This window comes from Micrasema longulum, unplaced genomic scaffold (genome assembly GCF_059751315.1).
Source record: "Micrasema longulum isolate JH-2025_06_02 unplaced genomic scaffold, ASM5975131v1 h1tg000473l, whole genome shotgun sequence".
NCBI lineage: Eukaryota > Metazoa > Arthropoda > Insecta > Trichoptera > Brachycentridae > Micrasema > Micrasema longulum.
The window spans coordinates 43,336-187,514 of NW_028277671.1; the positions used below are offsets into that span (position 1 = coordinate 43,336).

The 144,179-nt window shown below is 31.3% G+C and overlaps 1 protein-coding gene across 1 annotated transcript; it reads right to left on the reverse strand.

The window, feature by feature from the left end:
* Window positions 1-2,290: 2,290 nt before the first annotated feature.
* Ptx1 (pituitary homeobox homolog Ptx1) lies at window positions 2,291-106,845 on the reverse strand. Its single transcript, XM_088226918.1, has 5 exons — window positions 106,248-106,845; window positions 94,252-94,980; window positions 43,519-43,710; window positions 25,989-26,254; window positions 2,291-2,987 (listed from the first exon to the last, which is right to left on the reverse strand). Exons 2-5 carry the CDS (start codon window positions 94,445-94,447, stop codon window positions 2,409-2,411), a joined length of 1,233 nt encoding a protein of 410 aa, XP_088083044.1. The 5' UTR covers window positions 94,448-94,980; window positions 106,248-106,845; the 3' UTR covers window positions 2,291-2,408.
* Between the last annotated feature and the right edge of the window lie 37,334 nt (window positions 106,846-144,179).

Genomic DNA, 144,179 nt, shown 5'->3' on the forward strand with positions numbered 1-144,179 from the left:
GTAGATAGGTACTTCTTAATCTACCGAATAGGTTGCACAGATAAATTGATTGTCAGGGAAAAAAATGTAGGTAAAGATTTTGTTTATACGGTTAAACAATAAACGAAATTCATTTTTTTAGGTTTTGTTAAGTACATTTAAGTTTGTAAGTAAAAAATTCTTGATGGAAGTTCATTGTAATTTATTCGTCTGTCAATGTACGATGTCGCGAATGCGATGAATCCGGTAACTGGATTTTCCAAATCTGTGGATTAAAGTTTCACTCTTCTTTTGTTTATGTAATAAATTTGTTTAGTACATTTGAAATTTTAGCAAACAAATGCAATTAGCAGTTCACAATAGAGTCCTAGTGCCGACGCTAATGTACGGAACTGGAGTAGGCACATAAGTACAGAGTGATGTAAATTTATATCCCTCCGCAAAAAGCGTGATGGTTTGTTAGTTTTGTTCTCTAACAAATATTCCCTCAGTGTGTGGTAAAGATGTTCAATACCCTTAACTTGTAAATAAGGAAAATGGGTAATAAAGTAAAAGTTTTCGTTTTGATTATGTTTGGTTTTATTGTGACTAGACGATTCGATGGAGTTACAAACGATATGCAAAGAATGAGGTTTTTATTAATCATAATATGTGGTCTTAATTAACAATAAATTCATATTTTTTATCATTAATAATTCCTATCAAATACATACAACCTATTATTGAAAAGTCATTATGATTATATGTACAATGTGATATTTTGTTTTAATTAACATTATTTGGTGCATAATTGAATTTTAAAAAGCATTTATAACTTATAAAAGAAAATTATATAGAGTATTCTACTCAGATGAAATCATTATTTATTAGCTTTTGGTCTTAAAACAATGATTTTACTTTAAATAATCTCATTACGAAAATGGTATAATTTACTTATTATTAAATAATATTTGTAACATAGCTTACCGCAAAATAATAGTAAATAATTATGTCAATGCAAAAATAAACATATTTGAGCACAACCGTTTATGGAGAATACTTTTGTTAATAAAATAAATTAACGAAAGAATACTGCAATTTTTTAAATGGACCCCTTCCCTTGCTATAAAATTTACAAAGAATATCAAAACAGTCATTGCATTTAATTGTTCATTTCTATATTAAAAATATAAAAATTAATTGTTACTACTTTTTTAAATATTTGCCGGAGAAGTGGGTATAAATAAATTTTATTTTTACATTTATCTATTTTTTTTCAAGTTTTAAGTCATCCAAACAAATTATCAATTTTAAATGTTGATGGCAATAAAACACTTGTTTAATTTTTAAAAAATGCTGAATTTGCATTGAATAAATGAAAATTAATGTAAATATATGTTGATGAAATAAATATATTTTTTTAAAAACATAAATTATGTTGTAATGTAAATAAATGTTATTTACACTTTAGAATTAATCTTTGGATATTAAGGTACTTTAATCCGGAATAATAATTACCCCGAAGTATTGGTAACAACATCAATCGTTTTGTAAAACTCCTAATTGTAGAATTTATCGATAATCAATTTCTTATTAAACTTACTGATACCATTTTTACAAATAATCACATTTCTATGTTAAAAATTAGAATTAATTTGCAATCATTAGCGCATGTTTTAGTTATAAACAACTTAACGTTATAAAAAATAATTACTCACCTATAATTTCAATAAACCATTTAAATTATTAAATAATATTTACACGACTTTATATTCTTACATTAGTACAGTTCAACCTCTTTTCACAAATAAAATCAATAATAATTATAATAATAATATAACAACATTGAACTAATAATTGCACTGCTATTTCGGCTCATTTTACATTAAAAAACTATTCGGTTTTTGAACAAAGAAATTGTTGATTTCTCGTCTTAGTGGATCAGATATTATTGATTAATTTAACAAAACTGTACGCGATATATACTTAGTAGATGAGTACAAACTATAATCACTACGCATTCCGAGATCATTGCTTCAGACAAAGGTGGGTTTACTATGATTTAGCAAAAATAATATTGACGCTGCTGAAAAATATAGATACCCGGTGAATTGATTATGATTTTTGGGTTTATTGGATTGTCTTTAGTTTCCTAACTTGTTAAACGGTATCATCAGCGCTTGGCAAGAATAATCCTAAGCTGTCACTGGGCGATTTGAAGAGATATCGAACAAAGGGAAGTGGATCAATATTGTTTGTTCGTCTTCCCGAACTACGCTCTCGTCAGGCGCCGGGCGCGCGGCGGCACGGAACGGAAGGGGGGGGAAGTCACGGTCGACGGAGCGCGCTCAGGGGTCTCGGGGGTCGTGCAGCTCCGGCGGGTTGTGTCTGTCCACGGAGGACAGGGACAGGGGGCTCGCGGGCTCCGCGCGGCCCTCGGGGGCCCCGTCTCAGACGGCGCGGTCCGCCGCCACGCCCGCGTACTGGCACGCCGACAGCCCCGCCGACCCCGCGCGGGACACTGCCGGACTGCCGGACGAGTACACGAACCCGGAGCTGTGCTGCTTGGCCTTGAGCCGGAGGCTGGCGATGCTGGATGACATGGCCACGCAGGGCTCCGGCCCCCGGTGGTGGTACATGGAGTAGGGGTTGGGCGGCGCCGTGTACGGGCAGGGCGGCGCGCCCCCCCCGCCTCCGCTCATCCCCATGGACCCTGTCCCCATACCGGACACCGAGGACGCGGCGTTAAAACAGTTCACCGACCCCTGGTGATGGTTCCCCGGTACCACCGAGCCGAGAGGATTCACCGGCCAGGGGAATGATTTGGTTCCTAGAGGACTCGGAACCTTGGCTGCCCAGTTGTTGTACGGGTAAGAGGAGTATAACGAGTCCGTGTCCGGGAAGGTCTGCATGAGGCCGTTGAATTGAGAGCCGAAGCCGTTCTTGAAGTCGGCAGCGGCCGCTGCTGCAGCATTCATGGCGTTCCTTTCCCGTTTCCTCCATTTCGCGCGACGGTTCTTAAACCATACCTGGAACAAGCGGAAACGGTGATTAATTTACAGTCTATAAATAAAATCTGTGGATGAAAATCGTAGCGTAATTTCAAGTCAAGCCGTTTATAGTTATGATGAAAATAATGTAATGAACACGAATGAAAAACTACACATAGAAAATTGCGAGGAATTGATTTTATTGTTTCTCAATATTTTTTCTCGATAAAATCAATGTGGTATTAAAGTGACTTTTAGAAACTTTCACATCTTTAATTGACTTGTCAAAGTATTTGGATTATCTAGTGGTGATATCTAATTAAAGATCTTAGAACTGAGGCTTAATTTACCATTACTCATTCAAAAAAGAATAATTATTCGGTTTTGTCTGTTGCTCATCAACCCACTGACTTATACTTTTCCAGCTTAAGTTGTTATATTCGCGTAAACCGAAAGCTGTATATTTATTATATTTACGCTACCCATAATAAATTGATGCGCAGATGATAAACAGAGTGAAGCCGGCGGTGACGTTAATAGCGCTCCGCCGCGTCTGCATAATAATTGAATTCGTAGTGCGAAACAATCCCAATACCCCCCGCTAGAGCTGTCATTTTCCCATCGTATTATTGCAGCGATTCATCTGAGGCGTCCCCCGCCCTATTGCAGCCAACGACCCGTCTAATTGCGGCGCTGGAATGAAGATAAACGACCCCTGTGATTGGTCCCGACATTCTCATATACCTTGACTTCCCTCCAAATAACGCTACAACCCAACTCCCCTAGCGGACGACCTCTTCGCACTTATGATTTTCTGATACGATTTTTCACTCCTCCTCTGTGACTTGTATCGCGGAGGGCACGATGCGCTTTTTTCAATATATTATGTCCCATTAAAGGAATGATGAAATGATTATATCTTTGCTATTCTTTCGAAACATATTATTATACTTTAGATTATAATGTGTGATGTGATGCGCTTTAATCGTACAAATAAATATTGAGTGTTATTACGACGCGGTGAGATTCGATCTGGTACGGAATTCATGAATACGATTAGAGCTCCATATTTACACGGAATTACCATTATTATCCAATAAACGAACGGTCGTGTGATGCGGTGTAAGCTCGCAGTAGCAGTCGGATGAATTGGATTATTTGCGGCCAAAATATCATGCACCAGCTTTGCGGCAATACGATTATATATTATAATAACAATAATGATCCAATAAATAATGTACCCAAAATAAACACGATAAAGAGAAAACTGTTTTATCGTGGTTTTCAACGTAAACAATTTACATTATGGAAGATTTACAGTCTGCATTATTGTTGTAATTTATATTTAAATCATTAAATCTGTTTAAATATTCTCAAAAGATTTTATCACAATGCGTTGTATTTTATGATGTTAGAAAAAATACGAAAACCTTCGCAATTACATAATACCCGCATACAATATCCTTCATGTTATATGATTGTCTATTTTAAATCATAGGTTATTAATGATATTTTTTAAAATTTAAATCTTGGAGCAGGGCAGACATAAACATATTCTTGTGTGTGCTCTAATAATAAAATAGTATATTTATAATTTTTTCAACACATATTTAATATGCTTGCTTTGCAATATTTTCCAAATTTATTGCGATTGACCATCAGCGTTTTATCACTTTTATATGGCTACTTCTATTTGCGTGAAATTATTTACATGCGAGTTTCAAATCTGTACCATTCAAATGCAATGTATTTTTATTAATGTAACATTATATTGGAGACAGTTTAAAAACCAACATTAAAAAGCACATGAAGATTATATTGACCAGACGAAAGAAGACATGACAAGATCTTTCTTTATTTCCTTACAGGTTCTTAAAAATAAGATATCCAGCTAATGTTACATGTTACTAATAAATTAGTAATGTTTTTTTTAGTAAGTGCTAGTTAAGATGAAATTTTTTAAATTATTTTTTTTTAGTTGTTAATAAGAGCTCATATATTTAATTTTAATCATCAAACATTTAATTAATTTTCGATATATTTTATTACCAGTAAATAATGTTTATTATTTAATTTTCAGTCCTGTTAAATAATCATTTATTGCGCACCCCGTTTTATTGCTATAAACTAGTTAAAATATTTGTTTGAAATTATTTAAATAGTTTAATTATTTTGTGAACCAAACAGAGCTTTATTTAATAAAAATCCAATTATGTTTCACTAGAATGAAAATGGAATAAAAATAAAAGATCGGCCTCGTGGCGTAATGGTCAGTATGTTTTCCTACCATGCAAGAGGTTTCGGGTTCGATTCCCGACATGGTTGATATAAAATATTTATGTAAAAGGGTGTTTCTACACTTGAATATTTCATAGTTCCTGGACTGGCACCTAAAGCATAAGACTGACCATCTTATATTGATGTATCAAAAATGATCAAGATATATTACAATTGGTGCACCAACTCAGTGCCTTATGTACCATTAGTTGCGTAAAGGGAATGATGATGATGAGAATAGAAATAAAAACGTGGGAACTTATGAAAATAACACATAAAATTGGTTCCGTTAACATACTAGTTTTGTAATTCCTATAAAACTTTTAAACCGGGAACATTACACGGTGAAATTCGGAATTTGCGTCCCGCCACGTCCCGTCCGCGTTCGGCACGCGTCCATTTTCTGTTTGGGAGCGTGTAATTGGATTATCGAGATGACTCGTTCACACGTCACGAATTCTCTCAACGGTCATTCGTCTACTGATTTGTGCATTGTGTTACCGATAACACAACCATTGAAGTTCGTAAAAAAGTGATTTCAAAAATGCCTAATTTATTTTTCCGGCACAGTTAACTAATTTAGCTACTGCTCAGCCAAACTCTGCCAAATAAAAATAAAAAGCGGATTGCGCATTTCAAATATCTTTTTTCAAAAGTTAAAATAAATTCTAAACACTTTAAATTACTTTACGCGAAGTTATTATGAATAAACTTTGTTTTCTATGAAAAGAAATTCTGCACTAATTTTAAATAGATTTACGAGAAGTTATTATGAAAACGTTTTTTTTGTTGTTAAAAAATAGAATAATTCGTTTTCTGCGTTAATTTAATAAAACAAAGATGATTGCTTAAATCAGTATTTACTTCGTAACATTTTCTGAAGAGTTATCATAAAATAAAAAGTTTGTTATTTGTGTTCCACATTTATTATTAAATTAAAAGAACAAAACTATAGTTCCGGGAGAGCATTCTTTACAATATTTGTTTTGTTTCACTCTTCGATGAGAGGAGTGCTGTCCTAAATCTATAGTAGTGTTTTTTTTATGGAATAAACGTGTAACACTAATATCAACATTTTTATTTAATAATAATTATTTTAGCTTATCAAGAGTTTACTTATAAGTACCAAAAGAAAGTACGACGAATATAATAAGTGTTTAATTTAATATATATGTGTTATTGTAAAGTAATAACGAATTAAGAAATAAAATTATTGAAATTTCAATTAAAGAAGCAGGAGCACGGCTTAAAGTGACCCAACCATGGAAGACACATGCATGCGAACTTACCCGGACTCGCTAGAAAATCCGTGTTGTAATAAACAACTGTACTTTGAAATTCTAATAAATATGCTTTAGCGAGGGTTTATACATCTGCACGATACTGTCACGGGACCATAACTCGGTTATTATTGCTTTAGACAAAAATACACATAATTATTGCGATAACTATATTAGGAGTACTATAAAAATAACATTAATTGTGTTTGTAAAATTGTAATAACTTGTAGGTTGTAGGCATAATTACTTTTGTGATATAGTATATAACTTGATAAAATCGAATTCAGTTTTTTTAATTAAAAATACAATTTAAACTTTTTTGTAAATATTATGTTCACATTTAATTGATGAACAATTTATATACTTAACAAATTGTCTAAATTTGTTGTAACATTGAGGGAAAACATTTTTGAGAATGGAATATGGAAGTCCAAACATGTCATTGGCTAGTTTGAGTGGCCACTTTACGCACTGTGTAACATTTACTATTTTGCCTATGTTTAAACATCCACATTTCCACAACTCTTCTATCTGTTGACTTTTGTGAAGCAAAAGAGCTACAACCTTTATTATTGGGAGAGATTTATCCGGCTGAACCAATCAACCTACTAGGCAACGCCTGAAAACAATTTTCCAATTGTTATACTTCTTTTTTTACCAGTTAGTTGATTAAATAATATTTTGAGGATGTCCAAATGTTTGCAAACTGGCTGGATTTCGTCCCCAGGGAGTTAATTAAATCCAAATTTGCTGCAATTTGTATACATGGAGTTTATGACACATTATTTGAGACATAAGTACCAACTCCATGGGATTAAAAGTGCTATGTTGAGATGAGACAAGCAATTATTTGACACAGACACATGAGTATATCACAAAACATATAGTATCAGAAACACAAAAAAAAAAACATTAATATGGCACATCAACATGATAAACAGTAAACAGAATATTATATATTCCATTCTCAAAAATGTTTTCCCTTTGTTGCCAAAAATTTAGATCTGAATAACTCCCTAGGAAGGAAATCCAGCCAGTCTGCAAACATTTTTACATACTCAAAAAATTGTTTAACAAATCGCATTTATTACAATCGAACTTTGGCTGTGCAGAAGAATGCTTTAAACCTCATGGACCAGACTAAGAGAGGGAGTTACTGACCACTCGTCGCTTTAGTTCGTTTTTGCCGAAAATTCCATTTTTGACGAAACTCGGTTAAGTATACGGAAGTTTCGAAAAATCCTTTATTAAGAGAGTGTTCAATATTTTGGAAGAGCGAATAAAGCTCTCAAGAACAAAAATTATTTTCAAGAAAAGAGTTAAGGACTGGATTTTCCTTAGTGGGAGGGATTTGAGTAGGAAACTCATTGATGATTTTCCGAATATTTGAGTTTACGGTTTACCATATTGATGTGCCATATATATATGTATTTAAAAAAAAAATATTTTTGATGTTTCTGATCCTATATTTGTGGTGATATACTCATGTGTCTGTGTCAACTAATTGCTAGTCCCATCTCAACACAGGACTTTTAGTCCAATGGAGTTAGCACTTATGTCTTAAATAATGTACAATAAACTTATATATGTAAGTAAATGAATAAATAAATAAATTTATAAAATTCAAAGAAAAAAAATATTTTCTTTCAATTTTTAAGGGGTTTTTCAATAAATTTCGTCTTAAGTTGTGGTCATTATTTATGCCTTTTTTGTAATAAAAACTTTGAAGCTCTCTGAAAAGCGAACTGAAGCGACGCACTGTCAGGAGAAGAAAAGCCTCATATTTTTGGTCACATTCCACAATGAGAAGTATGCCCTTCACCGACTTATTATGGAAGGAATGGTAGAGCGGCCAGGTGGTGTATGGGATGGAAAAGGGCATCATAGCTCAGAAATCTCGGAAAAAGAAGAAGAATAATTTTTAAACCAATGTATTGTTTATTATTTGTGAACCATGATAAATAACTAAATATTTGTAAAGTGATTTTTAAAGAATCGTGTAAGATTCAGAATACAAAATAAAATAAAGACGCCAAATTCATCACATTAACAGAAGTAACTGTAAACAGTAAAACTTATATTTATGATAAGGTAGATGGTAATAATGTTTTATGCATATTAAAATGGGCCCGTTTGGCGGAAATAAAACGCCGCCGCCCGCGCCCCTGCAACGGGCCCTAAATGAGATATAAAACAACTTTATTCACGGTCCTAAGTTAGGAAATAACATTAGGGCAGTACACGCGTCCGGTGCGCCAAATGACAACTTTATTGCCTTATTATACTACGGGTGCGTAAATGTTATACCCCCATTAAATCCATATAAGATTAAGCCCGGAGGTTGTTTCACACAAATATAAACCGTGTTACGCTTATACTTAGGGATTATATTGATGTGCCGGTGAAACGGGATATAAATAACGCAGAGGAAAATCTTGTTTGATTTAGTTTTGATGCGGATCAGTCGGATTCGCCACGCGGAAAGTCGAGAGTTGAGAATGTTGAGTATAACAAGGCGTACATTCAATGACTAATGTCCGTGATGTAAAAAAAATGGAACGTATTATCAGCGCTATTATTTTGTAGGCCTCGTAGTGTAATAGTCATCGCGTTTTCCTACCTCGGTCTCGGGTTCAATTCCCGGCATGGTTGATTTGATTTTTTTAAATTTTTATTTATTTATGTATTTATTTATTATTTCACGTTTTAGATAAAACTTTATTTTTTAATATGAATACCTCACTGGGCACAACCCGTGTCGAGGCATTCATTTAAATGATTTAATATATTATACTTAAAGTGTCTAAAAAATATATATAAAATACATGTAAAATATTACATATTCACATTTAAATCCACACATATATAAACATATATAATAGTAAGAGAGAGAAAAAAAAATTAAAAAAGAAAGAAAAAGAAAACAACATTATATTATTAGTTCAGCTCACACATTTAATTACTGTGCAGACATTAGGTCAAGTAACAAGCTACTGTCGGCTCCCGGTGGCCCAACATCCGCACAAATGCCAAATGTTCGAGTATATGACATATATTCATACATACACTGTGTGGATACAAATTTTTATTTCAAAGGGTGTTTACACACTAAAATATTTCGTATTCCCTGGATTGGTACCTGAAGCGTTAGACTGATCACCTTAACTTTATGTAAAAAAAAAATTTATAAAGAAACGCTGCGATTGGGGTACCAATCCAGTGCCCTATGCAACATTAGTTCGTACCTGATAACTATCTTCGACAAAGACAGCATAGATTGTTTTATCTACCACGATGCAGAACCAATCTGCCAATGGTTATTCCGGTTGGTAGAGCAATCTTGCTTCTTAATCGCATCGCCTCGGATGTCGACATATTTCACGACAGTGGGCCTTCCCTTAGGAAAGCACTTTCTAACTTTTAATTTTTCCTTTTACATTTTGTTATATTATTTTAATACATAACTATCTACTGTTATTTTTGATCTATTATTGTTTTTATATGAATTATGTATTTTTTCTATAATGCTCTAAATATCTGAATAAATAAATGAAATGAAATTAGCTGCGGAAAGGGAATGACGTCAATTATTTTTTAATTTTTGTATTTATGAAATTACATAACGTTTCAAGTTCTCTCCCCTTTTTCTCAGTGAGTTCTGCTGATTGGTCAGTTGACTCACCACAAACCGGAAATCTATCACAACCTTCTTATCATTGGTTGATTTGAAAGAACTAGTGACGTCGTTCAAAGTAGTTCGTTTTTATTGAAATCATTTTTATTATTTTTTCATCCATTTTCTAGTCCCGGTGCAATTTAGTTCATTTGTTTTTACCGCGCGCCTGAATACGTTTTTTATATTTAATTTCTAGTAGGGCTGAACTTCCTCATTTAAATAATTATTTTCAAGGCGGCCTTAGTAAAAAAAGATCCTTTAGAGAAAAACAGTTATTTCTGTTTTGTCCGTTTTTGTCAAATCAAGTGATTTTTTAAATGTGATATTTTAAAGTGATTTGATACTCAAGTCATCAATCAAATTACTCAAATACACTCTGGTAATTTGCCATTATCATCATTTTCATTAAAATAGGGATGTTTAAATGCATTTTGAGGAAATAAATTTATGGAATTTTAAACTTTGTTGTATCAGATTTAGTAACAGTAAGTGAACAATTTTTCTAGCTGCTTATGCAGCTTTTAATAATCACTACAGTGGCATCTTTTCCTTCATGTTTATAAATTTAAACATAGGATTCTGAGAAATCCCTCTTCAATTCTTTTAAAGCTTGAAAAGTTACAACAGAGAAGGAGAAAATTTTAGAGAAGGAAATATGTCAGGCATTTACTGGGCTATGACCGGAATTATGCGTATATTTTTTAAAAGTACCATTAGGTTGAACATTTTTCAGCGCTTTTGGTAAAAACATCAATTGGGCGGGAATTAAAAAAAAAAAAATTAGCCGGTTCATTTGGTCACTTTACACTCTGTGTAACCTTTACTATTTTGACTATTTTCGAAAATCCATATTTCTTCAATTCTTCCATGTGTCGATTTTAAAGAAGTCAAAGTGCTGAAACCTATATAGTTGTTAAGATATTTATATAATTAATTTATTTTACACACTCTAGGCTATGCCTAAAAATAATTTTCCAACTCTTTTACCTCTTTTTGAAACAGTTAGTTTAACTAAAATATTTTACGTCTGTCTAAATGTTTATAGGCAAATGGCTAGATTTTATCCCATAGAGAACATTTTAAAGAAGAAAATATAAAAGTCTGTGCATTTACAGGTCTTATGACCTGTCATTACCTCTTTCATCGGGCTTTTGTGTTTATGCTTTATACTCACACATAAAACATACATTTACGTTCTTCAAGTGTTTTATTGCTATTTTATTGACACTTTATAGACTTTTTTCAGCTTCTCCTAAAACTTATATTTCATTATTTATTTATTATTATTTTCTAAATTGAAACACTTAATAGGAAACACATATTTTTAAAAGTAAATAGGAGCAAAAATTTCAAATATTAATTCCATTTATAGTTGCCAAAATGGCTTTTATCTGTTATTTGCGTCTTAGACACTGCCCATAATAATTTCCTTTGATTGTAATCATCATACATTAATTGAAAGGGTACAAAGAACTAATGAATTTTCTCGTTGGTCATTAAAAAAAACTACCAATATTTATATGTAAAGATTAAAGACGAATAAAAAGTAGAAAGATCAATATAATATCGTAATATATATTTATGTTTAATGACACATTTCTGCACGGGTAGTTGCTATTTAAATAAGCACAGAGCAAACATATAAAACTAGACTAATAATAATTAACACAAATTAATAATCCGGAAAAGGAAGTCGTTATCATTGCTGAATATTAAACCTTGTAGGAAACATTAAATAATCGTTTTGATGTCCTACAAAAATATTTACAACGATTTTCCTAGAAAATTTAGCAGACTTAAATATTGCACCTACGTGTATCATTGGAAGTTTATTTAAATACTGTAAAATTACTGGTATTTATTATTAACATTGTCGTACACAAGACTTCGATGGTTTGATGTTTGCAATATTTGAATTTGACCTAAAAGGCAAATGATTTTAATAAACACTAAGTAAAACTTTCATTATCATTTATTTATTAAGTCGGCGTATATTTTGTAGAACTCCATTATGAGGAAGTTCAGTGATATGGAAAATTGGATATAGAAAATGTCATCTTACAAACGGTAATTATGCGAAGTTTCTCGAAAATGTAAGAAAAAATGAATAAAACCGATTTTAATAAAAATGCAAACTACCTTAAACTGTGTAACAAGTTCTTCCGAATTAACCAATGATAGAGTGTTGCGATAGATGTTCGGTTTCTTGTTTCCGGTTTCCGGTTTCCGGGAAGCCAACTCACCGACGAGAACTTGTTAGGGCACAGGCGGAGTATTTTAAATTACAAAACTTTAAAAAATCATTGCGCAGATAATACGCTACATTAAAAAAAACAATTAAAATCAGTACTAATAATAATTAAAAAAATAAATTTAAAAAAATATGTATATCCTATGTATATGAAATTTAAAAAGACAAAATATTATGTCATAAAACAAACAATTCACAGGATATTAAAAAACATACATTGTATCCTCCTGCTCGCCGTATCCTAAATAATAAAAAGCATATTATGCATTGCACCTTTCTTTATGTCAGGGTCCAACATTCTATAGAAAACTTGGGGCCCAATATCGTGATATGTTTCTGAAAAAAGCCAGTTCTACTTTATTTTGTTATTTGATTAAGTAAAAACATTTATGTACCCTTAACTTTATACAAACAAACGAAGAAAGGGGTGGTGGTTAAAAGTTTGGACTATTGTCTGGTTATTAAAAACCTCCCGCTGTGATGTGTGAAGGGCAAAAGTCCCCTTAATGTGTATCGTATATGTATCTATAGTTTGGAGTCTGCAATGAATTATATTGAACCGGACCACAAATACTTTATCATCAAATAAAAGAGTTTAATTGTATTAAGGATGATATGAGGATTAAACAAAAGTATAGTATTTAGTTTTTAATTAAAGGATTCAGATGGATAATTCAAGGAAATTTTGTTATTAATTTAATTTGATCGTCAAATATGGATCGTAAAAAACTGTAGAAATCGGATAAAAATCCTAAAACACTTAGTACAGTATCTTTTATACAAGATCATTGGGAATGTAAGAAATCTAACTTATCGCGCATTTAAAAACATATTTAACCATCATTATTTGCCTATCCGCACCTAGTGGTGCATAGAGCACTGCATTGGTAATCAAATTGCAGCGTTCTGGATCATGTTTATTGCATGGAAGGTAAGGTAATCAGTCTTACTTCAAGTGCTATTTCAGGAACAGTACATTATTGCAGTGTGAAATCACCTCTCAAATAAATGCTAGACTTTAAAGCTGCCAGGAATCGAGCCCAGGACCTGAAGCACGGCCAGCCAGGTGACTTGTTCCCATTCGATTCCCTTTTATGAGATTTATTTCTCGTCCACGGTTGTTGTTCTATTTCACAAATGTGTTCTTCATCTGTCTGGACCCAGACTTACTTATTTACTTTGAATTTAATATAAAATATAATGAGTTACATAGTTATCTTTCTTTTACTTATAAAGATTTATCAAAATTCTTTAGTATTTCTTACTCAGTAAATTACTGAAATTTTTAAAGAAAAATATTCTATTGTTTTCTGGTCAGGTTGAAATCTAGATTTTTATTTTTAAAATTTAAGTTATCAGTTTATTCAGCTTTAAATATAATTTAATATAAAACGCTTCTCAAGTTCTAAAACTGAAGCATCATGAGCTAACCACTAGCTCTGATTTGTAAGTTATTTTTGTCTCTTATATGGATCATTATTACTGTAAATCAGTCAAATTTATCTATCAGTGGCTAGCCGTGATTTATTTTATAGGTAATCTACAAAAAAAATATAATTAACTTGTACCAACATAAAAGTACATAATATGTCAAATTTTTTGTGGATCTGTGAAAATCAACTCAAACAAAATTATTAACCACGCGATATACGTAGCTTTATTCTACACTATTTTTATACAATACTTGTACAAAAGTTTATTAATAAATACCATTCAGCAGTAACTGTCAAAACTGAGCACTGGCCGATTCTTTTTAAAATAAATAATGCCAAAAACAGCCACTGCGAACGCCATATGTCCTATATGATACAAAATATGTCAACGATATCCGATCAAAGAAAAATAGTATTCGAAATACTAGTTTCCAAATAGAGAATGTTCAAATAATATTTGTAGTTTTCAAGCTTGTTTTAGTACTAAAAAACCTGATTTGGGTTAAAGATGTAAAATATGGTGTATATTTTTTTATGAAGGAATAAACTGAGGTAATCGGCTAGTTTCATCGTTCTCTGAGAACGGGCTGGGCGCTGAGCGCACTTCATAGTTATTTTTTTTAGGAAGATATAAACGGTGGTTGTGTTTATAATAAACAACAATTGTTTTATTTATTTTCGCATAAACATATTTATTATAAAACATTATTATTGAAAGTCAAATATAATGGTAAGATGTGCGTAATCGCTTATTTTGACGGTTCGTCCCTGCTGTCCAAATACATTTACTATTGCACCAAAAAACGCTCAAATAAAACTAGTTTTAGATACGCCGTGTTGCGTTATGCAAGGTGTGTTAATTTCATAATAATCGTCGGGCATTGTAAGTTGATTATAACGAGAGCTATAAATGTCGCTTCAAGCACGTAAATTGTGGTTATCAAGTGGGAACATATGTAAAATGTAGATTAACACGACGAAGCAAGAGTTATCACTAAATAAACAGATATTATTATTACACCTTAAGTACCAACATAAAGCGTACACGATATTTTAGTGTGTGGTTATATCAGGCTCGTTTTGTTTATACAATCTATCATTTAGTTTATCTTCAAAGAATATGAAACGTCGCGCGGCGTTTGCAACCTTACTTCGGTAAAAAATAGTCAATCTAATATACTAACCTAGAAACAAAAAAACAAGCGATAACATAAACAATCACGTTTGCAAAGTATTGTTACTAATTTTTTTTTGAAGTCATTACGTTCTTATGATTTATCCAAATATTTCAATTTTTGGGGCCATTTCTAACGAGTTTTAAATAATTCACTATTTGAAAATAGGAATTAAGTTATGGTAAAGTCGGGTTTAAGCCTTTGACCTTTAATCTGTGAATCCACAACACTAGGCACGGGACCTCAACCCGGTTATCACAATTTCTTATGGAACTACAAAATAACCATTATTTATTATTTAACCCGCCCGTTCCTGTGATCTTACCGCCACGGCGCGCGGCGTTGCAAATTGCACTTAATTAATTAATTTCTCAGCAACTACTAATTATATAATCACGATTTTTTGCAATCTTTAAGTATACCATAACATCCAAAAACAAATATCACATTTTTAGGCATATTGGATCATTTTAAATGACGTATTTGTCTATCATGATTTTCGAAAATGACGAAATATCGAGTCCCCCGAGAAAAATATATAAAACACTCATTTGAGAGAAAGAGATGTAATTGAATTAGATCACCAAGCAAGACACGCACGTTATTTAAATAAGATGAAAAGAGACAGTGTCAGGTGATCATTTCCTAACCTCAGGTTACCTAAGGTACTTAAGGGAGTTTTTTCACACAGTATGTTAAAAGTTAAGGAACACGTATGTCTATGTGAACATTCGAGCTTTATTTAATTTTTTTTGATCATCAATCCATTCCGGATCCATTCTACAGTTATTGTGTCCTCTTTTCAGATCTAAGCTTTAAGCTTTAATTAACGGATGTTTTTTTAAATTTATTTTTTATAAAATATTCTCATATGAATTAAAACTTATTTCTTTTAATGCTCCTATTACCATCAGTGCACCTCAATCTATATAATGAATTTGTCTCTGAAATATTTATGAAGTTTACATCTGTGCAATTGATGATCAAAATAACTGTAGTACAAATGGTATACGTACAAACGGTAATGCATGATATTGAAAATTAAAAACAACATTTTTTTTTCCTTTATTAGGATTAGTATTATGTGTTATTCAATTAAATTTTATGCTTGAATTATAAAAAAATATTTGAAACTGTAGATTTCGCAAAAAAATAAAGTAAAATATTTATTTTTAGCAGGATGAAAAAACGTTCGCAGGTTTTCTTAACATTTTTGACATTTCTTAATTTGATAAGTTACCAACGGAATTTTTCCACTCCGCATTCATATATAAGTGTAGGTATCCGCAAAGGAAAATGAAACAAGCTAGATTTCTGTGCGATGAATCTATCACGAGTCGTGATATCTTTATGATCATTAAATACAATAAAGTCTAATTGCGCTGAAATATAAACAAGGGAATAGTGTGAACACTGACAAAGCAGAGAGCAGGAGAACAGTTATCATAACGACATACGATTCCTTGTGTCCACAATCTGTTGATTAGTCTTTTTATCAGTTTTATTGCTTTGAATTGTCATAAACGTTATTTCAACGAGAATTGTAGACAAAATTAACCACAGATGTATCATTTGCTTTCTGGTTTTTTGAATAGAAACAAAAAATTGATTAGTCTCTTTAATTGCATAGTTTGTTTTCACATGCAATGAGTTGATTGTTCAATCTTATTAACATGTTCTGAACCTGTTTTTCTCTGTATTATAAGAACATATTTTAAAGTATGCACAAGTCTACCAGGTTTTTTGTAAATAATTGTCTGCATAAAAAAAATCTAACAGCGTGCAAAGACCAGTGCTTAAATGTCAAGTCATATTATAATATTTTGAACTATATATTTTTCTTACGAGAAAACAGCGTGATTGTTACCTCTTAAATATGATTAAAAAATAATGGAATACGTTTTTTTTTTAGTAAATATTTTTTTTCTTTAATGTAATTAGATCATTTATGCAGATAAATTATTGTCTTTCAATAGTATGGCCACATTCTTTTTTGTCACTTGTGAGATGTTTTCTTTTAGACTTTGCGTTGGGTAGTACTGAGCACAAAGTACTGAATACTGAGTTTCTACAGATTAATTACTGATAAATTAGGAAAAGTCCAAAATAGCGGACATACCTACTAATATAGATATACATATTTCGACATAGCAAATAGTATGCTTCACCTTAGAAGTGGATAATAATCCGAATGTAATGTCGACAATCATCAAATGAAAGTTACTCTAAGTTATCTGAAAAATCAAAACCTTTTAGTGCAATTAAAATGTATTTTTTTAATAAAAATACGTTGTTAAACACGAGTCGAGAGTGGTAAGTGTTTAAAAATTTAAGATTTACGTCTAAAATTATTGTCATACATAAAAAATATCACAATTCGAAAAGACGTTTTTCAAAAATATAATCTATGCGTGTCACTTCCAGGATAGGAAATCTAGTTGGCACCTACAAAAAAATGAACATTTTTTTTTTTAATAATTTAAAACAAATTATCTCACGTTGGCAAAAAAGTAAACTTTAACACTGAAAATAACATCAGCGGTGAAATTGGATGCGAAATAAATCTCCAACTGGCGGCTGTGAAAGTTGAGTTGGAAACTTTTTCATGGAAATATAAAACAGCAGTCAACACAGGCTGCTGAAACAAGGGCTCACCAAATCAATCATCGACGCTGCAAAAATGTTTGCAGGAATTATCGCTAGTTTTTTGTTCAATATTGAACCAGCGCCAGTGTGTAAAAAATGCAGCTAGCAGTTAAACCAACAGATATATGGGATAGAGTATATATTATGTATACATAGGTAGATAATGGCTGGATATACAGTCAGCGGGTACTTTTCCCAGACCCCCTTTCAGCGCTTCGTTTCGCGGACAGATTTGGTCGTAAAGTATCGATATTTATTTTTTGATCGTGTTATTTCAGCGTTCAGGATAAAATATATGAGGGTAGATTAAATGTGCAAAAAATATACTGTTTGATACCGCTACCGTACGAAACATAATTGTTTGTTTTATTTTATTTTATTTTATATTTTATTTATTTTGGTCCACAAAAAATCAACAATACATATGACATTGGTATAATAATCACAAATTGTTATTTTAGATATTGTTCATCAATTATATGTTATAAGATAGGCTGGAGGTTGGGCTTATCCAGATACCTATATACGTTTAACGAGTTAGAAACTACCTTGAATATATCTTCTCTTCAAGACCGTCGAAATAAATCCGACCTTATAGTCCTATTTAAAATTCTCAACTCACTCTTTGATGCGCCTCAACTACTGAGCTCAGTAAAATTAAATATCCCAACTAGAAACCTCAAACAAAACTTACTCTTTCATACCGATAACCATAGAACTAACTATGGTTTTCATTCCCCTATGCCCAGAATTTTTAGGTCTGCCAACAAACATACCAGTCTTGATTTCTTTGATAACAAGTTGTCTTCTTTCAAACGATCACTGAATCAAATTCAATTATAAACACCTCTCTCCCGCTTCCACTCCAACTAAGTCTACTATAAACCATTGAGTCTTTCTAATTTTTTTATAATAACTTTCTACGTATAAATGTGTCCATAAAAATGGTCATTGGGCGTATATATAAATAAATACGTGAGCACAGCGTGCACAAATAAAGAGAAAAAGTTTTTAATAGATATTTTTTTAATTGCCTAGCTCAATTGAAATCTATTGTGTTAAACAAGTTGTTAAAATAAATTATTACTAACGGGTTATTACAAATTATTTTACCTAACTAAAATAATTTTTAACATATTACAACAGAGATGAAGAACATTTAAGAGAAGGTGATATAGAAGTCTAGGCATCTACAGGGCTTATGACCTCACAGTAGTAGCCGCTCGACTGTGGAATAATCTACCCACTAATGTTATTTACATTTACATTTACAAGTTATTTACATTTAAGTCAAGATTGAAATGTCATTATCTAAATATTTAAATTTTTCCTTTATCATTGTTCTTTCCTTCCCATCCCCTCTCCTCTCTTCATAGTATAGTAAAAAAAATTTTATGTACTTTTATTTTTTTAATCTTTGTTTTTAATTTTTGTATAAAATTGTAAGATTCAATATGTCCATGCATTTGTAATTTTCACAAACTGAACGGTTTAGGTAGGTAGAGTAAGTTTAGGTTCCAGAGTGGAAATTAAGTAAGTAAAAACTTAACATACTACAACAGAGATGAAGAACATTTAAGAGAAGGTAAAATAGAAGTCTAGGCGTCTACAGGGCTTATGACCTGTCAACGGCTGGTTTTAGTGGCCACTTTACACACTGTGTAACATTCACCATTCTGCCCATATTTGAACATCTATATTCCTTCAAATCTTTCATTTGTTGACGTTTGTGAAGTTAAAGACCTGAAACCTTTATTTATGCGGGTGAGATTCATCTAATTGAATTATTTCACCCACATACTAGGCAACGCCTGAAAATGTTATTTTTCCAATTGCTATACTTCTTCATGGACCAGGTGGATTTATCAACATGGTGCTAACTAAAATAAGTGACTATTTGATTTTATAAATTGCGTTACAGATTTTCTATAACTAGAATTAAATGTATCGTTAAAGAAATCAATATCAGCATTACTTTCTACATTATCATACAATCTTAACATATGTGATAATGCATTGAAGTGCGCCATATTATTATTGATAGTTGGAAGAAAAAATTATGTGTACGATCTTAATCGCCGACTGAGGACATTCAGGGGTACATTCGCTAAACAAAATGTAGAATCAATATTACAATTAATCATTTTAAAAAGATACGTCAAGTCTAAAATCTGTCTCCTAAATTCCAATTTTTCTACACCATTATGTACTTTTTATTTAATATTTTTACTTTTTTAGAATTCAATTATTTTTACCCTCTCCTCCTGCATTCATAATAAATTACTGTGACATCTGTTATTGGTCTTACTTTTTTAAATTGTTCTTTTGTACCTTGTTTTATATAAAGACTGTATGATTTTCTTTATAAATAAATAAATTAATAATGTTCTAGGTGCTGATCATAAGACTGAAGGGTACTGCCCAGGTTACATTGCAATGTTAAGATACGAAGATTTTTTTTTTGCACAGATTAAATTAGATTAATGTGAGTTATGTAATGTGGTGACCAGACTACAGATCCAAATTCCAAATACTACGAACTGATAAATTGTTTAAACAAATTATCGATGATGCAGATTTAAATGATTTACATATTCTGAATATTAATCCTAACATCTTTAGGGCTTTTTCTTTTATATTATTAAAATGAGTGGAAAATGTGAAACGTGAGTCAAGAGTATTTCCTAGATTTCGAATCATGTTAACTGCATGAATGCTCATATTGTTAATACTGTAAATGATATCTTTTCTTGTGCTTTTCTTTGTAAATGTCATCTTGTAACATTTAGGTTCATATCATTCAGATTACACCAAGAACTTAAAGTATCGAGATCTTTTTGGTGCATTTGTTGGTCAGCTGATCTTTCAATTCTACGGAATAATTCTTCAAATCGTCAGCGTACGGCAGAAAATCACATTTTAAGAGAGAACCAAGATCATTTGATTTATTTTATTGACGGAAAATATTGTTGAACTATTTTGCATCTATACGCTTTGGATTTTAAAAAAATATATTAATTTTTAATCCACACTTTGTAAAAACTCACCCAAATCTTCAAAGTAATGTATGATAATGTTTGTAACTAAATAAAATGAAAAAAGAACTACAAAACTATTTACTATATTTCGCACTTAGAGACAAGGATATCATTTTGTTGTGTAATTTTCGAACAAAATATTTTTCAAAAGCGAATAAAAGGTTTTCACAACCGTGATGAAAATTTTAAATATAAATATTATTGAATTAGATGGCCATGCCGCTTTTTATCTTCTCGTGCCGACCCAAGTTTCATTCTTGATGTATTTCTTGACTAAATAAACATATATTTCGTATAATATCGCACAAAATATTATTTATAGGTAAAAATTATTTGTAATGCATTACTTGAAACGCTTTTTATTTTATAGTTACGCATCGTGCTGAAAATTCGACGCATTATTTTTATTAAATTTTCAGAAATAGTGCACATTCGTTAGTTTAATGAAAATGTTCGGCCTTACGGAAAAAAGGACATAAATATATATATTCTTACGTGCGGTAAAAATTAGAGCATTTGAGAGAATAGTTTTTTGAGAATGTATAAATAAAATAATAAAAATAATTTAAATAAAAACGAACTACTTTGAACGACGTCACTAGTTCTTCCAAAGCACCAATGCTAAGAGAGTTATGATAGATTTCCTGTTTATGGTGAGTCAACTGACCAACCAGCAGGACTCACTGAGAAGAAGGGAAAGAGAACTTGTGACGTCACACGCGGAGTAACTTAAAAAATACAACACTTTATAAAATCATAGCTCTGATACCACGATTCGTAATTTATTTTTTGGCTTTGTTTTATAGTTCATGAACAAACAAAAATATTTTCCAAATTTCTGAACTTCCTCATTATGAATACGAATGTTAGAACAGAAACTATTGATACCCTACCGATACCACACCATACAGAAACAACTTGCATCAATTTAGTACGGGTTTACCTACCTGTAGATGCAACAAAAAACGAATATTAGGAAATATATTACTCTACTATTAGGGATTATACAAAAATATTTTTTCAATATACACATTGTATTAATATTATTTTTGCTATGTAATATTGAAATATCACTTCTTTTTACATATTTAAACTAATTAAGGTCTATGAAATCCGGTCCAGAAAAACAAAATTGACAATTATTAGTGGCATAAAAAATATTTTTAAAATTGTTATTTTGAATTCGCGCAAAAATTGTCTTTCCATTGACCACGCCCCTAATACGCCACGATTTACGTTTATTTGTTCCTGATCATTCATATTTTTTAGAACATTGTCACAAATCTTGACGTCCCAGCTATGAAAGCCAAACATGCCGCGTTTTTCTAGAGATGTATTTAAAAAAAATTCTTTCTTAAATTTATGTGTGAAAACATTTCTCCACAATATCCAGATTGATTTCAAAAATACAAATAATTATTCTAAATCCATTTCATATACTTTTATCTATATTCGTAATATGTAATTTAAAAATTCTGTGATGTTTTCTTAAAATGCCTAAAAAAGATTATTATTATATTATAATAATTATTATGATTATTATTGTATCTACTAAGCCTCTTTTTGTGGCTTGTTGCGACATCAGGATACCACAATTACAGAGAATATTCAACAAACGTTACGTCATGTCAGTTTGACTTTATAACGTCGTCATCACCACATGATCCTGCCCATCAAAGTTCGGAGCGGACTACAGAATGTTGATTACGAATAAACCCGGAATATGTAAATTCACCTCCATTCTGCTGCGCTTGGCGTAACTCGCAACTCGCCTGACAAAAGTTTCGCCTGGCCACGACGGCTTCCAGCGACATCTCCCGCCCTCATCCGTCACACGCCAGGGCCGCAGGCTGCAAGCATTCATTAGCATGCGGGAGCCGCGTCCCCTAATCCGGCCCTGATGATGTGCAATCCTAATCGCGCTAGGATTAAATGCAGTGCCGCCCGTGATGACTGCAGCATGATGACGCTGGCCGAAATACGAAGAACTTGACTCTTTGTGCCTCGTGCCTTGATTAATGACAAAATTTCTCAAGGCCCTTAGAATAACTAAATATATTCTAAATATCGATTCTAACTTCCGCGTTCCTTATTTCAAGTACAACTTTCGTTTCGGTAAGAATTTCAGTATCAATAGTATGAGGCACTTATTTAAAATGTTATCGTCATCATCATTCCCTTTACACACCTAATGGTGCATAGGGCACTGCATTGGTACACCAATCGCAGCGTATTTTGATCATTTTGTTACATGAAATAAAGATGATCTGTCTTACACTCCGAGGACTATAAAATATTTTAGTGTAAAAACACATTTTTTTAAAGTATATATTTTTATGTCAACCATGTCGGGAATTGAACCCGAGACTCCTTGCATTTTAGGCAAATTAAAATTTTTATCATTATCATTCCCTTTTCGCACCTAATGGTGCATAGGGCACTGCATTGGTACATCAATCGCAGCATATCTTGATCATTATTGTTGCATGAAGGTAAGGTGATCAGTCTTACGCTTTTGGTACCAGCCAAGGACTATGAAATATTCCAGTGGGAAAACACCCTTTCAAATAAATATTTCGTATCAACCACGTCGGGAATCGAACCCGAGACCTCTTGCACGGTTGGCCGAATTTAAAATTTACCAGCTGAAATTATTTTTTTAAAGATTTACCACTTAATTTATTAAATTAGCGTGAGTAATGAAAATGTATCACTGTTCAAGTAAGCATGAGTGTTCAAAAGAAAATTTGAAGTACTAGTATTTTTAAATTGCTGTTTAAAGCCCGTTTTCTTTTCAATAGTTTATAATGTAGTGATATGATTTTTCATAAAATCATTTATACCAGGTAATCTTTATCAAACTAGTGAATTAAAAAATGAATACGGGGTTAATTTATATTGTATCTTTAATTTGAATATTACCCAAATAAACTTGTTGCAACAGAGAGGGGAAACATTTTTGAGGAAGGAAAAAGAAAACCAGCCAGTCTGCAAGCATTTACTCAAAACATTGCTGAATATTACCTACTCAAGTCTACAACTTTAAAATTTAATTTTACCCGAGTTTATAAATAAGGAGAGCTAGTTTTGTAATAATAAAACTATTCAAATAAAAACCAAAGATATGAAAATAAAAACACCTGCAATACATTAATTTTAGAAGATAAAGTTCTCGAAAATAACAAACTAAAAATATTCAATCCATCTTGACATTTGATCGTATTTATAGTTTAAAGCCTTGTTTCTTTTATATTTATAAGTGTGTGTATTTAGAAAATGAAGACATTTATTTCCTCATTCGTAAATAAAACATTTTATTTAGTTAAATAAACATTTTCAAAGATTTAAACTATTATATCTGATAATTTTCTTGTTTTCCGGGCTTTAGAAAACTGCACATGTCTTTAGTTAATTGAATTACCTATTTGTAAAAATTATTTCGATAATGCTTTTGTTAATTAAACAAAAAAACATATAATTTACTAAAGCAATTTACACACGCACGTGGTTAACTGCTTTTTATGTTACGAGAAGGCATAATAAGTTAATTGTAATCTTTTAAATCTGATTATCTGATATAATGCCGTTGGAATTAAACTTGAAGCTTGGCTATAAAAGTTTGTTTATACAAAGTATGTATCTGTTTAAGTATGCTGATAATTTATTATGCATAAAGTGTCTTTTATTAATATAAAATTTGTGTGCAAGTAAATGCAAAATTTTAATTTTTTAGATGAAAATTAAAATTATAGTTTTTTTTATTTACGTTATTCCGAAATAATGTTAAATAAGTAAATAATTTGCATTCGGTGAGCTCAAATTTTGCCGTTCTATGAAAGAAACATTTTTGTTGTTTATTGATTTATTATTTGATTTCTGTAAAAACATACTTTCGAACCTTGGGAAGATTGTGGCACGCAGCTATTTTATTTAGCTGAACAATTACTGTTGAAATTAAATCTTGTTTTTTTTATTTTGTTTTTATAAACATAAACGGCAAATCTTCCTTTTATAAACATTTATAATATTAACATATTTGGCTTAATTTTCTTTTTTTAAACATGAATGAACCCAAGATTAATAAAAATAAAAATAAACCAAAAATTATACAAGATTTATATTAAAAACATTAACCTAAAAAATATACAGCATATTCAGTAGAAAGTTTAAATAATAAAACATTCTACAGTAAAACGACAAGAAAATCATAAGTACTGTATCACGCAGCTAGGCAAAGTGAACAAAAAACTGTATATATATATATATATATATTATGAAATGCATCTTATATATATATATGTATGTAGCAATAATTTAAGCATCAAACGAATTGTTCACTAGTCCTCAACGGGAACGAGGAAATAAAACGAGACGACAAAAATAAAAAAAACACTTTTTGAAATATATAGGAAATAGATGGCTGTTAAAACATTTTCAATTATAGATGATGACGAAGATGATGACGCCCATGCACTGTGTGTAAATTACTAAAGAAGTTAAAATTGCATTTGATATTGAATATCAACATCATTCCATTTTAAAATACTAGCCACCTTAACGATTAATTATTGTCAGTTTAAAAACCAGTATTTGTTAGATTTTGTGTTGTTTTCTTACAACGATTCATGCGAAATTTGAACCAACGAAACGCGTTGTAAATTATTCGAAGCAATGTCATCCGTCCTCTGAATCAAGAAATTATTTTTGTTGAAGACGTCTCTGTTGTGTTACCGTCCACCTCCGCCTCAACCTTTCTTGGAGAGCTCATGAATCCCAGGATTACTGCTAATCCCGCGAGGGATTTAACTTGTTTACAAAAACTGAAAGTATTCATTCGACTCTGTGGAGCACTATTTTAGAAACGATATAACGCGGATTGACGAGTTCATTTGGGGCCAATGCTTCAACGATCATCAAATACATTTAAAATTCTGCAATGACAATTTATATTTACATTAAAACATTTGCCAATAATTCAAAATAATTTATTACCAACGACTCATATTCAGTATTATTTGTGAAAAATATTTTGAAACATAATCATATTCCTGTCCGCACCCAAATATGTTACATGACGCTAAGGCGATCAGCCTTACGCTTCGGGTGCCAGTCCAGAAACATAGATATTACAGTGTAGAACCACCTTTTTAATTAATATTACTGTGGCATTTAGCTAAAGAGGTGCAAGTTGCTGATTTTGATTTAACTTATTCTACCTATTGATTTTTGTTAAAAAAAATGATTTTAATTTAATATCGACTTACCCTAACTCTAGCTTCTGTAAGATTCGTCCACATGGCGATCTCTTCCCTCGTGGACATATCAGGGTACCTATTCCTCGCAAAGGTCGCCTCCAGCTCTTGCAGCTGCTGCGATGTGAAGTGCGTCCTCTGCCTTCTTTGTCTCTTGTTCTTCTTGTCATTCTTCTCCCCGTCCATCCCTCCTCCGCCCACGCCCCCGTCATCACCGCCCAGCCCAGGTGTCGTGGACTCGGTCTTGATGGTGGTTTCAGAGTTCAGGGAGCGATTTCCTGAAAAGGGAAACATACCGTTAGAAACATACGGGCTATGGTGAATATTTTTTGATTCTGTAATGTCATGCCAGTAAAACAACTTTGAAGCTACAAATTGATAGTAGTATTTTGTTGATCCGGAATATAAAAAAAGAGTTTTCCACACTTATAACACTAGATTAAAAACCAAAGGTTCCCTTGTCATTTTCCGAATTACAAATCACTTCGGAGAACGAGCATTAAATTATGTTATTTCAACGTCGTTTTATGATCTCCTGCAAACCATCATTACCATGGAAAATCTTCAATAAAAAAAAATAAGAGCTGCTGCTTAATACTTTATAGTGAGTGTTAAAAGGTAATAAATAAATGTATGTACTATTATTTAAATACCTCGGCAGCATTCTAACAGAGACCTTCGACCCAGATATAGAAATTAAATGCAAAAATGAGACAGCAAGAGCTGCTTTTAATAAAATAAAATCCCTCTTCTGCAATGCTGATCTCAACTTGAAAATAAGGCAAAGATTAGTTAAATGTTATGTGTGGTCTGTATTGTTGTATGGCTGTGAGACTTGGACTCTAAAAGTAAACACTATGAATAGACTGGAGGCTTTTGAGATGTGGTTGCATCGCAGAATGCTTAAGATATCTTGGACAGACCTGATAACGAACTCAGAAGTCTTAAGTCGAGCTAGAACGAACAGAGAACTCTTAACCAGCATAAAAGTTTGTAAAATTTCATATCTGGGGCATATAATGCGTGGAGAAAAGTACCACTTGCTTCATTAAATTTTGAAAGGCAAGGCAAGGTCACAGAAGGGCTGGAAGAAGACAGATGTCCTGGCTGCGAAATATACGAGACTGGACTGGCTTCAGGACTGTGGAGCAGATTTTCAGGGCAGCACAGGGCAGGGAGACTTTTGCCAGAGTGATTGCCAATGTTGGAGATACCTGACAGGGCACCAAGAGAAGAAGATGTACTATAAATGGTTGTAAAATAAACCTGTCCTAAAAAAATGCGTCTCACTGAAAAGTTTTAAGACTTAGTGAGTAACTTATTATAATATGCTACTAAAAATACCAAACGAATGCCTTTCTGCAGCGCTGAAACTAAAACGATAAATATTTTTTGATTTAAATCATTTATTAACAATTCTTGTTGAAATTCCATTGAAATGATGTAATAACGTATATTTACATATAAGTTATTAAATATTTTGTTAATAATCAAACTAATTTCTTTAAATAATTGCAAAAAATGCCTAATAATTATACATTTATTTTGCTACGATAATTATATTTCATAAGAGTTTATGAAATATATATCAAGAAATGATCTTTTACTGTAAACGCGGTTTTAAAATGTATTAATAAAAGAAAGATTATTTCAAATAATTATTTTCCACGTAACTTAAAACATATAAAAGCAGTCCACAAACTAATAAACGTGATTGACGGTATTTTTGATTCGTTGTTTTGGCTAGTTTATTTGTAATCTGATCCTCTTCCTGTCTCCTTTCAAACTCATTACCTGATTCCACACTTCTCATGATACAATGTAAGTATTTTTATTAATAAGTATTTTTATTAATAAGTTTATAAATATTTGCAAGCTCTTGCTGCCCACTAAAAAACAGCTGTAATTTAAAAATGGATTTCGATGGCTCAGTACCATACAGAAATAACTAGAAATTACAAGTTTTGAAAAATAGCTGACCAAAAAAATAACACACAGAAGTGGGCACTCACAAAAAGTAATTAGTTTTTATAATTTTACCAAAACCTACGTACAACTGTTGCAGTGAAGTTATGTCATACTTATTTTTAAATTTATTTTAGTGATTATTTTAGACTCCCAATACATTAAAACAAGAAGCATAAAGTTTCACTGAAAAAAAAAATTCAAATACTCAAGCGAAATTATTTTTTTGAATTATTTTTCCACGCTTTGTGAATTTTATTTTATTTGTGGGAAAAAGTAGAAAAAAAATAGCCAAACTTCTTCACAGCGGGGCGAGGACTGTAATGTGGCCGCCTACAATTTATGAAAAAGATATGAAAAAACATTTTATTGGATATTAAGAGATCTGATATACCCAATCAATACTCTTCTATCATTCTTTCTACTGGTTTTATCTTCTAACCTGATAAATATTATAAGTTATTGTATTGCTTATCTACACAATTTTTAATTTTATCACTCATGATCTTCTTCTTCTTCGTTTTTTAATGGCCTTTTCACCTCTCTTACACACATGATCAATGTTTCAGCTGTTTTACTTCACAAAAGTCAATAGATAAAAGAGTTGTAGAAATGTGGATGTTTGAACATAGGTAGAATGGTGTATGTTACAGTGTGTAGGGTGGCTACTTAAACCAGCCAATGACAGGTCATAGGCCCTCTAAATGCGTAGACTTCCATATTTCATTTTCAAAAATCTTTTCCCTCTCTGTTGCAACAAATTTAGACCTTTATAACTCCCTAGGGAGGATATCCAGCCTATCTACAAACATTTGGACATACTGAAAATATTGTTGATTAAAAAACACCATTTCAATGCCAATACAAAGAGTATATTATGTTTATTTCTTTATTTTTCATTGAAACTGGTCAAATTCGTATTAAATTCTTTTTTGTATTATAAAAAAACAAATGCATGCATTATTTTTCATTTGCTAAAGTAAAAAAAAAATCCAACTGTTATGAAGGTTTGATTATTCACTCTTTTCTCAATAGTGATATTATTATTAGTATCAAAAAAAAAAATTCTAAATCATAGATTCATAAGATTCCTGAAAATATTATACTTGGTATCATTTATGGAAATAAAACGACACCTCCATAAACTAAATGTTTCCAATTCATAAATAATAATTATATCGTCTTGATCGTAGAACAACGACAGTTGTGATTAATAAATTTGCCTTGAGTGTATTTTTTTTCAAGTGGTAAGGTAAGTCATTGTAGTGTTTAAATCTATCGTATGGTATTTTTGACTCTCCTTCGTTTGCCTTTACTTTTTTAATGTGGTAGTGTTGTTGTTGTCTGGAGTTATATTTGTGCTTGTCAGCATTTTTGGTTAATGTCAAGATATCGTTGTGTTTGTTTCCCAGTCCAATTTTGTGTACAATTTTTATCGTCTAAATTTTCGTCAAGTATTTCATGTCAAACTGGTGTGTTTTTTCGTACAGCTCAGTCTTAGGGTTCAGGTGGGGTACGTTAGTTCAATTACATAGTTTATTTTGTTGTCTTTGTACCTTTTTTATGTCTGTCTTGTTACCGATTCCACAAAAAGCGATCATGTTGCTTAATCTTTTAACATAAGCTTCATACATCGTGAATATGACCACATTTCCGATTATCGTGGGCAACTGAAATGGCTCAAAATTAGACAGCGGAGAGATTATTTCTCCTTCTCACTTCTGTTCAATGTACTTCATAGTCCTAACGCTCCTATATACCTGCGTAAAAAATTTCAACGCTTATCAGTTCATGGTTTACCTCTTCGTTTTAATTCTCAAGGCACTCTCTTAATACCCATCCACAATTCCTCTTTCTTTTCTAACTCATATAGTGTCCATGCGGCTCGACTGTGGAATCATCTCCCATCCACCAACAAAGATGTTACTACATCTCTGTTTAAATCACGTCTGAAGAAACATCTCCTTTCTCTTCCTTAATCTCTCCTCCTTTCCTCTATCCTCTTTTTTCCCCTTTCCCATTGAGTAATAGTTTTTATTCAAGGTAATTTATAAACAAATACGTTTTTTTAAATATTTATTTCGATTTAATATGTTCTGTAACTTAAACTATAAAAAGAAAACTATTATTTTATTGATTGATTGGAAGAAATTGCCATTTGGAAATAAGCCCGCCAATGCAGAAATAACATTATGTCCAAAAAATTAAATAAACAAATAAAATAAAAATTCCTTATAAAACTAACCCAGGTGTCAAATAATATACAAGGTGTTCTTTAAACCCTGTCACATCTGAAACCACAATGATCAGCATGGGCAAGAAGACTTATTAGCATATTCAAAAATATATTTAGAACAAAGAAAATTTAAAAAATAAAATATTTAAAAAAAACAAATGGTTGCTTATTTCTGTAAGGGAGAAGTGAGGGGAGCGCGGCGTAGTATCAGATTCTCCCCTCCCCCTCCTCGTTTCTCCCCTGCAGAAGTAAGCAACCATTTGCTTTTTTTGATATTTTATTTTTGAAATTTTTATTCGTTCTAAAAAATTATTTTAACGTGCCAATATGTCTTTTTGCTCATACTGATCATCGTGGTTTCGGATCTGACAGGGTTTAATGAACAATCTGTATAATAACATACAGGTGCATACGGCATTACATTGGTGCACGATTCGCAGTGTATTTTGATTATTTTGTTACATCAACGTAAGATGATCAGTCTTACGCTTCTGGTACCAGTCCAGGGATTATGAAATATTCCAAAGTAAAAGCACATATTTAAATAAACGTTTCATGTCAACCATGTCGGGAATCGAGCCCGAGACCTCTTGCATAGTAGAAAAACGCGCTGACCACTATACCACGAGGCCGATAAATCATATACTGTGGTATAAATAATATAATATATCGAATAATATACTATACTATTTATCAAGTTGTAACATAAAGTGTCGAAAAAGATTTTAAACCTCTCTCATGTAAAGTTGGAGAAAATCATATACGTCGTTGTTCTATCTACGAACATGACGATATATTAGTTTTTGATTGGAGAGAATTGAAAATTCAAACCAAACACGCTTTATTATTGCATCGCGTTTGATAAGAGAACCTACCTATTTTTATATTACTGATAAGATATAGAAATAAAACCTGATTTGACTATCTGGGTAATTTAATAATAAACTCTATAAAATTTTATGTAAATAGTTTATATTTTTTTTTTTGTTACAAAACATAACATTTTATTTTATATTTTGCATTGCAGCATTCTTTTATGGTTTCAACGCAAATATAAAAAAATATAAAATGTTGTTTTTCAATATTTTTCTATGTTTGTACAGGTGTGATCTTTTTGTAAATGCCCGTTGGCCGTATAGCATTTTTAATTTTTATTGTTGAAAACATTTTAAATATAATTTTTCCTTTATATTTCAGTTTTAACCATATAAATATTTGATTTTTTTGTAAGCGCCCGAAATAAGTAAACGGGTGTTATGAATTGAGCAACTGTATTTAATTTGTTTTTTTTTTAAATAATATAAATAAGATAAATTTTCTTTTTAAGTGGGTCATATTTTAAAGATTATAAGTTAATAATGCTACTTAAAGATAAATATTAAAATGTCAATGAACAATTATTTATTAAATCCACTGCGATTATGTTTTATGAGCCTTATTCTCAAATTTAGCTACTGTTTTTTTATTGCAATTGGGCAAAGGTTGCTGTTTTTTTTTATTCTGATATTTTCTTTTTATATTCACTTTGTCACATGTCTACTTTCATCTGTGGATTTTATTTTTATCATTCGCCCTATGCCCAGATTCTTAAACAGATTTATTTATTAAAATTATTTTAATCACGTTTATATATTTATATATAGTTATACCTATACCTATCAATAACTCTGAATATTTTGTTAAATTTTACCGACTTTTATTTATTCCTGAATATTTGACTTTCCCTTTTATTACTACTTATTGTAATTGAAAGCTGTATTTTAAATAAATATTCAACTTATTATTGAGACAAGAAGGCATAGAAAAAGATGCAATCAATTTATTATTGTAGGATGCGGTGATGAGTGTGAATAGTTTATACATTTTATTATTAATCGTTCTAAAGGATGATGGGCGTTTTGGTACCGATTTGGTACACATGTCCAATCAAGATAAGTCATATATCGTAGAATAGCTGTGTTCAAGTGAACAAAAATATTTTAAAACGACAAACCCGTATAACTTGCCCGTTTTAAAATTTCCTCTTCAGAAGGTACTGGATTTTTAACAAGAAACATAATTGTTTATAATGATATCTTCATTTCTAATTCACCGATGTTTATGATTTTTAGACAAAATTGAAGCTAAAAGAATTAACTAGGTAACGATGAAAATAACACTAAAAACGGTTCAGTACTTTTAAAGTCAGCGGTGATCTATCTGCTGAACAAAAAAATACTGATTCGTCAATTGATGTTGATGCATCATATTTAAGCAAGTTTTTATAATTATTAGTGTTAACCCTGAGTGCAAGTAAGTAAATAACTGGCATAGCTAGTAGTAACGCAGCAACCGGAATGCCGCGGCGGTATTGTTCCCTACCTCGCTAAATGCTTTTTTAAAAGTCCGGGCATATACTCGAATTGATAACTTTACTTTACTCCGAATGGATAGCAAATCAGGACTAGCGCTATAGTTATTCTTATTTTACTCAAAAATTCGATTTTAGTTTATAGACAAATGAAGATAACTCTCGGAACTTCCCATTGTAATAGAGCCATCCTTGTTTCGCGACACTGGCACAGGACTACAACTCTGTTAATATTTTTTTTACACAATTGTTAAGTGAAATTACACATGGTAAAATGCTTCGTAATTTTTTTTTTTAAATAAGCTTTAAACAATAAAATGTAAAATGTTTTTCAATGCACGATTTATAAAGATGTTATCATAATTCATGTTATAAAAATGTCAAACAACGGTTACCTGTTTGTGTTGGGATGACTTCATCGAGTTTTTAGTACTTATATTGTCAAACACTAAAAAATTATCGGCATTCCTTATCCATGTCACGATAACAATCTTTATTTTCCTTCAAACATGTCGATACACGGAATAAATACATATTTTATCTCGTATTTTGTCAAAAAATACATTTTTAAAACTTATTTATAGATTTAATAAAAAAAAAATTTTCACCACAACTGACCCAATAAGAAGTGGTGAAAAAGAACTGATCAGAAATCTTTTTTTCTCTTTTACCTCTCTCTTTTATTTGTAAAGTTTTAGATCTTAATCTTAAAAGGTAATTTTAATGTAAATAAATGTATACATATACATATTTAGATTAATATTTATATTTGTGTTCTTGCTTTATACTGTTTTTTTTTATTTTTTTTTATATTGCTTTAGTTACATTTAGTCACCCACCATATTTCTTTCTAAATGAATTAAACCATAATCGATGTTTATGTTTTTTCTTTAATTTCAGTGTATTCTTTTTCCCATCATCTTTTTTATATTTGTTCACTGTATCGAAGTATTATTTTATTGTTTTGGTTGAGGTTTTATTGATGTCTGTACACGTTTTTAATTTTTTTTTACTAACACTAATTTCTGAGCAACCGATGGCAAACTCTTGGCACATAGTTTATCGAGACAATTTTTGTTTAATATTGTATATAAGTAATTTTTTGATTAAAGAAAAAACTGTTGATATTCCACCCTCTATGATAAACGTAACCAGTGTAAATAAAACCGGTTTGTGGTCTCGTGGCTAGTGTCACCGAATCAGAGATCCGAGGGTCAAACCCCCCTCTACCACAACTTGATTCCCATTTCTCATAGTGAGTTATTTACAACATAAGAAAGCAATTTTTTTTTCCTAAAAATAATAATTAGGAACTCAACCTAAGCGCTTTGTAGCTACAAGATGCGTTTTGATATTAACGTCAGCAGCGTCTTCTCTTCGATACTATGCAGAAAAAACAACCTCTCATCAGACTGGTCATGCCTAACTAAAATTGAAATTTCGATGTCCCGTTTTATGCACCTCAAAACTGAACCGATTTTGTTGTTTTTTTTTTGGAAAAGTATTAAGATAAAGTTGTCTGTGTCGGTACCTTTTGCATTTTTCAAAAACAGTTATAATAATTGTATACCGTACGCCCGAAGACAACTGATTAAACTGAGCGCTTTAAAAAGGTTTTTGGATGGTTCTAATTCCCATAATAAACAATTCATTGAAAAAACGGTAACAACACGCCAATGATAAGTTTCTAAAGTATGTAAAAAAATATTGTTCTAGTGCCATAATCCAAGGAGAAAACACGGAAATTCATCTGTAGGAAGAAAACTGCGTTTCATCTCAAATAATCACGTTAGGGATGTTAAGATTTTTTAGGCCTTTTAATATACCTACTCGTACCACAATTTCTGTTCAACGGAGAAGTTACGCTGGCACTAGTTTACAAGTCGAAATGATAAAAATTGAATATTGGTATTTTCTCTCGTGGCGGGTGATGGCGGCATGTTCCAACAGCAGTAATGGTGTCAGCAGAGAATGATGGATGGTCGGCTGGTGTGGCTAGCGGCTGCTACACACAAAGGTTTATCGCTACACAACTTTACCAATACACAACACAGTGCTGATAAAAAACACTCTGATAAAAGGACGTTTATTACCAACACATAAAATAAGCATTTTAATTATTCAATCCGCGACATTACAATACCACTTTTAATTTTTTTTCCTTGTTTATTGCACTTTTTAAAACTACGATATATTTTTGGCAAATTTATGATTCCACTACTCTTTAATATAATTTTTTAAAAAGCCAAGAACCCATTTTTCAATTAAATATTTGATTTACCCAAATATTTTCATATTGGGGACATTTTCTTTTAGTCGTAAGCTAATAACTGTGTGCGTGTTATAAAATGGTAAATGAGTTGCAGCATAGCGGAGTTCGAACTTTTTACCTAGGAGCCTAGGATCTCCTGATCTGGAGTAAGCGACACTACCCACGGAACCACAAAACGTCTATAAAATTATTAATTATTTATTTAATTTGTTTACCTTAATGAATTGGTGAATTATAGAACTCTCAGGCTTAAAAAAACTTGTTTAATTATTATGGTTTTCCGGTATCATCTAGAGTGGTAGTGTACCAATTTATTTGTAGGCAGTAGTGGTCATTATCAGACCACCAAGCACAGTGAAAAGATATTTTTTTATTCTAAAAACACAGTTTTACTTTAACTTTTCCCTCACTAAGCATCCAAAAATTACACATGATCCGAACGGGGGGATCAAACGACCCCAGCGCCTTCTTGTATATGGCATCAGGAGAATAAAACGTTGGAAGTGTTTATGACCATGGAATAAATTATTTATGTTTTCGCGTACACATATTTTACTCATTCGTGTATATTATTCATTTTTGTTAGTTTGCCGAATGCTTATGTACATTAAGTGAAATTGACCAAATCGGTCTATAGGGGATTCGAATCCCCCCCTTCGGCCGGCTAGGTCAAGGCATACACTGTATGATGGTGTCATTTCCAAGATATACAATATGATTTCAGATAAGGACTTTTTTGGTTTGAGCAAAATCACATTCAACGATTATAATCTTACCGGGAAACGAACCAGATACCCGACGTGTGCGAGGCGAGCATTTAACCGCGGATGCACCAATCAATTCAATCCCAAATACCTATAAATCATTTATTAACATTATCATTATTTACTTTTAACATATATTTTGTGTTCCTCACCGTGTCACTGGAAGTAAAAATTTGTTAGTTGTCAAATTTCCTAAGAAAAATGTGGGTTTTTATGGCCAAATATCCGGAATATGGTAGATTAGTACATTCCTCGCAAAACTTTGGGGTGTAAAAAGATTGAAGCGGTTTAGATCGAAGTCTTTTAATATTTACATTTTGTTCTTGTATGCATTTTGTGTACCATTTTTTTATTGTCCTTGTCTTTATTAAATGTATTTATCTTCTGTTCGTGCAGTTTCTTGTACGTATTTTTTAAAATTAAAATATATTTGAATGAAAATATAAAAAAACATGTTTAAAAAGTAAATATATTTTTTCTCTGGTATTCGGTAAATCGAGTAGCACAACTCTTACAGCGTAGTTACCTACCGGAGAGAGAGAGATTAGCGGCGGACAGTTTTAAATGATCGGAAGGATTTTGTATCTACGCCGCTCTGCGAAGTATTTTGCCGTTCTGATATGTTTATGCGGTCTTCCTTTTGTGGATTCTCGACTTGGAAATTTCGAGTTATTTATCGCCTGAAAGTAGAACTTTTCAAAACAAATTTGAGACAATTTCAGACTCCTTCCTCTTAAACTCCTACAGAGATGACGGGCGTCTTTAGATACAGTTACCTTATAATAAAATTATACACGCGTAACTATTACATTTCTCCCTTGTATCCCCGGGAACAATCAATATTACACGAGGGAAGATAAAATATATATATATATATATATACTAGCGGACCCGACAGACGTTGTCCTGCCCGAACGTTGGCAAAAGATTTTTCATTAATAAGTAGGTACCTAGGTACTTGTTTTTTATTGAATGCCAAAACTAAAAATGATTCATATTCAAATATTGAATTAAAGTAGGTAAGTTTATGGTGGAATTCCAAAACATAAAATAAATATTTTTTCAAATATGGCACTCTTTTTGCAAACGTCAAACTCCGGTCTTCTCACTAAAGCTCGGGTTTCCTAGGACAGCGGTGCCCGTATTTTAACGGCCGTAGTGAACATTGATGCGGTTGACAGCCGTCGTAACGGTGACTAGATAGTGGTTTCCTATAAAAATGGTGTTGATAACACCGTTAAAAAATAAAACCACTCTCTCATCACCACTACGACGGCTATCCACCGCATCACCGTTCACTACGGCCGTTAAGATACGGGCACCGCTGTCCTAGGAAACCCTAGCTTAACAGAGAGGTCTATTTATGTGGGAATATGATTTTTGAAAATGTACTAAATTTAATATTATTTCAATATTACCAAAAATCCAGTTAAAAGAAATAAATGGGTAGAAATTATAAGGAATTTAAGGAAAGAATCTGATTGAGATCCACAAAAAACAAATGCTGTTTGTTAACATTTAAAAACAAACTTTTTTTAAACACAAAAAAACAACATCTTTCCGTTTTTTTGTAAATGAATTCTCCTCAAATGTAACCCTGGTAGATCGAAAAGTAAAACATTTATGCTCCTTAATTCTTTTTTACATATTAGATTGAAGATTTTAATACCTACGAACACGCACAGTGTAAAGATCTATATTTCTCTGAAAACCGCACGTAAATCTGTTAAGCCGTTTAGGAGGATTTCAGTGACATCACACGTACATTATATGTATAAAGAAACATATTTTTCATTTTATTTATTTGAGATCAAATTTCAAACACGAAGAAGAAGAGATAACACATATAACACAGTGCTTGTAAGAAATGTTAAACATTGTTTTCGGCATAGAAATAAGAATAGTTCGGAAGAAGCGTACTATTTGAAAACATCGGACAGTGTCTGAAAACCCCCCCCCCCCCCCTTTGCCCCACTTTTGCCGCGCACATGCGTGAAGTCGCCGCGTAATGTGGCCAGATCGCGAAAAAAATATAATCATAATACAAATGTAAGATAATTCTTGGTTTCGGTTATGTCACTATAAACTGTGTCTCTGTAACCAACTTACGTATGTATAATTTATTTATTTATTATATATATACGGCCTAAGCCAATTACAACAGTTACATGAAGAAACATAAATGCAAGAAACTGAACAAAAAGAACACAAAACTATTTAGCAAAGACAAACAAGGGCAAAACAATAATAGTATACAATATATTTAAAAAAACGAAAGATCAAAAACTTTGAGCTAAACCATGCCAATCCAACTTCATCCCACGCTGTTTAGTCGCGAAGAGATCTACGAAAAGCCAGAAGATCTATCCCAAAAAATTCCAAGTCGTGTGATGTTTTAATAAATACACAAAATAAAAAGGTTACCGTCGAAAACGATCATAAATAGAAATTTAATTTTCCGCTCGTCTAGACTTGAATGTTTCTCAGAAAATTCACTTTGTCGAGATTGTGACAATCTGTGAGTTACTTAGAAAACGAATCAATTAGTTGACAAAGGGAGTTTTATTAAGACGCGAGTAGTGCCACAGTATGGCCCGGCCACAGTAGAATTACGAGTCACCCGTATCTTCTGGCTATTGAGACTGCCAAGTCTGTTGTCAGTAGACAGTCAGGTAATATTTTCTATTTGATCCCCTAATCCGCGAGTTATCCACTATTATCCCCGCCTTACACACGGACTAACACGATTAGTTTTGATTTCCTAACAAGTGACTGATATTTGATAATTAATCTCCTTTTATATCGAATTCGTATCAAAAAGATGTGTATAAAATTTGAGGTAGTTTTATTACGCCTGTATTTTTTATTTTAAAATTCAATTTCAACGTTAACAATTGTCGGATATTAAAAGAGGAATAAATAACCCCCTTGAGGAGGGAATATGAAAGTCAATGTATGTATTACAGTGCTTTTGCGCTAGGTGTTGTTTGACAGTAATACGTTTAGCAAAGGTATTTACATTTTTTTTTTTACATTTTTTTTTGCACCACAACAGGCCAGGAGGCCTAATTACAGTGGTAAATTACATCACAGAGCACCCAGGCTTGAGAAAAATCACATTTTATTTTTGTGTTCTCACCGGGAATCGAACCCGGAACCTTCCGTGCCTGAGTCAAGCGTCTTGACCACTACACCACGGAGGCCGCCAAGGTATATGGGTATATTAATGCTTTCACGTCACAGAATTTTAGTATTGAAGTTGATGAATTGATTTTTAATCTTGATGTTTTAACATAGGAGCAAGAGTGAATATTAAAAAGTAGTAAAATGATAACTGGTCTGTATATGCCTAGACTTTCATATTCTCTTTCCGAGACGTTTTTCATCCATGTTTTAATATCTGAATCGTACATTTTAGTCCGGCGTTCTTCGAGTATTCGTTTCCTACAAGGCCAGCGGCGACTGGATAAATCCGTCTCATTCCTGCTTTGATCGAGGTCCATCGGAATAAATCTGTTGGTCGTTATAGGTATCCCTCGTATTAGGACAGCATTAAGTTTAAGAAGCAGGTATTACTGGGGATTGGGCGCGCCTTACAGCCAACTCGATCATCCCGACACACTTTGTGGTAGATTGGCTGACCGAGGGATTATCTGCATTTTACGAGTCTGTTTCCGACAGCGCCAGCTGAAGTGATAAACTCTTCAGCTCTTGAGATTCTACGAATACACATGTTGGAATTATTGTCTCTAGACATTCGCGAGTGACTGTAATACCGTAGTGTCTATGCTTCTCCTACATATTCATAAAATATACATATTATCTAAAATCAGCACAAAGAAAATATATAAGTATATAATATAATATAATATTTTTAAGGGGTAAGAATGTTCTTTAAATAAATCGAAACCCGTTTTTTTAAGCTTAAGTACACGTACATAATGTATTTAAAATCATTACAATATTAGTCTTGTATTATACATTATACGAAATCCGCTAAGCTCACAATAACTTTTCATTTCCGTCAAAAAGATTTTATTATTTCCGCTGGATGGGGTGGTGCATATGCCACTATATAAAATCGTCTTAAAATAGTACAAAGATGAATTATCAAAGTTATTTTTTAAAAAACCCTTAGTATACAACATGGAAAATATATACAAATGATTTATAGTTCAAACAGTAGACACTTTTTACAAAATAATTTCTAATATACAAATTTGCAAAGACCAAAAAAAACGAATATGAGATAAATGAGTCACTCAGATACCAAAATAATATCAAAATTCTTAAATTCCAGACGAGTTATGGTCAAAACAGTTTTGTTTTCAAAAGAATAAAAAATTACATTAATCTCCCCAATGAACTTAAAGCTATTGAAATTAACTATTCAGTAAAAAAATTCAAAGTAAATTTTCAAAAATATTTTGAACCCGAGTAAAAACGGTATTCTGTTTTAAATAGTAAAGTTGTATTTCTGTTTTTCTTTTTATTTTGTATAATTTTCTCATGTATACGCGAAATTAAATAACTTCAATTTACTATATAAATATAACCTCTCCAAGCGCAAGAGCTAGTCTCTTTGGAAGGTGGTTTTAACATTAAAAAAATATAAAAGAAGATTTTAATATATTTTTTTTATTATTAAAATAAACAGACAAAATAATAATAAAATGAAAATATGTTTGCATTATTGCATGAAAAATAGATTTTAGTTTACTTTTCTTTTAAACATATATGTTTATATACTATTATACACCGCAAGACAAATAAATTTACGAGTTCTCAAAAAAAACTAAAATTGACATATAATGAATTATTCTTGATATTTAATTAGTTTTTTTTTATATTGTTTGACATATGTGATGACTACTCGTTATTTCAAGGTTAAAATAAAAAATCTTACTCATGAATTGTACTTAGAAATTGCCATTATATATCAGGTATCAGATTACCCGAACCTTAGAGACCCATAACGGTTCATTTATGGTCGAGTGTTTGTGATGGAATAATAAAAGACATGTTATTTTTTAATTCACATTTAAGAAGTAGGTTCTTATCGCTTTATTTTAAATTAAAGTATTTTACATTTAAACATATTTATAACATTTAAAAATATTTAGTACTTAGTGAATTCACCTTTATTTTTTATAACATGTAAAATTCTATTATTTAGAGAAGCGTAAAGCGAATCTAAAATTTCTGATGTTATTTCTTCTTCCCAAACTTGAATTAAGTTTTTTTTTAATTCCTCAATGTTTTTTGATTTTTTTTTCCCGACTTTTTTTTTCATAATCGCCCATAAATTTTCTATCGGGTTCAAATCAGGGCTATTCCCGGGCCACGTCAACGATTTTAAGCCAATTTTCTCCTTGAATTCATTGATCTATAAAAAAACAATAAATTATTTATCATGTGGTCACAAAATGCATTTAAAAATATATATATTTGTACTCACAGTGCGGGCTCTATGGCACGGCGCAGAATCGTCTTGAAAAATTGGGTCCGCGGTATACTGCGTAATGTCCTCGATTGTTGGAATAATATGTTTTTTTAACACTTTTTTGTACTGAATGGCATTCATCGTACCCTGTACAAAATTTAGAGGTCCTAAACCGTATGCTGTCATGCACCCCCAAATCATCACGTAGGGTGAATGTTTAACGGTTCGAGTGACGCACGACGGATGATATCTTTCCCCACGTTTTCGTCGAACTATCTTTCTGCCGTCTGGACCAAAAAGGTTGAATTTTGATTCATCAGAGAAAACAACATTTTGCCAATCCTCCAAGGTCCAATTCTGGTGCTCTTTCGCCCAATCCAGTCTAGCCTTCTTCATTTTGTCCGTGAGTAATGGTTTCTTTGCGGGACTCCGTGCTTGGAAACCATGCTCCAACAGCCGCCTGGACACTGTTTTTACTGAAAATGTTGATGTGCTGGTAGACTGCACCTCTGCGTGTATTTCAGGTGCCGTTAAAAATCGATCGCGCATAACTATTTTTTTTATTAAGCGATCATCTCGGGCAGATGTCACGCGCCCCCGTCCGCTTCCTTTTTTCCGTTCTATGGATCCAGTTTCTTGGATTTTTTTTTAATAAAAACCTCACTGCACCTTCTGAATACCCAACTCGACGAGATATTTCACAATTAGATATGTTTTCTTGCGACAATGTGATTATTTTGGATTTTATCGCAATCGACATTTGCTTTGCACTTTCCATGATTGTTGTGTTATGTTCACTCAAACGCGGGTAAAACAAGACTGTTGAGACATTTTAAAATGTAAATATTGTAGAAAGGTGACACATAGTGTCCTTAATTTATTAAACAAAAGAAAGAGGTATCGATAAAGGATTTCTTAGAAAAAGGGTTCAGTAAAGTCAAGGGGCGCGGTAGCAGGTAAACTCGTAATTTTTTTTGTCTTGCGGTGTAGTAAACATATATCAGAAAGCTATCAGGACCTGACGATCGAAAATCATTTGATGCTGGTAAAACGATATTGTAGTAATACTTTTGTGAATTAGTAAATCATTATTTTTATTTATTTATTTATTTTATTATTATTTTGTTTACTAATTAATAAATACGATTGCATATTTCTATAAAAAACGAACGTATTGTATTAACGTGTAGGTATTATTTTTTTTAAATATCCGAAACTAAAAAAAATTAATCGTACTATTTATATTTATTTTATTTTGTGAAAATGCCCAAAATTACAGAAAATATTTACACATGAACATATTGCATAACAATATCACAAGACATTTATAGATCTCCACTTTTAAATATTTTTCTACAATGTATGTATTATTTGAACTAAAAATCGAATATTTCGAGTAGGTAACATTTTTTTGTGTTTTTAAACAAACATATACAAATGCAACTGATTTTCATATGTCTAAAATTGAACAGAGAATTACATTTTTTTATATTATTAGTTTTACTTGATATTGTATGAAAAAAATATGTTAGGGTGGGCTCTCACATATTAAATACTGGAATATCTTTTGAAACACGGTCAATTTTATTTAACTTACTGACCGAATGTTTATTTTGTTTTCCAGCTGTTGTAATAAATTAGTGGTCTAATCTCGCATTGTATTGTCTGAAAGAACATATATTTTTATACCTACTTAATTACATTTGCCATACTTAATCTAATGTTAATCCTCAGTTAAATTATTTTACATTAATATTTATTTCTGCCTTAATTTAAAACATTGCCATAATGATAATTTATCTAACGTTTTTTTTTTTTTTAATGTTGCTTCGATTTACTTGAGAAGGCGTCTAATTAAACCGCTTGTGTAAATTTATTTGTTCGAAATGTAAGCATATTAACGATCTCATTTTAATAAGAAATCATTTTATATTTTCTTTAAATAGATATACTGTTTATAATAGCATATCTCATCCCACAACAAAAGGTACACCCTTTCTCAAAACTATGTGCATATAAGAACTTGCTTCTTTCTTTCGTGTCTCGTGTTTACTATGTTTTTCGACAAAAAATTTACATGAATTCAGAGGCTTTCATTTGACCCTTCACTGATGACGTGTAAATTTGCAATATAAACATTTTTTACGACATCCTTCTATGGAAAGTTAACATAATTACATTCATTATTGGTCAATAAAATACAATCGATGTTTCATCATCAAAATATATGTATTTTTATGTTTTTTTTCGAACCATGATCTTTATAGGCATCTCTCGTATAAGGATCGTTATAGATATCTCTCGTATTAGGTTACCGATAAATACATTTTTCTTTTTTATACAAAAACCTACTTTTCCGCCGAAAAAATATCGAATTTACTTTATAGAGAATTGAAGATAACTCTGTTAACTTCCCATCGTGAACGCCCTCCAGTTTTGTGTCGGAAAAATAACCTTCCTGTGACGTGGAACAGAATCTCTAATAAATAAAAGAAAATAAATGATACATTACCATCGTCTGTACCTTTCCTGTCACGCGGTCTGCTGCGTGCCGCCGGCGCGTAGCCCAGCTGGTGAGGGGACAGGCCGGCGTGCTCCAGCGCGCTGGACGATGCGCCCGACGTGCCTGATGTGCCCGACGCGCCGGATACCGATGTCAGGGAGCTGTGTGCGCTGTCCCTGAAGTCGCCTGTCTCCGCCCATACTGGAAATAAACATACTTATTGCAGCGTTGTAGACATTTTTCAGAGATAAACATACGAAGCATCAATTTTGTTGCAAACATTTTTGAGAACGGAAGAAAACATTTTTGAGAACGGAATATGGAATTCTAGGCGTTTACAGGGCTTATTACCTGTCATTAGCTGGTTTAAGTGGCCGCTTTACACACAGTTTATGCACTAAAACATCCACATTTCCTCAACTCTTCACTTCACCATGACTTTTGTGAAGTAAAAGAGCCGAAACCTTTATAATGTGGGTGACATTCATCCGGCTAAACCAATTCACCTACTAGGCAACGCCTGAAAACAATTTTCCATGTTTCATACTTCTTCTTTTACCAGTTAATAAATTCAACAACGTTTTGAGTAAGTCAAAAAAACAATACTATGAATTTTATAATAGTTAATGAAAACATTATTAAATATTTATTTTTAAATACCAATAGTAATTTCATTCAAGATAAGACCATATAATGGTGAAAAGAGAAACAAAATAAACTAAATTATTAATAATATTTTTTAGCAAAAATGTGAATTAAATGATGAAGGATTTTTTTCACTACTAGTTTAAAACCGCAGAAAGTTACAAATTAGCAAAACCATCTTCAAATGTTACATAAAAAGATAATATTAAAAAAAAAAAACAAATAATTATATCAGTAATTTTAAACAAAAAAGATCGTACAACAATAATGAATAAAAACATTTTTTAATTGATTGAAACATCGTATTATGTTTCCTTATATATGACTATTTGATTAAAAAAATAATATTTTTATTTTTCACACTTATGCGTTTCGGAACAACTAAACACCTAAGTGTAAGATATTTTAAAAATACGTGCCATAAACCCATATCAACGTGAATACTGCAGCCAAAAAAATGACAGAGTAATAAAGTGACTCGGGGTCGACGATCATATAATTTTCGCTTCTCCGACAGTCGTGCACATCCGACAGCTGTGGCTGTTGCGGCATAAATCCGACGTTGAAATAGTTTTTGGAATGTCATACGGGATTAGCGCAGTTTCTCTCGCTCGAGAAATTAATTGTAGCGTTTTGGGGCCGCAGTGTGGTGTCTAAGAGACGGTCCTCGCGTGGGCGTGGGTGGCAACCCTGGCTGGAGGGATGAGAGGAGGGAGATTTATTGCCAAGTCTGCTCCGAGATGCCGGGTTGCAGATCGCTCCTAAATACCGATTATTGGCTGCACTACAGCTGGAGATTTATAGTTGGTTCTGGTTAGGGGTATAATACATGTTTCATTTCAATAAAACATTAAACTCGTTACTTGCGTTTAAGCGTGCCTGATTTAATTTCTCCTATATTAATTACAATGAAGATATTTTTTTAAATCTCTATTTTTTTCCTACGGGTTGCATTCGTTAGGGAGGAGCTGCCAAGACTATTCTTGATCCCTCGGTTAAGGTAAAGATAATATTGCAAAAACCGTACAGTCATCCGAGTGAAGACCTTTTTAAATCCCTAGAAGTCCTTAACTTGAGAAAAATCTACACAAAAAAGTCATACTCCGCATTCACAAAAATAAAAGCACTCCGGCGATTGCAAATCATGCGCACTCAACCAGGAGTACATCAAGAAACGATTTGGTAATTCCAATAACATGTTCAGCTGTATTCCAAATAGTATTTATATAACGAACCTAAACTATATAACCTGATACCGTTTGTTTGGAAATCTGAAAAACCAAGAGTATTGAAAAAAATAATTGCGATTTGGTTGACATACAATCGAAGTAAGGAGTTTAAATATTATGCAATTTCATTCAATTAATTACAAATCTTTTTTTTACATATTATTGTGAATTTTATATATTTTTCTTTTCGTTTGTACTATGACTGTTTTTTTCTATCTTCAATATAATTTTATTTATGGGAAACATATTCGAAAAACATATTTGCCGCAACAAATCAGTTTCTTAGAACAAACATTTGCCCATATAGGAAGCGATTGCGACTTAATGCATATGAATATTTTTGGCTTGCCGAACCCTTCATATACTGAGCTTACTCCTAGTTCAAGCAAAATTTGTCAGAGCATTTTTTGTGCCATTTTGTGTAATATAAGATGGATATATAAATAAATATACTGAAAAATTACCATTTGTTTATTTATTTAAATATTAAATATTAAAAACACCCTCAACAGATTTTACATTTTTCGTCATTATATAAGTACATACAATGTGGAAACCGTGAAATAATTTGATAGATACAAAATCAACAAATAAAAGTATTTTTTTAAAATACAAAAATCATAAAAATAAAACAAAAAACAATAATGGGACTCTAGCACAAAATATTAGCTAAATGGCGCAATAAATTATTATAACGCAAATTATACATATATTTATTTTTAATGGATAAATGGGTTCTTGTAACATATCTATGGATGTAAAAATAACAATTTTCTTATACTTACTTAGATACTTAAATTCTTAAAGATAACATTTTCTTGGGTTGCTGGTTTCCATTTTGCCGTCTATTTTGTTATCATCTGACATAATCTACAATGCCGACGTTTCTAATAGCATTCTGGTTTTCATCATCTACAGTACCATCTTATTACCAAAAAATCTAAATAGAAAAAAATAAACTCTTTAGTCGTGAAAAATAGAGCTGAAAACTACAATAATTTAAAAAAATAGAAATATTGTTTTGGAAATAAGTAAATATTAATAAAATTACAATCTACAGAATTAAAAGAAAAACCGGTTTTGTTAATTTCTTGAATTATCTATTATCAATTAAATAAATAAAAAACAAACGAAAAATACAGCAGGAATTCAAAATATGTTACCAGATTAAAAATAAAATATTTATGGATATTTCAATGAGGTAGTTCAGTGTTTTAAACAAAAATAAAGTATTTGTTAAAAGTAAGCAAAGCCAAAAATGTTTTTTCCACACTATGATTTTTTTAAAGCTTAGTATTTCTGAAATTCCTCCGCGTTTGACGACTAAAGTTATTTTCCGCTTCTTCTTGGTCGGTAATGCCGATTGGTCCGTCGACCACCGTTAATCGGAAATGTGTCACAATTCTCTTCGCATGTCAAAGACATTTACAAACTTACTGACATTCTCCCATTTTTGGTCATACCGTATTATGAGATTACAAAAACGGTGTTTCAAGGTGTGAATAAGGACTCTCTGACTAATATTGGCTATACCTTTAATCGTGACGTCCATCAGTATAATACGCGACAGCGTCAAAATATTCACGTACCTGGATCACGCACGACAAGGTATGGTCTAAGGTCTCTGCTATACCTTGCTTGTAGCGAGTACAACAGGCTACCGGAGTCCTATAGAACGTCAATAAATAACTGTATTAATTTAAAAAATTACTACTTGAGGAGGTACGTGGAGGGTGAAATTTAGTTTTAAGTTATTTTTTCCCTTAAATATTTCTTTCTTGCAATATGTAAATATAACAATTTTATTTTTGATTTTTATTATGGATTGTTTAAAGGATGGCAAGCGGATGTATGATTTGTATCATATATTTGCTTGCTATCGTATTTCAGTTTTTATGTACATATTATTACTTGTTACTTTATTACTATTTGTTGCTATACTATTGTTGTTAACATACCTATGTGTAAATATTTTTCTGTCCCAAAATGAGTTTGTTGTAACTCCTGGGAGTACAAAAAAAAAATTTTGTATGATTTAATAAAAAAAAAAAAAAAAAATCATTGGTCGATTCAGAGGAACTAATGACGTCATGTAAAGTAATTCGATTTAAAAAAATCATTTTTCTATTTTTTTCATCTATTTTCAAGACACTTCGCCGTACAATTGAATGCTCTAATTTTTACCGTGCCAAAAAATACATTTTTATATCCAATTTCCCGTAGAAATCATTGAAAACTTATGTTTTTGTGAGTTCAATTGAAATTATAATTGTTCTTATTTTTCTCAAAAAAGAAAAACTTTCTAAAACGTCAATCTCTTTTATTGAACACTTTCTTCTTTTTTTTTTATACAAAAGAGAAGGTTTAAAAAATCAATTAAACGTACAAACCTACATAAAATAATAATGTAAAAATACAAAGTTCAATAAAAAAAGCTTAAGGTCAAATTGTGAAAGGAGACGTTGACCGTTTTTACAACACAGCAAAAATCTACCGAGCCCGATAAAAAAACATAGGGTGGATTGTCTTTAGTCGTATAAAAATAATTTTATTTAATAATAAGCAGGTCAATACACAAACCAGTACACTACGAGACTAATCTCCACTTCATATCCTTTAGCAAAAATTTTCCCCGCGAGTAGAAATTAAATAAATAAAACGAAAAAGAAAATGATAAATAAGTATCCACCCACCCTGATTTTACCGGGCCGAGGGAAGGCCTTAATCTCGTAAGCAAATTATATAAACTTGATCATTTGGTACCGAATGCATGTGGTATATATTTAAAATAAAAACAGTCTTTAGATTAACACCAGAAAATATGACATTTATGGCAAACCAGAATACGTAATAATGCGTATTGCCAAAAAATGCTTTAACTCCTGTTTATGAGACTTGCAAGCACATAAAACAATTTGTAAAACACGGTTTTAAAATAGGAGTCGTAAACGTGAAGAAATTTCACATACCGGTGAGCAATGCAGTAAATATTTTTGATTGCCTTACAAAAAGGCCTTACAAATTACTCGTGACAAATGAACTTTATTTCTTCGCGTTAACACTTTTACAGCCCGTGAAGATGTCTTTTTGTTCGGAAGTAGCAACCTATTAGTAACGTGACGGCGAGCCACTGGGGAGTCCCCTGACTCCAAATTAGTCCCACACATATAAATTAATATAAACTAGGATGCATAGATATTGGAAGAGGACTTGACACAAAAATATTTTTGGACTGCCCGTGGTCAATAAAATATTTCCACGCGATTGATCTAATATTTATTTAAATATTTACAATTTTTTTTTTTTGTATATATTTTTATTAAATAAGGTAAAACATGAACAGAAAATATAAAAGGAAAAATAATGAAACCCACTAAACCGCGAAACCGGCTTGTCAGCGGGTTTCTTATTTTTCCTTTAAAAAGAGAAACGTTAGAGAAATTATATAAATTTAAAAAGTAATATAAACATTATTAAGGACTAAAAGGATACCTATTTTTCACACAAAAAATATTCACAAAAATTAAAATAGATTACATAAAACGATAATCAATATAAAGCTTTGTTTCATATTAGCCATTTAATTATTTTTTTCTTAAAAGCTTTGTCAACATTTTGTTTTAAAATCATCTTAGGAATAGTGTTTTAAAAAATTGTAATTGTATAATGAAGTGTTCTTTGGCCATACTTGTTTACAAACTTCGGTACTGAGTTCAGTTGTTATAAAACAAGTCAAATAGTGTGATTCCTCAAATAAGAAACACTTTATTTGATATCTAGTTTAAGGCGGGTATTATTTTGAATCTGTTAAAGGCCGTTTACATGTGGACATATTGTGCAGATGGCATAATATTATCATGTCCCAGCTCCGTGAACAACCACAACCGCGCAGGACAGAATGCTGGGACAATACGAAAATTCCGCGGTTCCCACGTGAGTGCAGCACAAATAAATACACCACGGCGTTTGTTACTAGTGAATTCAAAAAAAAAAAATCATTGTTCCGCGGAAATAGCCTACCCGTCTATCTTGGTAGCGATGTCTCGGGACAATTTTTTGACCAACAAATTGCTGTTTACTCATGGACAATGGTCGAGTCCTGAGACAAAAAAACATTTTGTTGTCTACGCGTGAACAGCCTTTCACGTATTTTCTATTACATTTTACAATAAAATAACGCTCATTTGATTTAATGAAAAATTAAGTTAGTTTATTATATAAATAAAACACGAGTGATACTTTAATCCACAAATTTGGAATATCCAGTGACCGGTTTCATCGCTTTCGCGACATCTTCGAGACTGGTATCTTTATTAAAAAGTTAAATGTATTTATACAGAACAGAGGTGAGGATACATAATTCAAAGTTATATGTAAGTAAATTAAATAAAGTTATTTTTATCTTAAGGATCATTATCGACAAATTTTCTATGGGTTAACTAATGAATGGATATAATGTTATTTTAATGAGTTTAAGTATTTTATTTTATTGTATGGGACACCAACATTACAATGAACTTCCATCAAGAATTTTCACTTACAAACTTAAATTAAGTTAGTGTGAAAATTATATTTTATATTGACGTCATCAAACGTATTTTCTAAGACGAACATGCAGAAAGAGTAATACCACTATTTGTACTTTCTATGTAGGCACCAAGCACCAATGAATGACTGTTTAAGGTTCAGCTTGTAGTGAAATCCATATCAAAGGTATAAATTTTATTATTTAAGCGTACAAAATAAAAGAAAACAATAAAAAACACATTAATTTTTCTAAGCACTTTTACTTTTCTATTTAAGTACGAGTATTATAATTATAATTAAGATTACTATAAAAAAATAGCAGAATCACTAGTGAATGACCACCACTACCCCAGTAAAAATAATACTCAGATTTAGTTACATCATAACATTATAAAACACCCAATACATTAGAATATGGATATATTCAAAGAATTGCATAAGAAATAGCATAAAATAAAACACATACCACACCTTTCTTTGTAAAAACACTATCAATCTCACAACAATAACGGGAAGACGCACTATTACCTTTTGACAACTCACAGATCAAAGGTGATAGATTATTTTTTTTACCATAGTCATAGTCATAGTTTCTAGTGTTAAAAGTTTTTTGACTGGACACATGTAGCAATTCTTATTATATTGTGTTTTATTAACCAATGGTCATTTACTGGTGCTTTGACCCTAATTCGATACTCATTCGTTTGTTTAATAAAGTTTGAATTTTGAGAGGCTTTACACTAAAAGATAGTTAATACAGTTGTAACGTATTTTCGATTATGTAAATGATTTAAACACTTTGGAATTGTGAGACTAAATTAACACAATCGGACCCCTGTATTGGAAATGTAATGACTATGAATCTGAAGAATTTGAGATATTTTAGTTGAAGTGAGGAGTTTGACTGCATTGTGAACCGTTTAGCGCCTGTCACATTGGTCATTAATATGTAGATGCTCGACGGGTCATGACAGAGGTGAAAAGAACTAATTAATCTTTTTATCATAATAAAAATAATTATGCGGGTTTTATTTCCGCCTTTATTTTCGTGTTCGTGGTTAGCACTATGCACTTCGAACATTCATTAGGTTTTGGGTTCGATTTTCGGCTGGGACGAATTGCTGTGTTTGACATTGGATTGAACAAGCTTTCTTGGTGACATTATTAGAATTATTAGATAACGGATAACTGCAGATTTTAATTTAAGTTTTTTTACTTTACAACTTTTTGTCAAACAGTTAATTGTTTCGAAATTTCAATAAATTAAGGATTTACATTCGTCAAAAGTAAACTCAGAAGAAAAAGAAAAATAGCTTTTCCTTTTTTCCAAGCTACTCAAAATTATTTTTAAAAATATGAAATTCCACCGACCGTCTAAATTTTTGATTCAATGATTTTTATGAAATTCTTTAAAAAAAGTAGGCCCTCTCGTATAACAAAATATTCAATGAATATGTATTTTCTCTTTGTTGACAATAAGTTGACTTATAGACCTTTTTAACTCATGGCATGCCAATCCAACCTACCCAGTAATTTTACCGGGTACATCCTACAAACGCGTACAAAATGTGTCACCGTTTGTAAAGTGTACCAGGTAAAATTACCGGTGGATTGGCGTGGCATGTGTAAAAAGGGCCATAGGGTCTCCAAAAAATATAATTTATTTAATATGCTGCTCGAAGATTGCATAATTGCAAATTATATTAAACTTCGAAAGCGAAAACGGAGCATCGTGAATTTTTTTAAACATACATATAAATAAGAAAAAATGGGTTTTTTTAATCATAAGCCGTCTGTTTAAACCTTTCGTTGCACAAACAATGTCCGCATTAAAACAGGTTTTACCCATCAAAGCAGGTATTATGATGTATCCAGGATTTTTTTTCAAACATTCTTTCATCATAAAAAATGTATCAAACTTTTTCTTTCAATAATTTTTAAAAAAATATATATGGTATGCAATTACTATTATAATTAATTCATTACACATTCTAAGACGATAAAGGGAAAAAAAGGGTTTTTTTCGTGTTTCTTCAAATTAATTGTTAAAATATGTGCTTCTGTTCCATGTGTTGACGAGCCACGCCATCTTGAGTAATTTAATGCTTGTGAACGTGTTCATTTCTATGTTTTAAATTTGTGTTTTTACAAATTAAGAGTCGTAAAAAACAGGAATAGAGATGACAAAAAAACACATCCCCATAAAATGTTTGTTTTTACGTTCACTTAACATCAACTGAATCGTGTAGTTTTACTCATCGGATTTTTGGTGTTAACGCCATTATTGCAGTCAACAAAAATACATTAATAATTCTAACAATTCCAAAAAAAATACGAGATCTTATGTGGAAGTTCGGGAAATCGGATAAAATAATGTTTTCTTACACGCGGTAAAAATCAGAGCGTTTAATTGTACCGCGAATTTCTTTAAAATGTTTGAAAAAAAAGTGCTTTCAATAAACTATTTTAAATGATGTCACGATTTCTTGAATCAACCAATGATGGAGTATTGGGATATATTTCCGGTTTACGGGAAGCCAATTCGCTAATCATCAAACTCACCATAGATATTTTTTGACTGAACAGGCGGTGTAATTTAAAAATATTAAAAAATCATCGATGTGATAAAACAATACGTGTTTTTTTTTGTTTTTAATTTGGCTTTTTTGATAGTTTATTTAACAAATATAAAAACCACACAACTTCCTCATTACGAATCATTATTTTTAGTACTTAATAGTATTACTTAAGATATTACACTGCATCGATACATTATTCGCAACATTTCTTGATCATTTCTTACATGAACACAAATAGTTTTACGCTGCAGGTACTGTCCAGGAACCAGGGAACGAAGGATTTGAGGTAAAAAAAAAACATATTTTTCAATAAATATTTCATATCGACTTTACTGGGAAACAAACCCTGATCGTAAGTATCTTATGGCACTAACCACTACACTACAGAGGGGGCGTATTACACACAGAGATTCTGGAAAATTTATTAAATTTAAGAATGAACCCTGCAGGTCCAAATATTTCAGGAATTTTAATTTCTTGTCCCGACGAACGCATCTTCTAAAGAAGTTTGCTACATTCCTCGACGAATTTAAAATATAAATTTCTTTTGCACATTTGTTTGTCATTTAAACAAGATTTTTTTCTGCCGTCCGATCAATTAACTTGAGACAGCATTTAAGAGAAGATTTTAAAGGTAATATATAAATAAGAAGGAATCACAAAATTAAATTGATGTCTTATTAACGATCTGCATTATTCTCGTCAAATACAAGTTATAAATAAAATACCCGGCGAAACAATACTACCTACCTAGATGAATATTTAAAGCATTAAAAAAATGTGTACATAGTACTATACATTCCTAAATATTCTTTAAATTTCAGAATTTCAATTAAAAATTTAATCAATAAAATGCGTTTTTTTTTTTAAGAATCTAAACATTTTTGTAGAACCACAACTCTGTAATCAGATGGCAGAAAGGACCGGAGACCATCTGTATTTTTGTCTGTTTTGTAGTTTTCAAAAGTTTCAATAAATATTTCAGTAAATAAACAACAGCATTATTTTGACTGGTAATTTCTTATTGAAAAGTAACAATAAAATATTTAAGTTTGTGGATTAAAGTCTAGAAATTAAGTAATATTTTAGCTCTTCTGAACTTTTTAAAAAATTGCAAATCTTCTGCCATCTGACTACCGAACTATTAGCTTATGTTATTTAGATGTGAGTACTTATAATAAATGTGATTGTGATTGTCATTGACTAGGTATTAATCATGTGTATTCAATGCGAATGTTGCTGGATGCAGAAAACGAAGAAGACTGAGAAATACATGGCAGGACCAAATCCAATAAATACGTGAAGACGGATATAACAAAAGTCAGAATATTCGGCTTGCGTGCATGAGGCTATATCCTCTCTGCCTACCCTACAGAAAAACGGCGATGTGGATTGTTTGTTTGTTAATTACCAAGATGTTTCTTACCTATCACTAGATTTACTGAACGTTTTTATTAAAACATGTCCTTCGATAGTCGTTATAAATATTTGATTCAATACCGTGTTACTATTATGAAGTTACGAATGTATTGCAAAATATCTAGAAAATCTTGCCTTTACTGGGAAAAAATGAAGAAAGGATTCCAGGAATGGTGATATTTTACATTTTAGACACTGTAAAATGATTCGGTTTTCGACAAAGGTTAAGCTCTGAAGTTGGAAATAATTTAACCATAACGGAGGCAACATAATATGCCAAGGGTAGACGTGTGCGCCGCAGATGATTCCGGGCCCACCGTACCGCCGCGCCGCGCCATCGCCGGTAAAAACGCCGCGGCGCGAAATCGTCGTGCATTCATAGAAAAGCCTACGTACTTCTACTAAACTAACAGATAGACTGCCTTTGTTACATCGTGCTACTTTAAGATATATATGGTCATTTATGCTTTATATTAAAGACAGCATGTGTAATAAGTTTGATTTTGGTTTTTGTTACGTGCACTACACAAATTGCAAATGGTGTAGTGCAGGTAACAAACGAATGAGATATTATCTTCTCTGTCCTGTGAACTTCAAACTAAAGTTCTGATCCAACCCAGGTCAAACACGCCATTTCAATGTGAGAACACCGTGTGGATATAGTATTGTGCTTGTGCGGCGTAAAGTGCCAGACATTTTTTTTTTCTTTTGCTGTATTTACGGAAGTATATCAGACAGTAACATCTCAGCCCACACAATCCTTTCTTGTGATTTCGAGGCTAGAGAGGTAGTAGAAAGATAGTATTTAAGGAGAGGTGATGAAATGGTTATAGTTGCAACCTTTAATAAATTTTATGGACCAAATCATCGACCTGAAAAATGCTGAATGATTAAACATGAGTTATGCAGTTAGTATAAAATGTAGATCTAATGGCCAATATAACGAATTTTCCCTTTCGGTGGTTTGCCTAGCCGTGTGCGTCCACCAGGTGTTTATTTAACGTAGTGAGCGTGGAATGTAAAATTCTCGTCCCTACTGAAAAAAAATAATTTTTAGTTCAAAAATACATTTATTTTTCAACATAGTCCCTTTAGTAAGGCTCAACTTCTCAAATAATTTTCAAGTCAATTCTTACGGCTATCGTTTCCTTATCTGACTGGAAACATTTTCCATAACGTGTATTTTTTTGGTTTATAAATATAATATATAGATGTCAGATTATACGCATTTAGAAAACTACAGAAATTCATTGGCAGATAAAGTTGAAATTAGGCTTATTTATTGCGACACGTTTGCTAAAAAAAACAAAAAATATGTACAATTGTATCTAATTTATCATTAATTTTAAAAAAACGCCTATTACGCCGCCGCCGACGGTTTTTGATCGGCGCACATATCTAGCCAAGGGTCACATGTTGGGATGGGGGTCAAGCAAACGTGAAGATTTTCTACATTTCGGAAACCAAGAAAAAATCTAATACCCGTGTTTCACAAGATATTATCGTAACAGAAAATTGTACGCTTTATTTTTGTGAAGTAACGAACCGGAAGCAAAGACCCTGTCATCAAAATTACCAAACCTCTTTTGCACCTGATAGTGCATATGGGACAGCATTGGTAAAGTAAATGCGGCGTATCTCGATCATCTATTACAGGAAGGCAAGGTGCTCAGTATTACGCTTCTGGTCCCAGCCCAAGGACAGTGGCACATTTGAGCGTATAACCACCTTATAAACAAATGTTTATTGTTATGTTGTGAAAAAGGCGAGCCTGTGTTATAAAAAAAATATTTTCCTTTATTTTTAATTTGATTTATTAAAACAGTACCATAGTATTGTATTTATTATTCATTAAATAAATATTCTCGCATTTTTTGTTTTTTTTCAATTCATTTGATTTATTTTTGTGTTGTTTCTCACTAAAGTAAGTAGGTACAACAGATATCCGTTCAAAAAATCAATATCTTTGACATGCCAAAATTTATATTGCGTATTCACGACAATAATTCTTTAAAAAATACTCAAAGAGTATCGGAACATAAAATTCTTCCGCCTCATGGTATAAGGGTTTGCGTGTTGCCTATAATGCAATAGATCTCGGGTTTGATTCCTGATATTGCAAAAACTCATTAAAGGGGAAAAATGTTAAATATAAAATTGAATAGGTGTTTAACATGTAATTTTTTCAGTATCTAGACTGGTAACTGAATCGTAACGATTAATTATTTATTATTTTTTAATAAATTATAGAGGTAGGCATTGATTGATATTATTATGCTGTGCCTCATACACCACTTAGTAAAGGATTTATGGTGATGTTGTAAAAATATTTATATCGACGCATGACTTTGAAGCACCTACATAGTAAAATGTTTAGGTGCAGTTCATTTAAATCATTACGCTTGCGTATCAGAATGTTTTCTAATAAAACAAACAAAAAAGTATTAAAATATTCATAAAGGCTATTAAACACTCGAAAGCACTGTATTTACTCATTTTAATAAGATTATCTCGTATTTGATCATTCGCCTTCATTTGTTTGTAAAAAATAAAAATAATAAAATAGGTATGTAAAAAGTCTGATCGTAATTAAATGGAAAAAGGCAAGGCAATCACATTTTCTTGTTCAAATCAATTTCTTATCCATTTACTTCTAGACGCTTATAATTTCTGTTTTAAAAAAAAACTTGTATATATTACCGGAACATGCAGTTTTACAAATGTGGCGTGTAATTCTATATTTGTTTTAAGGACTAAGGATTCGGGGCTTATATCGGGTCCGTGATAAATGGCCGGGCCAACTTGTGACGCGATCCCCGAACCACGAAATGATAGTTTAACTATCGGTGTCGTGTTTCAGACAGTTTAGTAGGAGTTTTACGAGACGGAACGGATTCCGAACTTTATGGGATCGCCGCTGTAACGGTATCTGATGCCGACCAGACACGATGGCGACGTGCGACAGGAACACGGGAAACTAGACACATCTGGATATACTATAATAACAAATGACGCATGATATGCAAATTTCTAATACGGACAAAATATGCTCGATAAATTTTGCAACCGTCTAGATCTATATTAAAATACACATCTAAACTAAATAATGAAAGCAAAGTCATTATGCGTAAAGTAATATAATATTTCTAATGAAAACCTACAATAACATCCAATAAAGTATGATTCACTGACTTTTTATTGTACCGATTCGACATGAACCAAGTACCTTCTAGTATAAAATCAAAGAGAGGTGAAATGATTATTGTTTTAAGTAAAAAAACTTGCGCCGAAAAAATTCTGACAAGAAAATAAATGATTAAACACTCGTGTTAAGGAAATGAAATGATTTAATATATATTTATTACTTGTACTTTCAATTTTGAATATCAGTTTTTGGTTTATAGACTGACACATTAAACATGTTTTTTTAAATATAAATGACACTAAACTGTAATTAATAAATAATAAAATTTATATTTTATTCGATACTTGCCCCTGTAATATGCATTATGCCTTAAATAATGTACGCTTAGATAACCTGCCGATTTTTGGTTAAGGGTTTTATTAGGTAAATGTATTAGCATACTTAACGTCTTCTTTCATTTCAATTTTGATTTTGAAAGCAAACCTATGCGTAATAACTATCAACATATGCAAATCCGTTATCAAAGCATATGCACAATCGAATTTTACTTATCGGATTAATGTTTTGATGGAATTTAATTATTATTAATATTATCTTTTTATCATCAAATTGGTTTTTCCGACATGAATAATACTTTTATCGTAAATAGTTTATGTGATAAACAAAATATTGCAAGCTTTATACTTTTGCTCTACTTCTCGTTTATTTATAAACTCACTTTTTGTAGTTATCATTACCTCATCTATAACTAAGCAGAGCTGAAGGCATATTTTAATTCTACCCAATAAAGAAACTATGTTTTTTAAATGCAATTCTTTGAGTAATCAAGGACTGTAAAAACATAAAATTTATTACAAGTACACTCTTAAGATTCTAACGCTTTAAATTGTATATAAGAACCCAGAAATAGTATAAGTACTTACTTATTTACAGAAGAAGTTGAGATTTACCGGGTATTATCCTTGGCTGTACCCGACCGAGTTTCTCCAGGGTAAACTTGGCTACAATAGTTAAGAGACTAGAGGAATGTGTACTTGACTACACATTTTTATCGATTGTTGCGCGGGATGGTCGAAAATTCTGAGATTATGATGAGTATTGGTTTGCATATTCCTGAAATTACCTAAGACAGCGTCAGCATAAATTGTTTCATATTCCAATATACAGAACCAACCTCCTGATGGTTTTGTGCCTGTTGGAAGGGCTACCGCTATGCTGAACAATATCGCTCAGGATGTTGATCTGTTCCATCGTTACATGTATCCGAAGGAGTTTTCCGGAGCAGGAGTCTCCTACTACTTTGACAAGAGTCTTTTTATTTATTTTTTTATTTTTATAATATGTACGTCTTGAATTTTAGTTTGTAACGTTTATTTTGTTTTAAATAAATGGATTGAATGAAATTGATATGCCACGTTTTTAAATAATAATTGTAATAGCTGATTTTGAGATGTGCAACGGATGACAGGGGCAAGTGGTGTACCTTTGGACATTTTTGTCTTTTTTGTTCTTTTTTGTCTCGTATGTTAAGAGAAATATATATTTTTTTGTTTCTATTTCAGATTTATAATTTTATAACCCACAGCTCATTAATTTTTAAATGCTAGAAATTGCATCCGTTTTATTTTGTAGCGATTTTCAAAAAAGGTCAGTTTTTCTCCACAGATATCTCATATAAGTGAACTTGTAGACGTGTGGAAATAAAAATAATTTTTAACTTAAAGAAAAATTAGTTATAAAAAAAAGTTTAACAAGACGAAGATTCGTAGATTGTTAGAAAAAAACACAAATATCAAAAAAATATGTAGGTAAGTAGGTGCATAAAAAAAGTAAGATCACGAAAACGAAATACCCAGAACTTTTGTTTTGAACGTAGATATAATTCATAAAATTCTTTAGAATCGAATGAATTAGATTATTCTGAAAGGCATAACAATTGTAACATATAAATCGATCTGCATCTTCTATTTTCCAGAATCTGTTCATACTACACTTAAAATAAATGGTATAAAAACACACTGGTACACTAAAAATCAAAATTTTTAATTTTAACAGTCTTTTAAATTTGAAGTTAGAAGTGTAACAAACCCATACCTAAACAAATAAATAACACTTTTGACGATACACATGTAATGTACAAATAGTAAAAACCAGAGTTTATCATGTGGTAAAAAAGTAACAGAGGATCAAAACTTATTTTTTATCTCAAATAAATTAAATTTACAAAAACGAACACGTTTTATAAGTTGTAAAAAGTTTGACAGAAATGTGTTGCCAGCTGATAAAAAAATTATCACAACATATTTTCGGGGAATTTTTATCTACTAAATTGCCAAAGATTTGATGATTGTCCAAAGGTCCACAACTTGCCCCTAAATTTTAAAAAAATAGGGCTGGTAAAAAAAAATATAAATCTGGAATTTTTTTTAATTTAAAAGTATGAGATAAAATAAAACACTCTATGATTTTTATAATAATTTATGAATCATTATGATTTGTCAATTTTGCATAAAACTTTTCAGAAAATAAGCTTACAACTAAAATTTACTTTAGGAGGAATCAAAAATAAAATTAGAAATAATAAAACGGCGTATTTAAATAAATTCATATCATTCCGCATTATACTACCGTTGACCAAGCATGAATCACATTATAAACGTCAATTATTATTAACATGTCATTTTAAGTCATATAACATGTCACAATGTTATTTGTACGAGCTAATATAGTATATTTTATTATATTCGGAGAGGAGAGCAACACGAATAAGCTATAAATATATTAAAACTAACAACAGGCCCTTCACTGGCTCTACCGACTCTGGACTAAATCTCTTTATGGAGATCATTATTTTCATTTCTCTTGTACAGCTTGATATAAATGTATGAATTGCGTCGTTCAATAATATTACAACTATAAAAATCATAATAAAATATACAAAAAACGGTATATTTGTTTTCATATGTGATTGCAAAGATGACTACTTATCAGTTTCTGTAGATGCTACATGTTCTTTACCTTACATATGAATTGAAATATATATATATTTTTGTTTTATTTATTTATTCATTCAAAATTACACTAGTTTAAATATAAATGAACTTATTAAGGCTTTTTAGGCTATGCCCGTGTCAAGTCATAATAATTAACAATAAAAATACGTAGTAAAACTATTAGATTAAATTATAATGACATGAAAAAAAGGTATAAGTAATTAATAATGAAATTCCAAAGAATATAATGCAAAAAAGATAATCAGAAATAATTTTTAAAATATAAATTATACAAATTAAGATTCACAAACAATCAAATATACAAAATAATGGCATCATTAAAATCAACAAAATAATAGTAAAATATAGTAGTATAAAAAAAAACTAAATAAGATAATTTTTTGTGAATATTATTTTTAATTTAAATTATAATTTGTTATTTTATTCCAAATTTCTATTCTTTTCGTTTGTTATCCAGAATGTGTTTGAATGACTTAATTATTAACTATAAGCATAATTTAAATCGTTGCTTTATAAGGTTCAATTTAAGTGAATACATCTAATTGGATGACTGGCCTTTTTACGGATTCTCTAATAATAAGTATTATAACTTGTACATCTGTTTGTATTTCTAACAAAACAAAATAAAATAAAGTAAAAACATTTTTAGAAAACAAATTAAGTTGCTTATTTTTATAAAGCATGATATTAATACTATAACAGGTTATTAGAGTGGATCGCAATTAACAGTACTTAACAATCCAATAACTTCGCCGTACAATCAAATAATTTAAAAAACTATAATTATAACTGTGTATAAGAAGAAAAATATCTATAAAATTTTCCGTAGGGGTGTACTTCTACATTATTATTTTTGTTTCAATCCCTTGCCACACCTTATGGCGCATAGGGCACTGCATTGGAACACCAATCGCAGTGTACCTTGATCATTTTTATTACTATAGACAACATTAACCCTATAACATGGAAATACGGTGAACACTGAACTTCCTCATAGTTGCGTTTTCGTCAAAATGGTCAAAATTGTTTGTTTAATTTAATTTTTGTTGTTGATTGTACGGCAAAGTTTCTGGATTGTTTAGCACTGTTAATTGCGATCAATTCTAATAACCTGTAATAATAGTAATATCATGCTTTATAAAAATAAGCAATTTAATGTGTTTTCTAAAAGTGTTTGTACTTTATTTTATTTTGTTCTGTTTGAAATATAAACAGATGTACAGATTATAATACTTATTTATATAGAATTCCTAATAAGGCATGTCATCCAATTAGATGTATTCACTTAACCTTATGAAGTATCGATTTAAACTATGTTAATGATTAAATGATGAAATCATTCAAACATGTTCTGGATAACAAATTAAAAGAACAGAAATATCGAATTAAAGAAACGAATTAGAATTACATTGATAATATTCAAGGACATGAGAAACACAAAAATATATATTTATTTCATGCAATTGTGGGGTCAGTTGCACAGCAAACAATTGAAAATGAATGTGTAATTGTTGCGTTTGTCAAATTTGATAAAACAGGTTGCATAAAAAAAAAGATAAATCGGTAAACTTTTTTGTATTTACGTTGAACTTGGATAAAAATTCAATTTATTGTTATGGAATGGCACTCTTATTTGATATATATGTGTATTATATTTTCAGCTCGGCCATGTGCCGTGTTATGAATTCGCGAATCGCAGTACCTAATGGTTACGTACATAAGTGCGGAGGGAGGCTTTTACCGAAGCTCTCGGCCTGTTACTTGCTAGAAATATCCGTTGGATGAACAGAGGGTAAATTTAACGTAGTTATGCAGACAGCAGCCAGTCCACAATTTTGAGAAAATGAGATATTGGTGTTATCGGGTATCGTTACGTCAATTCTATATTCTGCTAAAATCAGCCAGGCCGCTTTCATACAAAAACTGTAATAATCTCCTTCTGAAAAAAGTGTTGATCACGAAAACGGCATTCCTAAATTTGGAAAAAACACACACAGCACTGGAAAAATCTCACGGTATAAAGGCTGCTGGGAAGACTAATACTAAACCTCAAAAAATCTAGTTTTCTTTAATTAATTAAAGTTGATAAATACATTACTGTTTTAATTTTATAAGTTAATTTTCTTAAATATTCCTGTTATAAAAAAAAAATGTTTTAATACAGAATGTCACCTCATACATTCAAAATTTGTATAAAATATCATTTAATATTAGATATGGCTGTTTTCTGCAAAATGCGTTTTTGAGGTTGTGTCAAACTTTAAAAAATCACCAAAATTCCTTTAACATAGTTAAATTATTTTTTAAGTTATTATAACAGATGAACTCTGTGATTATTTATAATTAAGAACCTTAATATAAATATAAAATAATAATAATTATTATTATTATTTTACATAATGACGCAACATACACATCAGAGTTTTACTAGGGCTGGCTGTTTTTTTTTTTTTAAATTTACTTTACCAGACTTTTAAAATCATTAAAACTGGTCAAATACATAACTGAATTCTTTTTTGTATTATAAAAAAAGCGAATTTAACCATTATTTATCATTTGTCATGAAAACTTTTCTAACTGTTGTATAGATTTGATTATTTACTCTTTTTACAAAAGTGCTATTATCTCAGTTTCGCTTTTTAATGACAAGCTGCTTTCTGCATAACTTAGGTTGATTGGACTATATAGATTGGTATCTATTGTATGAACTTTATGTAGGTATCTAGAATTACAGGGTGATGCAAAGCTACATTTAAAGGCCGTTTACACGTGGACAACATAATATTGTTTTGTCTCAGGACTCGACATTGTCCACGTGTAAACAGCAATTTGTAGGACAAAAAATTGTTCCGAGGCATCGCCACCGAGATAGACAGGCAGGCTATCTCCGTGGAACAGTGATTACCCCCATCACTGTGCCACCGTCGCCAACGGCCTTATGTAAACACGCACAGACAGGACCTTTATTTTTTTATTTATATATACGCCCAGTGGGCATTTTTAAAGATATATGTATACTTGGAAAATTATTATAAAAGAAAGTAGAAAGACACAATGATATATTGAAGACTTGGTGGGAGTGGAAGCGGAAGAGGGGTGTTTAATTTTAAGGTTTTCTAATCTTCTTTACCATTGCTGCAATTTTTAATTTTTAATTTTTACTTTTTTAATTTAACTCGTGTTAGATTAAACTCCATAATTGAGTCTTTTTCAATGTGTTTTATGTATATAATGTAAAAAAATATTTATTATCTTTATCGCCGCATATTTAACATCAATTATTTGCTACTGATTAATTCATTAACTTTACAGTCATAATTATATTTACAGCAAATATTCACTCATCTGAGCCTTAATTTAATAATGGAATATCATCTTCGGAATCTTCAGACGAGGAACCATAAACTTAATACTATGTTTTTAAAAAAATCGTGATTATTTATTCTTTTTTTTTGCACCACAACGGGCCAGGAGGCAATTACAATAGTAAATGAAAGGAAAATCACATTTCAAATTTGGTGTTCTCACCGGGATCGAAACCGGAACCTTCCATGAGCGATTCAAGCGTCATAACCACTAAACCACCAAACGTATTTTAGCACCTTTCGGTGTACACGAAGTTTTAATGAGAATTTTTTTTTCCAATTCAAGTCGCAGTTTTATGGAAACATCCCACAATGTTAAAATTATAGAGTGTAGTACCTACAAAAGAACTGTGATTGTTTTAGTAATCGCTAAATGTTTTTTTTTTTAAGGAATGTTTGCGTTCTTATCATTTACCCAAATATTTCATTTTGAGGGCCATTTACAACGAGTTGTATATAACTCACTATTAGAAACATAAAATGATTATCAGTCTCTTTGCTAAATTATTAAGATGATTCTAAACGAAAATATGAAACTAATTATTCATAGATGGCGCTATTATATTTTTTTATTGATAAATGCCATTTCTACGTTTATTTTCAATGGCAATTTTACAAAACTTAGTTTGCGGAAACTTTACACTAGATTGATTGTAACAAATACCATAACAATGTAATTTAGGCCCTTTTCACAAAACGGTGTACAAAACAAAAATTAAGATAAATAATTAACCTGCAATTAAATATTTCACCATCTTAATGTTATTTCAATTTTATTAATATTTTTTTGAATGATTTATTTATTTTCATAATTATGAAAACTTATTATTGAATCGAATTATGGAATTATTCAAGAATTAAATTACAAATATGAAATTCACGCTCTTAATTTGCCTTTACCATGTTATTATTAAATAACTTATCTGTAATGTGTGTCATAATATTTATAAATGTATATTTGTATTGATTTTAGTATATAAGAGCCCCAACATAACACAAATATTCTAGTAAGTCGAGACATGATAATTGTATATAGTGTGTTTAAATAAATAATAAATTTTCAACCAAACAATGACAGGCTTTAGGTCAAAACCTCAGTTCATCTATCTGTCAACGTAAAAACGGATTTAAAAAAAAGGAAAAAAATGCGTTGGCCGATACAAAACAATTATTATATAATTGTATATATTTAAAGATCAGTATGTTCCAAAATTGATTCACGTACAAGCACAACATGATTATCTTTTTTTGACTGAACGTACCCTATATATATACAACTTTTGAATATTGTAGAGATATAAAAATCTCAAACATAGAAGTTGAATATTACGCAGTGCATAGAGTGATCATTTAAACCAGCTAATGGCAAGTCACAAGCCCTGTAAATGCCTTGATATCCACATTCCCTAATAATTCCTTTATTTCAATTCAGATATCGACCTATTTTCTAACAGTTAAAATATTTAATTAGGCTAAATCATTTTAACTCAAAATCCGTCAAATCCTTTATTCAACAATAATAATTTTGAGTCTGTCCTAATGTTTGTAGATATCCTGTCTTCACTTTCTAAGGAGTTAAGCAAGGATGATCAAGGTGGCTGAATTTTCAGATGAAATAATTTGGATAAATTATATTTATTTTTTGTAAGCTATGTATTTTTTGTTTATTAACTCCGATCTATTATGGCACTGAATCTGAAAAATATAAATACCAAGACATGTTCCCTTAAAGAAGTTTTACTTTTCTGTTGAAATATCTGTCAACATTTTTATTCTTTGCTTACTTATTACAAAATAAAACACAACGGTGATGTGGTTAAATAAGTATACATAGTTCCTTTAAATTTAGGCATATTATTTGCGTTATAAAATGCTGCCAGTCTGTTTTCCTGAAAAATAAACATTATAATTATATAGATGTTGATTCGGACGCTATAAATCACATAAGCGATAAAGAGTAACCGTCACTTTATTTGAAAAAAAACTCAAAACTCTCGTTCGTATCATTCTTGTGACAATACAATAAAAAAAAACATCCATTTAAGATTTCAACAATCGTAAAGATAAGTCATTTTTCGTATGCAATTTTACCCAGAAACAGTTTGTCCTGTGTGCCGTGTTTTTATCTCCTGGGCACGTGTTCAACGTGCTTTTATTTGACAAACAAAATGTTTATCTCTGTATCTGTTGCAGGTAAATGCAGGTAGGACTGGTGCCCATGTTATGCGGTCAACTGAACGTGCGTTGGATAACCAGGTTACATTTTTTGTTTTTTTTTAAGCGTGTTTGTGCGTACCGGACTTGGCCTTGGACTATTGGCAAACGCAGCGTTTAGCGCCATTCGTACTTTATTGCAAAAATGTCGCTCTACAACTTATCAATTATAATAATAATATAAAATAACGGTACGTGTAAAAATCATTCGTATAAATTTGAAAATGATTTCGTTGCAACTATTTTTTTTTAAATAAACACAATTTTTACCGCTTATCGGCTGATTTTAAACTTATTCAATATTTAATATAAACTTTGATTCACACATCCTTTATAATACAGATTTTCCATTGTATAAGCGGCTTGAACTTGAAGAAACTTATTTGTGTGAGATTCTATGCTATATAACGATATCTTAATTTAAATCATCATATAATGCATTAAGTATCTTACATACCTACCGAGTTGGTATAATGCACTACACCATTTTAATTTATATCATAAATTGAACCTTTCTCCATCTGTGTTTTATATTATTTTCATCCTAAAAATACATTAAATAAATAAATATATTGCAGGCCGCAATATTCATTTTTCACATTGATTCCCTCAATTTCCATTTTGTCATAAATCTGTGTATTACATGAGAGAGACTAATGCTCTATTCAAGTTTGTTGTTTAGCTCTAAATTATTTTATTTTGAGGTTTGAATCAATGAAACATATTTTTCTGTGTATCATTCGAGATAATTTTGGAGAATATTGATTTAATCCCGTTCCTTCGTCAAAATAGAAGACTTATCGACGTTTGCCAAAAGGTAACAGAATAATTAGGTTGCCTTAAGTAAATTGGGGTCTCTTGTTTGAACTTTAGGCGTCTTCTAGCTCCAATGTAAACTGTGTCATCAAACAAAAAATATTGTTTGAAAGGTGAAGGTGCCCAAGAGAGCGTCGACGAGCGAGTAATAAATTACAACGACGTTATCACGAATAAACAAAAGAATGATGTGACGTTTTGTAGCGTCATAATTTTTTCACCAGACTAAATACGACATATTTTTATAATTTATTCCCATCGGATTTTAACGCAGAATATTAGCTTTATAAAAACCAATCACATTTTTAGCCATTTAAGTCAATCTGTTATCTAAAATTCGGAGCATTTTTGGACAAAAAAATGTTTTAAAATTATAAATCAAAAATGAAAAGTCACTTTTTTTAAGCATCCTTGAGATATTATACATCAAAAATGGCTCTCTATAAGTATTCATAATATCAATGATAACTAAAAATGTTCCCTCACTAAAATATTGTGTCCATTCGGCTCGACAGTGGAATCATCTCCCATCTACTATCAAATATGCTTCTATAGTATCTCCGTTTAATCACGCCAGAAGAAACATCATCTTTATTTTCCTTAATCTTTCCTCGTTTTTTCTCTTTATTTCATATACCCATTGGGGACTTGGGTCGATGTTAAATTATTTATTTACAAATATTGCTAATTCTGTCTTTTTCATGTATTTTTTTTTATCTCAAACGTTTTAAAGCTAAAACTGTAAAAAAAAACACCATTTAATTTATTGTTTAATTGGAAGAAATTGACAAATGAAAATAAAATCATTGGCCTATTAGTATACATAGACTCACCCTGAGCCCTCTAAAATTATGACACTTAACTCATGCCCACAGTCATTCATGGCCAACGCGTATTTAGTCGTTCTTTAACCGCCAGCCGGTTTTGATGTACGCTTGATATTTCATTTGAAAGATAAATGCCTGATTGTGCGTGAAAGCGTGTAAAAATTGTACGTATAAAAGGAAAAAACATGTTTCAACTTTTCGTTGATAAGTGGGAACCTAGGTACTTGTTTATGATTAAATTCGAAATCTAAAAATAATTGATAGTCAAATATTGAATTTAAGTAGATACCTAAGTATTTGTTTATGTTTGAATTCCAAAACACAAAATAATTCATTCTCAAACGTATATTTCTTTTTGCAAACGTCAAACTCTGCTCTTCTACCAACAGGGGTGTATTTTATGTAGGAATGCGATTTTCAAAAATGTATTAAATTTCGGGTAATGTGATTTTATTATTACTGAAAATCCATTACAAATAAATAAATGGGTGGAAATTATAAAGAATTTAAGAAAATTTTCAAAAACAAACTTTTTTATACACAAACAAACCACATCCTTAAATTTTGTATATGCATTCTCGTCAAATGCAGCCCTGGTGAACAATGAATAAAATATTTACGCTCCTAACTTTTTTTCTATTTCACAGATCGAAGATTTAAAAAGCTTAAAATATGCCTATGGCAAAGCTCATCATTTTACGCACGTAAATCGGTTCAGTAGATATTCGGTCTATCAAGGACACTTACCTTTTCACAAAAATATTAGATTAAATGCATTTTCAACTTTAAAAATATACATTCCGTAAAATAGATTTGATCTGACTTCATAATTTGAAAACCATATGCCGCCTATATAACGCCTGCATGACACCGATTCTCCTCTACGGGGTGCGAATCGTGGCACCTCACTAGGGCCCAAAACACAAAAATTCAGAGTTTTAAGAATAGGTGTCTCAGAAGAATCTCAGGTGTGCGGTGGTTTGACTTTGTAAGGAATGAAGTAATAAGAGAACGGACGCAGTAGACTCCGGTGACAACTGTCACCAAGCGGAAGCGATATGGTTGACTTGGCCATGTGCTGCGTATGCCTCCTAAGAGCCTTAACCACGCATGCCTACTTGCTTGGAGGAACTTTATGGACACCGTATGCTCCAACTAGGGAACAGACATGGAATGATGATTATAATTAGTCGGAAGTTACTACTTGCGTGACCTTTCTATGTAGATTGAATCCATACGGTGCGATACATTCTTTATATTACGCATAACGTAATTTGATACGAAATTATTTCTGTACTTCTGAAGTGGAAACTTCCTTAATTCGGTTAAGTTTTTAATTAAAGATCTCTAATGTCATATCTTATCATACATATTTTATATAAATAAAAGACGAGTGATACTTTAATCTACAAATTTGGAAAATCCAGTGACCGGTTTCATCGCTTTCGCGACATCTTCGAGACTGGTATCTTTATTAAGGAGTTAAATGTATTTATACAAAACAGAGGTAAGGATAGATAATTTAAAAGCATATGGAAGTAAATTAAATAAAGTTATTTTTATCTTAAGGTTCATTATCGAAAAATTTTCCGGGTTAACTAATGAGTTGATATAATGCTATTTTAATGAGTTTAAGTATTTTATTTTTAGTGTCCCATCCTTTGTGAGAGTGATTTTGTCAATTATGATTTCTGAAAAACAAAGAAAATGTCGCCAAAGCCATGAAACCGGTCACTGGATATTCCAAATTTGTGGATTAAAGTATCACTTGTCTTTTATTTATATAATAAATTACAATGAACTTCCACCAAGAATTTTTACTTACAAACTTAAATGTTTTAATCATACATACTTTTTATATAAAATACTTTTCTTTTTTTGTAAGTTTATTGTACTTGGCACATTTTACAAAAAAAATGTCTTTTCCTTATTTTATTTATTTATTTGATATTTAGAAATTTCGAACATTACAGAAAGAAAACCCAATCGATTCTTAATACAATAATAAATTATAAATTATAGTAAATAGTTATGTTATTAAAATAATATAACAAAATGTAAAAAGAACAATTAAAAGTTAGAAAGTGTTTTCCTAAGGGAAGGCCCACTGTCGTGAAATATGTCGACATCCGAGGTGATGCGATTAAGTAGCAAGATTGCTCTATCAACCGGCATAACCATTGGCAGGTTGATTCTGCATTGTGACTTTAATTGACTCTTCTGTGTTGCTACATGTCGCTTAGTATTTTTTCTCCTTTCAGCATCGATATGTTTAACTATAATTTTTTTTTTCATTTTTTTTTTTAGTTTCACGCAATGTAGCATGTAGCCGATGAAACGGATAACGTAAAAAAATAGTACGTATTTTGATACAAAGCAGCCTGTTAGCCACATGTCCAGCGGTAACTACCCAAAATCTACAAAAGCTACCCTTCAGATATATTTCTTTTTTTCGTTTTTTTTACTTTTTAGCATGAACACTTGACAAATTGTCAACTTTGTTTATGTTTTGTAAATTTATTTATAAACTTTTAAGTTGCTTAAATTCCACTCGTCCGTGTGCTTTGTAGCTGTAAGATGATTTGTAATCTAGCTTAAATATGTAAATGTTATCTTTTATCAAATACCAACATTTTGGAAATTCGATCTTAAACTTAAACCGCCTATACGCTCAGTGACTGCGAGACCTGTTATAATCTAACTCTCATTTTTAAAAATTAGTTTTTTAAATGTATTTTAATGTCATTCTAACATAAAACTTAATTGTCAAATTAAAACATAATCTAAAAGGGGGGTTAGATTTCTTACCACCCATACGCTCTGTAGCTGCAAGACGTACTGTAGTCTATCTCCTACCTTTTATAATTCAAATATGTCATCTTTGGAAACGAGGAACTAGAATCCCAATCATCCATGTGCTCTGTAGATGCAAGACGTGCTAGGATATTTATTTATTGGTGACTTTCACAAAAATGGCGTTTTATAAATTATCCAACTTTAATAATTATAATAAGTAAGACGTTTTTTAAAAATTCATATCCGCTCTGTTTTGTATATTCGTTTTGACCACGTTGCCATAGAAATAACACTTTACATGAAAATTAATTTGAAAGAAAAGAAATGAGTACATTTTTTTCACTTTATACCTGATTCCAAAAATCAGTATCATCACTTTCGTTGATTATTCTTCAACTTGAAATCTTGGTAGCTATATCAGGGTTGGTAGTCGGCGATACTTGAAGCTACAGAGCACGTGGCGGGCGCGGGGAGTTTCGTATACCATAAAGTTCGGGAGCCGTTCATTCGCACATAATGTGAATTGATAGGATCCCACCATATGGAAAGACTCCCACGGAATGTTTTACTTGCATGTATTTGCACACGTAATAATTCAAAAGTGACGCCTGCCACCTACGCCTATAAAATTATGTAGGTACTATAGGAATATAATGTACGCACTTTCGCCTCTCAGCATTGTCGTGTTACCTTCTTACAAATAAAACAATGCGATCCTTTGTACATATTGATCCGAGTAAACCTTATTCCACTCCGTTTGTTACATCTGGGATGTGACTTTTATTATATTTTGTGATCAACTAGATTTGATTGAATTAAATGTTAGTTATTAAAAGGGAATTAACCACTAACCACCGTACAAACACTCTTCGTGATAGGTAAATAAATACATAGCTAGATTTGTTTAGCATACTGTTTATTATTCATCTACTCAAAACGCCATTTTATGTCTTACCTCTACACAATTATACTATTTATGTAGTTATGTAATAAAATGAATGTTCTTAGTGTACCGTGTTAAAGAATTGTAAACATTACAAATAAATATTTTTATAAATAAATGTTTGTACTACTGACTCACTGAGATGCCATATTTTTTCCTAATGTGTTAAGCTTTGTGTAAAAAAATTATTCCCATTAATTTTTTTAGTATTTTATCTTTTCCATACGGTACTAAATTGTGAAAATTGTTAATTATACCTATATATTAAAATGTACCTTCTGGAAAATATGCGAAACACATGAAAACAATATGACTTAAAAAACTAATGATTCATATTTACGTAAAACATTTCTCTAACATGTTTTTAAATATTTCACCATAGAGTAATTTGTATCTATTCATATAAGTTATATGAAAAAAACTCGACTGTATAATGCATCTCCATTAGGTCGCATATTCTCGAGCCGCTTTCTCCCCTCCACGGAACGCTCCTGAATACAAAATGTATGAATAAGAATTCATAAAGGCGTAAAAAGATGATGAATAGGATATTACGCTCACAAAGGGACGCGTAGGTGTTGCGTACAAGGGAATACATCACAGCCAGTGACATAAATTGAGGTAACGGAGACCTCCTCGTTCATTCTGCACTCCTGTCTAATTCAATAGAACCAAACATTAATTACTTAAACTTGAAAATATTACTGCCATCCATCCAAAAACGGCGACTGTATTATTCACAGGCTGTCAGCAAACTAATAATTAAACACTTTGATTCTGAATTCTATGACTACAAAAGAAAAAAATTCTAAATGATCGTCTGAACAAAAATCTACATTTCTCATCTTATCCATATTTTAGGATTAACAGGTGTTAACATTGCGCTTTCATTATTTGAAACTTGTCATAATATAATTAGCCTATACCTCGACGCTTATTCAAGTACGTTATGTGAGAACAACGCGTGATTAATGTTGGTTATTGTAGGTTCCAGAAAATAAATCTTTTTTCTTCTGGAACAATGACGCTCTAAGCTTTTCTTGTTAAATTGTCGTCAATACGAGTGTTTAACAAGGTGTAGTTTTCAATGAATGTAAAATGTTGAATATTGAACCAAATATTTAATATAACGAACATCATTAGTGTTTTCAGTTATTCTGTTCTATTCTCTATACAATATTTTCTTCTCTCATTACGAGTACATTAATTAATCAATAAGCATTTTTGGCGTACCTTATGAAGATTTCTATGCAACTAAGTAGGAGTAAACGATTTAACGTATTTCCTATATTTTGCACTGTCAAATTGTATTCCAAATAACAATGTTCGTAAATAATTGTTATTAAAAATTATTCACCTTCTTTGTATACTATTCTAAGTAATTTTTATCAAGTAAAACAAGGTATAAATTGTATTATTTATGCTTTGTTTTTCTGGATTGTTATCATTATAATTAATTAATTTTACCATATATTTTTTATTAATAATTATTATGGCTTAACACGGTCACAGCATAAAAAGCCTTAATAAGTTCATAATAATTTAAACGAGTGTAATTTTGAATCAATGAATAAATAAATAAATAATCTAAAATATAATGTATTACTCATATTTGAACATAAGTTATAAATTTGAAATTCATGGTACACTTTCACTTATTTATTTGACCAATTAGCGCTTTAACCTTGTAACGGGCATCTTCAGACTCAAAGAGATGCCAGTTAGAGGATGAAGCTTTCATAAGTCAAATTAATATGTGCAAGTGTATCGAGTATTATTAATAAATAACTTATATTTAAATACAAGTTATTGTATAATTACAACGGAATTCTATCAAGAATTGTTAATAAATAACATTAATCGAATAATACGTATATTAAAAATAAGTTTTCCATCATTCATTATTATTTATTTCATGATTATGTCAATGGAGGGCCGTATGTTTTTTTTTGTGTCAGGGCAGAATAAAAAAAATTGTGTTTGAAATAGAATCTGAATCCTGGACTAATATTTTTGACTCGATGGCTACTGTCTCGGGTAAAAATAAATAAATAGGAAATCGTGGTATACTAGCCAATGCATTTGCCTTTTATGCCAAAGATCTCAGGTTCCCAGCAAGGTCAACAAGAAATATTTGTTTTTAACAACGATTTTCATTAAAATATTTTACGTTTTTGGATTGGATCTGAAGAATGCGACTGATAATTTTGCCTTAACGTAATTATTTTTATTTTATTTATTTACATTTATAAGTTTATTGTACATTATTTGAGACATAAGTCCCAACTCCGTGGGACTAAAATTCCTGTATTGAGATGGGACTAGCAATTAGTTGACACAGACACATGAGTACTTATATCACCACAAATATAGGATCAGAAACATAAAAAATAATAAAAAAAATAAAAAAACATATATTTGGCACACTAATATAGTAAACATATGTCAAACATTCGGAAAATCATAAAGGAGTTTCCCACTCAAATCCCTCCCACTAAGGAAAATCTAGTACTTAACTCCTTTCTTAAAAATATTTTTTGTCCTTGAGAGCTTAATACGCTCTTCCAAAATATTGAACACTCTCGGTGCGATAAACTGAGAGATGTCTCTGAGCTGAATAATATTAAATTATTAAGATTATCCGTAATCGGAATACACTAAACCTACGCACCCCATGCACCACGTCACTACGGGACGGGTACAAGAAAATTATTACGATGTTTTTATTAATCATAAATTACAGTTTGTTGTAAAGTAATTACAACTTGTTAAATGAACTTTTAATCATTTTAGTAGCTTACGTATAAATTTAGTCAAAATAGTATTACAATTTGGACACTGAAATAATATTGTAAAAGATATATAGATGAAACACGGAAAAATGTAATTTCTGAGCTAGAAATTCTTTACGAAGTGTTGAAACAAATAGAACGAAAAATATGATTTCAAATAAGGTTAGAGGAAAACTGCGAGCAAGATACTGTGAGCGAAGATTCTTCTGTAAATCCGCATAAGCTTCAACTTCCTTTAGGATCTTCGGAAGTCATTTATCAGCCGTGTGTTTTATGTCCTTCTTGGCCCATTTTGTACATGTATTACGCCTTTATCTCCACTTCTTCAGGCAGTGGGTACAATTTTCTCACTCTTTTCACAGCATAGTTAACATTCAATATACCTACTGACTTCGAATAAGAATCGATCTTATTGGTGTGACTTTATTCCTGACCTGTGACACATTTATCTTCCATGATTATTTATATGCTTCTCTATTTTAGGATAAAATATGTAACATATAGTAGTATTTTGGACTAGAAAAAAATATTCAAAAACGATCCAGATTTTGTGAGATCTGTAACGATTATAATTCGAAAAAGTAGAAGTTGCAGAAATATGATCAAATGACACAAAATAAAATTAAATATTATAACAGAGATGAAGAACATTTTATAGAAGAAGATAATATAGAAGTCTAGGCATCTACAGGGCTTATGATCTGTCATTGGCTGGTTTAAGTGGCCACTTTGGGCGCTGAATCCAGTCCTTGTCTACAAAAATGTTGACAAACTCAACATATTGTTGAAAAAATAAAATTGAATAAACCTTTACGTTTTATAACAGTTACCCACATTATTTATGTATATATTTAATTAAAAAATATTTTCATACGGTTTTCATTTCATTGTGTTCATATTTTAATTAATGTTAGTAAATTTAAGTATTTAACCGCTTACAGACTTTTTATGTCTACCGGTTTTGAGACGTACCCGTCTCTTCATCAGGACACTCGCTACTCCAACTTGCTAATTCTAAAATACACTCTTACCTTTACCGTCTCCGTAGTATAAATAGGATTTACGAAAAAATGGAATAATAATGTCCAGCTTCTTTGGAATATTTAGGTATATCTATATACTGTGTCACACTAGTCTAATTACGATACAAGGCTTGATACATCTCTCTTTTTATTTTTTTAAAGGTGAAGTTGTGTTTTTTATAATCTTTAAGCAGACGTTTTTCCGCCGGATTAGTAAAGTAAAATTTGTAAAAATTCTGGATTTAAGTACAAAAAATGTTAATCCTTGCCATGCGAAAAATGAATGTGACGCCAATACAGCAAAATATCTCAATTAAACTCATAACAAGGAAGACAGAGACGCTGATCGGTGGCCGTTATTTGTATATTCCTTAGAGTATATTACCAGTGCAGTTACAATTTCAATTTATTTTTCTATAATAGGGCTCAATTTCATTTTTAAAAAATAAATTAAGTAATTATTGAACAGCATTTTCTTTTTCTTTTTTTAATTTCTGAACATCTGAATATTACATCTTTTTCTTAAGGTAACACGATGTTACATCACCGCGTGCAAAGGATTTTTTTACCACAGCCTTTTAAAGGTCAATACATGCCCGTTCCCTAGGTAGATCATATGCTATCTGCGAAACTCTTCAGGCCTCTCTATGTGCCGCTTATTCCTGTGTGTCTTCCTAAGGCAGATCCGCGTCTCGTAGTTCAGACGTGAACCGCCGACGAACCGTAAGACCACAAAAGTCTGCAGGCTTATTTTGTCACGATTATGTTTCGTAAGTTCGTTCTTTCGTCATACATCCATCTCATTCTAACGCAATCAAAACCATATTTCGCTCTCGTTCCCTCTCATACGATACGAATGAATTTACGAAACGAATTAGTTACAGAATAAGGCCAGTGATGTCTTACAAAGTAGGCAGCTCTCGTAAGTATCCAAAATATATGGCCCAGCTAGCCGTATCGCCTTCTTTTGTCTACTTATTACATTCTTTACGAAGTTAAACCACCACACATATATTCTTCTGAGTCAACTTTCTAGTGAAAATCTGGACTGATTTTCCATAACAGTATTTGTATAAGTCAGTCTCGTGGTGTAGTGTTCAGCGCGTTTGCCTACCATGCAAGAGGTCTCGGGTTCGATTCCCGACACGGTTGACAAAAATGTTTATTTAAAATATTTTTTTTTATCACAAGAATATTTCATAGTACCTGAAGCGGAAGACTGACCATTTTACCTTCGAGTAACAAAAATGAACAAAATATACTGAGATTGGTGTACCAATGCAGCGCTCTATGCATCATTAGGTGTGGAAAAGGAACGATGATGACGATTTGTATAATATAACTAGATACAAAATATCATAACTTTGCGGTGAGTCGAGACATTCAGAGTCCTCTCGGGACCTCCGATATGTGTCAAAAAACTAAATAAATGGACGGCGCGGCCGCGCGGTCCCAAAACAAATGAAAGTATGTCTGTTCTTCCTAGAACTGAAAGGGGTTGACCACAAGCAATTTGGCTTTGCAAATTATCTCAGAGAAGGGGAGGAAAATTGGTCCCATATGTGTCGCTATATTTGGTTAGGGGTTGCTAAGTAATATCTCGAGGATTGGTTGAAAAAACTATTTTGGTTGATGCGTCCGCGGATTAGTAATATAGCCTTAATACCACCGGCATAATTGAAAAATGTTGTACCTTTATAATATTATATCATACTTTCATAGGGTATATAATTTATTCTCAATATCATTATCTGTACTTGATCTATAAAAATATACCGAAATTAATATGAAAGCTGTACAATTGTTACAAAATGATATTTTATTCTTCCAGAAGGTGATACCTAAATATAAAACGCCTTTTCATTTTTACTCCACCCACGAGTTTAATACTTATAAGATCACAAATAATTAAAAGCGTAAAAATACAAATTGTTTTATTTGTTTTATGTTCAAAATGTTATTCCACAAAGTAAATGGCAAAAAAAAAACATTTAAAAAGGGTACCTACCTATCTATTTTAAGAAAATTAAGCCTAGTTTATTATCCTCATAACTTGAATTTAACCCCGATTTCTAAAAAAATCATACTTTTATTGTGTTTTAGTATTTAATCGAATTAGATCAGTGAAAAATAATTTCATACCCCATCTGCTGGGCGGAAATAACAAATAAATGTAGGTACTATTAAATATGTCACCCCAACACAATGTTTTCTGTACTCGCTAGAATCATCCCTTGAGATATGTTCGCTGGTTGTGATCTACATAACCTCAAAACAGACATTAGGTTATAGCTTAACAACCCTCTGAGGATATTTTATAAAGAATTTACAATCCCATAGGGGATATTTATGAATATAAGTTATAGTGATTAGATTTTTTTATTGTTTTTACCACTCTTTTCATACGTAACATCTCATTATGGAGTTACATGAAAATATACCTACGCATTTGAGTTTACTTATTTTGGCAACTATAGACAACGGAACATGCAACCAAAATTACACAAAGTGACATTTATTTATTTACTCATATTTTTTGTCTTACAAACTGTAGTTAACAATAAAAATAATCTGATCTCACTGGGGTTACCCGTGCCGAAGACACTTAACAATATATATTTTTTAAATATTTTTACTTTTGAGAATAAACAAAGAAGACTAACTTAATAAACAGAAATAATAAACAAAATGTTTGGATAGTTTTAAACACTACATATTTATGTTTATAATTATTTTATGTAGTCGGCCTCGTGGTGTAATGGTCAGTGCGTTTGTTGACCATGCAAGAGGTCTTGGGTTCGATTCCCGACATGGTTGATATGAAATATTTATTTAAAAGGGTGTTTTTATACTAGAATATTTCATAGTCCCTAGACTGGTACCTGAAGCGTAAGACTGATCATCTTACTTTCATGTAACAATAATGATCAAGATACGCTGCAATTAATGTTTCGATTCAGTGCCCTATGCACCATTAGGTGCGGAAAAATAATAATGATGATGATGAATTAATTTATGTACATCTATATTATTTATATTACAAAACGCACAAATACAATGAAATAACAAAAACCTAACATAAGCTATACACTTGTAGAGCAGTTGATTCAATATTGGTTTGGGCGATTGAGACAATCCATTTTACTTCTACCTAGCTCCACTATTCATTTTTTATATCCATTTTGAACATTCAACGCTTCAGTTAGTCAATGTTTATTATAAATAAATATTTATATAATTTATACCTATTACGTTAACACACTAATGCATACCCACGCTTTGGCGTGTTAACGCGCTTTTCGTTTCTGTGATTCCAGGACCTGCCATACTCAAGAAGCGTTTATTCGCGCTTAACTTATTATTGATTTAACGGGCTAACTTAACGTCAAATATACCGAAACATTATATATGTATTTTTAAGATGCAGAAATGGTGTGTTTATATAATATCGTAAGTATTTATATATCACGGGATAGTTACCACAACTACATAGGTAACTTTAACATCAGCATTTTTAAATTACCCTTCCACCATAACTACTTACTATAAATACACAAGTCATGCGTTCAAGTCATGATAACACTTTATACAATATGTACAGAAGAGAATTAATAGGCTTGATTCATGCTCTTCATTCATAATTCATTTAATCATTAAATCAAATGTAATTTTCCACTCTTACTTTCCTTCAATCATCCTTTACCACTCCTTATCAATTTCCTTCTTTTCCTTTTCACTATCTCCTTGTTTTAGTCATATTTATCTTATTTTGATATATAGTATATTTATTATTTGAACAGTTTAAACTTCAGGCCATCCTCGCTTTATTACAGTATTATTTAGTGAATACATATAATTGGATGGAGGGCCTGCCATCCAATTATATGTATTTACTATGAATACATTTTATATAGTTTTTTTAAAAATATATTAATTTAACCTGAACATCAGTTTCTATTAGAAATAAATAAAATAAATAAAAATAATATGATTTTAATGAATTACTACTTGCCTGTTTGTAGCATTCATGGAGTATTTTTAAGGGTATAAGAAGCAAACTTAGAAATCTCCACCAAAAATAAAAAAATAGGTATTGATTTCTAAATAAACTACACATAAAAACCTACCTTCCTAAATAAAAGCATAATTCAAAACCGTCTCTAAATCTTGCAAAAACAGATCTCAATTATACTAATTGATACCGCAAACTTGGCATTCTACATTGAGTAAGTGAAGCATTGTAATTAGAAATCTCACAATTATTTTTTCAAGTTTTTCACAAATATCTCAGTAACTCCTTTAATGGAGATTTTAAAGCTTGTTTCTAATCCCTTATCTGTCTTTTTAATGGGTAACTCAAAAATGGTTTGAAGTTACATACCTAGTACCTAGTTGAAGTAATGAGGAAGTTAAGTGGTTTCAAAATATATATATGTATAAATATATATATGTATAAATATATATATATATATATATATTAGTTAATCGGCTATTGAACTGTGCCAAAAAAAAAAAATTAAATTTCCATTTATCGTATTATCAGCGCTCCGATTTTGTATTTCTGGAATAATTCGGCGTGTGACGTCAAAGGTTCTCTTTTACTTGTTCTCAATCAGTTCTGCCCATTGGTCCATTCACGAGAGCTCTCTTTTCATTGGTTGATTCATATGAACCAGTTACGTCGTTCAAAGTAGTTCATTTTTATTAAAATATTTTTTATTATGTTTTTTGTCCATTTTCAGGAAACATTGCCGTACAATTCAATGCTCCAATTTTGACCGCGCGCAAGAAAACATTTATTGTATCCAATTTCCCGTAGGGCTGAAGTTCTTCAATACACCACAATATATGTATCTAAAATTTAAGCATCTATGTTTTATAATATAGTTTAATTTTGTATATTCTTTAAATGAAGTTTATTGAATCTAAACGTCAATAAAATACAACTGTATAATACAAATCAACAATTGGTAAATTAAACTCAACTAACGAATAAATTTAAATCCACAACTCCATTCAAATCAACAAACTAAAATCAATAAACATAAATTTAATGACCAGCTGTCTGAATCGGATGTCAAATATTCGGAGTACCTCTTTCCAAACAGCCTGTGCTTGAAAAAATCTTTACAAACCTTTGTTGGCGAAGCCTGAATTTCAAAAGCTACCTTCTTGTTTAATCGTATTTAGTTTGAGGCAAAATAATAATGTGATTATTTTTGTTTTTTTATTCTTAAAAAAAGAATTTAAAAAATTGGCCTACTGCGTACTTTCATCTCAACGTACTCAAAAATGTAATCAAAATTTTAACAATGAATATTTATTTATACAAAGAGTTCATACATTTTAGGAAAAAATAAGAGAAAAAAAAACAATAGACAATATAAACAAAATTGAACTGACTCCATTAACTCGGCAATAGTTATTCCTACGTACCGTTCCCATAGAAAAAACCTTATGAACATTTTCAAAGATGAATGGTAATTAAACTTTTAGTACAATTATTATATGACACAGTACTTTATAATTTTCTTATTATAATAATATTTTAAAATATTGTATTATTTTGTTTGTAATTGTTTCAAACTTCTACTGAATGTGTTATATAATTTTTAGGTTTCATTTTTGTTTCTCAATAAAAAAGTTAAAAGTAATGTATGTTTAAAAAAAAACAATTAAACCGAACATGTTCAAATTATAAGTTTTGTAAAATGCAATTTAGTCGTATATATTAATAAAATAAAAATAATATACAAAAAAAATTATAATAAAAAAAATATAGATATACATACATATTTAAAATAAATTAAATTAAGTAATAACATAAATGGAATAAATTAAATTAACTACATTAATGAAAAAAAAAAAATCAAATAAATATAATGAGTGAAATAAATAAAGTAAAATTTATAGATAACGCAATATTTTTTTAAATATTTGCAATTTACAATTTGCCGCCAGTTGTAAGCCTAACGAATTGTGGACTTACTGGTTACAAAATTAATAACATGTAGGCATACAAATAACAAAAATTATACCAAGCTTCAAAATAAGAAAGACAAAATTGAATTGTAATATTTGGTTCCCTCCGTAGCCTAGAGTAAGTCATAAAAAAAACCTACTAGTATTCTTGTGCAGTAAACCATTTGGTCAAATTGACCTTTAATATATTGAAATTGTTTTTACTGCTTATTGCCTATGCTTTTACTGCTTATGATTATGCTGTTTTTGAAGACATTCTTCTTAAAAAATGTTGTAAAAAAAACAAAAAAATATTTCACTAATGTTTTTCTCAACCAAAACCCAAATCTCTATTTTTTTGATAAAGTATGAAACATTTTTCATCCCCCATTATTCGTAGTAAAACCCTATGAACATTTTTTCGAAATTGGGCATACGCTTCATTATTTTTAAATGACGGTTACTGGAAATATTGATAATTTATCTTGCAAATCATAGTTTTTATTGGGGAAATACAAGTCATATTATGTCAACAACATTTATCATTATTTGTTTGCGAACTTTTGTACATAAACAATCACCCTTTGTGCGGCCCAGGGGTGTAGCCGGAGCACAATACTTTGTATGAGATATTTATAAATACTTTCACGGGGCGGCATACAACCGAGCATATAAATCACTTCGTACTGGACATTGTGACAGAGAGACAGACAAAGCGACAGAAATACAAATAGCCTAATGTTTAATCGTAACTGCGGTTAACGGAAATCTGTGCAAACATAATTTGTAATAATACTTTGTTCAAAATTACCCACTATTTAAGGGAGGAATTCGTTTATTGTTCTAATATTACGTTTTTCTACGAAAATATTACACTAACACAAGTCAGAAATATAACTTCCAGAACCAAACTATGGAAGTCTACACATTTACAGGGCTTATAACCTAATAAGAAAATGCCTAGACTTCCATATTCCCTTCTCAATAATGTTTTCCCTCTCTGTTGAAATAAATTTAAATATAAATAACTCCCTAGGGAGGAAATCCAGCCAGTCTGCAAGCATTTGGACATACTTAAAAATTATTGAACTAACTACCTGGTAAAAGAAGAAGTATACAAATTAGAAAATTGTTTTCAGGCGGCCTAGTAGGTGATTTGGTTCAGCCGGATGAATCTCACCCACGTGATAAAGGTTTCAGCTCTTTGACTTCACAAAAGTCAACAGATGGAAGAGTTGAGGAAATGTGGATGTTTAAACATGGGCAGAATGTGAATGTTACACAGTGTGTAAAGTGGCCATTTAAACCAGCCAATGACAGGTCGTAAACCCTGTAAATGCCTAGACTTCCATATTCCCTTCTCAATAATATTTTCCCTCTCTGTTGAAATAAATTTAGAAAGTTCAGTGTTTTTAAAAAAAATAATTATTTGTTAACAGACTATTAAACTAAGCCATTTTTTATATATTTTTTTAAATATGGAATTTACAGCGCTATGATTTTTTAGCTTTTAATTACTGACATAATGCATTAAGCCATTAAAACAAGTTCCGAGTCTTCGAATTCAAAACTTTTTATTCTTCCTCTTATTTCTCCAACAATTTGATATTTATATATATATTTTTGTAAGCATTGAAACAGTAATTTTTATTCAAAGCATAGCATTAAATTTTAAATCAGCATCTTGCATCTACATTTAAAAATATTTTAAATATATAAAGACTTTTGACTTAATGCATTCTGTCAGTATAGCCTAGATATCGTATTATTTTTATTCCCCGACTAGCCTTTTACCTACACGAGCACAATGTGGACAGTGACAGATCAAATTAATTGGAAAATCTAGTGACAGATGCGCTGCTCATCAATATTTCATTGCACACCCGGGGATGGAAGGGGGTGACACGTCAACGGGTTAAATAAGTCAAATCGACAATCAATGTTTGCACTGTAAGGTACCAAAGGGTTAAGGGATGATGCATCCCTGGTGTACTACCAAATATGATATTATTTCCTCTGAGATTTATTAATCATCAGAAAAGGACAAAACGTATTAGTAGAAGGTTTAAACAGTATTATAACATACATAGTAAACGATGGTCATTTCCATAATTTCTGCCAAAAACTAATAAATTGAAATTAAATTCAACAAAACTCAAATTTGAACACGTGCTCCACGAACCTACCGCCTGATAGAAATAGGCTATTTTTATTTATTTGACACTTTATATACATATACAATAAATATACATATAAGGGCGGGCATATTTCCTTAAGGCAATTTCTTCCTACCTACCCAAACCGTTAGTTTAAGTTTAAGAAAATTATAAATACATGAACATATTGAATCTTACAAATTTTATACAAAAATTAAAAGCAAGGATTAAGAAAAATAAATATAAATAAAAAAATTAAAAAAATAACACTATACTATGAATATATTTTTAATTACCGCCCTAGGAAAAGATTTTAAAAGCCTCAACCAAACCAACTCGGGTGATTTTGTTTTTAAGAAAACAAGTAGAACTTTAAATAATGTTTATAAATAGAGGTTAAAAACAGAGCTTAATATGCTTTAATTTGTATTATGATAATTTTTTTTCATTCGTTTCATATTTTATGTTGTATATTCAATTATGTATATATTTAATATTGGTGATAAAAATACCCATTCGTAGTTTCGACGGAAAGCAAATAAAAGAAAATAAACGATTCTAACCTTAAAGAATTAAGTTATGATTTTATCACTGACTTATAATTGAGATTTTTTAAAAGAAATTATTCTTAAATTTGTCGTGTCGTTTTCACCAACATCTGGCCATTTCACGCGCAATAAATAATATAAAATTCAAATGATGGCAGATACAAATGCCAACCAGATTGCACTATTTAGGACTGGGAAAAAAATACCGTTTGTTATTGGCGGGCGTGGTCGCCATAAATTCTGACAAAGTGTCCGGAAAGCAAACATCCCGCCCGGCGATCCCTTTCGCCTTATGCTGCCCTAGTACTCCCCTGATACAAAAAACGAGATACAGCCTGGCTTAGTGTAAAATGTCTTTTCATTATCTCACTCTGAATTATCACCGATGGAAATGAAAAATATCCTTTGAAAAATAAAATAATGTGTTGAAAAAATACTGAATTATTTCTGAATACTTCGGCCATTCGATACTTCTTATACCCTGATGCCGCCATCAGATAAATGTTATTTAATGTACCGATAAATGACTACAATTTCGTTTACATGATTTTCATGGGAATCACATGCCATGTCATCAAAATAAAAGATGTTCAGAATTTTTTAAGTGTCGTTTTACGGAACTTTAATCATTTGTATTTGACGGAAAGCTTCAAAGATTTGAAAATGTTGTTTTAGGATAATTTTTTGGTTTACATATTTTTTTTTAGTTTTTTTCGTTTTCACATGTACGCAACAACTCGTCGTTATAAAATTTGATTCATCAGTTAGAAATACATATAGTTTTTATACGCATTGTTACAGGGCCAGACCGCGAAACATTCCTTATCGTAAACTTTTGCAAAAATCCTAATATTTAAAAAAAATCTGTTTCTTTTAATGATTTGTTTTTTAATCGAAATTTGTAAATTGAGCGAATCCTTTATTTCTTGGACTAGCATCCCTTCCACAAACGTCTACCTCTCCCCTATTTAGCCTCTTCCCAATTACGACTCCGGTGCGTATAGCTTCGTTGGTCAAATACGTTTTCAATCAAAAAAATATTTTTTTTAAACAAATCAATTTTACAAATAATTCATTAGGATATTTTTAAAAGTACATCATAAAAAATATTGCTATGAAGTTTCGCGGTATGGCCCTGAAAAACCGTGTATTTTACAAAATTTATGTTTGGGCTCTTTAAGTCAATAAAACGGGGCTTTTTAGAACAGTTAATTTTCTAAATTACACCTAAATGTTATATTTTTTAAACCATTTTACTCAAAACGTAATTGTGCATACTGCATAACATTAAAAAAAAAAATGGAAATATATCTCTTATTTCACATTTATTTCCAAACAATGTTTCTGCTCATCAAAATTTACAATGGACATAAAAATGTTCCATCAAATTAAACATGTTCAACCCTACACGTAAACGGATTATTTATTTTTGAATGGTACCTACCTACGTATTATTTTTTAAAACTTTTTTTTCGTTTTTACGAGATGCGCTTGCTTAATCTTCACTATCATAATTGTAAAATGCGCACCGGCCGGATTGACAGTGCCTTAGTAATAAGTATTTTTTCATGTTTTTTATTTTATTTTAGGTACCTACATATAGTATACGAGGTTACGAAACGGTTAAAAGAAAAATATAAAAAAAACACTAATCGAATTCTGTACCCACATTATGTACTTATTTACCTACCCTCATAACTCCTATGAAAAACAGAATTAAAAATTCCAAATATCTTAGATATTTTATAAAAATGTAAATTATTTTTAAAAATTAATTGAATAACATTGATTCAGAGGGGTAATTTAATTTAAGTAAATTTATTTAGGTGCGTTGCCCGATGTTTATAACGAGATGTGATTCGCCATTTTTTATCCTTCCAACCCACAGACTTGATAGCAATTGAATAAATGAAAAATAGCTGATTCAGGAAAAACGTGCCTCTCTTAGGCAGGTAAAGGACGTAAGCTATAATGGGCTCTACGGAAGAGGCTCAGACGAATCATTAACGCGGGCTTAGCCCTGATCCCGAGCCTAAGTCTAGAGTGCTTCGCGAATAATTGGTTGGAGGATAGAGATTAGAGGGCCGAAGTGTAATACAGAGCCATCAATTTATCGGCAGGTGGGTCCAGAGAAATGGAGATGAAGAGAGTAGAAGTACGCTTTTTCCATGTTGTATCAATAATTATAATACATCACCTTACTGTCCGGGCGGATGAAGACAGTTCTACATATGAAATAGAATCAGGATCCAGGATGAGCGTTTTTTACTCGATGACTAGATACTCATAGCCAAAATTCCCGAATAATGAAATCGAGTAGAATAAGTCGGCTTCGTAGTGCAGTGGTTGACTCATTCACTTACTACACTTAAGGTCCCGGTTTTGTTAATTGCAGGATTGACGTGAAATATTGAATTAAAGGGTAGTTTCCATTGCAGTATTTCATTGTATCTAAACCGGCACCCGAAGCGTAAGATTAATCACCTTACCGTCATTTAACAAATATATAAATATATATTTATATATATATATATATATACATATATAAATTTACATATAATTGGATAATTTTTACAGCGCCATTTTTGTGAAATTCACCTCAAGGGCGCTGTACAAGAAATAAATATCCCAGACCGTCTTGCAGCTACCGAGCGTGTGGACGGTTGGGATTCTAGTTCCTCGTTTCCAATTGAGATCATTTAAAATCATAACAGATAGGAGCTTGATTACAGCAGGTCTTGCAGCTACAGGGCGCATTTAAGGTAAGAAATCTAGACACCATTTACACATTTTTTAATTGATAAAAATATTTGCTGTATTAATGAAATTAAAAAAAAAACTAAAGCAATAATAATATAAATAATAAAAAGGAGTAAGATATCAACACGTTTTTCAGGTACTAAGCGCATGAAAGGTTGGAATTCTAGACCCCATTTACAAAATTGAGGTAATTTATAATTGATAACATTTACATATGGAAGCTAAATTACCAATTGTCGTGCAGTTACAAAGCGCATGAACGAGTAGAATTCTAGAAAGTTAAAATGATATCAATAAATTTACAAAAAATAAACGTAAATCCATACACACTGCGTGTCCTACGCACCATCGGGTGCGGATAACGACATGGTGATGTCATCGTGAATGTTCCTAATACTAAGTTTACTACATTTAGAGTAAGAGTACATTTGTCTTGGGCACAAAATCAAATTGGGAAAATTTAATCAAACTGCGGAACTGCCTAGACGAATCGAGTTAAGTTGGGCTGCGTTTGGGATGCTGAAACATGTTTTCACAAATAAGGATATTCCAAATAATCCGAAGGGCAAAGTTTACAACTCTTGTGTTCTGCCGGTAGCAACATACGGTCTTGAAACCATATCACTCACTGCTGTGAGGTAAGTGTTCACAAAATTAAGTGCACTCAGCGGTCTATTGAAAGACAAATGCTGGGCGTCTCCTCAAGAGACCGAATAAGGAATGAGGAGATAAGACGCCGTACAAAGGTGACCGATATCGCAGAAAGAGTGGGAAGACAAAAATGGCAGTGGGCGGGTCATGTGGCGAGACAAGAAGTCGATAGGTGGACCCCCAGAATGCTAAACTGGAGACCTTACGAAAGTAAAAGGAAAGTAGGGAGACCGCAGAGGAGATGGACTGACGACGTCGTCGAACTTGTGGGCCATGGATGGAAACAGAGTACCCTGGACAGAAAAACATGGAAAAATTTGGAAGAGGCCTATATCCAGCAGCCGGAAGAAACGGGCAGATAAGAAGAAGAAGAATACTAAGTTTACTATATTTTTGTGGATTTGAATATGTATAGTTACAAAGATAACTGCCTAATATTTTTAAATCATAATTTATTAACAAAATCAACTAAAAATATTTATCATACATGTTCAGACCGAATTTTGACAGTAAATTTACATCCACCTACCCGTCCTTCCCACTTTCCTATCACAGCTTCACACAAAATAACAACGCGTGTAGTGCTTGTCAAAAGCACATTAAATCCAGTACTAAACTAATGTCAGACCAGTAAAGTGCTACCGATACAAAGCTGAGCTCGAGAAAGATCAAAGATCGAGCTGTTGCGAGCGTCGCGAGTCCGTCAGCTTCTTCACCAGGTTCTAGCACCGCATCGCGCCTCAACACAACAGCAGGATACCTTCCCCTTCAACCTACAGTCCACTCTCTAAATTTTCCACCTCCAGGAAGATCTATTTCTCTTAACGCCTAGTCCACTCCTCAACAATATAAATAAAACTCAAACTACAACAAAAAAAACAAAAAAAGTGAAAATCGCAACCTTTATTTTGAACTTTCTAAGATATGGTAATTTAACACGAGTACTGATTTTTTTTTAAGTGCTCAAATTATGTTTGATGTTCATTGTGAAATTTGAATATTTTTATGATCATTTCGTAGCTTTCGTCGGTAAATTATTGCATTCATTCATTTATGTTACTCACAAATTCGTAAAAGACTTAGAACATTTGCACGGAATATTCGAGTTTACTATATTGACAATCGGTAAATTTTGAAATTCTATATAAGTTAGAATATGACATTAGGACATATATGAAGTTTAGTGTTATTTGTCAAAAAAATCGCTTGAAACTTCAGTATAGTTAACATTATAATGAGTTACGATTGATTTTAGTCAATAAAAAATATAAATAAATAATAATATAATTTTGACATTATTGTGTTTCTTTAAGGGGTTTACAATTTTAGAACGCCCGCACATTATTCTACCCCCATATTTGGTCCACCACTAAAACCGCGATATGGTAGAAGAGTTTTGTTGCAAATTAAATAGATTTACTTAAATACAAAATTAATTAAATAGTAATCTATCTAAAATGAAGAACGTGATTTTTGTTATATTTTTAAGATCAAATGGTAAAGCTTGAATTTTTTAAAATTAATTTAAACTTTGTGTTTTACAAAATTTATTAAATGAGGCGAAATATTTTTAAATGGTTAAATTTTTACAATCTTACAATGAAAGTTTAATAAAACACTCAACTTTTAATTGTCTACCATACAAAATTAAAAATCTCATAAATTTAATAAATAATCACAAATAATGTTTTATGTACAATCATTAGTCTTGATTTGCCGCGTTAACTAAAGTTTCAGCCAATTAAGGCCGAATTATTTGATTATTAGTAATACCTAGTTATAAATCAATAGAAATAGCTTTTTTTTCATACGAAAAAGATTATTTTTTTTGTATCCTGCTATTACTTTACTAATGCTAAATCAACCAGGCGTATGTTATTATAGTATGTACCTAACTAATTCTACTCAATCATAAAAATAAATGCGAATGTTTTATTTCTCATGCAAAATTTTTTTTTGTGTATTTTGCTAGCTGTTTCTCACGAAGTAAAATTAAAATAAGATTACAATTTTAATAAAAAAAAATATTTAACGAAAGATTAATTTTATTAAAATTGCTTTATTTTGTTCGTTTTATACATTTAGTTTATTTTATCTATTACAAAAATACACATATTACATAAAATGTGTAGTAATGTATGCCAAAATCCATGGGACCAAAAGCCCTGTATTGACTTTGGAATGTTAGGATTCAACATTATGAAAAGTGACAGCATACATATTATTTAAAAATACAAAAAAAAATGTAACAAAAAAATATTTATTTTATATCTGTATCACTATCTGAACAGCACGCAGCACTATGTGTGGACCAAAATATGATGAATAATAAATAAATTCAACAATGTCTCTCACCAGTTTCCTATAATGGTCTCTTCCCCTAGACAGAATATTATTTTTAATATTTCTTCTAAGTGCATGAACCCTGGTATCTCCTGATTCATAATAAATGTTTTAATTTGTTGAAGAAAATGGCTTTAAAAAAAGTTTTTTTAATTGTGTCATACTTATTATATCGATGGCCAGGTCGACATATACTAAACAAAACTACAAACTACAAACTTAATGCACTGCCAGTGACGGAAAGTAATGAAGCAATTTGCAAACGTTTACAAAGGGATTAACAAAAAATGCAATATGCAACAATCGCATTAGCTTTTCATTCAAATCGACTTAAAAAGCCCCCCTCCCATGATAGATTACAATCTAACACATTAGGCAAGTGCATAATCTGGAGGTAGGTTTTATTCATATTGAATATATTACGTTTAACTATTACGAAAAGTGTCTTATTTTTATGAATAAATATTTTTTTATTTCTTAAATTTAACCTTAATCATGAGATGAAAAAACCGTTAAACATAGAAAAAAACGAATTCGAATGAAATAAAATTGTCACTTGCCGAAATAAAGTATAATTTAAACATGAATTTGACGTTATTAATTCGTGTTGTGAGACGTAATATTTGCATATTGAAAAACAAAAACAGAGGAACCCTACTTTTTTTTCAATGCAACCTTATCGTGTGTATAAAATGTGATCTTTGTTAGAAATATTAATTTACTACGCGTAAATATCTACTTGACATACGAATAGTTACGGTGTTTGGTATACGTTACCATCTATTTTTTATATTTTATAATATGGTTTATTGGTGGTCAACGATGCGTTAATTTAACATTCAAACAAACCATCACGCCACGATCGCTTTTCCTCCACATTAACACATCTCGGCATGCACGCACGCCGATTCTTCGAGCCTAGTTGGATTCGGTTAAACCACGTATTTCTCGGTTTTACTCGTTTTTTGCATCCATCACCATTTGCATCATGAATATTTTAAGTCGTTTTTTTGCTGTCCATTTGCTCTACATGGCCAAACAAACGCAGGACCCCTTTCTCAATTTTGCCTTTGACGCTTTTCTCAGCTTTGCATTACTGCGCGAATCTTCATAATACCACGTGTAAACCAATAAAAAATGAAAGAATATTTAAACTTATATTAATAAACGTATAATTTAAAAATTGCCTTGATGAGTATTTAATAAAATCGCTTTGCTTAATATTTTCAACTAGCGTTAGAGAAAAAAACATATTCCATATGTGGAGAGACTGGAAACTCTCGGTCTCACAACGCTGCAGGAACGGCGAGAAAGGGGCGACCTGATAGAGACATACAAGATACTCAACAGTCACTACAGCTGCCCAAATTTGGATCCCATGTTCAAGCTTAAACAAGATGCCCGTCTTTGAGGCCACGGTCTTAGGCTGGAGAAAAAGAGATGCAATCTTAATCCACGGAAGCATTTCCTGAGCAATAGGGTTGTTGATGGTTAGAATAAGCTGTCACAAGAGCTGATCTCAATGGGTTCAAAAATGGACTTAATTTGTTTTCGGAATAGTTAGAGTGCGCCAACAACCAACTTTCGTTTAAATAGCTTTAAGCTGCTCGCTTAAAACTAATAATAATAATAATATTCAGTATTATTTTTAACTACACGAAATTCATTATCGTAATCCCTTTTTAGATTATATTGACTATACCCCCAAATAGCGTACGCCACCACAGCCAATTGTGCCCCTATCCATGAATATGTGTTCGTTCAGTAGTCAGTAGGTTCGTCACTGTCCGACCCCGACATACGATGCTCCCTAGTCTGCCCGTCTGCGTCCCCCGGGATACGGCCGCACGCCACTGCGCGCATTAGATGACAAAGGTGGCAGAGATATAATAATATCATTACAATGTAAACCTATACTATATACAATACGACAAGACAAATTATTATTATCAACAGTAAACTATTAAATAATAGGTCGACAAATGTCTATCATCTTCAATAAATTTACGTTACCTTCGTACATTATTGAATTCAGTAATTCTTAATTGTGTATGTTAATTATACAGACATTTAAAATTTACTAGTTGGAATTTAAATGCGGTTAAAACGCATTGAAAGTATCAAAACCTTTTTATTTTTAAGTAATGTGTTTTTTTTAATAAACGGTTTTGTAGTGGCAAAATTGTATGCTTTATTACTTTTTCATGCGTATTTATTCATCATGATTATTATTCCCTTTCCGCACCTAATGATCCATAGGACACTGCATTGGTACACCAATCGCAGCGTATCTTGCTCATTTTTGTTACATGAAGGTAAGATTGTCAGTCTTACGCTTCAGGTACCAGTCCAGGGACTATGAAATATTCTAGTATGAAAACACCCTTTTAAATAAATATTCCATATCAACCATGTCGGGAATCGAACCCCAAACCTCTTGCATGGCAGGCTAACGCAATGACCATTACACCACGAGACCGAGGCGTATTTATTACTTACTAATTTAAATAATAAAAATATCTGGTTACGCCACATGTACTATATGTGTTTGTATAATAGCACATTTACTAGATTGTGGCGTTAGATTGATTTGCTACCTACTGGACTCTGGTAAAAATGTTGTAATTCCTACTGAAAATACCATATTCCGGCAATAATGACAACCAAATTGTCACCGAGTGAACGCGTGTTTTCATATTCCCAGCGCGATCGCAAATAATTTGTTTAGCGATTCAAAATCTACTGTGTCGTGACTTCGCATATTAATAATAATAAAAATACCGACAATTATCGATCCTTCCTGACCACAAGATCTGATCCTGCCTGCCGCGAGAAAAGTTGCGCTTAATAAAGTGTCAAGAACCCAAGTACAAGGTAGGTAATTGCATTCATTTGTATTAGAGTTCAGTGACAAAGAGTGTAACGATAGCGCAAATCCGCGAACCAGTAATTTGACCGTCCATCAGCTTCTGGCTGATGGCGCGATCAATATCACTCGTGGAACAAAATTGAAAAATGAAATTGAAATCTTTTACCTTCTTCGCTTGCTTCGCAGTCATTCTTGGACAGATATTTTAAAATTCTTACATTATTTTAATTTTAAAATACCTATGAAATTCGCTAATTTAATATTTATTTCTCATTGCTGATTGATTGATGTTATAAAACAAAGCGTAACTGGCAGGCAGAAAATACTGTGTGCTATTTATTAGAAATGAACTAGACCAAAACACGTATTCGTCAATTATTATGAGCCCAAATTAACCCAAGACGCAACATTTTTTCTCAATTTGTTTTATTTCTCCCTATTTTTTTTAATGCTTTATTACGGATTGATATTTAATAATTATGCGCATATGATACGTGTGAGAATAAGATCTACATTAATATCATTTTTTGAGTATTGGATGTTGATAATATCTTTGAAAATTTCATAAGAAATTCCGTCTCATCTGTGTAATACGAGTATTATGTGAAATTAGTCAACAATTTCACTCACGCATATTTCAGGGGGAAGGTAATTTGTATCGCTTTAACGCGATAGTGTATGTATTTATTATTATGCATTGTGTCTCGGGTAATTTGTTCCCTTAGTGTGGTCCCCATAGGGTGAACACAGTACAACCCCTCGCTAAACCAACACCTACACGCTGTGTTAACTTTGTGAAAGGGTCTACTTTGTTCAAATGTTTTTTATAACACAGGGGTGATATGGAAAAAATGATAATTGTTGATGCACTTACCCACTTTTTTGTCAGTGCATTTTTGTTTTTTTTTATCTCTAAAAAATGTATAAAAAATCATCATTTTTATCCATGACTTTTATTTTATATTCCAACATTGCGTTTTTTACAACTCAAATACAGCTGCGCTTTTTTGATTTATTTTACCTTTATCCTATTTTTCGATTTGTAAACTAAGAAGTACATATCCATTTTATTTAACAGTATTTATCGGTGATTAAATTTAGCACGTTTAGAGTTAGTATTTTAAAATAAAAAGAAATACCCACGACTTATCATAAAAAGTTTAGTAACTCAGCCGATTTCATATCATACCTAACACATATTTTTATAATACACATAAGTTAAAAATATTATGTTTAATTTGTGGCTTTTGGTCGACATCAGAAACCCTGCAAAGCTTTTTGAAAATGTAGTTGTTGTAACGGAAAACTAGTAAAAGTTAGCTCAAAGTTAAAAGCTAAAAGTCAATATTAAGTCTTATACAGTCATTTTTAATATCCTAGTGAGATGGACCTTAAATCATTGTTTTTTTTTTACGTTTTTTAACATTTAGAATATATAATTTAAAAAATAAAAAAGTCAAAATGAAGAATGTTAGACACTGTGTGAAGAGACCACTTCAACCAACTACATATATTTAATTCTCTATGAAGCTCTCTTATTGATATGAGGCCCGTTTCACATGTATCGTCCAAATTTATACGGCACGGTTAAATTAGGGAGGGTGGATACTTATTTATTATTTTGTTTTTTTCTTTAAGTATCTACTCTCAGGAAAAAAATGCAAACAGAAATCGTTTGGAAATTAATCGATCTCAAGGTGTACTGCGTTTACCTGTCATTAAATAAACATGATTTTTTTTAAAAATAGTTTTAACGTTATAAAAATCAATTCGCCCTACGTTATTTTTTCGTGCCATGTGGATTTTACCTTTGGTGTGAAAACGGCATATCGAATTAAGCTTTCCTGCGCCGCGATTATGAACTCTATCTTCATTAATACATATCGACACGGTATACACTAAAATTGATATTTAGGTATGTACAAACATGTGTATATTTGCATAAAAATTCAAAGTTGCAAATTGTAAACATATTCTATTTTTTCATACTAAAAACTTAATTTTACTTTGTAGATAATATCAAAGATAAATTTTTACTTTCCATCAGAACACGGACCCTGGTTTTCCGAAGCCAATTCCGAGTCGACCAAAAACCGCATCGTTTGAAACGTCACTCACCACGTTTCAGCTTCTCCAGCGGCTCATGGTGCGAGTGGTGCGCGGGGTGGGCGGGGTGCGCCGGGTGGGCGGGGTGCGCGTGGTCCGCCAGGGGCGGAGCGCCCATCAGCCCCGCGATGGGCTCGTGCAGGTGGTGCAGCGCGTGATGGTGCTCGCCGCCCACCAGATCCTGCAGACACAGACCCCCCGCCTCGTCCATGGGCCCCCCGGGCAGGAAGGACGCCAGCCCGCTCGGGAACACGTCCTTGTACACGCGAAGGTGAATGGTGGAGCCTTTGGAGACAGGAGACTCAACTACACCACTGTACCACAGTGTAGCTCCACCAAAACGACACCCCTAAGCTAACAAATCACTTTCATACGTTTTTCAAAAGCAATCCGTACAAAATGTATTGTTTCGAAATATTTAACTTGTATTTTAAAAAAAATAAAAATTTCCTGATTAGCACCAACAATCAAAACGAAATAAATACATACAATTTACATTAAAATTATTACTTGAATCTTCTATTTTAATCAGAACACAACCGTGAATTATTGTGGAGTCGTATACAAGATACTGTAATCTATTTTTTTTACTTTACAAATATTTGTTTAAAAATGTTATTTTATGCAGTTCTGTTCGTATTTTGATGCCTGTTTTTATTTAAATTACGCGAAAGTGTAGTAGCTTCCATTTTGTTTCGCTGATTATATTTGACATTAAAGGATTCTCGGGGCACCGTAAGGCATCTGAAACAAAAAAACAAAAAACACGGTTTAATTAACTGTAGTACTATGTATTAAATGCAACTGTTTTATTGGTGAAATAAAAATGCGAGTACATCAGGATATACAAAATATAAGAATATCAAAACAAAATATGGACATCCGCGGTCATCAAATAAAATAAAATAAAAATTTAAAAATGCTTTGGCCGGCTTATAGGAAACAGCAATATCAATTTTACTCAACCAATGTTATTTTTTAATTCAATGGAATAAGCACAACGGGTTCAAAAAAACACCGTTCGAATTTCCCTAGAACGAATATTTAAGTAATCTGCAATGCTAAACAAGGTAAGTCGCAAAGTATTTTAAATCCACGTTGACAAGTTGGTATTCTGACAATAAGAAATAAGATCCCGAAAAATTTGAGCCCAGAACGGCCATCGTTGATCCGATTTGCTCCGCGAAATTAGATTCGCCAACTTGCTTTTTGACGCCTCTTATACATTTAATAAACTCGAGAAAGTGGTTTTAAACACCTATTGTCTCTCGCTTACTTTACGGACGAGGTTAGTTTTTCAAATGCAACTAGATAATTTCCTGACAAAATTGTATTAAAAAATAATGCACTATCAAAGAAGTTGTAACATAAAATTTGGTTTTAAAAAATATGTATGTAAAGCTATTTTATTTAATTTTTATTTTAATTTTATTTTATTCAGAAAACATACAGTCTTACATAAAAAGTATTAAAACAATGATTTTCTAACACAAAAAGACCAAAAAAATATAAACACTAAATGTGACAAAAAAATAAATACATAAGAAACTTAAGTGAGAAAAGAATAATTGTTAACATTTGCGTTTTCCAAGGAGGTTGTCATTGGTAATAATTAAAAATACTAAATGCACACCCCGAGTCATCCACGCACACAATGAAAATATTTAATATTGTTATTTACATATTTTTATATTCGTATTTTTTATGGATCAACTAAGAAAAATGTTTGAGACTAAAGACTAATATTATTTAATAAGTTAATTGGCAATCAATAAGTAAAATAACAATTCAAATTATTACTTTTCATCGTTAAATATGTTCTTTTTCATTTCTCAATTGTTATTCGTCTGTTTACGGGTAAACATAATAACTCAAATCAAATATCATGGAACCTACAATCATATACTAAAAAAAGGATTGTCCCGAGAAGAGTGGTGTGATTTTTTTTACTATTTGCCCATAAAAAAAATGCAAATAGTCAGTCAAATTTTAAAAGCTGTTAGGGATAAAGTGTAAATTCTTTGAGAGAGGAAAAAGTATTTTCGTCTAGTTTTTGTCATTTTCAACTAAAAAAAAAAGATTTTTTAACCTTTCATTTTAAATTCCCTCTCTTGAAGAATTTACGCTTTGTTCTTTACAGCATTTCAAATTTCTGCCGACGATGTAATGCTTGTAGTCGGGGTCTACGTTCGAGGCGCAAGGAAGGAATATGGTAATGTGTTTTGACGCTGCCCGGTTAAGTTTCGATAAAAATTGGCGCTTCGGTATTAAAGAATATAATATATTCCTAAATACTGACCAGTTAGTTTCTATCTAAACGCAATTGGACAGCGTCTCAACACAGTACCGTATCCTTTTCGTGCGCCTTGAACGTAGACCATGACTACATGAATATTTCGCTGAATTTCTGTATTTACCAATTTCGTGAGTACAAACTAAAATACGATTCGTAGCTAGTATCGATTAACCGAACCTTACCATAGTTGAAGGAAGTATCGGGAGTATGGCGCCCGTAGCGAGCGCGGGGGGGGGGTTAGGTGAGGGGATGTGGGTGGAAGTGGAGCTTACGGTCGAGACGCCTAAGCTACAAATCCACCCCGTATAAAAATCACTAAGCACAGTCCCTTAAAACGTGCTAAAACCTCGATTACTCGACTTAAATCCGCACTCTTTATTGTAGGAATCTTCCTCTTACAGGTGAAGGCGACGGAACTAGGATAACGTTTTATCGCCAATATTCTCAATCGGGGTTTAAGCGCTCACTAAACCTTGTTTATTTTTATAACACAGAAACATTTCAGCAGAAGAGACTTGTAAGCAAAATTGGAGGCAATTTGAGGTTAAGGTCGCCCTTGGATAATCGGTACTTTTTAAAGTGCTTGAATGGTCATGATTACGTACTTATCGACCGATATAGACTGCCACCTTGTTAGAGGTTAGGTGCTGACTTTATTTAGTTTAAAAAATGTGACACTTTTTTTCTAAGGCGTTCGATATTTATCAAAATATATTTATAAGGATTTGTACTGTTATTTTTTTATTTTACAAAATTCTTTTACACGTGGTGATGTAACATCGTATTACCTCACGTAAAAGACAGAATATTTTGAAGTTCAGACATTTAAAAAAAAACATAGAGATACATTCACTGTTTGTAATTCCTTTTCCTTAATTCATAAAAATTCTTATATAGTTTAGGCTGGTTATGGCAAAATGAAAAAAATAGGTTTACAATGTTCAAAGCATTTACTTTCTTACAATTAGCCGAAACATCTTTACCTCGAGGTCATTTTTAAATAGTATATAACCAGACCATTGAAAAAAATAATGTGGTAAAATCTAATATCATACATTGTTTGTTAGTCTGTGAGACTTACACTTACATTTTCTTGTCTTTCAGTCCCTATGACTTAAATCAGTCTAATAATTATTTTCAAAAGCAATGGTTAACTTTTTTGGACTGTCAAGTATGTTTAATTTTAAAACCCGTTACTAAATTGTTTTACTCAACGGGAAATTTTACATAACCTGAATTAATGTTAAAAAATGGTTTTCTAAATTTAGCTCTCACCACACTAATTCTGTTTTATTGAAATGGAGCGCACATGAACTCGCACAAGAACTGTATTATTATTGATAGAAATCGCTTATTAATTTCACGACGCATACTTTTGTTTTCATAAGTAAAATGAGACAAAATCCCATATAGGTAACGAAAGCGGACTGTTTTATGTAAAGGAATCAGTTTTGTATGACATGAAAAGTATTTGAAAAAAGGACAGGAGGCCAAAAATGAACCTACATTTGTCACGATGAAACTATTGCACAATTATTGTTTATTTTCTATTTTTATAACGATTAGCGCTTTCACAAAAAATCGAAGATTCCAGAATTGTGTTTCAATTTTGAAATGTTTAAAAGCCTATGCTTATGTGTTAGTGCCTATCGGTGAACCAAGTAAACATACAATGTTTGCCAATACGCACATTTTAATGATTTATATGAAAACTTATTGACACGCACACATAAAGCAAAGGTTATGAAATGTTTGAATGTACTGTAGGTACCATGATCATGGATTAGAGAAAATAAAGTAATGAAATGGAATTGACCAGAAATACTTATTTCTGAACATTGTTGTTTTGTATTTAAGCTTTAACCTATCCATGATAATATTTCAAAATATTTTTTTCGCTTAAACGTATGTAAAAATAAATATAATAACCAAACGCATTCAAAATAAATATAATTTAATACATGTATAGTACATTAGCATAAACTGTAATTACTTCCAACTTGACCCAAGTAGCCAATTACATCTATTTCCACTCACATTTTTACGCCAATGATTAATATCATGAAATGTTATTTATTTACAAACGAAATAAAATATATTGGAGCAGAGATGGAAAACTTCTTTAAAAAAAGAAATACAATAATCTAGGCGTTTACTAGTTTTTGGACCAGTACCCGAGTCAAAAAAGTTGGAGGTAACCTACTAAAAATATTGTTCAAAGGGTGATTTCAATAGACAAATCAGTTCTGTTTTAAACGAGGTTATTGAGGTTACAAAATATATCAGAAGTGGACGGCGAACATCCTCAGTCTAAAAATACCGACTACCATTCTATCGAATCTCACCTAGATACTGATCAAAATGCTTGCAAAAAACAAATGATCGAGTCACACTACAATTTATTGGTGTACCCTACGCTCCATTAGAATCGAATAAAACAATGAAGATGCACTTGTATTTTGTGTAGGTTTTAAAGCTTAAATTTCACTTATAGATATGTACATATTTTAATATTATGTTCAAAATACGATTATGTATATAAAAACATCGACATGTTTTTGAATTCCATTACCATTATCTGCAATTAATTTGATAAAACATTGCTCTGTGAAATAGCCGAGAAATGTAAACACTTAGAGCACCGGCCGAATACACATAGAATTTACCCTGTGCCCGGCCTATTTTTTTAAAATTTCATGTTTTGTGAAGGGTTTCTTAAAGGTGTCATAATTTTGAAAATACCTGGTTAAATCAATTCAAACTTCGTATATTTATTAGAGACAATTAAAAAACTCATTTTTGTATGATAGTTTTGCCAACATTGGCCATTATGGAGAGCCACGTTGCGCATTGCAATGTTCGCACATATACATGGTCTCACCTCTTTTTTTTGTGCTTTGTATCCCGGAGCCGTGTAAACACGTGATTATAATAACCGTGCGTTGTTTCTCGGTCCCGTGTTTTCACGTGGTTAACCAGCAGCGAAAAAGTACTAATTAAAGTCACTAGATGTCGATAAAATGCACTTTTTTAGACAGCTGGTAAACCACGTGAAAACACGGGACCGGGACACAACGCATGGTTATATAATCACGTGTTTACACGGCTCCGGGATACAAAGTGTTAATAATTATTTTGATTAAAACAATTGAAGTATTCGTTGTGAAAATAATAAAAAGTATGTAAAAGAAGAAAACCCTCGAAACTACCATTAGTGCCAAACAATTTGGGAATTTTTCTCGCGTTTTTGACAGAGATTGACATTTTTATTCATTAAAAAAAGTGGAAATTCAGTTTAAAATCCTTTTTTTAATTTTGTGAATTTAATAAGAGTTGTTTTTGTACATGGTTGAAAATTCTCTATCAGTGTAGCTACTATCTCCCGTCGTGTACTTCGGGTCCCGTTATTCCTCGGAAGGTAAATTGTAAAGCAGTTCACGTCCCTTCTCCCGAGTTAGTGTCTCGCCCTACGCAAGTAGTGGTGGCTACCGGAGCCGAGTACCTTCGGAGGACCAGCGTATTGATCTGTTCAGAAGTCGGAAACATGGAGATACAACGTTGTATATTTAGACTGGGAATATTGCTTTAAGTATAATCTCAATTTTACTATTTTGTTTCAAATATAACCGATTTGAATTTTTCAACTTCTCTTGTCGAGTCACAATACCAGTTGATGGTTATGTTTATTACTGTATAAAAAATGGTACGCGGTGATGATAATTTATGTTAACTTTGATTGCAGTACAACGATTAATTACATTTTTTAAAAAATATTATACCTTTAAAATATTAACAATTGATTTTGTTATTTTATTTAAACATATTTTTTGTCAATAACTTGGGTGATTAGATTAGTTTTTGTTTATTTTTGAGGGCCTTCATCGATTTTTCTTAAAAAGAAAAAGATATTTGAAGATAGTGTAGTTGTTGAAATATGTATTAGGATCTTAAATGACGCTTACAACTTATTTTTTCAAATGTCCAAATTTACATTTTAAGGTTCCGCGAATTAGGTAGGTACTTATAATTTTTAAAATAAAGTTATTTCTTTTAATAATAAGAAATAGTTTTAACTTGTTTTATATATTATACTGTTAAAATGTGTAAATAAATATCTAAGTGAGGTATTTTGCATATTTAAAAAAAAATGATAACACCGAAAATTCTGATTATGGGTAAAAGCGTCATAACCAACAATATTCCAATTAAAAGCTTACATAATTTTCAAACTTAGTTTATCTTTTTGAACACACAAACGTTATTGATATCCAAAAAAAATTGTTTAAAAAAATATATATGTACATCGCAGTTCCTGAAAGAAAGTTCTCAGTTATTCGGCATAGTTTACAGAATGTACAAACAGTCATTGCTCTTGTTCGAAAGAGCAGAAAGTTTTGCAAAGAGAAAAATAGTGTTTGAAAGATCCAAGAAAAGATAAAAAAACGTTTGTAGGAAGTATCTAGTGTTGACATATCAACAACAAAATCGATAAAACCACGAAAAAAAACATACATTGAAAAAAAATAGTAAAATGTTTATTTTTATTTACTTAACACTAAAGCTACCTTATACCGATACCGAGGCTTTTAACCATACCGAAAAGTAACCAAAGTCATCGTGAATAATCAACTTTCAATTTGATTCATTTCATTATCTGCTCTAGCTATGATATGCTCCAAATTCAGGATTTCTGATCGAGCTGGCGCATCACTTGCTACTGCTATCTTAAATAATATACGAAAATTAATCTTAATCACTCAAGAATATGCTGCCATTTCAAAGGCAACGACATATTATTTGTGAAGATATTAAAGTTAACAGAATCACTGCTAGGACCTTAGTCGACCTGTAAAGTAGTTTATTTATATCCTCATACCCATGAGTCATTATTATTATTATTATTTTTGGTACCGGGTGATCATTTGGAGCACTGTGTGATTACCCTTTACTCTATTACCCGTTTGAAGATCAACATAGAGTAATTGGTAGCTTTAAATCATTTTTATTTAATCAGGGATCAACAACATTAATTTAGTATGTTTTCATCAATTTCTACAAGCCGCTGTGATCCTGATCTCGTTAAAAAAATCTCGGAATTATATTACATGCGTTATGATTGTCGTCAGTAAACAGAATATTACATCTTACGTTTTACGCAACACAAGATACAATATGTTAACTACATTTGTTTTTAAATTTATGCACTAATTTGTTGTGATATTCATGCAAATTTCGCTCAAAGCACTATGGAGAACGATTAAATATTCACACTATCTTTTGTCTAATTAAAATTTGGTGAAACCGGTACTCATTTAATAAAATAATGACGCATTAGAAAGCCCATTGTAAAATAACTTAGGATTAGACGAAAGTTAAAAAGCAGCAAATCGACAATGAAAGATGGCGATGGCGAATATAATTATAAAGAAAATAAGCATTGTTTAAAATTGTATATTTTTAATAGATTTTATTTTTACACACAAGCCGTTCATGGGTAAATAGTGTGATGTAAGCTCTTGGAAAATAATACTAGAAGAAATATATGAAATGTCTACCTTAACATAAATTCCAGAAAATGAAAACAATGCAGGACTTAGTTGCAGAATGATTCAACTGATTTTACATTCATTCATAGTCACGCTTTAGTCGCAACACATAATCCAAAAAACTATTTTTTTTGTACACTACATACAACGCGCTGTAGCGTCTTTGTCGTACAGGGCTTATAACCTGTCATTGACTGGTTTAAAGGGCCTCTTTACGCAATGTGTAACATTCCCTATTCTGCCTATATTTGGATGTCAATATTTCTTCAATTCGTTCTTGTCTACATACATTTAGACCAACTCAAAATATTGTTAAAAAATATTTGTTAAATTACAAAAACTTATGGTGTTCTGTATTTAAGGGTCTACGTAGGTACATAATCAGAATATCGTAAATATTGAGTGTACCAATGGACTTTTCAAGTTAATAGGACTTAATGGCAAAATGTTACCTTTAGACGTAAATTTAAAAACTCAAGCGGACCGTATTCCGATGTCATTTGAATTTTTTTATTTATTCGAAATTATGAGATATGAATCAAATTTTAACAGTTATTATATTATGGTTCTAATACATTACCATTTTTTTTAAAACTAAAATAAACCAATCCAAACCCACGGAGCAATAAGTTAGAAAATATGTTTTTTGTTAATAAAGAATATTTGTAATTCCTCCTGTTGTACGTTGTATTTTCCTGTGAAAAGTACCTACATGTAGAAGCTTTATGGGCGTCAACAATAAATAATGAAGTTTTGACAGGAATAGAGATAGTGTGTAATTTGAAAAACTGCGTGGCGGTTCGCTTTTATAATAAAACAAATAATATAAAATATTATCTGGTTGAATTTAAAAACAGCTCATTTTATTTTTAAAAGACATTTAATTGTTATTTTTTGCACACTAGCAATATAATTATTAATAATTTATGCTTTCTAAAGTTTATTTATAATATTTTATCAGCGGATATGTACAACATTAACAATTTAAATTAGTAAATGTTTACGAAAACATATTCCGGGTAGATATTTTACGTAAAGAAGTCTTTTCTTACAACAGTCAAATAAATTACTATGTCGGGTAATAAATTATTATTAAATTTCGACGCATAAATTAAATGTATATCAGTCAAATAACAGCAAAAAAAACAATTTTGGGTCTTAACAATATATCTTTTTTAGCTCGTTGAGAGAATTTGCAGAATAGTTAGTAAATTTTAAATATTTCCAAATGAGCCAATGTCACAGGGTAAGAACTGAACAAATATTTTGTGCTATCCATTCCCATCAGAGAAAGTAGTGCTGTTTTTCCTAACCCTTGGTGTTAAAATTGTCAAACGTAGATTATATTTACAATCCTTTCACTGTGACTTGATCAAATTGATGTAGTTAATAACCTTTAAATACCCGGTGCTTTATGTATGATTAGGAAATTCATCTTTTGGTGACTTGTGTGAAGAGCATCGGAGCTCATTTTTTTTACCAATGATAATGATAATCTAAATCGATGGTATTAAATTTACAAATATACTATTTTGTTACTGAATTTGATAGTAAATACAGTTTTTGCCACCATTCGTTTCTGCAATGTGGTCATAAGATGATGGTGAAGATGTCACGAAAGCAATGAAACCGGTCACAGGTTTTTCCAAATTAGTGAATTGAAGTATCACTAGTCTTTTATTTCGATAATAAAAGTTACTCCTTTTTTGACGGAAAACATTGCATTTTGTATAAGCGAAACCGGTAGGAAGACCCACGCTATTTTAATGTTTTTTTTTAGTATGTGGAGAAAGTATTTACATTTCTATCAGTTTATCTTACCGATATTATATTTGATGTAGGTACGATAACTTTTTACTACGATATTGAAAAATACCTCATGCATTGTTGGAAAACGCGCTGCTCATTAGACCGTAAGGCGAACATTTTATTATAAATCTATTCAACTCATTTTTTTTGTTTTAAAGCAGGTATCCCTTTAAAAAAAATAGTTATCGTTTTCATTTTAAGTTAATTAGTTTTGTATAGATTCCCTGTTAAAGTATGCATACTATTTTTATGCAATAAATTTATAAAATAAATAAATAAATGGGCCTTACTCATAAACTTAGTATAAAGTTACTCTTAGGCATAGTGGTAGAATACGGGTGGAAATATCATCCTTATTATATCTGTATTATGATATTCTCACCCTTATTCTACCACTGTGCTTAGGCGCAACTTTATACTAGGTTTATATAAGAAAGGCTCCAAATTTATTCATTTATAAGAATCATTTATTGTAAATAATATTGTTTAGGTAACCTTAACAATGCCCTCCTAGGGTCCGCCTTTAGGTCAGCACGTTTGCCTACCGTGCAAAAGGTCTCGGTTTCAATTACCAACATGGTTGTCATAAAATATTCATTTAAAATAGTATTTTACACTAGATTATTTTATAGTCCCAGGACTGGTACCTAGAGCGTAAGACTGACCATTTTACCTTCATGTCACAAAAATAATCAAGATACTCTGTGGTTGGTGTACCAATGCAGTGCCCCATGCACCATAAGGTGCGGAAGGTTAATAGTAATGATAATGTTTAGAGTTAGTATCCCGACCGTGTATCTTTCTTTCGACATTATTTTATTTTTGAACTAATTTTATTTATTAATGTATATATTACTTTTTGTTTTTTTTTTCTAAAATTTCTTCATATTTAAAAAAATGTCCATTGATTGTGTAGGCACCTGTAATGTATCAATGAAAATTTTTTATAAAAGTCCTATAGGTGTTATCAAAATAAAAAATAATGAAACGAGCACTATACGACCTAGGCAATTTAAAAAATATAATGTATTTAGCGACGGATACCACACAGTTTATTATTTACATTAGTTTGCCTAACTGTCTGCCTTATCAATATTGTAGGTATTTTACCTTTTCTGACTGCATTATCAGATAGGCCTAAAATACTGCGTTTTATTCCCATTTTATTGAACGAACCTACGTTTTTTTGGATGTACACCAACAACAGTAATTATTATTGAAATAGACAAATAAATATTTTCGTTTTTATAATTTACCCACATAATTCCATTCTGGAGGCCATTTTCAACGAGTTGTAAATAAATCGCGATTAGAAAATGGGAATCAAGTTGGGGTATAGTAGGGATCGAACCTTTGATCCGTGACTCTGCGACACTAGCCACGGGACTACAACCCGTTTAAATAATTAGGTAGTATAAAGACAAATTAAAAAATACCATACGAATAAATGCTTCACGTTTTTAAGGGATATTTCTAAAACGAATATAATAAGTATGACGTAAGTGAGGCCCCTATCCTTACACTAATCATACGGGGATTTTTTTTTATAATAAATATATGTCAATTTAAGGTACATGTGGATAAACTATTCTATTAACATATTTTAATTATATTTTTCATGGTAAAAATAAGGAAATATTTATGTAAAAATGAGTGTGTGAATTCGCAATTTGAGAATATTATTTTTAAATAATCGACTTCACCATTCATTCGTTTAGTTATACGATGCTAGTAATTATGTACGTATGTTCATTATTATATTTTGTCCCTTTTACATTATTTTTATATAACTGTATTTTTTTCTCATTATTTAAATTAATAATCTTATTCTTTGAATTTAAATTTATTCTATTTCTATTTACATTATTTTTATTACTATACACATATACAAATGTGTATTTTATTTGCAACTTCTAAGTGCTTAGCATTTCTCAAATTTTAAATTGCTTTTATTTTGATACGTATAATGTACTTAATCAATAGCTTACATCACTGTGGAAAATTTATATTGACTGTTTTCACAATTTTAGTTTATATATATTCTTATTTTCAAAATATGTAAAAACTGTTGTTTTTTCCCCAAATATATCAATTCCACGTGATGATTATTTATCACCATTTTTTTTATATAGATCTAATTTAGTACGGGATAGTCATTGAACATAGCAATTTTTTATGGATATGTATAATATAGGTTTGAATGATTGTTTTTGTGATAAATGTTACACGTGATTTGTTGTATACTGGGTTCAATCTAGGTTGATATTATTTGCAAAAATAAAGAAGATTTCAGATAACATGTTTTACGTTTTTGTTGGGGTTTTCTCGGACACATTTGAAATTTGATGTAATAAACTTACCGGTGTATTCTTTCTCAAGGATTAGGCGCTGATCAAGTTCGAAACTTTTGCGACAATTAGCGTTGTTTTGAAAATAAAACACCAGTGTTTACATCAAAATGTTAGTCAAACTCAGTTGCCGCACGATGTAATCCACCAGCTCAGATGTGACACCGCAAGATCCGCCAGAAGTCGTTAGCCGAGATTAGCGGGACCGGGATGTGTTCCCAAGTGGCGACAGCGGCGGGTCCAGTCGACGGTCAGCCGAGCCATCCGTCAAGTGTCGAGTCCGGAGTCCGGAGTCCGGAGAGTGCTCTAGGAACCGATTGTTGACGAGGGAATTCGGGACACGTAGCAAAAACAACACCGATCGCGAACAAAACAAACGCCACTAGAACCGGATTACGTCGGGATCTCTTCAAATAAATAATAAATTCCACGCACAATAATAAACGGAACGGTCGCGCTATGATTTGCGGCGATACGGGGGTTTAGCGCTAAATCCCGCATAAAAGTATTAAAAAAGTCTTATGTGAGCTTATGCGGCCCAACGCTCACTGCGGCCTCTGGCGGCCTGGCTCTAATCTCGACCACTTCCCACCGAGCTTTACAGCTAACTCCTCTACTCTATATATCATCCGGCCGCCTCGACCCGCGCCCGCGCCGGCCTGCCAAACTAGCGCCGTCTCCGCCGCCCGCCCCGCGCGCGCGCGCGCCGGAGCGGGACGGGGAGCGCTTTATCTGCGATTCCATCCCGCGAGCGAGATAACGGTATCAGATGGAAGATAGGAATATGAACGCCGCTTTTCCGGCCGCGGCGCGGGAACGCGAGCGTTTCGTTTTCCCGCCGGAGCGGGACGGCGATATGTGTCGCGTCCCCTCGCCGCTCGGGCCACGCCCTCGCGTCAGATAATGAAGACGAGCGTGCGATGTTGCGGAGTATAATGCACGAAGACGCGGGAGTTTTCGGAAAATAAACTTTGACTAACGCGAAGTCACATCTCTTGTTCCTCTCTCTCCCGCGACTTTTCCGACCTCGCGTTGGCGGCTGTCTCCGTCTCTCCCGGAGTTATTATTGCTGTAGTGCAGCAGACGATTGAAAGTCAATGCGACCGACCGAAGTGCAGTGACGTCACGTGACTAGAGAGACGGCTGCTTTATGAGATGATTTTCAGAAACAGTTAACTTCAGCCATTAAATGTAAATCTCTCGCATTCTGTATCTACTTACATATCTATTTATAGACTTTAAAAAAAATAGATTTGAAACGTAAGACATTTTTACCTCCGTGTTTTGTAGATACCAATGTTAAATGAATAAAATAACCTTGATTTCATTTCTTATAAATTAATATTGATTATGTTATTTTTTTCATGAAATAAATACAAAGTGAATTGAACAGTATTTTATACTGAATCTGCTGAATCTGTTCGTCAATTATATATCGGAATAAGAATCTGATGTTCCAAAAAAAAAAATTGGTTCGGTGGGAAAATATTTATATTCTCAGGGAAAAAATAGTAAATATATACTTAACTGTCCGAGACATTTTTTCTGCCTGTATCTACCAACGCCTTTTGACGCTTTTTGCTTTTTATTTTATTTACAGTAAGTAAAATACACGATATACTTTTAAAATAATGTCGCGGCTATTTAAGAAAAAAAAAACATTTAGGTAAATAAGGTACTTACTGATAATACCTATACAAATATCGTCAGGTACTTTTCTTTTAGTTGGTACCCAGTGGCGTTAAAAATGTAGGAACATAAGTGCTTGGCCAAAGTGTAGAGCGTTTGACTTCCATGCAAACCGCTTAGTCAAATCGTGCCCACGCCGCAAACGCTTCGCACGATGGCCAAGCACTCACGCTTGGCCGTTACCCTATTTTATTTAAATAAAGAATTGTGTTGATTGGTGTTCTTAATCGGTTGTTGTGTCGTTTATTTCCAATATCGACGTTTTGGAATTCTATCTTCATCATTATTTCTCTATCCGCAACCTGTGGTTCACGAGTTCTTCAAACAACTGAAGTTGTACTTCAAAACAGCGTGTGATGATAATTTGATATATGAAGGTAAGATTATTGATTTTACGCTTCAGGTGCGCATTCAGAAACAGTAATTTTCTGTCCAAAGGATTAAGAATGTAGTTATGTGTGTAAAATTGAACAAGAATCCTGGACGGGTGTTTTCGACTCACAGGTAAAATTCCGTAAAAAGGATATGGTGGGAGGATTTGCACGCCTTAAGTGTATTGATTAGTTTTTTTTCTTGTCATGTTTGAAGTTCAATATTAGATTATTAGGTTAAAATTATATTGTTCAGGGTATTTAGGAAATCCAAAACTTCCGTTTAATCCTTCAATTTTTTTTAGCAAATATCTAGGATAAAGTACCTATCAGCATGTCAAACAACGCAATGTTGGAATAGTAATTAGTGTTTGCAAGGTTTTAAGTCGAATCAATTACCAACAATAAAAAATATTATGGCTTTATGAACGCTGTTTGTATTGATATTATCTATAAATGAGCAAAAAACTTCATTGCTTTTTTTTATTAACATGCATATATGAGTAACAAATATTTAAATAATCCTTTTTCCAAATTTGAAAAAAGTAGGTTTATATTGAATGTCATAGTTCTTATCTAAAAAGTTTATTTTAATTTTTCTAGCTTCATATTTATGTGACAAATAACTTTTTGAATGTTTGCTCCTTAACAATGCATTTTAAAAATATGTATTTATGAGTAACGTAATCAAATTCTCACTTTGGGAATTTTGAGAAAATTGTATTTTTATTCGACCTTTCTAAAAAAATATTTAGTTACGCGTACCGACCACTTAGTTTTTAATAACCGGTCAGTTTTGTTTCGTCGTGATATTTATTTAACTATTGTATTTTGAACTATCACTTTATTTTTAAATAAATATGAAAATTCATGTTTCATTTTTTTAAATTATTTATTCGTTTTTGTAGAAAAAATACTAAATCTAAAACAAAAGTGACAAGACAAACAAGTTAATAAAATATTTATCTTCTACACGATAAAATGTAGGAATTAGAAATGCATAATTCGTATGCACAATAAAAATAGATCATGTTTCTCGTAATGCTTAGTTTTTTTTATATTTTAATTTTTTTCGTGATTTAACTATTATTTTATCCATAAAAGATGCAACTTGTTAAAATGATAAAACATACCTAACCAACACTATTTATAATTTATGCTACATTTTTTTATGCTACAATATCTTATACTTTTTTTGTTCATTGTATTGAGATATTTTCAATCAAGTTTGGAGAATGAAAATAATTGAAAAAAAGCAGGCTTAGTTTAGTAATTAAGAAACATAATTTAGAATATGCACATGTGTAATATACAAATTGAACAAATAAATAAGTTTATATACTAGGTACTTAAATTATTTTAGATAATAGAAGCGGGTAGAGGATTGTGTCATTTGCACAAACCAATTCTGAAATCTCTATTCAGTGGAGTTCATTTGTATTTGTGTTGTATGTTTAAATTAGTTTTAGAATTTGTTTTACAAAATAAAAAATATGCATAAGGATAAATCATATGTAAGTATGAAAAGAATTTTGAAATGGTGGGTACAGTTGATTTAATATTTTGTCAATTTTCTGTACGTATGCAAAATTTTATTTCTGTATTGTCATTGGTAAAATTACATATTTTAAAAAGGGAAAAATGAATAAATAAATATATAAATAGATAGTAATGTAAATTTACACAAGAAAAAAATAATGAATTCAGGACAAAAACATGGATGAAACTATGTTTACAAAACAAATTGATAGATCGGTTTATGATTTTCTTAGTATTTTCCGTAAATAGAAAATCTGGAAAAACTCCCCCGCGCTTTTTTCAATATTCCACCCTTGCATGGTGTCGGTAAGGGGGCCCCCACCACGACATTCCAGCCAATCACAGCGCAGAGGGGCGGGGCCTCGAGCAAACAACATGGCGGCCTCACCCAAGCTGTAAGGAGCTTTTTTGTTTCCACACCCGAAACTATTTTCGCCCTGACGTTTGTTCCTTTGTGAAATTCTTACCTTACAAATCTGATTGATTCTAAGTGCGTTCTTGATTATTTCAACTTCGAAGCTTAATGATTTGTTCACATCATATCTTGTGCGGTGGATTGTGAGAAATGAAGTTTGTAATGTCAATACAATATGAGTCTTCGGTAAATGTGTGCTTCATTCGCCAATATTTACATTTAGGTAGGTAGCTAGTTTTTCGTTTAGCAATATTTGTCAGCCACCTGTTACGCAAGGTTTTTTGTTAATACAAGTGAAAACAATATAAGTATCTTCTAGCTACTCAAACAGATAATAGTTAGACAGTTTGGTAGGTACTAACATTTCATTGTTATTTTTATTTTTTATAATATACGTTTTTTTGTATGTACAAAGTAACACGCAAATTACGCATTTTTCATAGTCCTGACAGTAAAATAATTGTGTAAAATTGATATTAATTAACCTACTTTCCTTCATAAGAATTATATTATCTATAAGATATTTATTTTACTATTTCATTTACCTCAGTCCTCTATGGCTTCTTAATTGTTATAGTAAAAAATTGACAATAAAGATTATTAATTTATTTTTTAATTCAAAATATTAAAATATTACTCAATATTTTTCGCGCTTTTATAATTCATCTATAAAAAATATTTATCCGCACTTATGATCAAATAATACCAAACACAAAATCATTAGGTAATAATTGAAGTTCCGTAAATATATTATAAAACCGTAATTTGAAACATAAGTAACTAACCTAACCTAATCATAACTGTCTTTTTTTCTTTATTTTCTAACTTCTTCCGTTGACGTGCTATATATAATAAAATTAAAACTTTTTTTATTAGTGATATATGAATACCTGATAAAATAAAAGTAATATTTTATACTAAAACAAAGAAAGACAATATAATATTTTAAGGAACATAATTACTAGGTAAAATATTTTTTCAAGTATCTTAGATAAAAACCCTAAAATAAAAGATACATAAAAAACGGCTCTCAAATATGTAAGGAAATTAATATATTGTTAAATATTTAGTTACTTATGCGTTATCACTAGGTAGGTACTTTTAGGTAGATAGCCTTTCTATTTGTCCTTTCAACCTAGTATAATGGGTATAAAGTCCTATTTAATCAATATAAAAAACCAGGTACCTAAATAATAATAAAAATCTTTGTTTTATATGCTGCTCTCTTTAATTTTTTAGTAAAAAAAGAAATTACCACTTGGTAGGTGTACATCTGATCCATTTTTATAGCCTCTAATATTTTTTATTAAAAATGTCGTTCATCAGTATTATTAGAAAATCTTTTTTCATTTTTTTAATATTTCAAATGTCAAACTAATATAACTAACCTACTTAAATCAATAAAATTCAAGAGGAGTTAGTGATACAAACTATACTACGGTCATTTTATTTATTGTTTTTTTCACAAAACAATATGCGGCATTATTGAAATGGTATTTTTTTATCCAAAAAAATATTTTCATACGACGCAGATACGATTCAAACTACATATTCCGTTACTAGGTATCAAAAATTACGCCTACAACACTCCATACTAAAATGTGATATTATAAATACGTCGTTCACACGTGTTTCATATTTCATGGGACGGATTTTTTCACACAGTCTTCCTAGATAGTCACTTCCTACATATATTACCGTTTATCCCATAAATCAACCTTAATATTTTTGAAATTTGTGTAACAGTTTGATTTGACATCTCACGTATGTCAGAAATCAAGACTAGAAGTCTTTCGACGTTCCGCGTTAAATTTAATTAATTTCTATTACCTCGGCAACTGCAAATCTAAGTTCATTTTTTTAAATAAATAATTTGGCGTTTTTACGGCTTGCCAAAATAAGTAAAAAAGATGCAAATTTACTTGTAGTTAGTAAATAACCGCTATGAATTATTATTTTTTTATTTGAAACGTTTAAATTATTTATCTAATCAATTAGAAAATATGAACATTTTACAGTAAAAATAAGTGTTGTTTTACTTTAATGAACCGCTTCGTGGTTCCGTTTTAATGTTAATTAATGGATTCTAGGTTCGTGGTTCAAACTCCACTCTACCGCAACCAGATCCCTATTTAGCACAGTTTTTTTTACGAATAACTAAAAAAACAATATCAACTGAAGTTTCAGTGAACCATAAGATCGCTTGAAAATGTTCATTCAAATACTTTGCAGGGATATTTAACAAGTCCATTAAAATATGACTGTGAAATCGGTGTTATTTACATTTAAAGGTGGATTTAATAATTACCAGACGAAACATTTTACTTAGGTACTGCTATTCGAAGGATTTTATCGTGGTTATTAACGGCTTGTAGACTCCCGTAAATCCTTTTTTTTTCTTTCTGCAACATTTTTATGATCTTCTAACAGGTATCCTTGCAGAGGGGGATTTAGAATTCGTCGCCCACTCTTTTGTGTAACCTTTTTTTATGACCAACACAACAAGAACAACTACTCAATCATCACAGGAAAAAAATCGAAAGAAAGTTCTTGAAAGGTATTCATATTGAACATGTAAGACTGATTTCAAAATATTTTATCAGTACTATTCAATGTTACATTTAGTGCCTAAAACATAAAATTGTATGTTGGATGTTAAAGTTAATTACGTCTGTTTTTTATCCAAATGAAGTGAACAAGAGTATACGATAAAAAACAAGAAATTAGTCAGCAATTAATTTTCCTTCATAATTTTGCAAAAAAATTAGATAATTCATAACATATTCTCCGTACATTGCGCGAATATCGCAAACAGCTTTGGCAGCTTTATTCCCTCGATTAAACGCGACCAAAACGATGTGTCGAAAATGCTCACTTTTGTCTACTTCACATTCCATTTTAAAGGCTTGTAAACAATATCTTGTAGAGCAGAAAATTTTTTTTCGCGTGTCTTATAACCTTAACCATTTTATTTTACTTTTGGTGCTTACCTTTAAATTTGGAAAAAAATTAGCATAACTTATGTTAACACATTATATTAAAAATACTGAAATCTGTATATTGCAATTGCTAATTAATAAAAAATAATAATAATAAATAATTTCCGGGAACCAACATAAATACTACTGTAGCAACAATACTACAACTCTAGCTACAACTCCTTTAATGAATATTTTGTAGCGAGTATTAAAGACAATGGAAATAGTATAGGGAATGTAGATTAACAAATAATACATACCAAAGACAAAAATGAACTTTTTTTCTTTAAAGAAATTACTAAGAATGGAAATTACTAAAAAGTCATTCTTAAAATCATAAGATCGAAATCATACCCAGATGGATTTACCATTAAAATATCAAGAGATGCTATGCCAGTGATTGGTGAATATTTAGTTGACGTAATTAATAAATCTATAAAAATAGGGACAAATCTGCAGTCATGGAAAACATCAATAGTATCGCAATACCAAAAATCGAGAATACTAAATAAGCCGAGAAATTCTGACCTTTCAACACACTTCCAAAATATGAACAACTAAATGTTATAAATGTTTTCAACTATTCTTTGATTGTAATATTAAAACCCTATAAATTGTATAAATAGACGATGTCCGATAAAAAATAAACTTATGGAATTTATTGTAAAATATTAACTTGTTGAATTTCTGGAAGAGTATAGGAAAAATTCAAAATTGATTGGGATAAGAGGAAATGATTTTGAAACAGATTTCAAAAAACAAAAGTTAATAATATTATTTCAGATCCAATAAAAAATAATTTAGGAGTACCCCGAGGCTTAGTGCTAGGGGCCATATTGTTTATATTATTTATAAATGATATGGGCGAATCTTTAAAATATTGTCAAATTCAACTTTTTGCAGATGTTGCCCTAGTCTACATATCAGGAGATACTATACTACAGTGATAATTAAGATTAGTTATGATTTAAGAAATATATCTAAATGGGTCAATGTGAATAAATTAAAAGATATATCGCAAAAATTAAAATCATGAATATTGGGAGAATAAATTAAACTCATTAAAATGAATCCGGTCATGGACCCGTGGCTAGTGGCTCGGACTCACGGCTCAAAGGTCCGTGGTTCGAATTCCACTCTACCCCAACTTGATTCCAATTTTCTAATAGCGAGTTATTTACAGCCCGGTGAAAATGGCCTTCAAAATTAAATACTCGGGTTGATCATAAGAATGCAAATATTTATTTTTTAATAAAAACCCCAAGGATACAATACTAATATTGATAATCTAAATATAAATTATATCGATAAAATAAAATATCTTAGAGTTAACTTAGATAAATATCTAAATTTCAAAACACATTCTCATTACGTAACAAAAAAAAACATTTATGGGACGATTGAGAAATGTAATAGAAATAATGAGTCGTGTTTTTATCTATAAAACAATCATATGTCCACACATAAATTTCTGTTCTTCCATTTTTTTTTATGTAGTGAAGGGGAAATTAAAAATAAACAAATTCTTCAAAATAAGGCGATGAGGACCATACTAAAAAAAAATGTATTCTAATGTAGTAAAAATGCACAAAAAAATGGGCTTGCTCACAGTAAAGAATACATAATATATATTGTAGTATTTTTTATACATAAAATAATTAAGGGGATAAATAAAATAGAAAACATAATCAAATTTAACCAATGATGTCACACATACGTGAATGAAACTAGGGACAAAATAAAAGATAAGATTACCAATGAGGAGAAAAACTGAGTCTCAAAAAATCGGGCTGTGGTCCGGTGTGGCTAGTGTCTAGGACTCACGGACCAAAGGTCTGTGGTTCGAATCCCCCTCTACCCCAACTTGATTCCATTCACTAATAGTGAGTTATTTACAACTCGTTGAGAATTGCCCTCATTCTTTTTCAATAAAAAAACTCATTTTATAAGGGATTGAAGCTGTACAATGAGTTACCCAAAGAAATAGAAAGCTTTGAAATATTTCAAATAAATTTTAATAAATATGTTCTTGAGAAATTTTGATAAAAAAATATATTTGTTATTAAAAATTTATACTAGTAATTTAGATTTTTTAAACAAACTTAACAAGGCATAAATAAATCAAAATAAATAGTAAAAATAACAACGCAACCTTCTATGAACTGCGCTATTAAGTTCGGGTAATGAAATTTTTATTTCAAAATTTAGTTGCATGTACATTAGGGTTGGTACATTTACAATTTATACATTCTTATCCATAAAATACTGTTCAGTGTGAAATAGCAGGACAAGAGTTGTCGACTCGATGCTGCCTTTAGGTAAAAATCCTGAAAAGGAGAATCGAGTGGAAATAAGTCTTACTCCAGGTATACTGGTTGGTGCGTTCGCCTTCCATTCTTCCTAGGTTAGATTCCTTGCGGAACGGACGTCAAATTTTGGTTTTGAAAATGCGGTTCAACATTGCAGTATTTAATTGTTCCTGAGCCTTACAATGGAAAGTTAAGAGAGTTATCATCAATTGTCTATAAAGTAAAATCGAAACTTTCTTTACGAAAATATGAATGAGTAGTTATATTTTTGTTTCTAAACGTGTTTAATGAGGACATAGGACTTCAAAAAAATTATTGAACTCAAACGCGGTAAAAAATAGAGCATTTAATTGTACGCAAAAGTTTCTCGAAAATGTATTGACATGTGTTGTGATAGGTTTCCGGGAAGCCATTTATTTCAATTTTTAGTGTATTTTGATAGCTATGGAGCTCTCCGTAAAAATGTCAGGAAAAATTATTGATGAGAACCAGTGACGTCACGAACGGAGGAATTAAAAAATTGCAGAACGATAAAAAACATAGCGATGAGAATTCGGCACATAAAATAATTATTTAAAAATTTTTGGCTATGTTAAAAAATGACCACTGAACTTCCTCATGACAAATTACTGAAGAAAATATCTTCAATTTTTATACAAATATGCACATTAACAATAAAAAATTCGACTTTACTTTATAGATAATCGAAGATAACCCTGTTAACGTCTTATTCTAATCGGGGCCCAGGACTGAAGAGTAAGAATGATCACCTTGCCATCCAATTGAGAAAAATATCTAAATGCTCGAGGTAAACGATAATGTCGATAATTATAATTGCCAACACAATAGTTATTTGCAATGATACATAATTATTATTTTATAAAATTATTCCAACGATGTCATAAAGATAACTTACTACCTACCTTACCGAGGATAAAATAATCTACTTATGGCGTTGATGGATTGAATTTATATTATGTGGATATTATCTAACTTTGCTAATTTATTATATAAATCGTTACTAAATAATGCATTGCCGGTTCCTCTGTTAAACAGTCGTATGGCTTTTACTTTTTAAATTATCTTTACCATTATCTAGGTTTTAAGATTAAATTAATTCATACCGGTTTATCCTGTTAATCCGTAGAAATTTTCGTAAAAAGATATTGAATTCAAAGCATTTTTAAATTGAAAAGCACCCAAGCACAGTTTTTGGTGATACAGATAACAATGTAAATGAGCTGTAAAACTCGCCGTAAAAGTCGCGGGTTCGATTCTCGCTAGATTCAAGAAATATTTTTTCTATTTAGATTACCAATTGGTTTATGCATGTAATGTAGCCCCATAAAAAAGAGGCTTAGCGGTTTTATTCCTTAAAATATTTTTTCAAATATTTCAATTCCTACATATTACCTACTGTTTGCATTTAAATATGACTAAACCGCATTGCTAGAAAAAAAATATAATGTTTATGTAAATTGTCCTCGCAAAAAAAGGAACACAGAACTTTCAACGTGTTACTTTTTATATGCCATGTGCTCAAAGAAGGGACCTAATATAGAATGTACATTTACCATACATAATCCTTGAATCGGACCATAAATGTATTTTTTTAACACATGCAGTGCAATTTTGTTTGTATTATATAGTTATTTGATTATTTGTTTGTATTAAAAAGTAATTGTACATGGCAAAAATCCATATTTGGATTTTTTTCGCTAGTTTTATTAGTATTATAAAAAAAAGAAAATGATAAAAAAAACATATTTTCAACATAAACCTTTTCTTTACTTAGCAACGCAACTGACTAAAATATACAATTACAATGGTAAATAATAGCAAAGAATATCCGGGCTTAGCATAAATGATATTATAATTATTTCGTTACACCAAAAGCTGAGCGACAAATCAAGAAATCTCCATTCGAAAGAATCGTCTTAGCCATCATAGAGTCGCCCAAAAAAACTGGTGCCGTGAGGCCTCTAAAACACTTTCAGCAAACAACAATAATACTTAGGGTGATTTTTTTCATGTTTAATTATTATTTATTTCGTCAGCCTCGTGGTGTAGTGGTCAACTTGTTTGCCTACCATGCAAGAGGTCTCGGATTCGATTCCCTACATGGTTGACATGAAATATTTATTCAAAACGGTTTTTTCATACCAGAATATTTCATAGTCCCTGGACTGGTACCTGAAGCGTGAGACTGATCATCTTGCCTTAATGTGACAAAAACGATCAAGATACACTGCGACTGATGTACTAATGCAGTGCCTTATGCACCATTAGGTGCGGAAAGGGAATAATGATGACACTTTATTTACCAGTTTACATATTGTATTATATTTACGATTTTTATGAAAGAGTTTTCCATTTTTTTCTGGTAAAACTATCTTAATTTATGTATATATATCAGTTATTTCTTAACTGTTCTATTTTATTTTTATAGTATAGTTGCCTTTGCACTACAACATGTAAAGCATTTTTTTTGGAATGAATTACTAATACATTTTTTTCTTAATCCTTGGCGTGAATATGGAAAAAGAGACAAAATAATTTACTGGATAATTAATAGACAAGTGATACTTAAGTCCACCAATTTAGAATTACCAACTACCGGTTTCATTACTATCGCGATATCTTTGAGAGTGGTATCTTTATTATAAAATAAAATGTAATTCAAAGTAAAATTAAATTTGACAGGCGTCGTGGCGCAGTTGGTTAAACGGCAAACTGTAAAACTGGCGTCCCGAGTTGGATTCCCCCAGTTGCAAGAAAAAAACTCAACCATGATTTTTCCTCAATCGGTCTGGGTATTGTGGTGTATTATTCATAACCTTATTCTATATCCTTTCTTTATCACCTTCTGACAAGCCTTTAGAATTGAGACTTAAAAGGGTCATTCTTTTTTTTAAATAAGTAAAATTTTGATTTTAGTAATAGTAATTGGTTAGAAGACTGTTTCCATACTGATTTGTTATTTTTGAATAACTTTAATGTTTAAAATTTAATATTTTTATGTTTCGTTTGTAAAATAATTCGTATTTTCTTATTTCACCTCTTTTTTTTATTTAGGTATATTTAAGATCTTAGTCTAAAATGGTACTTTTAATTTAAATAGATATATGTATATGTATATATTCGAATGGATATATGTATATATATAGATATATACATATATAATATATTTTAGATAATAATTCAATTTGTATTTTTAGTTAATTTTGTTCCATTTTTTTTAAATATTGTTTTCGTTGCATTTATGATTACCTTACCATTTTTCTTTCTAAAAGCATTACAATCATTATATGTTTATTTTTAAACTCACTTTACTTCTTTTTCATCTCTTCTATTTTATACTTTTAATTATTTCAAACTTCTTTTCGTTGAGGTTTTATTTGTGCCTGTACTCATTTTTTTTTTTTTTTTTTAAAGGAATAACCCGCTAAGCCTCTATTTTGAGGCTTGTCAGCAGTTGGGATAGAGGGGATATGGAAGAAGGTAATGAAAAATACACCACAACACCCAGACCAATTGAGAAAAAAATCTTTCTTGGATTTTTTTCTTGCAACTGGCGGGAATCGAACCCGCGACGCCAGTTTCACAGATAGCCGTCTAACCAACTGCGCCACGGCGCCTGTCGAAATGTCTTAAATTTTACATTGACAAAAATATCTGAGCACCCGATGACAAAGTCAATCGGGACAATTATTGTTTAATATTTTATATTTATGTAAAATAATATTGTTACATAACATATGTATGTGCTTTTTAAAAATAAAGACTGAAAAATTAAAATGAAATCAATAATTCATACAAAAGCAGTAAGGATAGATAATTCAAATTTCTCGTCTTTTATTTTTAGAACTTTTACTTACCTAGAATAAACACTCAAATTTGAATAAGAAATTTACATCACCTTAATTATCGTCGTAGTTCAACTGCCTGTGATGATTTGTGATTCTAAAATAATATTAGGTGTTAGAACAGACACATGAAGGCTGTATGGGACGCTACCCTCTATCGTGGATGTGATTTACTGCTTATTTGACATTCAACATTATTTGGTAAAATTCTACGAAGTCAACTCCTTTATCAAGACCCCAAACATCTCTTATTTGTTTTACGGTGTTTATCACAAGACCAAGTAAGCGCCATAGGGAAGGTTCGTGACGGCTTAAACAAGATTCAGTTTATAGTATTTGTTCTGTCAATATTGAATATTAATGTTTTTGAGTTCTCTGTAAAATGTTATATTTGTCTTAAACACTATGCTATCGTTATCTTTGTACTTTGAACTTTAATGAATTATGTAACTATATTAATGCTCCGTGTTTGCTCCCGGTCAGATATTCATAGTGGTTTAACTCTTGACTACCGAAATTGCAATATTTTATCAGAGGTTTCACAATTCAAAGCATGTGTGATTATTTATGTTAATATGTTCCGTACAAAAAAAGTATAAATTCATAATTTATTTATTAACGGAAAATGTCCATGTTTACAATTTATAGGGTTTAAATATTACAATAAAAGAATAGTTTAAAACAATAAAAAAATAAGAAAAGAAGCATTGACAAACATAAGGGACATCGGACAAGACACCTGGACTATTTATGTAGTGCTCGTTTAAATTGTTGTAAACAGAAATAAAAAAAGTCCTGTCTTGAGTTAACAATACGACAAAGACGGGTCATTGGAGAATTAAGACCATAGTTTGTTATATGTTGATCGATGAAAAGTACTTCATTATTTCTCAACCTACGAGTCGGAATACTGAATTTTATTTGTCCCAGTAATGATGGAACATTGATTATACCATTAAGTATGCCGAATTATATATGGAATCAATATTAGTTCTACGTTTTTGTAGACTAGAAATATTTAACATTGACTCTATATCAGCATAATAATAATTACCTCTCTCTAGTCCAAGCATCCACGCTACTTTACAAAACAACCGATGTTAGACTGATTCAATGTGATTTATGCGATTGACATAGAATGGAGACTAGACCACGGAGGCATATTCAAGAAGAGGGCGAACAGTTGAGCAATAAAGAGTTTTGATTGCACGGACATTAGTATAATCAGAGGATATTATGTTATAATAAAACAATAAATCCACTAGAGGAAATTATGAAGGAAGAAACGTTACAAAAATATGGAATGTTTTTTATCGTATCTCATAAAGCAACCGAAACTTTTTTTAGTTATTTTCAGGACAGTATTTAACTTTCATCAAAAACAGACTCTTAAATATGATTCCCATAATACAGCCCAGACCAACCCGCGGGCCGCGGCGCCTTTACGTGCCGCCCGCGGTCATGTATGACGAATATTTTTTTTTCAGAACTATTAAATTATGTATGTGCTATTATGCTCTCCATTTGGTGTTTATTTTTCTAATGTTTCAGAAACCTTACAAAGGTAATTAATCGACCTACAATGAAATATTAAGCTAAAAAATATATACCCCACGATTTCAAAAATGGAATTTTATAGTAAAGACATAACAACATCAAAATTTTCCAGGGCTTAGGCCAAAAAAATATTAGTGCCATTAAATCTTAATTCCTTTGTGAAGCTTTATTTTCCTTAAATGAAACATAATAAAAATAAAAATATGGCGTCAATAAAAGAAACTAGAAAACTAGTTAAAGTGTGCAACTTCTACAAATAAAATAGATTTAGAAAAATTAAGTACGCGAATAGAAACTCAAATCTTGCACTGAAAAAAGTGGTCATGAATAATGAGTTTTATTTTTTTTTTAAAAAGCAATATTTTTTTATTTACGTGGGTTAATTAATAATTTTGATTGCTGAAATTGTAAAAAACGTTTATTACTATACAAATACATTTTTCTGTTCGTTCAATGTGTGTTTTCTTTTCACATCTGACTTTGGTATTGTTTTTTTATTTTCACAATTACCCTGATGGTACTTTCAGATTACCTCTGCATTCAAATATTTTACAATACTTACAAAAAAATCAATAAGTATGGGCTCGTTGTAATAAAAAATGTAATTATTTTTGTATAGTGCGGCCCTTGGGAAAATGTTAAGTCGCCAATGCAGCCCGGGTGCAATTTGGGTTGGCCTGGCCTGCCATAATATAACCATTAAAACTAAAAGTTTTGTTAATAACTATAGCTGGAAGTATGTAAATTAATCGTCTTTTTAATATATTTATTCTGTTATCAGCATTCCTATTGATAAGGGTAGATAAAGGTTTATTTTTTTTCAAACTTTTTTTTCATATGTACGTAGTGCACATGAAATTTATTAAATAATTCATTCATTAGATTTTTATCTACTTGCTCAATGTCCGCTCCCTAGTTGAAGCATATAGAATCCATCCTTTTTCTCCAGGCCTCTCTGCCTGCGGTCAACTCCCATGTGTCCTACCGAGTCAGATCGGTGTCGCGTAGTTCAGACGTGAACTGCCAACAAATTGTCAGTCGTGGACATCCAAGACCACGAGAACCTGATGCCTTGAAAAGTAGGCAAGCGTTGTTAAGGCGTTAGAGGGGCATATTTATTATTTACCAGGCCAATTTTAATTAATTGTAAATAACGCACTATTAGGTGCTAACATATTGCATCAGAGACGGAGAACATTCAAAAGAAGGGAATATGGAATTATTTTCATTTATGTGAATTTTGACCTGCCATTGGCTGGTTAAAGTGGCTTCTTTCATTTCTGTGTAGCATTCATTATTTTGCCTATGTTTGAAAAACTATATTTCTTCAATTCTTCGATCTGTTGATTTTTGTGAAGTTAAAAACCTGAAACCTTGGATGCGAGAACATTTTTCAAAATGACCTCCATCTCTAGAATGGAATCCAATTTGGGTTTGGGTAACAGACATTCGGATGAACTTAAAACCTAATTGAACTTACTTTTGGAATGGGGGAATTTGTGGTAGTGCGGGGTCCAAACCTTAGACATCCTCAAATCCGTGAGTCCGCATACTAGGCACGGGATCGCAACTCGATTTAACTATAACCGATTACCAAATATGAGCACTTTTGGTGAACAACATATCAAAATAGGTAGCTTACTTAACTCTCAAAATAAAAAAACAGCATCTCTGTTCTAATGCACCTTTATTTTTTGTGGATCTTCTTTCTGTGCCATATAAGGTCCCCCAACCTTGGCGATCACTCTAACGTAGGCATTTCTGTCCTGCACCAACTGGAACAGCTCCTCTACTCCCATCCAGCAACGAGTATTCCTCAGTCAGGACACCTGCCGCCCTCCAACTCCAGGCTTTCCCTCGCTCTTCCCATCATTATTAGCTGTAGAAGCGCATATTTTCTTCCACGCATGATATGGCCCAGATATGCGTTTTTTTTTTCTATTTTATTGAGTACAATAATTCTTTTTCGGCACTGGCTAGTCTCAAAACCTCCACGCTGGTCACTTAATCTGTCCACGAGAGTCTCAGCATTCGTTTAATCACTATTTTAAAAATAGGGACTAGTATTGTAAATAGCAATTTAAAAAAAGTTTTTTAAACTTTAAAAATCTGTTTTATATTTAAATAACAAAGCTGACTTTTATTCAATTTAGTAACCTAATACGTACATTTCACATAGGAGTATGTAATATAATAATACGGTTTTTTTGTCATTTTTAAGATAGAAAAAAAAATATTAAAAAAAGACTAAATATAAAAGGAAGCTGAGGAATATATCTCATATGTCAGAGTATAATTTATTATTTCTACTCATATGCATATTTTAAAATTTCTTTTTCGTTTTTTTTAAAGCAGCCAGCCATAGAAATTGAAATTGAGATAATAACACTAGAAAAGAATGAATAATACAATCTTCACAACAGTTGGAATATTTTTTACACTAACAAAAAATAAATAATAATGTGCACATACGTTTTTTATGAAACAAAAAAGTTTAATTATGTATTTGACCATTTTTAATGTCTGGCTGATCACACAACCTAAGATGTGCATTTTACAGAAAACAGCCTGCCCTAGTAAAACTCTGATATTAATTGTGTCATTATTTTATATTTATATTAAGGTACTTAATTATAAAAAATCACTTTATTCATCTATAAAAATAAAAAAAAAATTTTTAAAGGTTATATTTTTTGATTTTGGTTATATTTTTTAGTCTGGTTTAGGACACAACATAAAATATGCATTTTGCAGAAAACCGACAGATCTTACATTGAATGATACCTCACCCAAACTTTAAATGTATGAGGTGTCATTCATGTCAAATTAATGAATTCATCATATTGAAATACTGATGTACGAGTACAACAAATAATCAAATAAATCTCACCCGCAACAATAAAGGTTTCAGCTTTTTAACTTCACAAACGTCAACAGATAGAAGAGCCGAAGGAATATAGATGTTCAAATTTAGCTAGAATGGTGAATATTACACAGTGTGTAAAGCGGCCACTTAAACCAGCCAATGACAAAACATTAGCCCTGTGGATACCTAGACTTCTATATTCCTTTATGTAAAATGTTATTCATGTCTGTTGTAATGTGTTGAAATATTTTTGTTATCAACAAAAAGTAAAATAATGCAAAATAAGTTATCTTTCAGACATTATCGCTGATCGGCATAAATTAATACCGAAATTGTGAATATATTTTTCAAAACATGAAAATATAGATATATATTAATAAATTGATTATAGATCATAAATTAAAGGAAAATATTAAAACGGTAGCAGTTGTTTTTCTTATCTTATTAAGGACTAGTGTATTTTGGAAGTACTTTATATAATATTATATTTTGATATAAAAATGAAGCAACATGGCCACTTTGATATATGCCGTATCAGTACTGACAGTTGGTTATGATAGATAAGGAGTGGGTTGGAAGATATGAAATCACATTTTGATTCGTCCAAAAATGATATTATTTTGATGCGGAGATATATTCGGGAATCTTTTTATCATTAATGCAAACACGGCATTTAAAATTGGGTCCCTTCAGAACTCGTCAAATGTTTGGCCATACTTAGTTCGGGCCTACATCACATGTCCTCCGGTGATGGCCATTTAGATATCATATTATTATGACAAATGTCACAAAGCTTCTCAAATTTGAAAAAAAGGCATTTTTCATAATTTACTACACCATAAATGCATCGAAATCGATGAAATTTTCAAAATGAAGTCTCAGTATCGAAATACGGCATTTATTTGCAAAAAATAATACCTACATTATAAATGACTTACAATACAAAACATATATATTTTATTTTTACGGAGGGTTTGGCAACTCTGAAAGATTAATACGCCGGAAGTTGCAATAGGTTCTTTTATCGGTAAATGACTGTTCCAAGGAACCGATTTGTTGTGGCAAAATAACTTTTAGGTATGTTTATCGAATATGTTTCGTAAAAATATAAATAAAATCAAAAGAATTTAAAAAAGGCTTATTCAGAAAAAAAGTTCATGATAGTGGAAAAATATGTAAATAAGTTTACTGTTCTGAACAATTGGTCAGTAATGTAGAGGTTCTGAGGAGAGCTAAGTAGAAGTAAAATGGATTGTCTCATTAGCCCATACCAATATTGAATCAACTGCTCCACAAGTGTACAGCTTATGTTAGGTTTTTGTTATTATTATTGTGTGTTTTGTAATATAAATAATATAAATTAACATAAATACCTTGTTTTTAAAACTGTCAGAATATTCGTTAATTATCTTCGTTTTTTTAAGTTAGTCGTCTTTGTTTATTCTCAAATATGATTTAAAAAAAGTATATTGTTAAGTGTTTTCGGCACGGGAAACCCCAGTGACGTCACATTATTTTTATTATTAATTATAGTTTGGAAGTAAAAAATATGAATAAATAAAAAAAATAAATATAAAAATTGTAAAAATGTATAAAGGTCCGTAAGATCTCCTTTATGGGCCACATCTTGCATGCAGACAAGTATATAATCCTCCAACTCATCCTAATGCGCAAGATTGAGGACAACGTGGACTTGGCAGAAGGCAAACGTCTCGTCTGCGCAACATAAGAGACTGGACCGGAATGAGATGTGTGGAAGAGTTGTTCCGGGCGGCGAGAGGCAGAGAGGTCTTTTAAGAAGTGATTGCCAGCGTCGAGAACACCTGGGCCCCGATTACAATGGGAAGTTAACAGAGTTACTCTGACTGTCCATAAAGTAAAATCAAAATGAATCTACAAAATTATTTATATTTGTACGAATTTTTTTATAACTTTATCGGTAACATGTAATTGAACATGTTTGGAAAAATAAATATTTGCACATTTTATTTTTCACACAGAAAACTTAATTTTACTTTGTAAAGCACAAGAAGAAGATGAAGATCCTTAACACATCTTCTGATTCCTTATTTCTAATATCCGTCAGCCAAATCGCAATTTTTTTTTTAATAATGACGTTTTTTACGATTTCCAACACTCGGTATCAGTTTATATATAATAGTTTAGGCACATTATACTATTTGGAAATTATTTTTGAAATAATGCTGTTTGTGGTTTTGAGAACAGATGGCTGAAGAAGAAAAAGAAGAAGTGGTTTTGGTATAATTACTTTTTTCTTCATGTACTCCCAGTACAGTGCGTGTGACATACAATCCTCTGAGTGCTTCTATTTTTGTAATATAAATTATATAATAATATGAATTAAAATATTAATATAAAATTGCAACCGAATATTCCTAGCAACTTCACTACCTACAAAAATATATTTTCTGAAGCAACTTACACAAATATATGGATATATTTAGAGATATTTCAATAGAGATAGAAAACCACTTTGGTAAGGGAATATGCAAATCCATGCATTTACTATTACATGTCAGCGGCTTAAACACATGTGCATTTTTTACACACTGTAAAATTTTACATTACCTTTGTGTGAACATTGAGTGAAAGAGCTAAATCCAAACAAATTATTTCACGTACTGTGCAGTGCCTGAAAACTCTTATGAATTTGTATACCGTTTTCAATAAATTTGGACCAGGTATTTATGTTTCTTTTTTCAAACTAAAATAAGTTTTTAAGTTCTTATTTTTGACGTACACATTTTAATTTTCAAACCGTTTCCTGAAAACTTATGCTGCAAAATTTGGAATATTTTTGTGGTAGAGTGGGATTTAAACCTCGGGCCTTTAATCGCTGAGTCCACAACACTACCAAGAGACCAAAACACGATTCTTATTATTTAAATATTTTAGAATATCTAATTGTAGTGAGACCAGTACTGGTATCTGCTCTTTTAATTTACAATAATAAACTTATGGAAAAATTAAAGAAATATGGACGTTCAAACATAGACAAAATAATTATTATATATACACAGTATGTAAAGTGGCTTTTAAAATCAGCCTATGATAGACCTAGAGCCCTGTCTTCTATATGTCCTTCTCAATTATGTTTTTTACATCTGTTGTAGTATATGATTGAAAAAAGTTACAACAATGTTGGAATCTCTACCTCTGTTCAGTAGAATAATTTATTTCAATAAACCCACTGAATTGTTTTTTCATCAACACTAATTCTATCCTACATATTTTGATATTTTAAAAATAGAGATTTTTTTAAATCCTAATATTTTTACTGGTTTAAAATGGAGATGATGCTTTATTTTGCGTACCAAAATATATGTAAAAAATTATGTGCTTTAATTAGGTTTTGTTTGGGAGTGAAGAGAAACATTACACTTTTTCTATAAAACTGACATTTGATTTATTATGGAATTCAATATTATTTTTGTCATAAAATTTGAACACCGCTTATCATAGACCAATCCATCAAATTATCTATAAATAATGCCACTCAGGATAGCAACTAGTGTGTGTAGTGTATGGGTTATATTAAGAGTACCATGAATGCGAAGTTGTTACCCTCGATCAAAGAAGTCCGTGAGATATGGAGCTCTCTGAAGGATACCGCTAGAATTACGAAACTTTGCTGAATTAATAATAAAAAGATAAATTTATTTTATATTATAATATCAGAAATTTCCCGCAACATACACGTTAGAACATTTCAGGAATTAGCTGTAAACGCATGTTACTTTCACACCCTTATATTCCATTGTAAATTTATTGAAAGCTAACGAATGAGATCAAATCAAAACAGTATTTGCGTAGTATCATTGACTGTTGTGAACTCCGGATCATAGGCCTGAAGCTCGCTTCCTGCTTTTCACAACTAAATTGTGTCGTCACAATCGCAGAACGACGACGCATGTAATTTTCATCAACTATGCGTGAAAGCAATTTTTTTTTGGCACGGTCAAAACTTGATAAGTCATCATCATCATCATTCCTCTTCGGTATTGGTACACCAATCACAGCGTATGTTGATATTTTTTGTTACTTGAAGGTAAGATGATCAGTCTTACACTTCAGGTACTATGAAATATTCTAGTGTAAAAACACCCTTTTAAATAAATATTTCATATCAACCATGTCGGGAATCGAACCCGAGACCTCTTGAGTGGTAGGCAAACGCGCTGACCATTTATTACACCACGTTAGTAATATACATGTTTTTTTCAAACCTGGAATATAAAGCCTTAATAAAACCTTTTCAAGATCAAAAACAAAAGAAAGTCAATGTCGCATTTTTCGCATATCATGACTATTTGTGACATTATCCTTTGCTCCCTGACGGTAAAAATTTATCCTACTGTAAAATAACTCATGTATCTCTTATATGAGAATGCATTTGATGTAACTTATCACTGTCGGTACGTATTTGGACGTTTTTGAGTAGTTTCGACTATTTTAAAGTAATTACTTCAAAAATATGACTCCTGGAGATTGGTTTTGCATAGAGCTGTTTTGTAAAATTACCAATGTAACAAAATAAACATGATTTAACAATCACTAAGATAGACCAGATCTTGTCTTGAGGTAGTAGGTATTATTTATATTTTTGTCCTAGCTTTAATTTTCCTTATTTGTATTTTATTTCAATTGTGCCCGTATATATTATAAAGATTTGTGTAAGTAAGTCCGTTAATAAATAAATAAAATGACTCCTTTACAAACTTTAATGTTACAATTATGATGGCAGTTAAGTAAGTTTTTTTTTATGCAATATTTTTATTGTTTGAAGCTTGATTTCGATATTAATTTTTCAATTATTTTTGTAAATATATCGTATTAAAAAAAAAACACCTTTTTTATTTTGCAAATCCCTGACGGTACAAATTTGTCCCACGACTTTTTTTTATGGAGTTTAAAAAAATAAAAAAATATGCATATTTATTTATTAATTGTATAAATATACGGCTTAAGCCAATTGCAACAGTTACATGAAGAAACATATATACAAGAAACTGAACGAAAAAAAACATAAAACTTTGTAGCAATGACAAACAGGGGCAATAAAATAATAGTATCCAATATATTCATAAACACGATTAACACATAAGATTTCGGGCTAAACCATGCCAATCCATGTTCATCCTACACTGTTTTAGTATATTTATATGTGGTTTCCCAGTTATTATTAACATAATTGAAGAAGAAAAGTTCGAAAACTCTGTTAAATATAGATTTCACGTAGATCCCTGCACATAGGTGCAGGGATCAACGTGATATTCACTTAAAATTAAAACGAAATTTATATGTATCTGGGTAAAACACAATAAAAATATAATGTTTATTTTAAACTTATATTGTATTTACTCACACTACATTAAATCTTTAATAAACTTTGCTTATGTGTGCATAACATGTTTTTATATAAACTTTTCAAATGTGCGTGCTTTCACAAACAAAAACTGTGTATTTACTACGTTGACCGACAAAAAATAACACATTGACACAGGCTTATTAAATATTCGAACGCACTATACACACATATATTTATTATTGTTAAGAACTCTATTGAAATTAATAAAAGTAAGGAACCTGATTGGTTAATGATTCATCGTAAATTGTGATTATGGGTTTTTTCTAGGGTCAGCTATTTTTTCAATGTGTTTTTTGTTTATCTTAATTAATAAATTAAATTAAATATTTATTACAATTTCGTGTGTTTTCCACATTTATGTGTCTACGAAAGGACTGTCAAGACCAGAGCCTTAACTGAGAAAAAGGTCATTTAACTATCTGTTTAGTTAACAATATCTTTTAATTTATTTACATGAGATCATATATAAAAAAAAATATTTCAAAACAAAAATCCGTCATAATTAACTCGTTTCTTCATAATCATGGTCCAGGTAGTAAAGAAAAATGCATATTTTTTTATAATCCGTCTTACTCAAAAATCGGCTTATTTTATAATATTAAAGGAAAATTTAAAGTGTAGATAGTGATAAAAAAATCGATTATATTCACAAGTTTTGAAAATAGGATCATAAATAACATTTTTGTGATAAAATAACAATCATTCATTATTTTAATTAAATTTTTTCGTTTCGTTTTCTTTTACATACTGTTTGTCCATATTTTTGACGTGTTTGAAATGTCAACGTACCCTTTATTCTACGTGATTGATAGGTCTTTTTAGCTTGTTCAAAAAACTGACGTTGCAAAGTGAATAATTTCCATTCGATTAATAAATTGAATGGAATAAAAAATATTACGCCCTAAAAACGATCTGATCAATAGCGCTGCGGGAGAGAGCCTACGATACAAGTTTGTATTTGAGTATATGTATTTATAAAAAAAATAAATGATTTGACACCAACAAAAAAAAATATTATCATATTCCTATTTAGCACATATTTTACTCGTTACATAAAATTCTTATTAATCTAATGGCACAATTGGTTAGGCGAGTAACTGTGAAACTGGCGTCTCAGGTTCAATTTCCGCTAGTTGCAATAAAATAAAACAAAACAGATTTTTCTCAATGGGTCTGGTTGTTGTGGTGTATTTTTCATAACGTTCTTCCATATCACCTCTTTCCCACTTGCTGACAAACCTCTAGATGAAAGACTTCGCGGATTATTCATAGACATAGGCAAAATACTGGTAGATTTATTCATTTTTTTTAAAGTATTTCAAATAAATTTTTAAAAAAAAATTGTATGGTATTTAAATATTCAAAATTATCGAGTATTTGATAAGTGCGGAAATTGGGCCAAAGACCTTTAATAGAAGTTTTTACATTTGCTTAATGAAGAGAAAACCAAACGAATCAATCAATAGAGACCAAACTATAGATAATATGCATAGATTAGAAACATTTCTTTGATATTATTTACTAATGATAAAGGTAAATACATCTAAACAATATATTGTATTACGTATCTTGACTGCCAATGGAATATTTCAAATATAAAATAAATTGAAATATTGCGTTATTAAAACGAGAATATTAATGATGTGTGTGGTTAGATTTAAGTGACACGTGGAAGGCGCGTGCCTGTGATGAAATCAAAACAGTATATTTGCTGAACCGAACTCTGCCACCGAAAAGTTTTTTATTTGTCTTAAGAAAAAAAAAAATAATTACCCAAAAAAATTCAGTACCCATTTTAAATATGAAAATTTACAAACTTTCAAAAAAAATTTACTGGTTTTAGATAAATAGTAATAAAGTTTTCCGCGAATAAGTACCTAGTTAAATAGTTTTTTGTTGATTTAAGACCTAAAAAAATTCAAAGAGTGTAATGATCTGTGGTAATGTTTTCGCACTTACGTAGTCTAAGTTTAAGTTTTTGAGGAAGTTTTTTTTAAATATATCGGACCCTACTATCTAAGAAGAATAATTATCATTCTAAGAATAATTATTTATTGAATACACATACACATGTCTTTTGAAGTTGGTTTTTTAACTTCCATTTTTTTTTAAAATGTGATGGTGTGAAATTATTTTTTTATTTATTATTCTACTAATAAACTATCGCATAAATTTATATTGGGATAAAATTGGAGATGACCAAATTATGACCCCAAACAGAAGCCTTGCTCTTTTATAAGATTGATACACCGAACAAAGCGTTATTAGATACATCAGGAGGGGAGGTCACCCCTCGCTCTCTGCCTGCCCCTGTGTGGGGTCAAATTTAGCATGACGGGTCGCATATGATGATCGGGGCATAAATATCGCATTATCCCGCCGGGATGCCGGGAAAGAGGGGCGCCGGGGTGGAGGGATACCGGGATGCTAGGAGGATGCAAAAGGGTCGAAAATTTGGGTGACCGTAGTTTGAAAAGACACAAAAATACACTTAATATTATTATTTTTTTCAATGTTTTTACAGTATACAGATGTTCATTATTTCATTCCTAGCTAGGAAATTTTCGTTTTTAGGTCGGACTTTTTTGATCACGTGTTTTGTATCAACGGGCTTCTAAAAACCCAAATAGATTGGCATTAATTATACATAATACAATAGATGAACTTTACCGATACAATCTTAGAATTAATAAATGTACAATAGCTCATGGCACAATCTAGGCAGACGTGGCAAGTGTGTCATCTCATGTCAGGAATTATAACACTGCTTGCTTCTTGAATGCTTGCCTTTGCTGTAGGAACACATCGACAGTACCGTTTAGTGAGATTTTATTAATTGTTCTGAGGATGTTTGGTAGAAGGGAAAAGAATCCGACGTTGGTTCTAAAATTTTCCACTGCAAAGACAGCGTTGGTACGCATTTTACGGCGAGGTACGAGTACATTTAGATTAATCTGATTAAGGATATCACGGGCATCTATATAGCAGTGGCGAACGGTGATTTTATTTACAGGTAAAATTTAAAAAAAAAACATTTATTTGTACCTACAGAGTAGGTACATAATATAATGTATATATACAATAAATTACGATTTCATTCTGTGGTTTTGTATTTCACAACAACTCTCGTATATCAAATAAACTCAAACGACTTAACTTCGTGATATATTATATTGTGTAGCTAAATTATCCATTAATTTAACACACAACTCATATAAAAGTTTATAATTCAGTAAGTGTTAGGTATTTTCATTATGATTGAAATGTCAAATAGCTGATTTGTTCTAGAAATGAATAATGCCAAAAATGGCCGCGTCGAGCGCCACATGTGTTGCGAGTCATATGTCAAAAGTATCATCTCAAAGAAGAATGGTCCTTAGAAAAAAATGATAGAAATACTGTTTTCCAGGTCGAGAATCTTCAAAGAATTTGTGTATCTGCAAGTTTACTCTAGGGAAAAATCCCGCTACTGGGTTTAATATGTTCAAAATATAGTACACTAATTTGTATTTAGAAATAAACTGGAGTAATCGGCCAGTTCCTTGGCTCACTGCTGGCGCTGGGCAGGTTTTATGAATATTTTTATTCATATTTGAAGCAACATACAAATGGTGGCAATGATTTATAAGAAATAGTGATTATTCATTTGTTTTTCTGTAAATAAAGTCACCGTTAAACATTTTATGGATTGTCAAATACAATGGTAAGCTGCGCATAATCGCTTTTATACACGATTCGCCCCTGCTATATAGTTAGATATTATTTTGTGCAAGAATATTAAACCAGCTAAAACCCTTCTGAACTCTAAACTGAAATCAATAAAGTGTTCTAGACGATCATTATAGTTAATTATAAGAGTATTTAATCCATTTTTAAATATTGACGATTTAAAACAAAAGTTTAACCGATTCAATCTGCATTGTATAAATTTTAAAATAAGGAAACCGTATTGCGTAGTTAAATTCAAGCAAGCTACTTGCAAATTATTTATAAAGTGTAATTGCAAATTTTGGGGAATCGAATTTGAATAAAGCTAAAACATGTCAAATTACAACACATGTTCATAATAATAAAAATTTGATATGTAAATATAAATACTACTAAAAACAAAAACATAAATGGCAAAATATAACAAAATAATAACGAGATACAGTTAAAATAAAAACTGGTGGAGCATTCAGTCAAACAAACAATACATTTACGGGACATAATAATTTCACCTACTAGGCAACCCTTGAAAAGATTTTTTCAATTTTCTCTCTGTTGCGACAAATCTAAATAACCCTCAAGGGAGGAAATCCAGCCTGTCTACAAACATTTGGACTTACCCAAAACATTGTTGATTTAACTAACTGGTATAAGAAGTATAATTTTTTTTTTCAAGCGTTGTTTAGTAGGTAAAATGGTTCAGTCGAATGAATATCACCCACATAATAAAGGGTTTCAGCTCTTTTACCTCACAAAAGTCGACAGGTGGAAGAGTTAGGGAAATTATGATGTTTAAACATAGGCAGAATTGTAACTATTACCTCTGTTGCAACTAATTTCAAACTAAATATTGTTTTCAAAAAATCAAACCAAACCAAAGAAACTTATGAAACCTATTTAATCCTAACTTTCATGCTGTATTAATTGATTTTTTAAATAAATAAAATTCTTGAACACTTTTAATATTTTAAATTACAAAAAAAATCTGTAATAAAAAATTGTGAAACGAACTCCCACTCTTAACATGAGCATCTCGCTCTCATAGAGAGCTAGTTATATTGTATATAAAGAAAGAGAAAAAAAAACACATACTTAAACATAAAACGTCACAAAAGTGGGAAGAACTAATATTTTATTTAGATTTTACTAGGTGATATAAAAAGGGATGATTTTTTTCAATATTATGTTTTATTTCCAGTATTTCCAAATACATTAATTTCACAGAATTGTAAAAATGCTATTTTCAATAAAACCCATGTAATCCAAATAAACATATTCGTTTTCAGAATTTACAACGTATTTCTTTTTTAAAGTACGTTTTGTTCTTTTTTAATAAAAACATTAAAAAATAAATTAAGTCACAATCCATATATTAAAAAGAGACTTTAAATTTAATTAACTATATTTTTCACTAATTTTATTGTATTAAAAAAACGTCCTATTTCTGCAGATCGTTTGGTTCCTGATTATTTAGCAAAAGGAGTACAAAGGGCTGTCTCACCCTCATCCCTACGAATGACACGACCGAGCGTCTCCCTCCATTTCCACAGATTCTCAACCATACTTAATCCACCTGTTTGCTTTAGAATGGTTACTTAAAATAATAATAATGGGTAAGTTATTTTAAAACGTCCAGCATCTATTGTCATTTATTATATTCTGAAATACTGTATATTTTTTTACCAATGTACTATTAAACATATATCATGCACTGCATTGGTACTGAAATTGCAGCGTTACTAGATCATTTTTTTTTAAGCAGAAGGTAGGGTAATAAGTTTTAAGCTTCGAAACGCAAACTTCTTTGAAAACCAACATTTCACGTCACCCTGACAGGAATCAAACCAGATGAATGAACGAATCTGTCGAACGAGCCAATATCTTCGAGGCGGACTTATCTTCACTCCATTTTTATTTTCAGGATTTTAAATGAGTTTCGCCATCGGATTGCAAATATCTGTCCGTGGTTCTTGTTCTATTATACATGAAGTACTGTATTCTTCGTTCGCCCAAACAACGACATGTATACTAGTTAGGAGATCGGGGTTTAAAGTAACACGAATCCAAAAAAACAACGCCCCTTCCTGCTCTCATATAAATAATACTGAGAAACTAAATCATTAGTTACAACACTGTGCTCAAGCACTAAACCTCGCAACTCACTAGTTTACTGTGTCGCGAAACATGCGTCTAATGTTAAGCAATATTTATAATTCAACGCTTCATGCAAGTATTTCGTTTTTTCTTATTTTTTAGATAACGTGTTTGTCATTTCTAAGAACTAAATTCTTTATGAATTCTATTTTCTTTTATTTTTGATTCGATTACTCGTCACGTTTTTTTTACTCCACTATGTGTAACTTTTGATCCCAATAGCGCTGTTCAAAGTAGCACTAGACATGTCTCCGAAAATTCTTAATAGTTTTCCAAATTACAATTGAACATATTAAATTTTAGACAAATATGCCCATTTTTTTAGTGTTTAACGATTTTTAGCTGTGGTCAGTAAATTTGGCACAATGAGTACAAATTTCAAAAATATTACATCAAACTCTATTCTCCCCTAATGGATTTGTATCTAGGTAAGTAGTTTGAGATAACAGTTTCTTAAATTTTCACGGCTGTTTTTATTAATTATGAGATTTTCTAAGTAATTGTGTCCTACACCATTTGTATTATTTCTCATTTTTACGTGTATTCTATTTTTTTAATTTCATTTGTTTATAACATAATATTTCAAGTCAGTACTCTCACATGTTTAATAAATTGCAATCATATATAAGGAACCTACAATAAATTGCAAGCATAACAGCCGTTGTAAATCTTGGAATTCAACTCAATAAAAACACATGTAATGATTAATTTTTTTAAACAAAAGATGTCGCTAGTTTTCGCCATACAAATAATTTTAAGTATGGAAAATCAACATGCTTGTGAAATACCTGTGTCAAACCAAACATATATAAAAATATCCAAAAATGTCGTTGTTCGTGAATACGGGAACCAGAATAGTAAATGTGTAAAGTGATCACTTTTGACCAAGCTAAAGACATATCATAATCTCTGTGAATGCCTACACATCTGTACTATATTCTCAACAGCTTATGGTTGTTAAAAATATCTTAATACGATATCAGAACGATATAATATATACAACATACAATACAACATGCTAAAACGAGACAAGGACAGTTGAGACTAATAAACCGGGAACTGAAATTATATAATATACTACCAGGCAAAATAAACCTTTACAAAATATGTTTTAAATGAATGTGAAATTAATTTAAATAATTATTATACCGTTAAATTAATGTAATCCGTAAAGGTTCAAAAATAAAAAAATAAAACAAATATCCTCGTAAAACAATATATCGGAACGTGATAATATTGAGTTTTATTTTATTGTAATATAAGAAAAGATTTGTCGAGAGAAATAAAATATTTTGTTATTTAGTTTCACATAATTTAATTAATAATCCTATTACAACAGAGATGGAGAACATTTGAAAGACGGGAATATGGAAGTCTAGGGATTTACAAGGTTTGCTACTTCAACAGATGGAAGAATAAAAAAATGGGAGAAATGATGAATGTTACACATTGTATAAAGTGGCCATATTAACTAGCCAATGACAGGTCATAAACCCTGTTTAATACCTAGTCTTCCATATCCCCTTATCTCCATGAGGTTTTCCATATACAGAGATACAACAGTGTAATATGTTAATTTTAAAAACTCCCGGGGCGGTGATGGTGAAATCCAGTTGTTGTCTACAAACATTTGGACAAGCCAAAAATATTGTTTTTATAAATATAAATATTGATTCAGATACTCGTATGATATGGAATAATATTCGAGACTGATTCATGTTTGTGGACTTCTCTAACTCATTAGAAAATAATACTTAAATTCGGATCACGACGAGGTTAAAACGGGCTAAAGAGACGGATTGTGGTCCAGTGGGTAGTGTCATGGACTCCGGATAAGAAGGTCAACAGTTCTGTTTCTCTGAGTATTCTGTGTGTCGATCGCACTATGCGTCCACGTTTTCACATTTCGGCGTCTATCGTCAGGTTTATAGCTAGATACTAAACAATGTTCATTATGTATAATGGACTGTTGGATGTCATTACCCAGAAATCCATTTTTTTTTAATATTGGGGACTTGAATAGGTTATTTCTGTATTTTCGTGAAAATTAATGCTTTATTCAAAATTAATACTTTGATGTCTGGCAGGGTGGACGTGAAATATTGTTTATATATATATATATATATATATATATATATATTTGTTAGTATTTTTTGTTTTTTTACAATATACATAAGAGGTAAAACAGAGTATACAAAAAATGAAGGATAATTACATGGCAATGAAATACATATTAACAGTAAAAATAGTAAAGAAAAAATCTCACAAAGGCATGGCCTGTTCGTGGGTATACAAGAAATGTTTATGAATTTTAAAGTTGATTTTAAACTGCAATATTTCACTGTTCCTAGACTGGTAACGAAAGCGTAAGACTGATCAATGATTATTTGAAACAAAAATGATCAAGACACGCTGCAATTGAAGTACCAATTCAGAGCCTTGCGGACCACTGGGTGTGTGCATAGGGAAATTATAATGACTTCCTTTACTTTTTATGCTAAAAATAAAATCGTTGTTTCAATAGTTGAAAAGCGCTGATATTTCGCACCATCATCTTTTAGGGGAACAGGAGTTGGGGGTAATGGCGTTTGCAGTTATGTAATCTTTATAATAATATTAGAAGTTTTCGGGAGAGAGGGATAGAGTTTTTATTAGGGACAAAAGCGTTTGCAAGTACTGCTTTACATATTCGTATTCCGGCCGCAACTTCATTGCTTGTGGTGTGGAGACTGGAGGGTAATGACTAAGAAATAGCTATTCAATATGCTCGTAAGATGATACAAAGGTATATTTGTGGTCCTGTGGGTAGTGTCTCAGACTCCTGGACTCACGGATCAGACGTTCGATCCCCCGTTTATCAGAATTTAATTCCCATTTTCTAAGAGTGAGTATTTGAAAACTCGTAGAAAATAGCCCAAAAAAAAATTCTGGTTAAGCATTAAAATGCAATTTTTTTTTTTTTAATTAAAGCACATCTTAATAATATTTTTTTGGACTGGATATATATAAAACTTTAAAAAAAATTGGAGGTGTGGAAATCACAAACATTTGTCAAAATGGTGAATGTTACACAGTGTGTTAAGTAAATAATTAAACTAGCCAATCACAGGGTATAGATCCTGTGGATAGGAAATATCTAGGTTTCCACATTGCCCAATAATTCCCTCATGTCAATTAAAATACCTATCAAAATAGTCCAATATTATCGCACAAAAAAATTACTTTCCAAAATAACTTCTAATAAAATTTTTATTTAAAAGTCGCACTACGGTAATACTTCATTCTGATTTTATTGAAATTACATCAAATTTTTACCTTGTGTATTAAAAAGACGCATTTGATAAACCAAACTTCTTAATTACATCTAATTTATAATTTATCAAAAATTTTCATTTGTTATTTATAATTTACTATTTTTAATTAGTTAGCTGGAAGATATTGATTTTAGCAATAAGTCCGCCAAAGTACTTATTCTTTGTACTTGAGGATTTCAAATAAATTAATAATCGGCCTCGTGGTGTAATGGTCAGCGCATTTGTCTGCGATCAAGAGGTCTCGGGTTCGATTCCCGACATGGTTGAGATGAAATATTATTTAAATGGGTGTTTTTACAACTAGAATATTTCAAAATCCCCGCTCTGGTACCTGAAGCGTAAGACTGATCATCTTACCTTTATGTTACAAAAAATTTCGAGATACGCTGCGATTGGTGAACCAATTCAGTGCCCTATGCACCATTAAGAGCAGAAAGGGAATGATGATGTATCGTTTACATTATACAGTTTACACTTTATAGTTTAAAAATTATATTTTACAATTTATAATTCACAGTTTGTGATTATTTTTATTTGGTTTTATACTATTTATTTATTGATTTAAAACTCATCTATGTTAAAATAATATTTTTGCATTCATCACAAGAGCATGCAACCCCAGTTGCAATTTCGAATAAAATGCTAATAAATAAATCTGTCGCTATTTCTACAGCAAAGGGGAGGATCTGTGTGTGTGTGGGTGAGGTTGGCAGGCAGTCCAAGGGGGGGGGGGGGGGTGAAAGGATGATCGTTTAATAAAACGAAATGCATTTTACGCCTTATTTGAATACAGTACCTCGTGTTATGTGTCGTAACCGGTTTATCTTAACATTAACAACCTGCTACTCGATTAGGTGTCCCGTTTTAGTGAAAGCATTCTGTCATTAATTCTGGCTACATCGAGTAATTACATTTAAAAGCATTTTTTTATGAAATGTGTGCATATAATTAAAAATTATTCTGATAATAAAGTACTAAGTTCAATCCAAACTTTGCGGTTCATGGCCAGTTGAATTGTAAAAAAGTACGATTTTTTAAAGGTAAATCATAATTGTTGCATTTTTTCATGGAACTTCTTTAGTCAATTTCGATGAAAACGCAACAATTTTTCAGCTTTTTAAAAACAAATAAATTATGCAACTTGCCCTTAAGGTAATAAATACACAGCCAACGATTAAATCATAATTTTATTTTCAGTATATATTTTTTTTCACTTTATTTTTATTTTAATTAATTTTTTGTTTTATTTCAGTTCATTTTATTTTTGTTATATTTTTTAATGTTTTTTTATTAGGAAAAAACAACAGAAATAAGTGTAAAGAGAGGTGCCTATTACATGCATCTAGTTAATATTTTGAACATGTTACATAAATCATAAATGGAAAAACCGGAAAATCGGACCAAAAACGTGCTATTGAACACACCGATATTGACTTATCCGTTACCGGGATTTCGATATAAGATGATATTTTTTCTGTTTCAAGTTGCAATCTTCATACGTGATTATTTGTAACGTCGAATGCTGGCGGTCCCCGTGATGCAATGGCTAAGACGCTTACCTCACTTACTGAGGGTTTCAGGTTCGTTTCCTGGTGAAATCTCAATAATATTGTTTTTCTCAAGACTGGGTATTCTGTTCTGTAATTCACTACTTTGCTTAAGTTTCTTGGCCTGCTGAGGTATTAAAATTAAGTAATAATTTTTTTTTTATAAATAAAGCCCTGTATCAGCAGAAAATGTCAAACAAAAAAGGGAGAAAATATTAAAATATTACATGCAACAATAGCAGCCTCGTCGGCGTCATATGGTATGGTCCTATAGGATTCCACCCTGGTATCCCGGAGAAACATCACCTCGGAGTCACCACTGTAGAATTTTGCTTATAGTTGGAGTTGGAGCTCCCACTACAGTTGGAGATTGACAGAAGAAATGAGTTCGGCGTTCAATTTGTATTTTTCGTATAGTGAAAAATACAAAGTACTTTGTTGTTTAGCGTGAGAGTAATGGCGATAACGACTGACTGGCTGAACTACATGTTGGAACTTACTGACTTGCGCTAACTGCCTGGCGTTTCTACGCCCTGTAGTCCTTTTATAGGCCGGTTTCCTTTATTCTTCATGTTTCCATGGCGGAAATTAAGTTAATATACTCCAGAACGTTGCACTGAATATGTTATCTGATTTCGTTATCGAGTTAAGATACTACATGCAAAACTGTTGGTCTTGCAGAATATAATTTATTTCAATTAATAGAAAATCATTGTTGGTTGCTGCTTTTTGGGTCGTCGCTCTACAATTCAGTTTAAATCAATTGGCGCTTGTGTGTGTCGTCGATTTGCGGACGTTGTCTATCACATACCTAATAATTAAGATTTTTGTTATACACACGGAAGGTTTGGATTCGATTCTTCATGTTCACAATTATTACAACATGTGATCTTTCAAGTCTTATTATTCTGGGTTGTAATTTTCGGCTGCAACTTAGCCGCGTTTTTCAAAATAAATAAATAATTGTAACAACGGGACAACTTTTCAGAAAAAAAATATTCCTGCCCACAACCGAGCTCAGAAATGAATATGTTTATTTTAAAATTAAATTTAAGATATTTCAAGTTTACCATAAACGCAAGAGACTCAATTATAAGGTACACAGAATATTCAAAATATTTTTCTCATGGTATTTCGATTACTATTTGGTAATAGCTAATATTTTTTTTAAAAATGCGCGTTTTATCCATTTGTAGGCCTTTTTGGTAATTAAGTCTGAGATATTTTGGATAGCGACAAAGTATCTCTTCTCCTAAATTATTGATGCGGCTAAGTAATATAGATTAATTTAGTAATTTGAAATACAACAAAATTGTCTTTTTTGTTTTGATCTCGCCAGGCGCGTTCAAAAAATGATCGAAATATTTTAGTCGCGTTCGGAACATGACATTGACTAATTGTTGTTTATTAAGATGGCGTAATTTAATCTCGTTAATTAAGATGAAACAATGGAGCCCCCCATCTTGCCCGCCTGACACTAGCGCCCCCGTCTTCCCCTCTCCCGGCCCCGCCGCCCCCCCCCCCCCTGGCCCTGCTCGAGAGGAAAACAAAGCACTGAGATTTATTTCCAAAACGATGCTAATCTTCGTTCATATTCATGGATACTTCACACCAGTGGCGTCGATGTCCCCACTAAAAAAATAAGCATGTTCACAGAAAACGTAAATTAAAAACAAATCATGTTATTTTAAAAACTACATAACTTGAGATTGAACACTTTTTCAATGGCAAAAAATTGCAACAACATAGCCGTAGTAAGAGTTAAATGAGCCGTGTGATCATAAATTGTAAAATCAAAAGCAATTTGCAACGCACGCAAGTTGTTTGCTTTCCATACAATGGTGTAATGATGTTATTGCCACGTGCAGTTGTTGTTACCAAAAAATTAAATTTATTATAGAAATAAAAGACGTTTATCCACAAACTTAGAATATCCAGTGACCGGTTTTATCGCTTTCATAGATTTATAAATGCATTGAACTCCTTAATAAAGATACCAGTCTCGAATATGTCGCGAAAGCAATGAAACCGGTCACTGGATATTTCAAATTTGTGGATCAATGTATAACTCGTATTTTATTTCTATAATAAATTACAATGAGCTTCCATCAAGAATTTTCACTTACAAACTTGAATATTTTAAAAAATTGAAAGCAAAAAACTCATTCCAATTCCGATAATAGTAATCAACAATTTTTGAGAGATTCGCATATTAACTTAAGCCTAGTTGATTAACCTGATTTGCATCCTTTTTACCTAGTCTATAATACAAACAAAACTTTAATAAATATTTTTTAAAACCAAAAACTATAGAAAGTACCTGTATGTTACAAAAATAATACAAAGTTAAAGACTGTGCAATAAAGAAAGTCTATTGGCAAACGAGTCTATAAACCAAATTGTAAACTTGAGACAAGATCTGGACTTTTATGGTGTAAGTCTTTGTAGATTTAAAAAATCACCAAGAAAGACCGGATCTTGTCTTGAGGTAGTATTTTTTTTTTTGTCCTAGCTTTAATTTTATTTAGTTGTATTTTATTTTATTAGTGCCTGTATTTATTATAAGAAATTGTATATACCATCGTTAGAATGGACTGCGTAAGTCCGTCAAATAAATAAATAAAATTGGAATAAGTTACTAACAATGAAAAATTTATGTTTGTACACACATTCATATTTTCATGTACAAAAATCAAGTTCACTAAACTGATTTGTTTATCGGTAGTCATTTGAGATTTTTTCCGGTAAACATGGAATTATTTCATGTATACACAACCGTGTATAAAAAAATCGGCCTCGTGGTGTAATGGCCAGCGCATTTGCCTACCGTGCAAGAGGTCTCGGGTTCGATTCCCGACATGATTGATATGAAATATTATTTAAAAGGGTGTTCTTACACTGAATGTTGGAAGCGAGGAACTGGGGAGGAAGGGCAGCAGACCGGCAAGAGTGGAGGAGTCTCCTGAATTCAGCCAAGGCCCACTCAGGGCTGTCGAGCTTATTATGAATGTTCTTACACTATAATATTTCATAGTTCCTAGACTGGTACCTGAAGCGTAAGACTGATCACCTCTTACTTTCATGCAACAAAAATGATCAAAATACGCTGCGATTGGTTTATCAATGCAGTGCCTTTGCACCATTAGGTTCGGAAAGCGAATGATGATGATAATGCAGAATTTAAAACGTATAGTAAATTTGCATGTGCTTTTATTACCAAGATATTAATGTGACTTGAAAATCACACGACAGACATGTTCTACACCACTGAATTCGTAATATTCCCAATAAGAATCCTCGCTAAATATACTTAAGAATAACATAAGACCAGGCCGAACACGAACACAATATGGCAGAACACTTTCTGGAGGGAAATATGATTATGTAGAGCTATCGGCCAATCCTTGAGAATGGATTTGAATAAAGCGCGGGCTCTAGAGGAAGTGCGTAGAGCCTTTAGGCTTGGGAGGTGAATGTGAACAACAAAAGCTCAAAGCTTCTTATTCTTCTTCTCTCCTAATAATGAAAAGCTCTTAGTCCCATTTTAGGACGCCGATTCTACGGTGCTTCAAAATGAAAAACTTACCTCAAAGCAATGTTTTTTTTAGTTCTCACCTATGTACAATTTTGTCAACGTTAATAATATTTTATTCGACTTTCAAACAATTTTCATGATTTTAAAAATGAAAATTTTCGAGAAAAATAAAATCATTAGAAACCTCAATAAAACATAAGTACAGTGGAATAGTTTTATTTGATTTTTTTTTTTTGCTACTTAATGTAAATAAGAGTAGCGCAGAACTGAGACGCATTCGCTGAAGTGATCGCAAACGTCGAGGGGATCTGACGAGTCACTGTAAGAAGAAGAAGAAGAATGCAAACAACTGAAAAGGTAGCGAAAATCGTCTGATACTTTTATTTAATTAAAAAAAAAACTTAACATATTTGTTCAAACAAACTTGTATTGAAAAATTAAATCCACAAAGGACTTCCGATCCTTTAAAATAGGTAGATGAACATATGTTTTGGTAAGAATAATTCGCTTTATCCACTTCCATCCATTTAGCAACTTATTTTATTTATTTATCAATTTTTTTCATTTGAAATTGAATTTATTTATAAACCCTTACGGCGGGCTCATTCTGTCACAATTTAGTTTCGTAAGTTGGTTCGTGCGTCATACATCTATCTCATTCAAACGCAATCAAAACCAAGTCGCTTTCGTTTCCTCTGATACGGTAC

Excerpts from the sequence above, each read along its gene's own strand:
- Ptx1 (XM_088226918.1), bottom strand. The coding sequence starts at position 94,447 with ATGGACGAGGCGGGGGGTCTGTGTCTGCAGGATCTGGTGGGCGGCGAG. Across the intron at positions 43,711-94,251 it reads GCCGCTGGAGAAGCTGAAAC|TATGGGCGGAGACAGGCGAC; the intron begins GTGGTGAGTGAC and ends GTTTATTTCCAG. Across the intron at positions 2,988-25,988 it reads TTACAGAAGCTAGAGTTAGG|GTATGGTTTAAGAACCGTCG; the intron begins GTAAGTCGATAT and ends CGCTTGTTCCAG.